This window comes from Populus alba, chromosome 19, assembly GCF_005239225.2.
Source record: "Populus alba chromosome 19, ASM523922v2, whole genome shotgun sequence".
NCBI classification, from domain to species: Eukaryota; Viridiplantae; Streptophyta; class Magnoliopsida; order Malpighiales; family Salicaceae; genus Populus; species Populus alba.
Window position 1 is genome coordinate 21226921 of NC_133302.1, and position 105986 is coordinate 21332906.

Below are 105986 nucleotides of genomic sequence, written 5' to 3' on the forward strand. Positions count from 1 at the left end.
TTGGTTAATTGCTCTGTTTTTCTGGGTTTTTTGTTGTTGTCGGGTGCTGTGAGTTGCTCTGTTTCTGGGTTAATCTCCTTGTGTTTTTTTTTTCGGGTTTTTCTTTCTCTGTATCCTCTCCAACCCCTCGCGAGGTCTCCTTCGCTTAGCTTTTATAGAGACAGCGGCAGCCTTGGTGGTGGAAACGGCTGTCCTCCTAAATGTCCCGTAACCGGCGCCTTCAATGAAGAAACGTCAGCGCCAACGGACGAAACGCCTCTCCCTTTAATTGCAGAGCCGTTGCAGAGATGGTGAACAGTTGCAGAGAAAACGGTGCCGTTTTGCTGGTTGCGAATTTGGTCCTTGCGATTCTTCTAATTTGCAATCAAACCCCTGATTAAAATGTAATTGGATCCTTACATTTCTGCGCCATTTTCAAGTTGGTCCTTGGATTTTAATTTTCTCAATTTGGACCCCAATTAAACCTCAAACTTTGATATTTCTTCAATTAAGTCCCTGATTGGATTAATTAAATTAATTTCAAGCTTAATTAAGTCCAAAAACGTATCAATTCTCCAATTAAACCCTTAATTGGATTAATTAAATTAATGTCAAGCTTAATTAAGTCTCAAAACTTATTAATTCTCCAATTAAATCCTTGATTGGATGAATTAAATTAATTTCAAGCTTAATTAAGTCTAAAAATTTATCAATTCTCCAATTAAACCCTTAATTGGATTAAATAAATTAATTCCAAGCTTAATTAAATTAATTCCAAAGTTTAATTAAACCCCAAAACTTCCATTCATATTGCCCTTAACCCAAAATTTAATCCATGCTTCATTTATTTCATTTTACTTGTTTTTTCATCATCATTATTATTTTTTCATCAAATTTTTTTTATCCTTTTCAATAAATAAAATAATAATAATAAAAATAAAATGGTCAAAAATTGGGTTATGACAAAGATCATGGGTAGATCATGAGGAAGTTTTATTTGGGATTTCCTAAATGTAAGCTTCCTTTTCTGAAGCATTTTTCTTATCAAAAACCTTAACACGAGATACTTAGATATATACGAGTGTTAAAGTATCGATATTCTCTATTTATAGAAAAGAAAAAAAAAGATTAAAAAAAAAAGTGCTAACATAATCACATTTCTTTTCCTTTTCTTTTTTTGTGTTGCAAAATCCTTTGCCTTGTTAGGAAGTTTAAAAGAGTAAGAAAAGGAGATATTCATAATTCTTAGCAGATATTCTTCAAGAATTATAGCATAAGATTTATCAAGATCACAACAGATCATGAGAAAGCTTGATTTGGGATTTCCTGAACTGAAGCTTCCTTCTCTGAAGCATTTTCCTTATCAGACACCTTAACACGAGATACTTAGATATATACGAGTGTCAAAGTATCGATATTCTCTATTTATAGAAAAGAAAAAAAGATTAAAAAAAAGTGCTAACATAATCACATTTCTTTTCCTTTTCTGTTTTGTGTTCCAAAATCCTTTGCCTTGCTAGGAAGTTTAAAAGAGTAAGAAAAGAAGATATGCATAATTCTAGCAGATATTCTTCAAGAATTATAGCATAAGATTTATCAAGATCACGGTAGATCATGAGGAAGTTTTATTTGGGATTTCCTAAATGTAAGCTTCCTTTTCTGAAGCATTTTCCTTATCAAAAACCTTAACACGAGATACTTAGATATATACGAGTGTTAAAGTATCGATATTCTCTATTTATAGAAAAGAAAAAAAAAAGATTAAAAAAAAAAGTGCTAACATAATCACATTTCTTTTCCTTTTCTTTTTTGTGTTGCAAAATCCTTTGCCTTGTTAGGAAGTTTAAAAGAGTAAGAAAAGGAGATATTCATAATTCTTAGCAGATATTCTTCAAGAATTATAGCATAAGATTTATCAAGATCACAACAGATCATGAGAAAGCTTGATTTGGGATTTCTTGAACTGAAGCTTCCTTCTCTGAAGCATTTTCCTTCTCAGACACCTTAACACGAGATACTTAGATATATACGAGTGTCAAAGTATCGATATTCTCTATTTATAGAAAAGAAAAAAAAGATTAAAAAAAAGTGCTAACATAGTCACATTTCTTTTCCTTTTCTTTTTTGTGTTCCAAAATCCTTTGCCTTGCTAGGAAGTTTAAAAGAGTAAGAAAAAGAGATATTCATAATTCTAGCAGATATTCTTCAAGAATTATAGCATAAGATTTATCAAGATCACGACAGATCATGAGAAAGCTTGATTTGAGATTTCCTGAACTGAAGCTTCCTTCTTTGAAGCATTTTCCTTATCAGGCACCTTAACACGAGATACTGAGATATATACGAGTGTCAAAGTATCGATATTCTCTATTTATAGAAAAGAAAAAAAAGATTAAAAAAAAGTGCTAACATAATCACATTTCTTTTCCTTTTCTGTTTTGTGTTCCAAAATCCTTTGCCTTGCTAGGAAGTTTAAAAGAGTAAGAAAAGGAGGTATGCATAATTATAGCATATATTCTTCAAGAGTTATAGCATAAGATTTATCAAGATCACGAGAGATCATGAGGAAGCTTGATTTGGGATTTGTTGAACGTAAGCTTCCTTCTCTGAAGCATATTCCTTATCAAAAGCCTTAACACGAGATATTTGGATATATACGAGTGTCAAAGTATCGATATTCTCTATTTATAGAAAAGAAAAACAAGATTAAAAAAAAACTGCTAACATAATCACATTTCCTTTCCCTTTCTTTTTTGTGTTGCAAAATCCTTTGCCTTGCTAGGAAGTTTAAAAGAGTAAGAAAAGGAGATATGCATAATTCTAGCAAATATTCTTCAAGAATTATAGCATAAGATTTATCACGATCACGACAAATCACAAGAAAGCTTGATTTGGGATTTCCTGAACTGAAGATTCCTTATCTGAAGCATTTTTCTTATCAGAAACCTATACTAAAATACATACGAGTGTCAAAGAAAAAAATGATTAAAAAAAAAGTGCTAACATAATCACATTTCTTTTCCTTTTCTTTTTTGTGTTGCAAAATCCTTTGCCTTGCTAGGAAGTTTAAAAGAGAAAGAAAAGGAGATATGCATAATTCTAGCAGATATTCTTCAAGAATTATGGCATAAGATTTATGAAGATCACGGTAGATCATGAGGAAGCTTGATTTGGGATTTCTTGAACGTAAGCTTCCTTCTCTGAAACATTTTCCTTATCAGAAACCTTAACACGAGATACTTAGATATATACGAGTGTCAAAGTATCGATATTCTCTATTTATAGAAAAGAAAAAAAGATTAAAAAAAAGTGCTAACATAATCACATTTCTTTTCCTTTTCTTTTTTGTGTTCCAAAATTCTTTGCCTTGCTAGGAAGTTTAAAAGTGTAAGAAAAGGAGATATGCATAATTCTAGCAGATATTCTTCAAGAATTATAGCATAAGATTTATCAAGATCACGGTAGATCATGAGGAAGCTTTATTTGGGATTTCCTGAATGTAAGCTTCCTTCTCTTAAGCATTTTCCTTATCAAAAACCTTAACACGACATACTTGGATATATACGAGTGTCAAAGTATCGATATTCTCTATTTATAGAAAAGAAAAAAAAGATTAAAAAAAAAGTGCTAACATAATCACATTTCTTTTCCCTTTCGTTTTTGTGTTTTAAAATCCTTTGCCTTGTTAGGAAGTTTAAAAGAGGAAGAAAAGGAGATATGCATAATTTTAGCAGATATTCTTCAAGAATTATAGCATAAGATTTGTCAAGATCACGACAGATCATGAGAAAGCTTGATTTTGGATTTCCTGAACTGAAGCTTCCTGCTCTGAAGCATTTTTCTTATCAGACACCTTAACACGAGATACTTAGATATATACGAGAGTCAAAGTATAGATCTCTATTTATAGAAAAGAAAAAAGATTTAAAAAAAAGTGCTAACATAATCACATTTCTTTTCCTTTTTGTTTTTGTGTTCCAAAATCCTTTGCCTTGTTAGGAAGTTTAAAAGAGTAAGAAAAGGAGGTATGCATAATTATAGCAAATATTCTTCAAGAATTATAGCATAAGATTTATCAAGATCATGAGAGATCATGAGGAAGCTTGATTTGGGATTTCCTGAACTGAAGCTTCCTTCTTTGAAGCAATTTTCTTATCAAAAACCTTAACACGAGATACTTGGATATATACGAGTGTCAAAGTATCGATATTCTCTATTTATAGAAAAAAAACAAGATTAAAAAAAAAGTGCTAACATAATCACATTTCTTTTCCTTTTCTTTTTGTGTTGCAAAATCCTTTGCCTTCCTAACAAGTTTAAATGTAAACCCTCGTAAATAAAATAAATAATAATAATAATAATAATAAAAAAGAAAAAAAAACAACACATAAGATCAAAGTAACGATGTTTTGATGAGTAATGGATATTCGGTACGAAAGAAATGAATAAATAGCAGGAATGACAATAAATGTGTCATGTGATAGAGAATGATCTCCATAATCAAATTTAAAGGTATTGTTGAAGTCGAAAAGAGATTCATGATTTTTATTTTTAAACTTGTAACGTTGGCAAAACTAGTGACGAGTTGCAATCGATAAAAGAATAATAATAAAAAAAACTAGAAGATATGTAAACCCAGGTCAAAACACGTATTTTGAAAAATTAATGATATAGTGGTAATATTGAATTTATTGAGTATAAATGAAGGGGAAATGTTATGAGGATCTAAGTAAATAAATTAATGTATAAAATTCGGATTTTAGCGTAAAAGACACTGATTGTCTAGTTTTACGGTATCGATGATATATCTCAATCCGACCGTTGGATTGGGCTGATATTTTATAAGGAATCTCTAGACATATTTTTTTTATATTAAATTCAAATTTCGTGTCAATCGGAGTTTGGAAATGATTTACGAGAGTACTGAAAATCGGGTAAATTGAAGAAGATGACACAAGGGGCATTAATAAGGGCATTTTTGTAATTTTATCAAAACAAATACTCTCCTCTCCTCTCTTTAAAAGCAAAGCACGTCCTCTACAAATGGAAAAAAACAGGAGGGAGACCATTTTTTTTGTCCCATTTTCTTCGTTTTCTCTTCATTTCTTCAATCTAAATCAAAAGGGAGTGTTCTTAGGAGGATTATATCCAAGAAAACAAATTAAATGACAACTTAGAGAGTTATAGAGCTTGAGAGAAACAAAGAGAAGAAGCTGGAAATTGGAAGAGGAGGACATGATTTTTGTAAATTTTTGCAAGAATTCATTGAAATAAGTTAAAGTAGCAAAGGTAAGCAACATACCCTTTAGTAATTTCGTTTTTCTCTCTTGTTCTTGCATGAGGAGAAGAAAACCTCCAAGTTTAAAATTCTAGGGTTCATGTAAATATTTTGGGGGAGTAATTGTTCATGTGAATTTCTAGATTAATTGCATGATAATGGCTTGATTTGCTGAAAAATAGAAGGAATAAATTGATTTGAAACTATGGGTTTTGGGATTGCAACAGGGCAGGCACTTCAGCAGCCATAGTTTGACTTTCCATCGTTGGATTAGATTTATATTTGGCCATGTTATTGTACTCAATGTCACATACATTCTGACCAGAGGGATTGTAAATATCAGACTTCGTTTGAGGGTTGTAACCGGAAGAACTTTTCTGGAAAATCACCCTTCAATACAGTCTTGTTCGTCAACTGTTATATCATTGTTAAACCGTTGGATTGGTCTGGATTTTGGATATATTGTTCATCCAGATGTTATATAAATTCTGAATGGTTCAGATCGGAAAAGAACACTCTTACCAGAAATTGTACTTCCCGAACAGCAGGTCTCCAAATTTCAAGTCAGTGTGGTATTGTTCTGATATCGGGAGTTTTAACCGTTGGATTTATGTTAATTTTGGATATGTTATTCTAATGATGATGATGTATAATTCCACCGTGTGGATTTATTTAATTCTAAATTTACAGAATGATGTTTTAAGTTTGGTTTGAGAAATATTGAATGAAAATATAAGGTTTAGCATAAAAAGTATGTTTTGGGACTAAGGATAATGGCAATGGGTTTAATGATGAAGGTTATGTTTGTGTTATGTCTGAGTCATGTTTGATGTGTTGATAAGTGATGGTATAGTTAAATTCTATAAAGAATAGTGATTGACTAATACTTTGGTTGTGTTAGAATGGGAAATCATGTTGTAAGTTGAATTATGATATAAGGAATCATTTTGAGTGTGCTTTTGGAAAAATTTGGCATGTGTAGTCATTGATGAAATTTAAGTTAAATTACGTTGTTTGGTGATAGATTAAATGTCTTGGGACAAAACAAAATCGGTGATGAAAAGTCATGCCCTTTAGACATTGAAGATCATTGATGAAGAATTGAATTAAATGGGCGTTTAATGTTAGTGTAAATAAATTCTAATGTAAATGAATTTAAATGACAAGTAAGAAAATAAAATACGTTCATGGAAATTGTTTACGGAAGTATTTGATTTTGTGAATTTATGAATATTATGAATAAATCGGGAAGATTCAATAATGATTCAGGATGTTATATTAAAAATGTAGGAGAAGCATTCACTCGACTTCTCAGGAGCTCGTATAGTAGGAGCTTAAGGAGGGACTGCAGGAGGGGCACAACAACAACAAGGAAGAGCGAGTTGAGCTTCTGCAGCTGGTAGGTGTTCTATACCTACACTTTTTACGTAGCGTTAATTTACTAACTTATTAAATTCTTGGTCTTTGCGTCTATGGGTGAAACCACAAAGAGAGAGGATAAAGTGAAATAAACGAGAAATTAAAAATGGATTTGAGTACTTGACTGGGTTAAGAATATGAATTACACTAATAGACTTCGTTGATGATCATTCCTCGAACTTGATTAGCCGGTCCCGAATGCGGAGACTAATGATGTTAGTAAGGTTTACTAACATCGGCATAATCATCCCTGAAAACGAGGGATACTGAACTTGATTAACTATTCGGGTGAGAATAGTTAATGATATTGACCGATGCTGTCAATATCGGCAATCACACGAAACTTGATTAGTCGGTCCTGAATGCGGAGGCTAATGATGTTAGTAAGGTTTACTAACATCAGCATAATCATCCCTAAAAACGAGGGATACTGAACTTGATTAACTATTCAGGTGAGAATAGTTAATGATATTGACCGATGCTGTCAATATCAGCAATCACATGAAACTTTATTAGCCGGTCCCGAATGCGGAGGCTAATGATGTTAGTAAGGTTTACTAACATCGGCATAATCATCCATCGGCATAATCATCCCTGAAAATGAGGGATACTGAATTTGATTAACTATTCGGGTGAGAATAGTTAATGATATCGACCAGTGTTGTCGATATCGGCAATCACATGAAACTTGACTAGCTATTCCTGAAGTGAAAGCTAATGATGTCAAGAATCTTGACATCAACATTTCCGGAAATATTCCAAGATATTGTGGAAAGAAAAATCTGATTGGCTATTTCATGTTAGAAATAGTCGATAACATCAATCAGTGGTATTAATTTTGACGTTTACAATGAACTTGATTAGCCGATCCTGATATGGGAGACTAATAACACTAATGAAAATTTATTAGTGTCAGCATTCCCTTCCAAGTTTTAGGGGAGAGGTATTATAATGATATTTTCTATAGGGAATAATTAAAAATATTAATGAAATGGGGATTGACATCTTGATAGGATTATTCATTCGACCTTGAAGAGGCGGATATTGATTGGAAATTATGGAATAAGATGGGCGGAGGAACTAGTTACCCGGTGATGGGCTAGTGGCATTAGTTCTGTTTTCTAATGACCGGAATATACAACTTGAGTTAAACTTACTTATGTGGTGTTAATATTGTCAGGATGACTGACTTGTTAGATTATAAATGGAATGTTGGATGATACCTAATTGTTAAACAAAAATGGTAATTTGTGTTTATGTTATGGATTATTAAAGGAAAAAAAAAGAGAAATTGATGAAGATCTAATTCTTGGAGGCAAATATCGTATCGCTTGGGATGTGAGAATAGAAGTTCATTAACTATGGTAGGTGTTATACACTTAAGGAATGCAATGCTGTGTGTGTGTGTGTGTATGATGTATTTTGAATTAATTAATGAATTGTAATCGATATAATTTGAGAATCATGTCCTGCGCAGATGGAGGATGTCAAAGAAATTATGACTAATAATGTAAATATGTTGTATTAAGGTTTCGTGTTGTTGCTGGCATGATAAGAATTTGGTGATAATTATAATAGTGTAATAAAATGCCAATAATAGTGATAGATAATGAAATTTGGCCTTAATTATAGTGGTCAAATGAGATTAAGTTGATGAATCAAATCATGGTTGTTAAAAATGCGTTTTAACTCGTAAAAATCGTTCGATTTTACGAGTTAAAAACACAAAAAAATTTGTAGAATCGGGGTTAAAACTCGAAAACCAGCAAAATCGAGTTGACTCGATCAAACTCGCAGAAAAACCGGTTGACTCGTCAAAAACGTAAAAAACATAACGTTTTTACGAGTGAACCAAGAATTTCACTTTCATTCAGTCTTTCATCGTTTGGACAAGCAATTAATGTCTGTATTGGATAAGCCATTCTTCTGAAAAGCTCTGCACATGTATCATTTCATTTTTGCGGTGGGGATCATTACAAAGGGTTGTTACACTCTCAGTTCCTAATGCCTATTCACCTTTCAAGTATGGAACTTTCAATGAGGTGGAAGAAGGAGAGGATTCGCAGAGATCTAGCGGGGAATCTTCTTTTGGTTCTTCGAAGACAAGCAAGATAAGAGACAACTGGGATGAATTGATTGAATGTCTTTTTGACAGAGATGTATCTGGTCACATGGCTCTCAAGACATCACAAAGGGATGGGTGATTGATCATGGAGAGGGAGGGGATATGTTTGCTACAAAAGACATCAAATTGAAATTATATGTCCATTGATTCTTGAGTTGGCAAGGAAATCCATATCATAATCTATGCTTCTGTTTCTCTTGGGTGTATTTGCGGGTGGATTTCCATCTTGTAGGTTCTTTTGCTAGGCTGGATTTATTGCAAAAACAAAGAGGTTAAAGAGGGTTATGGTATTTCTTACCTTGTTCTCTGTTTCACTCGAGTTCCTAAGAACTTAGGTGTCTGTTTTACTAGTCAAATTCTCCATTCTATCTTGCTCGGTCTTTGTGGTGCATGTATATTTCTTCAATCCAAGAGCCAACAAAATCATTAGTTTAAGTTTAAGAACTATGACTGCCAGCTCATATAAACTTTGATTAAGAGTCCTGGAGTGGATTAAATAAAAAAAAAATGACATTAATTAATTTAAAAATTACAAAATAGTCCTTAAAAACTCCAGAAATTGCAATGAAGCCCTTCTGCTAACCGCTGGAACAGTGGCGGTGCGTCTCCCCATGCGCCCCCGTCACTGGCGGCGCGTGGGTTCACGCGCCGCCGCAAGAAAAACACAGCAACAGGGGGGTTGGATCGACTTCTTCCCCTCATCCTTTCGTCGCCAGCGGTGACCTGCAAAGCAAACCCCAAACACAGCAAGCAGTTGATTTTAGTTTTGTATTTAGATCTGCTTTTATTTTTTTGTTTTCTGTCCATGGTTCCTTTCTTCTTCTCTGGCGATGGTTCTGTTGTGAAGGGGAAGGAAGATCTGTCGTGGATGGAGCTGTTACGGCTGACGGTGAATGATGGTGAGGCAGCGGGTTGCGCCGTGGCGGGTGCTAGGCTTCATCTTCTTCCCCTCTTCTTCGGGTGCCAGCTCGGGTGGCGCTACTGGAGGAAGAAGGACTATTGTTGGCCGGTGTGTTCGGGCTGCTCCAGGTTGGTTTCAATGAAGACCGGTCCACGCCGATGATGGTTTGTGGGCAGTGGTCGAGCTCGCTGGAGGCGGTGGCTGGCTTCTTTGGAGGTCGTCGCTGATGAAACCGAAGGAGAAGAAGAGGGAAAGCTTCGGGGGAAGAAGCTGGGAGGCGATGGTTGCCGTTGAAGGGGCTGGAAGTCCGATCGTCCGGCTAGCTTTGGGTCACAAAGCAGGAGAGGAAGGGTCTGAAATGGTGTGGGGAAAAAGGGGAAAGTCTCAGGTGGCCGAGGGGGAAGGAGGCTGAAATCCGGCTGGTTTGGGTAAAAAATTTACCAGGGAAGAGGGGAAGATGGTGGAATCAGCAGAGAGTGGGGAGATGGTGAGCTGCGATAGCGAGGGGGATAATGTGTGGGGGCCGGCGGTTCAAGAGAACCGGCTGAGGAAGAAAAACCCAAAACGTGCGGGGAGCGACTTCTCTTACAAAAATGGGTTTAGGTTTAGGTTTTTTTTGTATTTTTTCTGATGTTGTCAAAATTGCCCCCCCTCCTCAAAAATCAGTTTAGCATGGTATTTATAGGAAAACTTTTGCTAGGTTTTTCAACTTGGTCCCTCAACTTCTTTCTTTTTTTTGTAAATTTTGATTTTTCTTTTTTTTTTTGTATTTTTTGAAAACGAGCAATATCAACGTCGACTCAATGAGGAAAATCAATGATTTTAAAAATGACGCGTGAAAAGTCGGACGCGTTTGAAAATCTTTTAAAAATTTAAATTCTTTTTTTAGACAACGTTGAAAATGCTAAAATGACGAGAATATATTAAAAAAAACATATTTTTGTGGATTTTCATTGTTTTTTTTCTCTATTTTTAGATTTTTTTGAAAATATATAAAAAAACATGGGTCAAAAAATGGGTAGCAACAACAACAACAAATAATAATAATAATAATAATAATAATAATAATAATAATAATTAATAATAATAATAATAATAATAATAGTAGTAATAGTAATAGTAATAATAATAATACTCAGTACGTGGCGTTGTTATACCTGAAGAATGATCTAAAAGATCGGGTCACAGGTTTCCAGCCTATATACTGATTTTACGATAATAATAATAATAATAATAATAATAATAAATAATAATAATATTAGTAGTAATAGTAATAACAATAATAATATTAAAAAAAAGAGGAGGATGGAGAAATTAATGAGAACTTTGAGATGAAAGATTAATGTAAGGATTAAACAATGATAAAAAACAAATGTCAATGTTAGAGGATCCACTAATGGTATTTCAAACAAGTATAGTATTAAACTCTTATATTATTCAACTGGAAACCACACACAAAGGAGGTTCCAATCAGATGATTTCTCATTAATAGCTCATTATAAATTATTAACATGATCATATTAATTATCTTAATTACATAACACCAAAAACTTTTTAAATATTGTCAGGAATTCATGATGTTAACTGATGTTAACAACAAATCAAGTTCCTTTCATAGCCCAGGTGTAGGTAATACCATACTGTTGGAGAGTGCCAAGCATTTGTTGTACCAAGTGTTATACAACACAAATCTAGATTAACCATTTAACAAGCAAGGTATTAATAATTAGTAAGATAAAAAGATAAGACATATTAATATTAAACATTAAGGTCCATGTTGAGTTTATACTATATTTTATTCTTACACCATTAGTGTAACCTTTTTCACCTTGACATAATAAACTTAGCTAAATATAATGAAGAAGAGAAACATAAATAAACAAAACAAGAACATAAAGAAAATACAAGTTAACTAAGTAAAGGAAATGAAATGAAAAGCATAAACAAGATATTAATGAAAGCAAAACTTAAAAATTACAAAAAATATAAAAGAGAGAAATAAAAGAGCATGAGCTTGATCTGAACAACCAAGCCACCAAATACATGGCAAATGCCTCCTTTTATAGGCCAAAATTCAGAATTATTGATTTGATGACTAATTGTTTGAGTGGTGTGGCCAACTTTTGACTTTGGTGAAAATCCTTATATTCTTGTCTGAATAAAACAAAAATGCTACCATCCGAATTGGGTCCACTGGAAAACATGAAAGTTGTAGGAAATTGACTCAGTTTTCCAGGAAAAAAAATGGAGGTCATTTGGACTTCTAGAACTCCAGATATGGGCCAAACACTAAACAGTGTTCGGGCTGCAAGACAGATTCGGACTTCTCCGTTGTTGCTATAATTTGGACTTGAAAACGGCCTTCTTAGATCTTGATGAAAACATGAAAGTTGTAGGCCTATGTCTTACGGAATCTCTGTCTAGAACTCGAGATATGACCTAATTACCGAACAGTGTTCCAGTTTGGACTGCACCAACATCTCTTTTCTAAGTTTCACCCTCTCTTTATCTTCCCAAATTTCAGTAGTTGAATTCATCAATCAATCCTTTGATTTATGTGATAGGCCTGCATTTAAGATGAATATTTACCATATATTAGGGCATTTTATAGTATTAGACTTGTTATTATAAAACATGATTTAGTTAAGGAGTTATTGATACTTTAAGTGCAAAATGATGATATAAAACCTTGATAAGTATGCACTTTTAAGTATTAATCAAATGTCATAACACAATATTCTGCTTCAGTTGAAGATTGAGAAATAATAGAATGTTTCTTGATTTTCCAAGAAACAAGATAATCACTTAAGAAGATACAAAAACCAATAACAAACTTGTGATTTGTAGGATCATTACCATGATCAGCATCAGAGTATGTACATAGCTTTAAAAAAAAAGTGGATAGAAGTAAAAGACTTTGAAAAAATGTACCTCGAAGATATCGCAAAATACAAAGAACAGTTGTCTAATGAACGGTAGTAAAAGAAGTAACAAACGAACTAACAACATGAACAACATATGCAATATCTGGATAAGTAATAGTGAGATATATCAAGCTCCCAAAATAATACGGTATAAAGTAGGATGTGACAAGGTAAATCATCAGAAAAAGAATACTTCGTGTTAACTTAATAGGAGTATCTACAATCTTAGTATTAGTAAGTCTAGCCTACTCAAGAATATCTACCATATATTTTGACTGAGAAAATAGATAACCTATGGGTAAGTAGGCTACCTCAATACTTAGAAAATATCGTAGAGAATCCAAATCCTTCATTTCAAACTATTTAGCTAACTTTGTCTTCAAAACTAAAATACCATCAATATCTTCACGAGCAATAATTATGTCATTAACATATAAAGACATAATGATAAGACCTATATCAATACACTTAACAAATCATGACTACTAGAAACAAAACCAAGGGAAGAGATCACAACAGAGAATTTTTCAAACCAAGCACGAAGTGCTTGTTTGAGATCATATAATGATTTCTTGAGCTTTCAAACATACTTAGAATCATGTGAAATACTAAGACGGGTGCCATATAAACTTTTTCTTTAAGATCTCTATTCAAGAAGGTATTTTTAACATCAAGTTGAAATATATGCCACTAACGAACCGAAGCTATTGCAATAAGAGTATGAATAGTAGTCATTTTTACAACAAGAGCAAATGTCTCCTCATAATCCATATCATATTGTTGAGAGTATCCTTTTGCAACCAACTTAGCTTTGTATTGCTCAATTGATCCATCAGAATTAGTCTTGATTTTATACACTCAGCAACAACCAACATCACTCTTACCAAAAGGTAGAGGAATCAAATCTCAAGTATATGTTTTATGCAAAGCATAAAGTTTCTCATCCATAATTTGCTATCAAAGAGGATCAAAAATTGTCTCTTTATACGAAGAGGGCTCAAAAAAACAATGAATAGAAGCTAAACAAGAAGTAAATGATGAGGAATAACAAGAATAAGCAAAATCTGGTAACTCTGTGAACCTATGAAAGCATATGGATTGACGTAGAGGTAGATCCACAATCTCAAATGGAGGTGGAGGGATCGTAGAGGAGAATGAAGCTTTAAGTGTGTTGGAGAGTAAAGGTTGAACATGAGAAGGGGTATTTGAGGTACTAAGAACATGAAATGATAAACTATTAGAATCCTTAAAAAAAGGATTTATACAAATAAGTTCAAATCTAGTGAAGCTATGAGTAATGGATAGAATGGAAAAGAAAGGTATGTGCTCGAAAAAGATAATATGACGAGAAACATAAAATTTATGAGTTATTAGATCAAAACAATGATACATTCTTTTACGTTCACCATAACCAAGAAATACACAAATAGCAGATCAAGAGGAAAACTTATTGCGTTTTATACGAGGATGAAAAATGAAATAAGTACAACCAAAAACTTTTAAAGAAAAATAATCAAAGGCATACTCATGGGACAATTTTCAAAATGAGATAAACATGAGATATGAGAAGATGGAATTATGTTTTCTTTCAACAATAAAAAAGAACGAGTAGTTTCAACAATGTGCCTATGTTTTCTTTCAGTAACGTCATTTTGCTCAGGAATATCTATATACGAGATTTGGTAAATAGTTTCATATAAAACAAGCAACTCATAAAATTTTTTAGAGATATATTTATCATTCAAATTACATCTAAAATATTTAATATTAACGAAATGTTATTACGGGGTGAAGCACACCATTATAAAAAAATTTCAATTACAGTAACACTTCTATTATAAAAAGTAAAAAATAAATTATTAACCCACAGGTTGCTTTCTTACGTACGGTGGAGCACACCATATGAAAAAACACAGCTAGCTGAACAAATCTCAATTCCACCAAAATTGTGAATGAAGGAATATCTTTAAGTTTCTGTTTCTGATATATATGTAATAAAAGGATCGCTCTTAAGACTCTTTTAACCATGAGATTTGATAAAACCTCAAAAGGTAGGGAAATATAATTTTACAGCGAACAGAACCTCTAAGATCTCTTAAAAAATCTAAGTTTGATCTAAATGAGATTGAAAATTATATCTTTTATTGTAAGGATACATGTTTAATCAAAATCTCCTACATTTTCTTTTTCTTGTGATCTTTTTCATTTTAATCAAAATCTCCTACATTTTCTTTTTCTTGTGATCTTTTTCATTTGTAGTACCATGAATGACAGTACTTCATCTAATTACCTGTTATATTAGTAAGTATCTTCAGCATGCCTTTCAAAACAACTGGAATACCGCAAAAAATGATATTATGATTTAATTAACCCAATTGTTGATATAATTGTCACTCATCAGAATCTAACATTTACTCTTCATAGTTTTTATATTTTGATAATGTTTGATATTGTGATCATAATTGTTTTTCAAATATTTTTACTAGAAAATATATCAAAATAATATTTTTTATTTTTTTAAAAAAAAATATTTTAACATAATACAACAAAACAATCAAAAATATAAATAAATAAATAAACAATCTAAAATAATAAAAAACATAAAAAAATATTGTTCCTTTTTTTCTCATTAGAAAGGTCTTGTATTTGGGGTAAAAAAATAAAACTATTTTTTTTTTTTTTAGTTTAATGTGGATATCCAAGAGCTTACATGTGAAACTAGCTTCTTTCTGGTCCTGGAAAGGTACATGAGGGCATGTTTTATTAGCATAATTATGGCTAAATTAATATATAATTATAGTCTATTAATTAGGATAGCTATAATTGAAGGAAAGTACAAATTAATCATTGCACATTGCCATGTGCCATGAAGATTGAACTATTACAGAAAGCAAGAGACAAGCTTCCTATCCATATTATTGCATATCATCAGAAATGGCGATGAAAAATTAGACTACAAACTTACAAATTTCCAACCCCATTTAGACCAAACCAAAAACAACCTTTACCCCCGTTCATAACAATTAACAAGAGTTATGGCTTATTCGAACAACAGACCTGAAAAAAATTACTAATAGACCAATTCAAAAAGTGGCCAAAAAAGAAAAACTTCCCTTTATTCCTCGCCATCCTCTCCTGCAAAACTCAGAGCCTGACAAACAGAGTCCCCTGCTTCAGCCTCCTCGATGGCAAAAGTATGGTTTCTTCCCAGCCAAACGAGCCACTCTTTTCGCAGCCCTGAATCCCTTGGAGTTCTCGGCAAAACACAAACCTATTTTATTATCATTCCTAATCTTTTTGACAGTCCTAATCTTTGGCAACACATCAGCCACATGTAGAAACTGTCGGCGGAGATTCGCCTTTCATCATCACCCTTATACACCATCTACTTCAATTGGAATCTCCCACTTCTTTCTTCACTCTACCACTGTCCATTCTCTGACACGCCCCATTTCCTCGCGAAGCCCTCCTCTTATTAACATCTTCCTTCTCATTATCCGGCAAAGACTCTTTTCGTGCCTCGCTAGCAAACTTTAGATTCCCATTAGACTGATTTGTTCCAATCTGACTATACCTACTAGCACCACCCCGTTTACCGGGGCTTCAAGGCGTTTCTTATTAGTAACAGATTTTTCTCCATCTTTGAATAGATTCTTCGCCGCTGAAATTGAAGCAATAATCCCCATCTTCTTTCTTCACTGAATCTTCTAGACCCCACAGTAAGTAAACAGCCTGTTTAGGAAATTGAGTCTTGGACACAAATTTTTTTCGTGATATTCTTGGACTAACACTCAAGCTTTTTCCTCTCTCTTTAGTTGCCTTTTAATTCATTCAATCTCTTCAAGCTTCCAAAAACAAAGATTTCCGCCGATTCTGAATCGAAACAGGAGTGTTCATTTCTTGTTTCCCACAGAAATAACCTTGATTTGGATCCGGATTAAAATCTCACTTTTTGGCCCTAAAATATCTGACTCCTCTTCTATTAATCTTCGATTTAGAACTTGGATCAACGGTTCCTCAATCTTGACACTCTGTTTCTGATCCATAAATTTTTTGCAGCCACAATCCTCCCTCTCTTCTCAATAGTCTTTTGATGATATTTCCTCTCTACCTTTTCAAGCCTAAGTGCTGTCAAGTCTTGAAGATAAAACGCTTAATCTCTCTCTCAATCTCTTCAATCTCCATATCAATCTTTTTCTCATCACGATTCCGATCTCTTCATTATTTGCCACCATCTTTGAAACCCCAATCTTCAAAGAACTACCCCCGAGTGAGTTAACTAGATTGGTATTTGATTGAAGTGGCTTGGTGGGGTTTGAAGAATTGACAAAAACAGGAGATGATTTTTCACAAACTGGGCTAAGATTCTCTTTACTTGCATTGGGATTCAAGACTTTTGAGTCCACCAAGAAGACTTAAGATTCAAAGAATCCTCTGATTCTCCATTATCAAACGCTGCATTGTTCCATATTTGAACTTCTGGGGCATCAAACCCCATCTGGGTATTGAAGAAGACTACTCATCTTTCCTTGTTGCACTATCAAAATGGGGGGTTTTTCTTGTTCTTTTTTACAAATTCAAGATTTGACCTTTTTCAAAGGAATCTGTGAATTTTTTGAGAGAGAGAGAGAGAGAAAGTGAGGATTATTTGAGTTTAATGAGGGGATTTTTGGGGGGGTTTTGTGTTGTTTTGAAAAGATTTTTTAGACCGTTTGGAGAAAAAGTATACGTTGGAGCCTCATGGTGGAATACTGACAGTTCCATAAACGGCTTATATTAGACGCTTCCCATTTGATTTTAAAGGGTTATTTTGTCAAAAAAGGAAAATTTTGTGTGGGATGGGACTTGGTGCGTTGTTTGTTTCCTGTTTGATGAGCAAGAAAAAGCGTATTTTTGTAATTCTGAGGGGTTGTTTAATTATGATGTATTGATTTGTTTTTTTAATTATATTGAATTTTATATAATTATTAATTTTAGAGCTTATAAGATTAGTCAAAATACTAGCTTAAATATTTATAATAATAATAAAAAATATATATATTTGAATAATGTTAAGGGTTCTTGAGAGTTAAGTTTTGTTAAAATTTGAAATTGTTGTAGTATGTTTTAGATTGTTTTGATGTATTGAAATTAAAATTATTTTTTAGAATTAAAATATATTTTTTAATATTTTTAAAATAAAAATATTTAGAAAAATAATCTTTATTACATTCTAAATATTATCTAAACCTGAATTAATTTAGTAAATCATTTTTTTATTGATATATGATTTAATTTAGATCATGTATAAGAAAACTGAATAAGTGTTAATTCGATAAATTCATAATTGATTAAAATCTAGCAGTTTAATTTTAAAAATATATTCAAAAACAACACACAACTTTGAATTTTCATTAAAAAACAAAAATAAATTTATTTTAATTAATTTAGTAAATCAAATTAATCACATAATCATGTCATATTTTTATAATCAAGACCAAACAAGATTTAATAATTTTGATTTCAATAGGAAATGGCCGATGATTACTTTTATCAGGGGGAGGCAAGAAAATCATAATTACCCGTATGACTACTAATCTCATTAATAATTTTGTTAGCAAGATCGAGAAGGTAATTATATCCTTCAAGCTGTTTTTTTTATTTTTCTTTTCAATTTGATTGTAAAAACATATTTTCATATGATTAAGGGTTGATAAATCAGCATATGGATCTGATGATAATCTCAACAGCCAACACTGCTAAGAATCTCAGTATGCAAGCAACTGAACAGCAGAGGGTTGTAAGAAAGAAATCCACATGAGCAGGAACCTTGCCTCCATGTTGCCACAATAATACAGACAGTTCCTAGCTGAAGAGTCAAAGGAGAAAAGATAAAATTAAATAAATTAATTAATGCACAGTACTGAAAGAGAAGGCACCCACACATATTTAAAAGAAATCTTGCTTGCACTTAAAATAAATATTTTCTTAATTCATCATGTGTAATTGGACTGAATTCCAAGAAATTTGTTGACAAGGATCAAATTAGATGCTCAGTAAATATGAAGGACTAATATATCAAAGAAAATAAATTATTTGAATGATTAAAGATTTACTGACATTTTTTTTTTAATTATCATTGCATTATAATCCACCCACAATTACAATATCAATTTATTTAAGATATTGGGAAAAAAAATTAAATTGTTTGATTAAAGCTAAAATAGAAACTACAAGAAACACATAATTTTATTATCACTTGTAAATAAAGAAGATATAATATTGAAGAGATCTATTCAAATTATTCATATATTATAATTATAGTTAACAATTTTTTAGCATTAGTTTCTGTTTCAAATTATAAATTATGCAAAAATATCATTCTTGTTTCCAATTAATTGTATATACTTATATGTTTCAAACACCTGAATTTTTATTTTCATCATGGAATTTATTTTGATTGAAGTGGCTAAATTTAATTTGTTATAATTAAGTGGCTAAATTTAAATTTGTTAGACTAGGTAGTTGCTTATTTATTAAGTTTAAGAGAATATTTCCAATATAGAATTGAATCATTAGATTCTTTTTCTATTAATGAATGTTAATCAAAACATAATTACTCTGAGATGTCTTTCTGAAATACAAAGTATCTCATAATAATATATTTTATCCATTATATTAATTAAAATTAAAATAGAGTAAATAAAATATATATTCATTAAAAACACAAAATCATGCTCTGTACAATTTTTTTCTTAACAAAGTCACATTAATCTATCTCTATCATCCTGGATAAAATTTCTCAATTACACTCCAACTCGCCCAGTCAATTCAATCTCCTCTTAATACTTCACGACTCACCGAGTCAAAACTCGCTCTCACCACCGAGTCAATCATCCTCTCTCTTAAACATGAGTCTCCTAGCTATCTCCTCACCCCTGACCCCAGCAATTTAAGTACATAACTCGTCGAAGAGAATCATCATTTTGCCTCACTCCTTCTAATCCACAACTCCCAAAAACTCCACCACAATCCGATTCAACTGAACCAGCAAGTGGCCGGATCTCCGTGGCATCTCCTCTGGAGAACACCCTCATCTTACCTTGTTGCAGTGATTTTAAGTTGGATTTCCACCCTTGATCAGGGTGTCTAACTGCAGCCACGGTAGCTGCCACCCAAACTCGGTTCAAATAACTCATTTTCCAGGCCTTTCCGATGTATCGGCAGAAAAAATTACGGTGGGAGGAATTTTAAGATTGCTTGAGTGCTTGGAGGGAGGACTGGGTGTGTGGTTTTATAGAGGGAAAAGTGCTTGTGGTTTTGTAAAACAGGAAGTGGTTTACTTTGATAAAGTGGTTTGGGATAGTAGTAGATTAGTGGTGGGCCTGAGGATCGAGGTTGATGTTTTGTACAGAAGTGAAGTTTTTTATCGCGAGAAATTGTGTATTGATGTGATTGAAATTTTATATTTTTAAAATTTTTTAATTGCGTATATCATTATTTTTAAAATATTTTTTATTTAAAAAATATTTATTTAATTTTTAAAACATTATTTTTTTATATTAAGATTTTAATGAAATTTTATTTTGAATGAGTAAAATTAGTTTTTGTAAAATATTTGATATTAGAATTGTAGTTTAAATAAAAGCTCAAATAATATAAAAGTATAATTTTTTTCTTGTGAGAATATCTAAAAGATTTAAGAAAAACTTTCCATAGAAAAAATATTGTTTATAATAAATTTTGTAAAAAATTTAATGTTGGATAAATGTGTTTATAATTTTAAATTTAAATTTAATTTTTATATTGTTTAACTTATGATAAGTAAAGGAAAATGAATGTACTATATTTGAGAATTAATATATTGTTGCTTTTATTTTATTTTTTTTAATAAAGTGGAAGGGTTCGATAAAATGATAGAAAATGATTCACTGAAGCGTGGAATTATCACGAAAAGAAAATGACGATAAAGTGTAATTTTGTAACAGGTAAAGGGGGCAACAGGTGTCGACCTTATCTAAAACCCACGGTTCATCTTTATCTGACCAATAACAGCTCAACACTCTTATCAAGTGGGGTCCCACAGGAATTTAAGATAAATTTGTCTTTTTCTTGACTTGCTCCACGTGATGAGAGGACACGTGCTGTGACGAGAATCGGACATGGCTCTTTGTCTGAATGGGCGGGCAAGGATGTCACGTGCTGGATGATCAATTATTGTAGTTGTTGTGGACTTGTAGTGATGGTAAAAGATAGTGTTAGCATGGAGGGATGCTAGGGAAGCTTCCAAAGCTATGCCATTTGATTGAAGATAGTGGTGTATATAAGGGGACATCATGTGAATAGATTCCTCAGTGGATGATTGATGGAATTTGGATTTATTTTTTTATATAAATATTTCTTTCAAACTAGTTGCTAGGCATGATGGAAGGATTCAATTGAACAATGTTTAATACTTTAAAATCTATTACAAAAATTAGTTCAAGGATCCAATTGAAAATGGTTGGCAAATTGAGAACTAGCTGGAGTTCTTTTTTTTTTTGAGTCATGATGATGGATTCATATTGGTTTAATCTTTGCTGAGTGCCCGCTCTTCTACAATTATTATATACTATAGTTATCAGAAAATGATATTTAATTATTTTAATTTATATTTTTTAAAAAAATCATTCAATTTAATCTGGTTAGATTTGATCTGATTAACTATTAATTACTAGATTATTGGATCACTTGCTATATCAAGTTTAATAATTATATTTTTGTTTTATTTTTATAAATACCAAAATTAAAAGTCATTTTCCTTTTCCTGTAGGCATTTATATTGAGATTGCTCAATGAATTTCATTATATATTTTCAACAAATAGTAATGAAAAAGAAAGGAAGATAACTTTGGTACCGTCCAAATATGTCTTGCGTAGAAGCAGCTTAAGGGGAAGTAATTTTTATTTTTTTTTAATTACTAGAGGAAGAAGGTATCGCACAAGAGCAACAGCAAGCAGAGACAAGTGGGAATCATAGAGGAGATAAGGAAAAGAAATCAATGGTGTGGTCTCTATCATAGAGGAGATAATAATCCTATAGTCAAAGGTTGTGGGCTAACCATGTCCTAACTGCATGGTGGGAGGAAATCATTAACAAAAGCAATGGGACCACATTGGTTTGTCAAGTTTAAAAGCAACATAAATAATTAAAAAAAATAATTTTACAAAAAAAAACCAAAATAAAGTTTTTAAAAAAAATTAAGATGGTAATATATTAAATTAATTTGGGTCAATCTAAGTTAACATGTAAAATTTACGATCTGAATTATAAGATCATGATAACCTTATAGAAATTAAATCAAAAAATATATTGAAGCTCGATTCTCGATTAACTCAATGTTAAATTAGTGAAATTGAAAAAAAATCAATTAAAAATAGACAAAAAAACTTGAGTTAACCCAGATTAACTTATCAAATCTAGATTATAAGACTTGGATAAACTAATAAAAAATCAATCAAAACAAATTATGAAACTCTATTCCAAATTAATTCAATGTTATGATGAAATTGAAAAAAAATAATTAATTAAAAAAAAAAAACCTCGAGTCAACCTGTCAAATCTTTGACTCGCATCATAAGACTAAAATAACCTTATATAAAGTAAAAACAAATTATGAAATTTAATTTTTATTTAACTTAAATATTGAAGAATAAAAAAACAATTACAAAAAATATAAAAATTTTAATAAACAATACTTTATACGACAAAGAAGAATGATTTTAACTTGTCAATTAGTTTCTGTTAATAATTTAAAGGTTTAAATATAGAAATTTTTAAAATAAAAACATACTTTTTCAACCAACCCATTGAAATTTATGAATCTACATTGTGATATTTTCAACTATCAAAGAGAGGTCCACCAAGCAACTTTAATAATGAGTTTATATAAATTCAAGGATAGAGATCATGACTGCCCTTTAGATGGCAATTTACGGGGACAAGGAGAATTGATTTCAACTTTTTAGATTAAAGTTCCACTTAACTTTGCAACCCACTTGGGAGAGAAACGCTATCCCGTTCCCATGGAGGGTCCCTAAATATATTTATTAGATCCAAAGTTGTTTATGAACACAAAAAACTTTTTTAATATTGGCAACGTGTTTTTTAGTTTTTTTTTATTTAAATTCAGTACAAACCAAAAATTATATATATATATTTATATATAACTGAATAAATATAAAAATTATATAAACAAATAAATATAAAAAAAGAGATTTATATATGAATCAAAAACTAAATCAAGAAAATAAGAGATAAATATAAATAAAAATATCTAATCTTGAATCGTAAGGAGTGTTTCAATTTTTTATTTAATTATATTTTTATAATTTTTTATAAGAAAAGTAATAATTTAAATTCTATTAAAATAATATAACTTACTAGTATAATTCTTCACTTTCTTGTTAATCTGTTAAGAAAATAGTTTCTTAGTAATGTATCTTATTTAATAAAAACCATAAGGGATTAGAATAAATATCCAAAATACTCTGGGAAATTAAAATAAGGATAGAAAAATGCATTACTTTATTTAAAACCTTCTTATCATATCGCGCTTCTTCTTTGTTTTGGAATTTTTTTATTAAAATATTTATTTTTTGAAGCAAATAACTATTAGAATCATAAAAGCTGATTTTAATTAAAAAATATATTTTTGATGATTATGTTGCAGATGTACTTAAAATATAAGAATAATACATTAGAGATTTTTGGAGATTATTTCTTATACAATCATGCTATAATAATAAATAATAAATGTGCAAAAAAAGAAAACAAATAAAATCTATAAAACAAAATCCACAAAGGGGTGTCCAAAATAATATTAATTTTATTAAAAAAAAAAACTATAATGTCAACCAAAAAAAAATATAAATTAAATAGTACATAATAAAATGACATTTATAATATAATTATTTATTTGAATGAAATTTAATCAAAAAAAATGAAAAAAATAATATTATAAACCAAAAAACACAGGTTATGCACTTATCTGGGTGGCTCAGTGCGCCTAGCATAGAAAAGAATGGCGCCTCGCTTGGGCCTGTAAGGGAAGGCCAGCACTCATGGCTTCATACTTACTTGTGGTTAAAGGTCCCACCCTCATTGTTTTTTGATAAAAAAAGTCATATGACGCTTTGTTTCTGATTAGTTTCAGCCACTTTGGTAAAAAAAATCAGGTTTTCAACTTTTATAACCAAACAAACTTATTTTAAAATTATTTTTAACTTAAAAAGCATCCAAAAAAAAAATACCCTAAAGATTTAAATAAACATACTTCTAGGTTTAATTAGCAAAAAATTAATCAAAATAAAAAAATTAACCTGAATTAAAAAAAAAACCCAAATCCCGATCTACTTTTCTTGAAAAAAATAAAAGCTTAAAAATTAAAACCCCTTTTATATATAAAATTTTTTTTTAACACTAAAATGGACCATTTTTTTGTCATCAAAATTGAAAGATAAAAAATAAACAAAATAAAATTTTGGATGTAAAAAAGAATTTTAAAAACTAAAAGATCCAAAAAAATTTTTTAAACAAAAGTAAAGGGACTAAAAATAAAATCTTGGGAAAAATATCATGATATAAATGTACTGGATGAACAGTGCCTTTTAAAAAAAAACTGCATTTTCATACATTTTCAATTTTAATCCTTCTATTATCAATTTCATTTAAATTACAAAATCAAAAAAAAAAAAAATTGCGTTACAATGCGAATATTTTTTTTTAACACAAAAATAACTAAATAGAAAATAAATATAAACAAATAACAAAGTTTAATTTCTAGAAAAATAAATCATGAAAAGAAAAAATTTAAAATACCAAACAATAAAATAAAATAAAAGGATGAAAAAATAAATTATTATTACAAGGTCTTTTAATTTTACAGTGAAAACCATTTAGATTTTTTATGATAATAATAATAATAATAATTCATTCATTCATAATCATTTCTCCCTCGATAGTGCTAAAGCTTTATATTGACATCTACGTTTGGGTGGCCATATCTATCAATCTATCTAAACAAGATCTTCCCCATTTCAAGTTCTTTAGAAGATTAAGATCTTCCCCTTTATTCCCAACACGATTTTGCTTATCAAACTATGTTTCATGTAATTTCTTCTTTAATTTATTAGTTCGTGCTAGACGAGGACATCTTGGATGTTATTAAAGGCAATAAAAAACACAAAGATGCAAGGCATGAGGAGGATTAGCACGATAAAAGTGACTTCTTTTTTCCAAGAAGTGTCCAAAGCACAACACATTCCAGGTTCTTGATCACTGTCATTAGCAGGATAATTTAATTGCAGTGGACAAAACACAAAGCAAGAACCAAATCCAGATCTCAATCTAAATTCCACTAGTTCATTACCTTATCAGCAAAAGAAAAAGGTATATATCTCCCTTCCTCAGGCAAAATCTCCAACTAAGCTGCCAAATTGGCCTCTATCAGGCTGTCAATCCAATAAACAATACTAATAAAGGACAGCTGCTCAAAGGTTGCTTTCATGTGCAAAACAACAGCAGCAGCAAAGTTGAGCATGTATCCATTGTCACCTCCATGGAGCATCTAAATAATAATGCAATGTTATGATGCTTTACGTGACAGCATTATAAATAATTTACACGTGTGCTAATGATTATAAAAATGATTATAAAGCTCAAATATCCTAAGAAACAAAAAGTAAACAAGTAGGGTAAGTGACGGATACTGAAAAGATGTAATCGCGTTTTGGTTGAGAGATAGATACAGAAGCTTAAAATAAATATGTTTTGGAATAAATTTATAGTAAATTTCTATCATTTTAAAGCATGAAAGACATCATAAGGACTAAAAATATTGTTCTTGTGAGCAAAAATACAGAAACCGAGCTGCACCGTGCAGCATTGATTAAAAAAAAAAACATGGTTTCACAACACATTTAACTAATTCATCGTTAATCAAAATCCCATATCTACAATAAATAGGGCACAAGTACATAATTAAGTGCCTTACAGCTTAATATGACATGACAAATGCCTTGATTTTACCTTTTTTTTACAGGCTTTGCTGATAAATCCTGCTTTCCAAATCTTATGTCTGCACCCCTAACAGGACCGGACTTGTCACACATCCGCCTCCACCAACGGACCGAGAGGCAAAGCATTCAACATTGCATGAAGGAAACCTCAGCTCAAGAAAAAACAAGTGCTTACATGGAAACAGGATCTTCACACAGAATCAACTTCAACCTGCTGGCGTGCCAGGTATCTTTCCCTCCGCTCTTTCTGAAATGCATATCAGAGAATCAAAGTCAGGAAAATTTATAGGCCTCACTGTTGTAAAGAAGAAATAAATGGCAAACCAAATGTTCAAGACCTCACCCACTCATCTATAACGAGTCCTTCGCCAACAACTCGGGGGCCTGCATCTTCTGGAGGCTTCTTGCGTGCTTCGAGCTCAGCTTCAGCCTCAGCCAGTTGTCTTTTAAGCTTTTCCAGTGCCTTGAAGGAAACAAAACAGAATTTCCTCGAAGATTCAGAAGGCCTGTTTTTGTTCTTTATATTTTCCTTTTAAATACAGGCAGAGAACATACTAGAGATGTATCTGTTTTACTTACAGGACTAGGGCATTCTGGATCAAGAAAAACAACTCGTAAAATTTGCTCAACTGCAACTTGATCCTTCTGCTCATCAAACTGCATAAAAATGTATAAACATAGCTTGTTCAGCATTTGTGTAGATCAATGCCATTGTTTTGTAATGGAACACAACATCAGAAGCATTCTTCCTGGCATACAGACCAAAAATAAGCTTACACATTGAGACAACAAAATTAGATCTTCAGTCCTACATGTTTCATAAAACAAGCGTATGCCAATCATAGAGAGCTCACAATTCTGATAGATGATTCAGATGAAGGAAAACTGAAGCAAGATGAAAATGCAGTCAAGAAAATCCTGAAATTCATTTATTGACAAGCATTTAAACTAGTGTTGAAGATTCACAAATCACAGAGTTGGAAGTCGGAACAAAGAAGGCTAGCCTATCAAAAGTACATATTGAACGACTGATGCATCCACTTCTTATTTTCTACTTACAATGCTGTTTTATTGCCAGAGTTCTCTTTTACGAAATTCTTACAACTAATCTATCACCCTTAGTAATGATGCTTATGACCACGTTGAAAACCAATAGTTTTATCAACAAAACAAAGGAAGATCTTCATCAAATCATGTTGACAGGAGCTTAATGTAGAATCAATAATAAAAATCAGATGAAGGGTGCAGACAATATACCATCTCAGGAACATATTCCATTTCTCCTTTCACTTTCAAGCTCATGATCTTGAACTTTACCCTGCTCTTCTGATCAAATAGTCTCTCATTGTTCTCTGGAGGCTCCACAAACTTGAATACTGTTGGCAAGTAATGATTCAGAATGATAATTCCCTAAAATCAAAATGTATACAGCGCACATGGTCCCTGATCATTTTATTGGGCACAATGAACAAGATAGGTGGTGGAGGAGATATTGATTACCAGTTGCAATAAGACTTTCACCAGGTGCAAGTATAGCCCCGGGAGGACGCATGTAACAGCTCTTTGGTGCAGTTGTTTGGAACTACAACAGCCATCATACCACCAACAATTCCAAAAAAAATGATATACATAAAAAGCATTGATTAAAAAAAAAAGTTGACAGATTATTCATACCTTGAAAGCTACATGAGACTTGCTAGTGTTTTTTATGCCAATGGCACTCCTAACCTGTTTTCCTGGTTCATCTTCAATACAATAAGATTGAAACAAATTAAGAAGCAAGCAAACACAAAAATGCAGTTCATTGCAAAATTTACAGTAATGGAAACACACATAAAGTAACCCCAGAAATAGCAAGATTAATCAAGAAAAACTAGTCCATCTGTATAATGATAGCTTCAAATGTAAAAACCAATAATAATAATAATAATAATAATAATAATAATAATAATAAAAGATTTCTCAGCTCCAAGTACATTAATTAAGAAAAGTTGGATGATTAGCTTTTGGAATTTGGATATACAATGAGCAAACCCAATCAAGTTTCTTAAACTTGTTTGATTTTGACCACTAACGAATAATCAATCTGCTTTCATAAGGACTCGACATTATCATCCTCAAAAAGTTCATTTCCCTTCAATAACCCCCCTTCCCCAGATCATCACAAACAACAAATGAATCTATTAATCACAGTTCATATCAAGTAAAACATGCAGACGACAATCTAAGCTGTGTAATCTATAACATCGACAAGTCAGAATATCTTTGCTTGAAATAAAAACAAAGAAACCCAGATCACACAAACTAAAGAAAACAGCAAAGAAAAAAAAGTAAAAAAGAGTCCAAGTTGTGCATACAGAACAAAAACCAAAAGAATATAGACAACAAAAAGAACCCAAAACCTTAGTACTTACAAGGGAAGAAGAGCTTGTTAGGAGGATCAAGCCTGAGTCTTCTTCTAGTAGGCAACAAAGACTTGGTAACAAAAGACATTGCATTTGTTGAATAATAAAGACTTGATCTTGTCTCTCCAAGCTGGTTACTTTGGTTCTGCTGACAACCATTGTTGCCATTACTGTTATTACTGCTCATGGAACTTGAAGATGTTGAAGAAGAAGAAGTGGTGGAGGTAGTTGAAGAAGAAGTGGCATTGCCATTGCCAGTGCCAGTGCTTGTTTGCCAAAAAGGCATTTTGCAAAGACTAAATTTTAATTTCACTCTCTGCTTAAAAGATGGAAAATTTGAATAGTTTTTTGTTTTTGGAGGGGTTTTGTATTTTAGTTATATTTTCTATTTTTACTACAATGATGATGATGATGATTAATGATGGATTGTTAGTTGTCACAATCATTAAACTTGATCTCGCAGGTCCCACTTGGAGTGTGTTTAGCTTATGTTTGGAATTTTGTTTCGGTGTATCCGATTTTTAAAAAAAATTAAATTAATATTTTATTTAGATAATTTTAATGTATTAATATTTAAAATAAAAAAATTATTTTAATATATTTTTAAATAAAAATACTTTAAAAACATATTTTATACCACAATATTATACACATACTTAGACTCGATCAACCTGTCATAAGGTATCATTGTCTCAATGAAAAATTAAAAAATTTACTTTTGCTTGAAATGAGCCTTGGATGTCACTTTTGCTTTCAAATGGAGACTCTCTTTAATTTTTATTACTTTAAGAAATATATCTCGTTTAGCATTACCGTCTAACTATATTTTTTTATTTTTAAATTATTATTTTTATATACAAATAACAAAAATTAATTTTAAAAAATAAAAAATATTTTAAAAAACAACCTAACACATCTTTTTTATTTATATATATGCTTTATCTTAAAAAGAATGGATAATAGACTATAGACCCGAAGAAAGCATCTAAAACATCATGATTTGCTATGATGTTGGAAACATGATCTTGTGGAAACGTTAAAATAACAACACGGGAACACACACACTGATGCTCCCATGTGGCCCTCTTGCAAGAAAAAGCATCTCTCTTCCATGATTTCATTTCGGTGATTCATTCAAAATATTTTGCGGGCAATGATTTAACCCAACCAGACGCATATGGCACTAGATGGCCTGCTGGGTTCTAGTCACACAACCTTTGTAGAAAGTGACTTTACTCTTACAAATCTTTTGACATGGTCAATGAAGGATGGATTCCCTTGGATCTTGCCACTGGACTAATCATCATAGTTAAAGATGTGATAGGATAACAATCAACAAGGAAGCAATGGCGAGTGGAAAAGGAAATTTAAGATAAGGATTAGGGTCATGATCACTTGTAGGTGAGAGGCGATCCCTAAGAACACCAAAGATGCTGTTCTTAGCGATTCTTCAGATTGATTTAGCCTTCTCTTTACTTCTATATATTTTTGAAGCTGTAGTTGCTTGCGGAGGTGGTGATCCTGCTGCTACTGCACTTCCCACTTGAGTAGGCTTTGAGGAGGATCCCGTGTTGTTAATGACATGTTGATGGTGCAAGGATTTCATGGCAGGATTTAACCTCCACGTATTTTTATCTCTCAACTCCTCCACAGCTGCTACACTGCCTACAGCAGTCCAAACCTTGCTCTTCCAACTCATTGTACTAAAAGAAAATGGACCAGTTAAGAATCATGCAAGACTCAATACAGCTGAAATTCCATGCCTGTTGTTTTAGCGAAATTGAGAGTAATTTATTTTCGTTACATCTAGTGTTCCATGCAAGATTAGGTTAGCAAGATCCCGAATTGATCCATCAGTCGTAATTGAAACTAGAAAAAGTTCCTTGCAAATTAATTTTTTTTTTTAATTATTCAGGAGCATTTTTTGGAGATTAGCCAAAGCATCCTCCCGTGATTCATGTGGTGATGTTTGAATGAGATTTATATTCAAAATTCATGTGAAAAATTACATTAAGTAATATTACGAATTCAAAATTTATGAAGCATGAATAATTGTAAAAAAACAAATATTCTATTTGATGTACAATAATTTTATATTTTTGTGAAGTTTAATTTGTACCATAACAATTTAATTTTAAATTCAAAGAAAAAAATTCATTTCATTTTCCGCTTTAAGAAAATCTAATAATACCTTTCCTATGTGCTATATTTGTTAAAAACAGGAACTGTTCAGATTGCTAGTTTATAGAAGAAGAATGATTCTTAATTATTAATGAAAACAACAGCAGCTTAAATAGCTTTACAGAAGGAGTAAAAGAAGGAAATAGCAGCCCACGTTTAACAACCTATTACGTGGTAATAGACTAAGTCAGAATTTGAAAAACTAACTACTCCCTAAACAACAGGGATTTATTAACGAAGCAGTAGCATAGGATTTGCTAACTGCACAACTAACCATAATCTAACAATTTCTCCCTTAAACTGAATGCACCTTGCAGTCAGTTTACAGATGGTTCTTGACAAACACCTAACATACTCCGCAGCTTCACAAATGCATCTAACTTCAGAGGTTTAGTCATTATATCTGCAATTTGGTCTTGACTATTGCAATGCACCATTTCCACAGTTCCAGCCTTTATAAGCTCACGCAGAAAATGGAAACGAATGTCTATGTGCTTGATGCGTCCATGCATCACTGGATTCTTTGCAAGTTTGATAGCTGAGCTACTATCACAATGAACAATTGTAGGCTTATCTTGATGTTTACCAAGCGTCTCAAAAATCCTTCTCAACCACACTACCTGACATGCACAAAAAGCAGCAGCAATGAACTCTGCTTCAGTAGTGGATAGAGTTACTGTTGGCTGTTTCTTTGATGACCAGGACACTGCCCCTGAGCTGAATAAGAACACATAACCTGAAGTGCTCTTCCTGTCTTCTTGATCTCCAGCATAGTCACTGTCTGTATAAACATTCAATTCTCCTGTTCCTCTGTAGAACACCCCGAAGTCAGTTGTTCCTTTGAGATACCTTAAGATCCTCTTTGCTGCCTCCATGTGAAGTTCAGTAGGATTGCTCATATACCTGCTAATAAGGCTAACTACAAACATCATATCCGGTCGAGTAGCAGTTAAATACATGAGGCTTCCCACAATTTGTTTGTAAATAGTGCTGTCTACTTGAATTCCATCTGCATCTTTAGAAAGTCTACAACCTGGGACAATTGGATTAAGAACCGAATTGCATTTATTCATTCCAAATTTCTCCAGCACCTCCTGAGCATATTTCTTTTGGCTAATGAATATTCCATCAGTCCTTTGAAGAACTTCTATACCAAGAAAATACCGCATCTTCCCAAGATCAGTCATATCAAATTCAAGCATCATTGATCTCTTGAATTCAGCAAACATAGATTCATCATTTCCAGTGAATATGAGATCATCAACATAAAGACTCACAATTAGAATTTTACCTCCTTCTGCTGTCTTTGTAAACAAAGTGTGTTCAAAATGACATTTTTCAAATCCTGCCTTCACGAAATAAGCTTCTATACGACTATACCAAGCTCGTGGAGCTTGCTTAAGTCCGTATAAAGCTTTTTTCAGTTTATAGACTTTCTGTTCATTTCCCTTGTGCACATAACCTTGAGGTTGCTCAATAAATACTTCCTCATTTAATTCCCCATGCAAGAAGGCAGACTTCACGTCCAGCTGATAAATGTTCCATTGGCTTTGAGCTGCAAGTGCTATTATCAAACGAATTGTATCCAATCGTGCCACAGGTGCAAAACACTTCTGTATAGTCTATCCCATGTTGCTGAGAAATAACCTTTTGCTACAAGCCTTGCCTTATACTTGTCTACCTCTCCATTCTCGTTAAGCTTTGTTTTATATACCCACTTCACTCCAATTGTTCTTCCTCCTGCAGGTAACTCCTTTAATTCCCATGTATCATTCTTTTCTATTGCTTGAATTTCTGAGTCCATGGCTTTTCGCCATTTTTCATTCTTAACTGCATCTTCGAAGTGAACTGGATCAGCAGCTGCAAACATGACTAAATTAGCCACATCATCTTCAGAGAGTTCCTGTCCTGTTTCATAGTCTTTCATCCATACTGGTGGCCTTCTACCTCTTCTGTCATTTGTATTAGGAGGATTGTCAAGATTATTGTGATTGAATGCAGTTGTGTTGTTTTGTGAGGTCTTGCGCCTGTATTGTTGTTAGCATTTTCTCCTCCTGAGTTGTGATTGAATTCAGCTGTGTTGATTTCTCCTCCTGAGTTGTTGATTGAATTCAGCTGTGTTGACAGCTGTGTTGTTGTTGAAGTCTGCACAAGCTTCTTCTCCTGTGTTGTTGTTGAGGTCTGCAACACCGTCTTCTCCAGATTTAGTGTCAAGAATTGCTCCTTTTTCATTCTCACCCCATTCGAGTTCAGCTACTGGTACTTCTTCATGTCTTTTATCCCAGTTCCAGCTTTTATCCTCTTCGAACACAACATCTCTGCTGACAAGAATTTTTTGTGAGACAGGATCATACAATCTGTATGCTTTTGATTCCTCACTGATGCCAAGCAGAACACAACGTAAACTTTTATCATCCAATTTTGTTCTTCTGTTATCAGGTACATGCATATGAGAGACACACCCAAAAACCTTAAAATGCTCCACTGACGGTTTAACACCACTCCAGGCTTCTTCAGGAGTTTGATTCTTGACAGCAAAAGTTGGACTTCTATTCAACACATGTACAGTCCAGTTGACTGCTTCTGGCCAGAAAGTTCTGGGGATTTTCTTCTCTGAAAGCATGCTCCGGACCATGTTCATTATGGTTCTATTCTTCCTCTCTGCAACTCCATTCTGTTGTGGAGTAAATGATGTTGTCAATTGCCTGCGTATCCCACTTTCATTACAAAAGTTGTTGAACTCCTGAGATGTAAATTCGCCACCTCGATCTGTTCTTAATCCCCTTATGCTTGAACCTGTTTGCTTTTCTACACGATTCTTATAGTTTTTGAAAGTAGTAAAAGCTTCTGATTTTTCTACCAGAAAATAAACCCATGTCTTGCGACTGAAGTCATCAATAAAACTGATCAGGTACCTTTTTTTGCTATTTGAGATTGGTGTGATTGGTCCACAAATGTCAGCATGAACAAGTTGCAGTATTTGAGAAGCCCTCCAAGTGCTTACTGTAGGAAATGAGTCCCTGTGTTGTTTTCCCACCAAGCAATCTTTACATACTTTCGAAGGATTTTTGAGCTGGGGCAATCCTTTCACCATCTGCTTCTGCTGGAGAGTTTTTAAACCTTGGAAATTCAAATGTCCATACCTGCAATGCCAAAGATGTGTTTGATCCTCTGTGACTGTGTTGAAGCATGTAGATTCCTGTGGTTGGGACGTAGCAAGCAAAACAAACATCCTGTTGGATGACATTGCAGATTCCATAAGCAAGCCCTTTGCAGGATGAAAGATCTTGCATTTTCCACTCTGAAATACAATTGAGAGTCCTTTCTGTAGAAGTTGCCCAATACTGATCAAATTATTCTTCAACTCAGGTACATAAAACACTCCAGTGATGATTTGATCAATTCCATTCACTCGCAGCCTTATATTGCCTTTTCCATAAACTGCCATGCTTGAGTTGTTACCAAGCTTTACTGTTTCTTTGAAGCTCACATCCAAATCTGAGAAGCATTCCTTCTTTCCGCACATATGATTACTGCAGCCTGAGTCAAGATACCACAATTCTTCTCTGTTCACCTTTGCTTCTTCAACATAGGCCATCAATAGAATTTCTTCTCCAGCCTCTACAAAATTTGCTCCTTTCTCCTTGCTTGGACATTCATATTGAAAATGCCCACGTTTATGACAATAGTAACATTCTACCATTGATTTGTCAAAGTTTCTGCTTCTCCCTCGACCTCTTCCTCTAAAACTGCTATATCCACGACCTCTTCCTCCAGGAAATTCATCAATCGTGACCTTCAAAGCCTGTTCTTCTGTAATATGATCATTCATACGTTGTTCATGAACAAGTAGACTACTCTGCAACTCATCAATGGACATAGAGTCTAGATCATGTGACTCCTCAATAGAGCAAACAACATAATCAAACTTAGAGGTCATTGACCTCAAAATTTTTTCAATGACTAACACATCTGTCAATTTTTCACCATGTAATCTCATTTTATTAGCTATGGTGAGAGTTTTGGCAAAGTATTCATTGACAGATTCTCCTGTCTTCATGTGAAGAATCTCAAACTCTTTTCGAAGAGCTTGTAACTGTGCTCTCTTGACCCGTGTGGTGCCTTGATACTTTTGTTTCAAAGAATCCCAGATATTCTTTGATGTATCTTTGTTCAGAATTGTCTCCAGAATTGAACGGTCAATTGCTTGGAACAAATAGTTCTTGGCTTTCAGGTCCTTCAGCTTTTGATCTTCAATGACTTTCCTCTGTCCTTCTGTGAGATCTGCTTCTTCTGCTGCTGCAGAGATCCCATTCTCCACCAGACTCCAATATTCCTTTGATCTTAAAAAACTTTCCATGAGCATAGACCAGTGATCGTAATGCCCATCAAACTTAGGAATTGCTGGCTGCACATAGCTGCTTTCTGATGACATATTCACGCCTGGAAGACTGCTGCTCCTTCTGCTTTCAATAAATCAAGCTCCCTAGAAAGATAGCTCTGATACCAATTGTTAAAAACAGGAACTGTTCAGATTGCTAGTTTATAGAAGAAGAATGATTCTTAATTATTAATGAAAACAACAGCAGCTTAAATAGCTTTACAGAAGGAGTAAAAGAAGGAAATAGCAGCCCACGTTTAACAACCTATTACGTGGTAATAGACTAAGTCAGAATTTGAAAAACTAACTACTCCCTAAACAACAGGGATTTATTAACGAAGCAGTAGCATAGGATTTGCTAACTGCACAACTAACCATAATCTAACAATATTGCTTTCTGAATTCAGTGCGCCGCTAAGTTATCTTTTATCTTATTTTCAGATATCCTATTTAAAATAGCTCATGACTTCCAGCACAAAAGGATATCATTTTCTTCTTGGAGAGAACACAAAAGGATATTATTGATATTTATAATATTCTTAAATGTTAATAAAATACTTAAGTTATAATTTATCATATAAAAGGAATCGTCTATAATTTATTTTCAATTTCAGATTAATATAGGTTGTGAAAAATAAAATTTATGTAATTTTTTTATTTTACATAAATAGCAGTTTATAATCAGATTAAAGATTTATATAATTTAATAAACAAAAATGACAGATTTACAATTGATGGTCCTGGAGTAGCTAGAATCTGATCATGGCTGATCAAAATCTTTGATGGGAACTCTACAAACAGTTTGATCTTTGTCTTCTATAACCAACAACAACCTCAGTAGGGACCCCAACAACTTAAGTACATGACTGTCCTTAGTGACTCCTCTGATTGCTTTGCCTTCTGATTTTCTCTTACTTTACTTGAAACCACGTTAGAAGTCGGAGAAGACAGCTTCTTGGCCTTAGACATTGACCTAACTTTGTTCTTGGCATGATGGTGTAATGATCTTATTGTGTAGTTCCATCTGCAAAACCCTTGATCTTTCATTGCCTCCACAGCTGCAATACCAAAGGCTACCATCCAAGATTTGCTTGTTGAACTCATTTTTTTTCTATTTTCTTCTCTGTACTAGAACAGAAGGATGGAGACTCTTTTAGTTCAGGAAGACGAGGTATAATCTATCGAGCTTCTGTGTTTGATGGTGAAAATGGTAAGTAGGGGTTTGCTTATATAGAGAGTACAGAAGGGGCCAGAAGGTTTGCGTGAAAACTAGAGCCCACAAGATCAGGATGTTATCTGCTGGTTTAGGCAAAGTGGAAGCCAATGAGATGTTTTCTTGTGTTTTTTATTAGTGGGGTCGTGTTAGGATAAGATTTTCATTAATGTCAAAAACTACAAGTTGGAGAAAATGGTATCTCAAGCACACTTTTTTTAAAAATCATGAAAAGGCTAGAGTGTGAGTTGTTGCTGATGAGCAACACACGGTTTTCCTTCGTAAAAATCCACTCATTTTCTTTGAATAGTCGATTACCATGCATTCATTGCATGTGTCACCAGAACCAAGGTCTCGACTCTCAACAAGGGGCGCAGAATTATTTTTTATTTTTATTTTTTATTTTTTAAAGTTTTTTTATTTAAAAAAACTAATTTTTGATACAATATATTAAAACAATGTGAAAAAATAAAAAAATTAATTTAAAGTAAAAAAATTTAAAAAAAATTAATATTTTTTCAAAAATATTTTTGATAAAAATAGCTCTTATTGATTAGAAAATAACAATTTAACCTTTTATTTTTGTTTCTATCTAAATTACTTCAAACTTTATTGATATTGATTTTGAATTCGTTCCATGGAATTTGGTAAGTGTTAAAAGTTAATATTAAATTATTTTTAAGAGTTTGATTATAAATTTAATTTTTTAATATGATATATATATATATTATAATATTTTTATCAAATAGTAAAAATTTGAATATCTTGATTGAAGAAAATTGGTCGGAATAAGTTTCAAGTTTAAATTTTTTATTTTAAATTAATATTTTTTTCATAATTTTTATTTAAGATTTTGTATTTAATTTTTTTAACTGTCTTCTTGTTAAATTTCATTGATAACCCCAAACGTTTAAATTTAATAATTTATTGAACTGCAAACTCTAATGGTGAATATTGAAAGGAAATACGTTAAGAGTAGTCTGTTGATGTGAGATTTCGTTGGAAAAAAATAAGGAGTTTGGATGGCTTGAAAACGCAAAAAGACGTTGATGATCAAAATACTCAAGCTAAATTTTTGGCGAAAACCTATCAAGTTCTCCATGTAATTTATTTTTCAAAAAAATCACATTATCACCATAAAAAAAATAGTTTTTAATAGAATTTATAAAAAAAAAGAGCCTTATTAAATAAATGTTATATATATATATATATTCATATTCCACTGTATGATATCATGATTTCCTCCATCATAGCAAACCTTTCAAAGCTCTTCCATTATAGGTTCAAAATTTACAATTTATATATGAACTGGCAGCGTTAAAAACATGCATTTCCCCCCATCATTAGCAATTTATTCAACAACAATCGATTGAAATACAATTGCTACTGATGATAAATTAAGCTTATCGAGATAATCATAATTGTTGATGGGTTCCAGCTCCAGAAGCAGTTGGCCTTGTGATGTCTGTTCAGACAAGTGTCCCTTGGAGCTCTTTGGTTGCCTCTTTGTGGCCACCAATCCATGACTATAGTTCCTCTGCTAGTAGCTCAGTAATCAACTAGTAAGGACCCCAACAACTTAAGTACATGACTTTCCTCAGTGACTCCTCTGATTGCTTTGCTTTCTGATTTTCTCTTACTTTACGAGAAATCACAGTAGAAGCTGGAGAAGAGAGCTTCTTGGTCTGAGAGATTGACTTCACTTGGTTCTTGGCATGTTGGTGTAGTGATCTTATTGTGTAGTTCCATCTACAGAACCCTTGATCTTTCAAGGCCTCCACAGCTGCCATACTAGCGGCTACAGCCCAAGCTCTGCTTGCCGAACTCATTTTTCTACTTTGTTTGTTTGTTTGTACTAGTAGAGCAACAAAAAAATGGAGAAATTTTTAGTTGAAAAAGATCAGAAGTAATTGAGGATTTGTGTTTGATGGTTCAAATGGTATACTGGGATTTGCTTATATAGAGTCTAAGGGGCCGTAAGCTTGAAGGAAACCAGAAACTGGGTACTGGCTGCAGCTGGTGGTTTTGGCTTTAGAAAGCCGATGGTATTATTTTAAGGACCCCTCACTTGATGGCATAAATCACTAAGCAGACAGTGACAAAATAATAATAATAATAAAAATTGGGAGTTTTTAATACATTTTAGCATGTTCGATCATGACAAAGCATGAATGTGACTTGTACTAGGAGGATGTTTTGCGTTGAGTTGTAGTTTTGTAAATTTTTAAATTTTTAAAATTGTTATGTTAATATTAAAAATAAATTTTAAGAAATATAAAGATATTATTTTAATATATTTTTAAATAAAAAAAAATTAAAAAACAACCTCACCACTAATGGCCACTCAATTTTTCTTTATAAAAATCCAAATTGAGCCTAACTATAGGAGGCAAATCCATGTTCAAGAGCGAGGCTAGAAGGATAGAATTTTAACTTCTTTCTAGGTGTCTACTCCAAACCAGAAAAGGTACACGAGGGCATCCTCAAGATAAAATATAAAGGTAGATGCTGTGTATATAGGTATTAAACCTTACTCGGGTGTACGCGGCTACGAAATGAGATTTTTATTTTTTTCAGTCAATTTAGGTTGATTTATATTAAATTAATAAAAATAATAAATAATAAAATATAAGATAATTATACATATAAATTATATAAATATAAAAATACTTCTTAACTTTTTGATGTGGCATGACTATCACATAAAAAAGTTAAAAAACATTTTATGTTTTTCATGATTATATATATATAGCTATCACACATGGAAATATTAAGAAACAATTCATGAAATTTATGTTATAAATATAGTTATTTCACATAAAAAAATTAAAAAATATTTTATAAGAATGTAAGTTATAGAAAAAAAAAATATGAGACCAAGTAGTTACAAATTAACTTTATATTTTTTGGATTTTATTAAACAAAAATGTAAAAAAAAAAAAAAAAAAAAGCTCAGGTCTCACCCGGATTAAATCGGGTCACCTGAGTTTTGAGTTGATTTGACGGTCACCTGGGTTTTACCAGGCTAATTACAAGCTCGGGTTTAGATCATTTAAAACCCTGTCAAGGCCCTGGGCAATCCAGGTCCTAGGTCAATTTGTCAGGCTGAGTTTTTATATCTATAGCTATGTCCTAAAAATAAAAAGGAAGAAGAAAAATGAAAAAAAGGAGATGAATACATTTGAGTGTTTTATCTATTGGATGTTATCAAATTAAGTCTTGCCATAGAAAGTTTCTTTTAAAATTATACCAAGAACTTACTTGTTTTAAGAAGATGTAGTTTTAAGCATAAATTTTAATGGTGTGAATTGATCGGGTTATTTTTTATAAAGACATCCAATTGAGAAATTTTTATCAAATTGATCATTATTAAATTGGTGAAGGGTAAATTAGTTTTTTATATATATTTTTTGCTCAATAAAATAACTAAAGAGCCCTTAAAGAAAAAAAATTTATTAAGCTGGCGTCAAAGACTTATATGTCTCTTTGATAAACCCTTACAAGCAAAAAATCTTTAACTAATGCCAATGAGCTTTTGTGTGTTTTTATCTTCTTTTTTTTTTTTTTGTTATAATCCATTTAAATTATGATAGATTTGATCTTTTAAAATATATAAACATTTAAAAAAAATTGTTGATACATTCATTACACACATCAACGCATAGGTCGTTCCTGCGTTTGTGTTGGGTTATACATGCTGCAGTGTTTGGCGGTTAAATGGTAACTTTTAGGGTAGCAGTCAAATTATCACTACAGCCCCTTCATCCTTGGGCAGCGCATGTAACCAATGAACCTTCGATGTGACACCAATGATCTTTTTTTTTCTTTCTCCTCCTCGATTTCACATTGACCTTTCAAGTTTTCAAATCAACTCCTCAATTTATTTTTCTTTTATATTTAGTTTGTGTTCTTTTGATTATTATTTATTTTATTTAAAATAATTTATATAATTGGAATTTGTTTTTCAATTGCATTCTCTTTTAATTTTTTTTTATATGTTAGATTTGATCTTATTATTTAGATTGCTAATTTTGTTTTATTTAAAATGATCTATAAAATTGATTTTTTTTTACCATTTCATCCTCATGTTATTTTTTCCTGTTAGATTTGATTCTTATTTTTTATTGCTATTTTTTCTACTTTGACAATTTTTCTAAATTGATAATTTTTTGTATTTCATCTTTCAACATTAAATTGATTAGAAATTAAGTTTCTATATTGACCTTGAGTTTAGGATTTTATAGGTTGCGAGTTTGGCGGATTAACCTAGATTTAAGAGATTCGCACATGTTTGCTTTTATTAAGCTTATTTTTTTTATTTGCTTTCTCTAAAAAATTTTCATTAGTTTTAAAAATAACTCAGATTATCTCAAGTCTCTTTATTTGTTATTTGTTTGGTTAGATTTAGCTTTTATTTAGAGAAATTATTTTTTTTATTAAATTAAATAAATTGATTAAATATAATTATGGAATGCTTACTTCATGGTTTTTCATTACTTTTCTTTCTAAGTCATTTCTCTTATGGCACGTGCAGTCTTTTTTTTTGTCGTCATCTAACCTTTCACGGTGGCATTAAAACCGTCTCAGTAAGCTTTTCTTTGTGGTAAGATGATGTTCATGGAAGAGCAATGGTGAGTCTATCAAGCTATTCTTTCTTCTTATTTCAAGTATTATATTAACAACTCATTTTTTTTATAAAAAGCTAATTATTTCTATTTTTTGTTGATATTTTTTAAAATTATATTATTAAATTAACTGAGTTTTTTTAACCTAATCAAATTAATAACTCGGGTCTCAGATTTTTTCTAATTTATTTATTATTATTATATTTTTTATTCATATTATTTAAATTCATCAAACTTATTAGATACCATGAAAAACAATACAATGAACCGAATCTCAATTTTTTGTTTTCATATTTGATAACACTTGCATTATCTTATTGAAAAAATATTAAGTCGGCACGGGCCGCCCGTTTATATCCTTAACATTATCTGCCTTTCAAAAACCATTTTAAATTGAAGATTAAAAAACTCAAAACTTTAAATTAATCTTTAATTTGTTAAACTTCGACTTGAATGATGATTGGAGATAAAGTCATGTTTGGGATATTGCGGGCACGATCGAATACGCAAATTAACGGCAGCTATATTAAGTTTTGATGAGATCTTTATCAAGTTTTTTATGCAAATTATTTTCCAAAAATCATTTTATTTTTCAATAAACAAACAGAACATAAACACAGCCTGAAATGCCGCCGCCTCCAATTGATGATTTGGAAAGCTAGTCCCCTCTATTTGCTTCTTCTTCTTCTTCTTCTTCTTTTTTAAAAAAAAAACACCTTGATTATATGATAAAATTGTTAGATATATGTATCAGAATTGCATAATCTACTAATTAATTGAGTTATATCATGAAACTATATTATATAAAGGTTGAATTGGTTATAAAATTTCTCCTTTTTTTTTCATATATATATATATATGCACGAGAAAGAGTTGAGTAGATAATTATATTGCACTCTATAATATTACTTTGATCATAGTAAGGCTCTTACATTACAGGTTGATTATGTACAAAATTCAGCAAAAAAAGTACAATTTACATCAACATGCAGAAATTACGAAAATTTTCTCCCATCATCTAGCAATTCATTAAACTACAATATTCCATTTAAAAACAATTGCTAGAGCAGAATCTGATTGTTGATAAGCAGCCGACCTTGCCTTCGAAACTCTTTGATTGCCTCTTTGCTGTCACCATTCCATGACCATAGTTCCTCTGCTAGCTAGTAGCTTATCAAATAACTAGTAAGGACCCCAGCAACTCAAGTACATGACTCTCCTCAGGGACTCCTCTGCTTGCGTTGCTTTCTGGTTTTCTTTTACTTTACTTGAAACCACAGTACTAGAAGTTGGAGAAGACAGCTTCTTGGCCTGAGAGATTGACTTGACTTGGTTCTTGGCGTTCTGATGGAACGATCTTGCTGAAATCATCTTTCTTTACCCTTTCTTTGCACTAGAACAACAACAAAAAAGGACAATTTTTAGTTGAGAAGGATAAGATGTAATATAGGATTTTGTTTGCTGGCGCAACCAAGCTTTAGGTTTTGCTTATATAGAGAGTAGAGGCCCAAAGGTTTGGAGGAAACCAAAAACTAGCACAGGTTGTCGATGGTGGTTTTGGCTGAAGTGAGAAAGCCAATGGTATTATTTAGTGGACGGGATGAATCTAATACCTAGGAAGGACCATTCTTTCTTGAACGCTAGGAGGACCATTTGGCTGCCTAAAATACAGAGGAGGAGGAGGAAATCGGGGATCATGACAAAACTAGAATGGGACTTGTTTACGAAAGGTAAAGGCACTCGGTTTTTGTTCATGAGATGGGATAGAAGGATAAGAATTCTTGGCATTTGTCTAGACGTCTACTCAAAAACAGGAAAAGTATAGGATCACATCAAGAACACAATAATTGATAAATTGATATATATATTAATTTAATAACTTAAATTATTATACGAGAATTCATTTATATAATTTTATAACATATTCTCTTTAAATAAAAACTATTTAGACTTGAAACTTACACAAACTTACATTATTTTATGTTTGATTTTTATTAAATAAATAAAGATGATAAGATTCGAACTCATGACAACTTGGTCATCAAAGATGTGATACCATATTAAAGAATCATTTTAACCCAATAGCTTAAGCTGTTAAGTAAGATCCTATGATATAATTTATATTATTTTCTAATAATCTATATATCATTAAAAAGATAAATAAATAAGTAAAACTTCATGAAAAAAACAATTCTCAAGTTTTGATAATTATTATTATACATGTATCAAGTTAATTTTTTTAAAAAAAATAAATGATAATTAACTTAGTTAAACTAAAAAATATGATGGATCAAATTATCACATGATTGAATTAGTTTCAAACTTGATTTAATTTAAAAAATAAATTAAATAATATTATTTTAATTAATAAATTCAATTCGAATTAATTTGTTTAATTCAAATCTTAAAATAAGTTATTATCCTATCCAATTTAATATCTTTAGTTGCAAGGGGTTCAAAAAAGCAAAAATGACTCGCGATGCATAATGTTGATATGGAAACGACGTGGACTGTGATAAAAAAAAATATATTGGTTTTCTTATTTTACGAAAGATTATGAATAATTACTCCAAATATTTGTTCAATTCTAACTTGTGAATTCCTTTTACAGAGCTTTAAACTCCAGCGCTATGCCATGGGTTGTAGCAGATTTTAAGGAAAAAAAATTATTTAGATATTAGTAATATGTTTTTTAAATAAATTAAATTTTAACTAAAAAACATTTAATTTACCTAGGTTAACATGGATTCACCTATAAAATTCATAGAGATAATTAAAAATAAATAAATTAAAAACTCAATTCTAAATTAATTTAATATTGAAGAATAAAACCAGTAAAATAATAGTATTTAATTAAAAAAATTAAGTCAACTCGAATCGTAGTCAAACTCACAACGCAAATCATGTTAATCATTATATTCAATAAATTTTTTATCCTAAAATTTATTTTTTATTTAATTACATAATAATAAAACATATGATAATTTTTTTTGTATAAAAACACTTTTTTTAAGTAACAAAATCATAATAACCACATAGGTGCCAAGATAATAAAAGTAAGTTATTGATAATAAATAATAAAATTAAAATTGCATTTATTTATGTTGGAGTTAAAAACAAATAGATGAATAATAATAAATATATTTTTTAAAAAGCTAGAAAAGAATTTATAAAATAAATAAATAATTAATAACATCGTTAAACTTGAAATTTATCTCATAAACTTAATTAAAATTAATAATTTTTTTAATCAAAATATAAAATAATAAAATTTAAAAAATTCAAAAGAAGCTGAAACACGCAAGCCTTCCAGCAGCCTGCCTTGGCTTATCTTTATTTTTTTGTAATTTCTTAAAAGTTTATTTTCAAACAAAGACAACGAACTACATTTGTTTTTTCGCAGAATCCGTCAATCAAATGTCACTGAAAATAGAACCTATTAAAACTAATTTACACAACTATTTCTCTCTCTATTGAGAATCCAAGAATCCTCTCCTTTTATATTTATAAAAAAAACTAAATTTTAATATCAAAATTAAATTTAGAACCAATCATCTATAAAACAAAACAAAAATAAAAGACCCAGATAAACTTTTTATATAAAATTCAAAATCATTATTTATTTAACCTTCTTTTTTTTCCTTGTAATCCAATCATCTCTTTCGAAAAAGTAAACAGTGCATCTTCAACATTGAAAACCCCACACGGTTTAATATTTGTTAATTAATTACATCATGTTACTCAGACTTGACTGCAGCCTAACCCCAATATATAAACTTATAGTAGAAAGTGTCGTGTTAGGTTCATCCACTCTGCCACAGTCCAAGTTTCATGAAGGCACACAAGTTTTGAGGTTGTAGTAATTTATCCCTATGGGCTAAAAGCAGAGAACAAGACTTTAATCCACTCACGTAATCTGCTTACTGATTCAATCCATTCTGAAAAATTACAATTTACATCACTAGCAAGATGTTGCAGCAATGGAAAGAATTTGCTCCCATCATTCAGCAATTCATTGGGCTACAAGTGATTGAAACATATATTGCTAGAGCATAACATTCAAATGAAGCTGAATAATCGTTGATGGGTTCCAGCGTCCATCGCCATAAGAAGTCGGCCTTGTCATGTTTCTACAAATAAGTCTCTCTTGGAAAGACTTTGATTGTCTCTATGCTGCAACCAGTCCATGCATGGCCATAGTTCCTTGCTGGTAGTTTACTGCCTAGCTAGTAAGGACCCCAGCAACTCAAGTACATGACCTGCCTCAGTGACTCGTCGGATTGCCTTGCTTTCTGATTCTCTCTTACTTTACTTGCAACCACAGTAGAAGCTGGAGAAGAGAGCTTCTTGGGCAGAGAGGATGACTTGCCTTGGTTCTTGGTATGTTGGTATAGTGATCTTATTGTGCAGTTCCATCTGCAAAATCCTTGATCTTTCAAAGCCTCCACAGCTGCAATACTAGTGGCAACAGCCCAAGCTTTGCTTGTTGAACTCATTTTTCTATTTCTTTTGATTGAACTGAACAGCTAGAAGATGGACAATGTTTTGAAAAAGTTGAGATGTAATTGAGAAGGGAAATAGGTTTGATGGTGTAGATGACAAGCTGGGGATTGCTTATATAGAGAGGAGGGGACTAGGGGACCCGAAAATTGGAGGAAACCGGAAGCCAGGGATAAGCTGTGGCTGGTGGTTTTGGCATAAGTTAAAGCCAGTGGTATTATTTTAGTGCAGTTAGGCTAGGATGGGACTGAGGATGGGACTGAATCTTTATGTCTATCAAGGACCACTTGGTGCTATTAATAGGGTGTTTGGAAGTGTAGTAGCGGTTGCTTTTCAAATAGCTTTTCATGCCGAAAAGCATGACAATAATGTTTCTTTATTTTTTAAAATTATTTTTGATATCAGTACATCAAAACGATCCAAAAAGTACAAACCGTACTCAATTTTAGCAAAAAAAAAAAAATTAAAATTTTCTAAAAAACAGGTTTAACCTCAATCCCAAACCTGCACTAAATACAAATGGAGAAAAAATGGGGGATTTCTTTTTCATGCATCTTATCATATTCAATGACGACAAAGCTGGAGTGGGGACTTGTTTTTTTGGTAAGAGGCACGCGGTTTGCTTTATAAAAATCAAAATTGAGCCTCAAGTATTATTGGAGGCAAATCCACTTGTTTTTCTTTAATAGTGGGGCTGGAAGGATAGCATTTTAGCATTTGTCTAGGCATCTACTCAAAAACAGGGAACGGACAGGATTACCTCCTGAAGACAATTATATGTGTAGATCCATTGCATGTGTCACAAGATACGATTTTTTTTTTCCAAAATAGCAAACGTGGCAAAAAAATTAATTGTTATGTATCACAGTTGAGAAAAATAAATAAATAAATAAAGAACCCGCACATTATAGCTAGCTGTGTTACGGAAAGAAAGGGGATAAATTAGGAAATTAGTGAATAAAATCAAAACAATTGGCAAATTAACAGAGAAGAATTTTTTTTTTTTAATGAAATGGTATATTTTGATTTTATTGTGCTTTAAAAATATAATATTTATTAAATATTATTATTTTAAAAAATAAATAAAATAGTTCTCGCACTTCAGAATAGCGACATTTAATAAATGAAACTTTTGAAACATGGTGAGGTGAAATTTCAATTATCTTAGCTCAACCGATCAACCGATTCATAATGGTCAGTGGAACCAGTCGATCGATTTGGAAAATAACAAAAAAATCTCAAAACTACTAAAATCAAGGGGACTCAACAAGATTTTTAATATCTAAAAATTAAACGGTTCATGTAGCGACGCACTAGCAACTATAGAGAAAACTTCCTCTGAAAACTCATGTAAAGAATTTAAATGTCTAATCAAAAGTTATGGTTTTTTTTAGCATTATTTTGATCTGGCGTAACTAGACCTTCTCTCTGAGTTTATACATGTCCTATTAGTCTATAAATGCACCTGTTAGGCTATCCAAATAATATGTTTGGACCAGATCTCATTTAATTACAGCAAACTTGTATCTGACTGCTCATAATTACCTCTTATTGTAAATATGGTTACATCATTGACAATGAAAAACAAAGGACAATCACTATGTGAATAATAATCTTTTAAGATTTTAATTGAAGTATATATTTTAGTATACAAGTTGGACAAAGATATATATTTGGATTCATAAAATATATTAAAAAAAAAATTCATTAAATTATTATTTTTATATGAAAATATCAATCAATTTATATAACAAATATAACTGAATTTAATTAATTAACCTGTTGAGCTAGGTGATTGAAGTTTCACCTTGTTACTTTTACAAATAATAACATTTAATAAATATCAAATTTTTGATGCATGATATTATAAAAACATGTTATTTAACTCTCTTTTTTTAATGATATTATTTTACAAAATTTTTTATAAAACAAACTGCTAATTTTACATAAAAAAAAAAAAGTTATTATAATATTTACACCGATAGGTATAGCTAAACCTTTTAAAAAAGAAAACTGATTATTTATCCAAATAATTTATATTTTTACGAGTAGTAGAGAAATGATTCTCTTACGTTACGAAACATTATTCACTTCAAAAAAAGTATTTCTTGCGATCTAATTCATCTTTCAGAGATTCAAGAAAATACTAATTTTTTTGTGCCAGTTCAACCATTTTGCAGCATTCCCAAGTTTCTTGAAATTTCATAAGTTTTGACATTGCAAAAAATAATCCCTATTCATCTTCATTTATGCAAAAAACCAAAAGACTAATGAACTTCCTTTTGGCTCCAAAAAGGGGATAAGTCCAATAATTATTTCTTAATCCATTTGTCTTTGAAAAACCAGTATAAGTTATAAATCGAATCTAATTTTTCTTGAATTGAATTTTTATTTTTACCAAATTATAATTTAGATTGTAGTGAGATTCCGATTGATGCAAATCTCTTTGAATACAAATGCCCCTCAATTTTTTTTTTTTTTTTTTAAGCTGTGATGCACTAAAATTAACCTTGTCATGATCCTTTTAACTTTGCGACATGAGGGCCTGAGAAAAGAAATGGGAAAACAGAAATTATAAAATAAATGGTGCAAGGAAAAACTAATCCAAAAATAATATGGTTTGATTCCATGAAGTCAGCAACAATATTTACAAATTAATTTACATCAACTTGCAACAATCAGGATAATCCTATCACGATAATTTCCTCAACTTCATCTTGCTTCTTTGCTTAGTAAGGACCCCAACAGCTCAAATACATGACTTTTCTTAGAGATTCCTCAGACTGTTTTGCTTTCACTTCCTTGATTTTATTCGAGATCATCGCAGAAGATGAAGAAGAAAGCTTCTTGGCCTGAGAGGCTGATCTGACATGGTTCTTCGCATGTTGGTTCAGGGATCTCAAGGTGTAGTTCCACCTACAGAACCCTTGGTCTTTCAAGGCCTCGACACCTCCAACAGCTGCTGCAACCAACCAAGCTTTGCTTGCTGAACTCATTTTCTCTGTTACTGTAATGTAGAACCAACGAGTTGGAAACTCTTTGAAGTGGGATTTGTAGAGATTAAGATATCAGGAGCTATGATTTGATGAAGTAAATGGGAGTAAAGGGGTTTGGTTATATAGGTGAGTGTACCAAAATTGTAGGAGAAAAACCAGAGGCTCAAGGCTTCTTCGTCGTGGTTTTGAGTGAGGAAACCAGCAAAGGCCAACGGTATTTTTTATAAGACAAGTGGTCTCTATTTCCCCTTTAATTATTGGAATACAACTTGGTCATTAAAAAAATAGAGATAAAAAAAAACCAAAGTGGTTAACCTTCGGAACTCCCCCCCTAGTAATAAAGACGGGACTTCTCTCAATAAAAAAACAAGAAATTGTTTTTTAAAAAAAATCTCATAAAAAACTATTAGAAAACAAAATTAAATATATATATATATAATAAAAAAAATTCAAAACAAAACAAATAACAATCAAAAAAATAATGACCAAATTTAATAAAAAATAAATTAAAATCAAATGTTAAGAGAATGAAATTGAAAAAATAATAATTTAATTAGTAAAAAATTTTAAAAAATCAAAAAATTAAAAATTAAGCCACACTTGTAACCTCTGTACAAAACATTTCCTTACTAACAGATTCTTTGCTAATAAACATTTTGATAAAGGATTAACACCACTTATCTAGCCAATAGTTACATGTCTATGCAAATCAAGCGTCTCTTTACTAGCTTTTTTCTAGCTAATGTTTTGCTAACATTAGCCAACCCAACATTGTATGGCACTACGATCAATGATGACATTGAATAATTGTTGTCACGGAATAGGCAAGAGAGGCTTTTGATAATGAACATTCTACGCCTCCACAATTCATTCTTCTTACATTGTTCTCATTCTCTCTTTTATACTTCCTAACTTAAACATTAAATGTGTCTGGTTCCATGCTGAGCTTATTTTGTAAGGCTAATCCCATATTTAGACCCCCACAAGTCTTCATCTATAATCGTTGTCTATAAAAACCCAATTTCTATGTGAATCTTTTTCACAAATTCAACCGTTAATTATTCAAAAATTCTTCGGTTAATTATTTATACAATCCTGTTGTAATTTTAAGGCTTGTTTCATTTCACATACAGTGATCATAACCCTGCCGTGAACACTTGTGAGTGAACTAATATACCCTCCTAAACTAATTTTCTTCTGGGCCAAATTGAAAATGAGAATTCCAGTTCAAGATTTGCACTAATTTGTCAACTTATCAAGATATTTAGCTTTTGTGATGCAACCCCTCCTCCAATTCAGTTGCTGATTTATTTATTTTGACAGGGGCCATATCCTTTGTTAATGTTACTTTAAGGCCATTTTCCCAAGATTTTGCCAATAAAATGAGATATATTTGATTGGCAATCAGCACAAGCATTTACAGTTTAAATCAACTTGCAAAAATTTACTCTAATCCTCTGAACTGATTTCCTCAGAATTTCTTTTTTCTTGAGAGTATCAGTTTGGACCCCAGCAACTCAAATACATGACTTTTCTTAGAGACTCCTCTGACTGTTTCGCCTTCTCTTCCTTGAATTTACTTGAAATAATGGCAGAAGATGAATAAGGGAGCTTCTTATTAGCCTGAGATATTGACCCGACCTGGTTCTTGGCATGTTGGTGTAGCGATCTCAATGTGTAGTTCCACCTACAGAAGCCTTGGTCTTTCAAGGCCTCAACACCTCCAATAGCAGCAGCTACCAACCAAGCTTTGCTTGCTGAACTCATTTTCTCTGTAATATAAAATAGAACAATAGTTCGAAACTCTTTGCTGTGGGATTTTTAGTTGAAAAAGATGAGATGTGATTGAGAATTCGTGTCGATGGTGTAAATGGCAAAGTGGGATTTGCTTATAAAGAGAGTAGGGGACTAGGTGCCAGAAATTGGGAGGAAACCGGAAGCAAGGAGCAAGCTGTGGCTGCTGGTTTTGGTTTAAGGGAGCCAGTGGTATTATTTTATCGTGGTTATGCTATGATGGGACTGAATCTTTATGTCTATCAAGGACCACTTGGTGGCATTATAAATACATTTATTTTTCATGCATCTTATCATGTTGCTAGAGCGGGGCCTTGTTTTGGTAAAGAAGCACACGGTTTGCTTTATAAAAATCCAACGGGAGCCTCGAGTATAGGAGGCAAATCCACTTGCTTTTCTTCAGCAGTGGGGCTTGAGTAAAGGACAGACAATAATTGTAGATCCATTGCATGCGTCACAAAATACAAAGTTCTGAACTCTCTAGCTCTCCTTAATCGAGCATTCTACAGACTTGGCATCCAGCAAAATTTTGATGCATAAACCACTTGAGCAGTGAGCAAGTGGATTCTCTTATGTTACGAAACATTATTCACTTCAAAAAAACTATTTCTTACGAGCTAATTCATTTTTCAGATATTCATGAAAATACTAATTTTTTTGTCAAGTTCAACCATTTTGCCACATTCCAATTTTCTTGGAAGTTCAAAAGTTCTGACATTGAAGTAAATAAGCCCTATTGATCTTCATTTAACAGATAATATATATGTCATTAAGAAACCAGTTAAAGTTAGACCTGGATTTTGTTTTAATAGATTATCTTAACCAAATTAGAATTTAGATTCTATCTTGAGATTGCAAATGATTCAAATATCCTTAGCAAATGCTGTGATGCACTAAAATTGAACCTTGTCATGATCCTTTCCAAAAGAAGTGGGAAAACAGAAAAAAATAAATGGTGCAAGGAAAAATTAATCAAGAAATAATATAGTTTGATTCCATTAAGTCAGCACCAAAATTTACAAAAATTTACATCAACTGGCAACAATCAGGGTAATCCTATCGCGATAATTTCCTCAACTTCATCTTGCTTCTTGGCTTTAGTAAGGACCCCAACAGCTCAAATACATGACTTTTCTTAGAGATTCCTCAGACTGTTTTGCTTTCCCTTCCTTGATTTTATTCGAGATCATGGCAGAGGATGAAGAAGAAAGCTTCTTGGCCTGAGAGGCTGATCTGACATGGTTCTTGGCATGTTGGTGAAGGGATCTCAAGGTGTAGTTCCACCTACAGAACCCTTGGTCTTTCAACGCCTCAACACCTCCAACAGCTGCTGCAACCAACCAAGCTTTGCTTGCTGAACTCATTTTCTCTGTTACTGTAATGTAGAACCAACGAGCTGGAAACTCTTTGAAGTGCGATTTGTGGAGATTAAGATATCAGGAGCTATGATTTGATGAAGTAAAGGGGAGTAAAGGGGAGTAAAGGTTATATAGGTGAGTGTACCAAAAGTGTAGGAGAAAAACCAGAGGCTAGAGGCTTCTTCGTGGTGGTTTTGAGTGAGGAAACCAGCAAAGGCCAACGGTATTTTTCATGAGACAAGTGGTCTCTATTTCCCCTTCAATTATTGGAATACAACTTGGTCATTAAAAAAATGAGATAAATTAAGTTTTTATTATTATACCTAGTTTGTTTTTTATTTTTTAAAAAAAATATTTTTTTTTAATCATTTTAATACCAAAAGGTTAAAAATAATTTTTTTTTTAAATAATAAAATATTATTTACATACATTTATCATAATATCAAACTTGTCTCTGCTGTGACTCACACGCATTAAACAAATGCGGTTTGTCACTTCTCAATCAATGTTTTGTTTTGGGCAAGACTGTTTTTGAAGACAATTGAAGTAGTAGTGAGTGTTAGCCAGCAACATTAACAGTGTTGGTCTTCAGGAATACTAATGTTGTATCCTTAGGATTCTGTGCTGGTCTTGCTGGTCTTCAGGAATTCTTATGTTGATAGAACTCTACTGTTTGAATTTGAATTAGTCCTCTGTCATCAGGTTGTTAGTAGAGTTTATCATGTATTCTTGTTTCGTTCTTCATAGCTGTATATAAATCATCATTGAGTTAATAAAGTTAAGGAAGATTCAAAGCATTCCAACGCTTTATATGGTATCAGAGCATCTTTAAATTTTTTTTTTCCCATCATCCTTCTCATCATGACTGATCCCAACCATTCCAGTCACTTTCACACCAGCCTACCCAACCTGGTGACTATTAATGTCACGGCACAGGCTCCTCTCAAGCTTACGAGCTCAAATTATTTGTCCTGGAAACTACAATTTCAAACACTATTTATAGGCTATGATCTCCACGGTTTCGTTGATGGAACCAACCCTTGTCCACCACAATATCTCATCATTGACAACTCAAACACTCTTAATCCTGCCCACCATGCATGGATACGTCAGGATCAACTAATCTTAAAAGCTCTCATTGGAGCTATTCATCACTCAATCATCCCGTTTATTGCTTGTGCTACTACATCTCAGCAAGCTTGGAAAATTTTAGCATCCACATATGCCACCCCCTCCAGAGGCCGTATCAAGCAAGTCAAGGCCAGTTTCAAAGCTCTTACAAAGGGCTCTCTTTCCATCTTTGATTTCATTCACTCTGTTAAAGCAAAGGCAGATGAATTAGCAATGTTGGGTGCTCCCATTGATGGTGAGGATATCACAGATAAAGTTTTAGAAGAATTGGGAGATGAATATAAAGAACTTGTACGTGTTGTACAAGCAAGAGACAGCTCCATTAGCTTTGATGAGCTTCATGAAAAATTACTCATGTTTGAAGCCTCTCTCAACACTTCACACAAAGCCCCCTTACAGTTCTCTCCTACGGCCAATGCAACAGCCAATCGTTCTGGATATCGATCTCAACATTCTTTTAGCCGATATACTCCTTCCTCACCACAGTGGAGCACTTCATTCCACAGTTCTTCAAGACCACAAGGACACACCCATAATCAGGGCCTTCATCATCCACGACCTGGTCCTCGTCCTTACCTGGGATACTGTCAGGTTTGTGGCCTTCAAGGGCATACAGCAAAACGATGCCCCTCATTTCAGTTTGTCCCTCAAAATACAGTTATTCCCAAGAGCAACAACAGTTCCAACCCTTGGCAGCCACAGGTTCATCTTGCAGCCAGCAATGAATCCAATACTGTGACCAGTAATCCTTCGTGGCTGTTGGATAGTGGTGCTTCTCACCACATCACTGCTGATCTCAATAATCTGTCTCTCCACACTCCATATACTGGCTCAGATGATGTTATGATTGGAGATGGTACAGGCTTACGCATTACCTATAAAGGCTCCTCAACTCTACATTCAGGCTCCTCCTTTTTTTAATCTCAGGAACATTCTTTGTGTTCCTGACATTAAAAAAAATTTTATCTCTATTTATCAGTTTTGTATAACCAATAATGTCTCTATTGAATTCTTCCCTTGGTGTTTTCTTGTGAATGATCTGCTAACGGGAGTGGTGCGCGCTCAGGGTGAAAGCAAAGGTGGCGTTTATGAATGGTCGGGGTTCAATCCAACATCCTCTTCTCCAATTGCTTTTTCTATTTCCACAATTGCACCAATAAATTGGCATTTTCGATTAGGTCACCCATCGTTACCTATTTTAAATGTTATCCTTTCCAAAAATAAACTCAACACTAGTTCAATGACAAAACAGTTTTCCTGCAATGCATGTCAATGTAATAAAAGTCATAAACTTCCATTCTCAATTTCCACTTTAGAGTCTCATGCTCCTCTAGAAATAATTTTCTCTAATGTATGGACTGCTCCTATGTACTCCATTGATGGCTTTAAATATTATATTATTTTTGTAGATCATTTTACACGTTATACATGGTTCTATCCTTTGCAACGCAAATCTGATGTCAAACGTACTTTCATACGTTTTAAAGCCATTGTTGAAAATTATTTCAAGCATAAAATCATCACCTTTTATTCTGATAATGGAGGTGAATTTACAGCTCTAAAAGATTTTTTTCAAATACATGGAATTTCTCATCATACTTCCCCACCACACACACCTGAACATAATGGTATCTCTGAACGCAAACACCGACATATCGTAGAAACTGGTCTTTCACTTCTCACCCATGCGTCATTACCTCAAAAATTTTGGTCATTTGCATTTTCCACTGCCATTTATTTAATTAATCGGATGCCTTCACGGTCATTACAATATTATTCTCCATTTGAACTCATCTTTAACAAATCTCCCAACTATGATAAACTGCGCATTTTTGGGTGCTTATGTTATCCATGGCTGCGTCCATATTCGGCTCATAAACTAGATGTCCGGTCCAAACCATGCATATTTCTTGGTTACTCCTTATCTCAAAGTGCATACATCTGTTTTGATCTCCAGTCTTCCAAATTTTTTTCTTCCCGTCATGTTCGGTTTGATGAGTCCATTTTTCCATATCCTACTTTACTTCCATCACATTCTGAATCAAACTCTTCCTCTCCACCACCATGGATACCTCCTATTCTTTCTATTGTGGCACCTATCACTGTGCCTCCCCCATTCACGCCACCTGCACTTGCTCCTTCTGCAGCACACCCTGTCAGCAGCTCCATTACAACAGCCAACAGCAACCCTCCTACAGTGCCACCCACACAACCTTCCACTATAATGCCTACTTCACCATCACCTCTAAACACTCGCCTTGCTCCACCTATTGCACCTTCTCATCCCATGACCACCAGATCAAAGAACAATATTCACAAACCTATCCGCAAACTCACCTTTCATACAAATCTTTCCTCAACTGATATTCAGGAGCCCATATCTATTACCAATGCCTTAAAGGAGCCCAAATGGCGTCAAGCCATGCAGGATGAGTTTAATGCTCTAATCCAAAATGAAACCTGGGATTTGGTTTCTCCTCAATGTGCATCTAACTTAGTCGGTTGTAAATGGATTTTCAGGGTGAAGCGCAATTCTGATGGAAGTGTTTCTCGTTATAAAGCACGATTGGTGGCAAAAGGCTTTCACCAGAGACCAGGGCTTGATTATACCGAAACCTTTAGTCCGGTTGTCAAGCCAACCACAGTTCGTCTTGTTCTATCCATTACAGTCAGTAATGGGTGGAAGCTGTGACAATTGGATGTCAACAATGCTTTTCTGCAGGGACGTCTGCAGGAAGATGTCTATATGGTTCAGCCCCCTGCCTTTGTAGACAAAGAGCGACCACATTTCGTCTGCAAATTGCGCAAAGCCATTTATGGGCTCAAGCAGGCACCACGAGCATGGTACCATGAACTTCGCTCTTTTCTGATTGATAACAGCTTCACAAATTCAGTAAATGATACGTCCTTATTCATTCTTAAACACCATGGACATCTTCTATATTTATTGGTATATGTGGATGACATTATCATCACTGGTGATGATGAGAATGCAGTCGACCTCCTTATTCAAAACTTAGCCAAGCGGTTCTCACTGAAGGATCTAGGATCTCTGACTTATTTTCTTGGTGTGGAAATTCAATCACATCCTCACGGGTTGGTGCTTTCTCAGCACAGATATATTCAGGATCTCCTGCATCGTACCAACATGAACAACTCACGGCCTATGGCTACTCCATTACCACCAGGTCCTTCTCCCACTCTTGCAATGGGTGTGTTGCTTCCTGATCCATCTACATATCGCACCACTATTGGAAGCCTTCAATATCTGTCACTTACCAGACCGGATTTATCTTTTGCTGTGAACAAATTGTCCTGGTTCATGCACAAGCCGACTGAAGAACATTGGAAACTTGTCAAACGCCTACTGCGTTATCTATCCGGCACCAGTAATGTAGGTCTTCTTCTGCATCATCAATCACCTTCACATTTGCATGCTTTTTCAGATGCAGATTGGGGGGGAAACAAGGATGACTTCTCCTCCACCAGTGCCTACATTCTATACCTAGGTCGGAATCTTGTCTCATGGTCATCCAAGAAACAACAAACCATTGCCCGATCATCAACGGAGGTTGAATATCATTCTGTGGCTGACACAGCCTCAGAAATCAGCTGGGTTTGTTCATTATTGAATGAACTTCAATATTCGGTTAATCAAGTTCCTGTTATTTATTGTGACAATATTGGTGCAACACAACTAAGTTCAAATCCAGTCTTTCATTCAAGGATGAAACATGTCTCCATTGATTTCCATTTTATCCGTGAAAGAGTTCAGTCTGGAGTTCTTCGGGTTTGTCATGTTTCCTTTAATGACCAACTCGCTGATGCATTGACAAAATCACTTCCCCGTTATCGGTTTGAAATACTCAAGGACAAGATTGGACTTACTCAAGGCAGTCCATCTTGAGGAGGGATGTTAGCCAGCAACATTAACAGTGCTGGTCTTCAAGAATACTAATGTTGTATTGTTAGGATTCTGTGTTGGTCTTGCTGGTCTTCAGGAATTCTTATGTTGATAAGACTCTACTGTTTGAATTTGAATTAGTCCTCTGTCATCAGGTTGTTAGTAGAGTTTATCATGTATTCTTGTTTCGTTCTTCATAGCTGTATATAAATCATCATTGAGTTAATAAAGTTAAGGAAGATTCAAAGCATTCCAACGCTTTATAGTGAGGACTGTCTGTAAACAATTGTGATGGTCTAGAAAACTACAATAAAATATTTCAACAGCGCTTCGTAGAGGATTCGATATCTTTTTTAATAAAAAATAAAGAATAATAAGTTTTTCGTCAGGTCTTTTATATAAAAAATTATCCATCATATATTAAAATATCTATACTATATTTAATTAAATAAATTAATATTTAATTATTAATTAATAAAATTAAAATATGTTATCATACAACACATATTATACACTTATTTATGTTTAATAACTTTGTTTCTTAGACTAAATTTTTTATTTAATCAAAAAATTATTTGTGGCGGTAAACAATAAAAATAATTGTTAACAAAAGTAATTGAAAAAAATATAAAACTCAATTATTAAACAATTCAATATTAAGTGACAAACTTAAAATATATATTTTAAAAATCAATAAAAAAAAGATTTGGATCAACTTGGGTTAACCCACTAACTCCACGATCATGGACAATAGATTAGGATAGCCACATGAAAAGGAAGTAAAAAAAAAAAAAAAAAAAACACAAAGATCAATCCTAAAAATTTAAATATGGAAAGATAAAATTAAAAAATTAATTTTAAAAATCAAAATTAACAGATGTTAACTTTTAAAACTTATAACCGTGGTCATGAGACTAGGACTGACTGCATGGAAGCTAAAAAAAACAATGAAGAAAAATTCTCAATAAAAATATGCTTACTAAGGGAACTAAAAACATTATATATATAACCAAGTTAACTTGGATTAACCTACTAACTCTAAGACTATGGGTATAGGATTGAGATAATCCCACATAAATAAAAATGAAAAAAAAAAACTAAATAAAAAAATTAAATGTTAAATGATAAAATTAAAACTAAATCAATTTCATAAAAAGAACATAAAAAAAAAAAAATCAAAGTTAACCAGTTCCAAACTCATAACCCTAGTAAGATTAACCCCATAGAAGACAAAAAGAAAAATACAAGAACAAAAAAATAAAAAACAAGGACCAAATTCGATAGAAAAATCAATTCAAATCAAATGCCGAGGAATGTAATTGAAAAAAAAAATTGTTAAAGGTTTAAAAATCAAAAAATCAAAAACAAGTTTGATTTGAAAAACAAATTAAACCAAATATATAGATGAAATTGAAGGAAAAATTAATTAAAAAATAACAAAAAAGAGATATTAATTCAAATATAAATTAAAAAAAATATTTTTACCAAAACAAAATTGATTTTGTTTGGGCCATATGGCAATAAACCTTCGCCTCCTTGTTGTTGTTTGGGTCGTGATCCAAACATTAAGCCAATAGTCACATGTTTATGCAAATCAAGTATATATTTTCTATAACCATCTAGGTGGTGGTTCAATGATAAAAGTTTGGGACCAAGAGGTTTGCTCTCTCTGTGGTCTCAGGTTCGAGCCCTAGGTTACTCATATGATAGCCACTAGAGGCTTACATAATCGTTAACTTCAGGGCCCGTGGAATTAATCGAGATGTGCACAAGCTGGCTAGACACCCACGTTAAACTTAAAAAAAAAAGTATATATTTTCTATACCAATAGCTTTATCTAGATAACGTGTTGCTAACAGCAATGATAAGTGATAACACCAAAGTTTTCACCAAATCAACTGGTTTGAAATTCTTCACGTCCCAATATATTTTTTAAGGCTAATCCCATATTTAGACCCCCACACATCTTTCATCTATAATTGTTGTCTATAAAAACCCAATTTCTGTGTGAATTTTTTTCACAAATTCAACAGTTAATTATTCACAAACTCTTCGGATTAATTATTTATACAATTCTTGTGTAATTTAAAGGCCTGTTTCATTTCACATACAGTGATCATCACCCTGCCGTGAACACTTGTGAGTGAACAAATATACTTTCCTAAACTAATTTTCTTCTGGGCTGGGCCAAATTGAAATTGAGAATTCCAGTTCAAGATTTGCACTAATTTGTTAACTTATCAAGATATTTAGCATTTGTGATGCAACCCCTCCTCCAATTGAGTTGCTGATTTTTTTATTATTATTTTTAACAGGAGCCATACCCTTTGTTCATGTTACGTCAAGGCCATTTCCCCAAAATTTTGCCAATAAAATGAGATATATTTGATTGGCAATCAGCACAAGCATTTACAGTTTAAATCAACTTGCAAAAATTTACTCTAATCCTATGAACTGATTTCCTCAGAATTTCTTCTTTCTTGAGAGTATCAGTTTTGACCCCAGCAACTCAAATACATGACTTTTCTTAGAGACTCCTCTGACTGTTTCGCCTTCTCTTCCTTGAATTTACTTGAAATAATGGCAGAAGATGAAAAAGGGAGCTTCTTATTAGCCTGAGAAATTGACCCGACATGGTTCTTGGCATGTTGGCGAAGCGATCTCAATGTGTAGTTCCACCTACAGAAGCCTTGGTCTTTCAAGGCCTCAACACCTCCAATAGCAGCAGCTACCAACCAAGCTTTGCTTGCTGAACTCATTTTCTCTGTAATATAAAATAGAACAATAGTTCGAAACTCTTTGGTGTGGGATTTTTAGTTGAAAAGGATGAGATGTAATTGAGAATTCGTGTCGATGGTGTAAATGGCAAAGTGGGATTTGCTTATAAAGAGAGTAGGGGACTAGGTGCCAGAAATTTGGAGGAAACCGGAAGCTAGGAACAAGCTGTAGCTGGTGGTTTTGGCTTAAGGGAGCCAAAACCACGAGCTATGATGGGACTGAATCTTTATGTCCATCAAGGACCACTTGGTGGCATTAAATACATTTCTTTTTCATCCATCTTATCATGTTGCTAGAGCGGGGCCTTGTTTTGGTAAAGAGGCACACGGTTTGCTTTATAAAAATCCGAAGTGAGCCTCAAGTATAGGAGGCAAATCCTCCTGTTTTTCTTCAGGAGTGGGGCTTGAGTAAAGGACAGACAATAATTGTAGATCCATTGCATGTGTCACAAAATACCAAGTCCTCAACTCTCAAGCTCTCCTTATGCAGACATGTCATCAAGCAAAATTTTGATGCATATACGACTTGAGCAGTGATCAAATGGATTCTCTTATGTTACGAAACATTATTCACTTCAAAAAAAATATTTCTTACGAGCTAATTCATTTTTCAGATATTCAAGAAAATAATAATTTTTCTGTCAAGTTCAACCATTTTTCAACATTCCAAGTTTCTTGAATACTCAAAAGTTCTGACATTGAAGTAAATAGCCCTGTTGATCTTCATTTAACAGATAATATATATATATATAAGTATATATATATATATATATATATATATATATATATATAACTTCCATTTGGCTCCCAAAACGGAGGTAAGGTTTTAATCCAATAATTATTTCTTAATCCATGTATGTCATTTAAAAAACCAGTCAAAGTTGCAGGCCTAGCTTTTTTTAAATAGATTTTCGTAACGAAATTAGAATTTCGATTCTATCTCGAGATTGCAATTGATTTAAATATCCTTAGCAAATGCTGTGATGCACTAAACTTGAACCTTGTCATGATCCTTTTTCACTTGTGACACGAGGTGCTACCAAGAAGAAGGGGGGAAACAGAAAAAATAAATGGTTGCAAGGAAAAAATTAATCAAGGAATAATATAGTTTTGATTCCATTTAGTCAGCACCAAATTTACAAAATATTTTACATCAACTTGCAACAATAGGGTAATCCTATCACGATATTGGTCCTCAATTTTCATCTTGCTTCTTAGCTTTGGTAAGGACCCCAACAGCTCAAATACATGACTTTTCTTAGAGATTCCTCAGACTGTTTTGCTTTCACTTCCTTGATTTTATTCGAGATCATGGCAGAGGATGAAGAAGAAAGCTTCTTGGCCTGAGAGGCTGATCTGACATGGTTCTTGGCATGTTGGTGGAGGGATCTCAAGGTGTAGTTCCACCTGCAGAACCCTTGGTCTTTCAACGCCTCCACACCTCCAACAGCTGCTGCAACCAACCAAGCTTTGCTTGCTGAACTCATTTTCTCTGTTACTGTAATATAGAACCAACGAGTTGGATACTCTTTGAAGTGGGATTTGTAGAGATTAAGATATCAGGAGCTATGATTTGATGGAGTAAATGGGAGTAAAGGGGTTTGGTTATATAGGTGAGTGTACCAAAAGTGTAGGAGAAAAACCAGAGGCTCAAGGCTTCTTCATGGTGGTTTTTTAGTGAGGAAACCAGCAAAGGCCAACGGTATTTTTTTTATAAAACAGGTGGTCTCTATTTTCCCCTTTAATCATTGGAATACAACTTGTTCATTAAAAAAATGGAGATAAAATAAGTTTTTATTATTATTATATACCTAGTTTGTTTTTTTAATTTTTTTTTAAAGTAATATATATTTTTATTATATTACATTATAAAAAACATGATATTTTATTAAATATTATTATTTTTAAGAGAAATAAAATAATCATTCACTTCAACAATAGTAATATTTAGTAAATGTCGCGCTTTAGAAGAATAAGTGTAACAAAATGAAATTTTTAATTATTTGACTTAGTTAGTTAACCAGTTCATTAAAGGGTTAATGAAAATGGTTGATCCGATTTCAAAAATAATAAAAAAAAATCACAAAATTATTAAAATTAAAAGGTATCAATGAAATTTTTATATCTAAAAATCAAATAGTCCGCGTAGCAACATATATGACTACCATACAAGAAACGACATTCAAAATCTCATGTAATAGAAAATTATGGTCCAATATGAGAGGTATTTCTGGGTCTAGCTCGATTAGACCTTCTCCCTAAGCCTAAAACCTATTCTTTTGTTCCACAAAATCAAATGTTAAGCCATTCACGTAATTTATTTGAGTTAGATTTTTATTTAGTTATGAACAGACCCAGACATGACTCCTCAGAATCGCCTATTATTGAAAGTCTACTTACATCATTAACATTAAAAAAACAAGAGACAACTACTATGTAAATAATCACCTTTTGATATTTTTATTGGAGTTTATTTTTTAGTTTACAAGTTGGGATAAAATATATATTTTTGACTCAAAATATATTTGAAAGAAAAACTTATTAAATTATAGTTTTTGCATGAAACGATCCACCGGTTTCATACAACTAGATTCAATCGGTTGACCAATTGAGCTAGACAATTGAAGTTTCACCTATTCATTCTTGGAAATTACAATATTTAGTAAATGTTGCGTTTTTGAAATATGACAAAGTAAAAGTATATTATCTCACCTAATCTTTCTCAAATGATACTACTTTATTGATATTTAAAAAAAAAACTCTAATAATTTTTTAAAAATTAACCATTAAAAAAGTTTAATAAATTATATATATATAATATATATATATATATATATATATTCACTTCAAAAGAAGTATTTCTTGCGATCTAATTCATCTTTCAGAGATTCAAGAAAAATATTATTTTTTGGGCCGGTTCAACCATTTTGCAACATTCCCAAGTTTCTTGAAATTTCATAAGTTTTGATATCGAAGAAAATAGTCCCTATTCATCTTCATTTATGCAAAAAAACAAAACACATAAAGAACTTTTTTTATACGAACCTCGTGATCACGTGATCACGTAACCCACAATCAAGATCAGCAACATTAAAAATAGTACTAATACTATACTCATCTGGAAGGTCAATTTTGTATGCGTTGTAATTGATTCTCTTTAAAACCTGAAAAGGACCATCACCACGAGACTGTAATTTTGATTTCCTTTGGTTAGGAAATCGTTCTTTACGCATGTGCACCCATACCCAATCACCGGGTTAGAAAACAGCCAGTTTACATCCCTTATTTGCTTTAGAAGCGTAAAATCTGTTATATTTCTCTATTTGTAGTCGAACTCCCTCATGGAGGCTGGTCCGCATCACTTTTGGCTCCAAAAAGGGGACAAGTCCAATAATTACTTCTTAAATCCATTTATGTCCTTGAAAAAGCAGTATAAGTTCTAAATCTAATTTTTCTTGAATTGAAATTTTATTTTTGCCAAATTATAATTAGATTCTAGTGAGATTCTGATTGATGCAAATATCCTTGACAAATTAACCTTGTCATCATCCTTTTCACTTTGCGACATGAGGGCCTGTGACAAAATAAATGGTGCAAGGAAAAACTAATCCAAAAATAACATGGTTTGATTCCATTAAGTCAGCAACAAAATTTACAAATCAATTTACATCAACTTGCAACAATCAGGGTAATCCTATCACGATAATTTCCTCAATTTCATCTTGCTTCTTAGCTTTAGTAAGGACCCCAACAGCTCAAATACATGACTTTTCTTAGAGATTCCTCAGACTGTTTTGCTGTCACTTCCTTGACTTTATGCGAGATCATGGCAGAGGATGAAGAAGAAAGCTTCTTGGCCTGAGAGGCTGGTCTGACATGGTTCTTGGCATGCTGGTGCAGGGATCTCAAGGTGTAGTTCCACCTACAGAACCCTTGGTCTTTCAACGCCTCAACACCTCCAACAGCTGCTGCAACCAACCAAGCTTTGCTTGCTGAACTCATTTTCTGTGTTACTGTAATATAGAACCAACGAGTTGGAAACTCTTTGAAGTTGGATTTGGAGAGATTAAGATATCAGGAGCTATGATTTGATGAAGTAAATGGGAGTAAAGGGGTTTGGTTATATAGGTGAGTGTACCAAAAGTGTAGGAGAAAAACCAGAGTCTCAAGGCTTCGTCGTGGTGGTTTTGAGCGAGGAAACCAGCGAAGGCCAACGGTATTTTTTATGACATGATGCATCTTTTGTCTTAGTAGACGACTGGCTTCATTAAATAAGTTGGGATAAAATGGGTGGGTGTAGATGTTTTTAATTTTGTTCATGACAATCGACAGATCAACCTTGTCTCTATGTTCTCGCGAGCACACCGTTTTGCTTAAAAAAAATCCAACTAAGCTCAAATTAGAGGTGAGAAATGCCACATGCCATGTTCTTGGAGGCTCACACGCATGAAACTGTATCAATTAAGGTTGCAGGACCGTCTAGGAAACTGCATGCTTTCTTTCTTTTGTTTTTTTTTTTTTTCTTTCTCAGTTAATCGATCATTAGATTAACTCACAAGCCAATCCAATTCGAATTTTACTAAATTAATATTTAATACAGTTCAGCAAAAAACTAGACAGTTTAAGTCTTGACACAGACTATAGCCAAAATAAAAACTAGAATTGTCAAGTTCTAAAAAATTGTAGACTAAACTTTTCAGAAATTTTAATTTTTTTATATTTTTATTAAATATAATAATAGTTTTTTATCTCTATAAAAATAAACTACATAATTCTATTTATATTAATTCTAAAAATTTGTTATAAAAAGGATTTATAGTTTAAAAAAATTTCTAATTAATATAATCCATCTAGCATAAATTAAATAGAAAATAAATACTTATAATTTAAAATTAATTTGAAAAATAATTAAAACAATAAAACAATAACTTTAGTTTTCATATTAGATGTTTTCAGATTTCTGTGAGGATTTTTTTTCAGACTTCGCTTTGCTAATCTAATCTATGCCAGGTTTAATGGCTATGATCATGCATGGAAGTTAAAAGTTCAGCTGTTCTCTCTGCAAGAAGGTCGCTTTCCACTAATGTTAACTATTAGCGCTTGAATAGAAATTTAGGCAAAAATTGTATTGGTCACGACCATTTGTATTTCTGAAAATAATCGCTAATATTTTTAGTTTTTTCTTTTCATTTGGGTTTAACAGAGAGAGATTCTAGCGAGCTTGTAAGAGTGATTTAAGAATGAACATTAATTTTGAATCAGCATCGTTCCTAGTTTCTTGAAACTGCACGCTTTGACATAGAAAAGGACATAACTCTGTATTTTTAAATATCAAAAGATTTCAATCCACTCTTACTTAATAATAAATTTATGTGATAGTACAAGGTCCTGTTCCATTTTCACACAATGATCACTCCAACAAATGGATTTTCTTTTGGGTCAAATCCAATTTGAGATTTTCGTTTTTCATGTAGCCTTTTTATCCATTTGAGGATGTGGTGAGAAAGAGATTTTAGCCTCGAGTTGAATTTCATATCTCATATTGTAAGTAAATGAAATTAATTGCCTGTTTATTCCACTAGAAAACTAGAAAAGAGCTTTACTCAATGAGGAAATGCACTGCGCGCTATCAAAAGAATTGATAAAAACATATGATAATGTTCGATTTCGGCAAATCAGCATCAAAATTTACAATTTGCATAAGCTTGTAAGGATTTACTCCTATAAACTATAAACTAAGTCCCTCGATTTCATCTACTAGATTCATAGCTTCAGTTTGGACCCCAACAACTCGAGTACATGACTTTTCTTAAAGACTCCTCCGACTGTTTTGCCTTCTCTTCCTTGACTATATTTGAGATCATGGCTGAGGACGAAGAAGAAAGCTTCTTGGCCTGAGAGGCTGATCTGACATGGTTCTTGGCGTGGTGGTGTAGGGATCTCAAGGTGTAGTTCCACCTACAGAACCCTGATCTTTTCAACGCCTCAACACCTCCGATAGCAGCGGCAACCAGCCAAGCTTACTCGCTGAACTCATTTTTATGTTACTGTAATATAAGAACCAAACAAGTTTTTTTAGTGGGATTTGTAGAGAGTAAGACAACACGAGCTATGCTTTGATGATTCCGATGAAGGATGGGTTTGGTTATATAGGTAAGAATACAAAAGTTTAGGAAAAAACCTGAGGCTAAAGGCTCCCTGCTGGTGGTTTTGGGTGAGAAAACCAGCAAAAGCCAATGGTAATTTTTTATGAGATGACTGTATTGACATTCAACTACCACATGGCGACAACAAAGAAGGTCGGGACAAAAATCGGGTTCTTGGGATGGCTAGATTTTTTGCCCTTTACTCCACAACAGGTCAAAAGCTTCTCTGCCTGCCTTGAAAAATGAGCACGACGGTTTTGCTTCGTAAAATAAATAAATCCTAGCCAACGTATCAGGAGGAGCATAGCTGAAGGGTGGTGAGTCATGCATGTCACAATTTGGTGGCACTTCTCATTGAAGTGCATTTGCCACATGTAAGGAATGTAAGAAAGTGTGGGACTGAGGATAAACAAATGTCAAAATGCATGCTTCTACTTTTCGTTTTCTTTAATATAAAATAAAGTTGAGAGCCTCTCTCTCTCTCTCTCTCGATTTTCGTATTTTATTTTACGGTAAACATGTATTCACAAAGCTGTTTTGGTGTTATGGAGCTGTAAAAGGATGAAAGAAAATGATGCTGTTACTTTGTTGCTGCTGTTGTTGTGTATGATTGCTGATAAGCAAGAAAGTTGAAAGTTAATATGGTAGGATTTTTTTTTTTTGATGCAGTGAAATTAAATGACACAAACTAAAAAACTCTTCTAAAATTGATACCCAACGAACCAACGAATCGGTCAATAAGGAGAGAGTCTAGCCCCGGAGAAGGAATGTCCCACACCTGGAACAAATCATGATTCTTTACATCATGCTTAGCCAAAAAAACTTGACATCTACATATAACGCAATCCAATTTATGAAATTTTAGAATTCTTCTCTTTCGTAAGCTCGATTGCCTCTTGAGAATCGATAATGATCCTCCTGTGGCCTCTATCCTATGCTTCAGCTAAGCCATGTTTAATTGCCAGAAGTTCCGGAAGAAGATTCAATCCAGAACCACAAAAGCCCAAGAAACCCGCCATCAAGATACTTAGCTTTTGCGATACAACCCCTCCTCCAATTGAGTTGCTGATTTTTTAAAATACTTTTTAAACCAAATTAGATATTTAGCTTGGGGTTGCAATTGATTTAAATATCCTTATCAAATGCTGTGATGCACTAAAATTGAACCTTGTCATGATCCTTTTAATTTTCACTTGTGACATGAGGTGCTACCAAAAGAAGTGGGAAAACAGAAAACATAAAAGGTGCAAGGAAAAAGTCTAATCCAAGAATAATATTGTTTGATTCCATTAAGTCAGCAACAAAATTTACAAATATTTACATCGACTTGCAACAATCAGGGTAATCCTATCACGATAATTTCCTCAATCTCTGTTCTTGCTTCTTTGCTTAGTAAGGACCCCAACAGCTCAAATACATGACTTTTCTTAGAGATTCCTCAGACTGTTTTGCTCTCACTTCCTTGACTTTATTCGAGATCATGGCAGAAGAGGAAGAAGAAAGCTTCTTGGCCTGAGAGGCTGATCTGACATGGTTCTTGGCATGTTGGTGCAGGGATCTCAAGGTGTAGTTCCACCTGCAGAACCCTTGGTCTTTCAAGGCCTCAACACCTCCAACAGCTGCTGCAACCAACCAAGCTTTGCTTGCTGAACTCATTTTCTCTGTTACTGTAATATAGAACCAACGAGTTGGAAACTCTTTGAAGTGGGATTTGGAGAGATTAAGATATCAGGAGCTATGATTTGATGAAGTAAAGGGGAGTAAAGGGGTTTGGTTATATAGGTGAGTGTACCAAAAGTGTAGGAGAAAAACCATAGGCTAAAGGCTTCTTGGTGGCGGTTTTGAGGGAGGAAACCAGCAAAGGCCAACGGTATTTTTTATGACATGATGCGTTAGTGGATTTTTTAATTTGTGCATGACATTCGACAAATCAACCTTGGTCTCTATCTTCTCACGAGCACACCGTTTTTGTTAAAAAAAAAAATCCAACTAAGGCCAAATTAGAGGCGAGGAATGCCACATGCCATATTCTTGGAGGTAGCTTTCCACTAATGCTAACTATTAGCGCTTGAAAAGAAATTTAGGCAAAAATTGTGTTGGTCTCACGACCATTTGTTTTTCTGAAAATAAACGCTCATAATTTTAGTTTTTTTGTTTTCATTTGGGTTTAACACAGAGAGATTCTAGTGAGCTTGTAAGAGTGATTTAAGAATGAACATTAATTTTGAATTTTAGTCAATTTAAATCTTCTCCTATGCTATAAGATTTAACAAATTCAACACCTCACATGACAAGCCGTAATTATAATTCCTTATTGAAGCTAATCCAATCTTACTTATTAATAAATTTATCTGATAGTACAAGCTTATGTTCCATTTTTCACACAACGATCACTCCTGTTGAGATCAGTGACTGAGAATTTTACAGCAAAATGGATTTTCTTTGGGGTCAAATCCAATTTGAGGATTTCGTTTTTCATGTAGCCTTTTTATCCATTTGAGGATGTGGGGAGAAAGAGATTTTAGCCTCGAGTTGAATTTCATATCTCATATTGAAATTAATTGCCTGTTTATTCCACTTGAAAACTAGAAAAGAGCTTTGTTAAATTTACTCACTAGGGAAATGCACTGCGCGTTACCAAAAGAAATGATAGAAACATGCGATAATGTTCGATTTCAGCAAATGAGCATCAAAATTTACAATTTGCATAAGCTTGCTACGATTTACTCCTATAAACTAAGTCCCTCGATTTCATCTCCTAGATTCATTACTTTAGTTTGGACCCCAACAACTCAAGTACATGACTTTTCTTAAAGACTCCTCTGACTGTTTTGCCTTCTCTTCCTTGACTATATTTGAGATCATGGCTGAGGATGAAGAAGAAAGCTTCTTGGCCTGAGAGGCTGATCTGACATGGTTCTTGGCATGGTGGTGTAGGGATCTCAAGGTGTAGTTCCACCTACAGAACCCTTGATCTTTCAACGCCTCAACACCTCCGATAGCAGCGGCAACCAACCAAGCTTTACTCGCTGAACTCATTTTTTATGTTACTGTAATATAGAACCAACAAGTTTGTAGTAGGATTTGTAAAGAGTAAGAATGCTCGAGCTATGCTTTGATGAATCCGATGGGAGGATGGGGTTTGGTTATATAGGTGAGAATGCCAAAAGTTTAGGAAAAAACCTGAGGCTAAAGACTTCCTGCTGGTGGTTTTGGGTGAGGAAACCAGCAAAAGCCAATGGTAATTTTTTATGGTGAGATGACTGTATTGACATTCAACTACCACATGGCGACAACAAGAAGGTGGGGACAAAATCGGGTTCTTGGGATGGCTAGATTTTTTTGCCCTTCACTCCACAACAAGTCAAAAGCTTCTCTGCCTGCCTTGAAATGAGCACACGGTTTTGCTTCGTAAAATAAATAAATCCAAGCCAACGTATCAGGAGGAGCATAGCTGAAGGGTGGTGAGTCATGCATGTCACAATTTGGTGGCACTTCTCATTGAAGTGCTTTTGCCACTTGTAAGGACTGAAAGAAAGTGTGGGACTGAGGATAGCTCTCTCTCTCTCTCTCTCTCTCTCTCTCTCTCTCTCTCTCTCTCTCTCTCTCTCTCGATTTCTTGGAATTCATCTTTTTCATATTTTATTTTATGGTAAACATGTATTCACATAAAGCTTGAATCGATCCCTTTTCAGGAACTTACAAAATTGAGCAAATTACTTACATCCAGACATGAAGATTTATAAAAATCCTACTCGCCATCAACTTACACAGAAGGTTTATATAAGATTTGGGAAAAGAAAATACGTAAGCACCAATTAGCACATTATTTTCTATTTGATGTTGAACCAATTAGCACATTATTTTTAAATTATTTTTAGAAGCCATATCCTATAAACACATTATACATTAAAAAAAAAACTCAGAATGCTAACTTTTGAATATAAAAAAATCATGCACAAACTTTAAAACGAGGGTTAATTAGGTGAGTACAATTTCAAGCTAACAGTGATGAAGTTGTAGAAACCCCTTCCAAAAGAATTAGTTACTCTTTAGGTTGAGTTGGACTAAAACCTGCTTGAGAAAGTATTGGGATGGATGATAACCTTCAAAACAAGTCTTTTGATGAAAATGATAGATCCTTCAATGCTTAAATCAATTTAAGTAGAAGAGAATGAGCCTTGAATAACCATGTATATGTGTGGGTGTTAGAATAGTAGCATGGTTAAGGAGGATATGATGGCGAAGAAGATGAAGAAATTATCCCTTACTTCAAGATTTAAGTCTATAAATGTCCTTTGCTCTAAAAAATTCTGCCCACCATTCAAGGTAAGCCTCTAAAATCCTATCGAAGCCCTACTATCCATGCACAGAAATAGTTAATCGCTTTGCTTGAAGTGAGAAGTGGTCACAGTACTGATAGACAGGTAGGAATTTGGAAGACAGATCTGCAGAAAAAGTTTTGAAATTCCAGAATTCTTAATTGAAAATGCACATGTATCCAATCTTGTTGCTTGACGTTAAGCATCAAACCATGATCTATCAAGGAAAGGCTGAATCCATGCTCAAAATTAAGCAGGATGTTTGAATGTCATTTAGCCCATGTCACAGAAACCATGAAAATTTGGTGGCAACATCTCACAACGAAATGATCAAAGAACAAGCAAGATTTTTGAGATTGCATGGGACATCAATTAAAAAGGGATAGCAAAAGATAGGAAGATGGTGACAACATTTTTTGTTCCACAAAATTTTCGTGTTGCATATAGCAATGGTGTAATTACAAGCTGATCATGAGATGGCAGTCAGACTAGCTACAGTTCACACTAGGCTTGCATCAATCACTAATCAAGCCCCCCAAATTCTCTCACAAACCATAATCATGGCTTTGACTATGTTCTTCTCAATGGACCAGCTTCAGCCTGCATAAGGCATCAGATTCTCATGGCAAACTTCTAAACTCATTTAATTTGGACCCCAACAACTCAAGTACATGACTTTCCTCAGAGACTCCTCGTATTGGCTTGATCCCCTCAATTTATTCGAAACCATAGCAAAAGATGAAGAAGAAAGCTTCCTGGCCTGAGAGATTGACCTCGTATTATTCTTGGCATGTTTGTGTAATGATCTCATGGTGTAGGTCCATCTGCAAAAACCCTGGTCCTTCAATGCCTCTACAGCTCCAAATGAGCATCAAATTTTACAATTTGCATAAGCTTGCAAGGATTTACTCCTACAAACTAAGTCCCTCGATTTCATCTACTAGATTCATAGCTTCAGTTTGGACCCCAGCAACTCAAGTACATGACTTTTCTTAAAGACTCCTCCGACTGTTTTGCCTTCTCTTCCTTGACTATATTTGAGATCATGGCTGAGGATGAAGAATAAAGCTTCTTGGCCTGAGAGGCTGATCTGACATGGTTCTTGGCGTGGTGGTGTAGGGATCTCAAGGTGTAGTTCCACCTACAGAACCCTTGATCTTTCAAGGCCTCAACACCTCCGATAGCTGCTGCAACCAGCCAAGCTTTGCTCGCTGAACTCATTTTTTATGTTACTGTAATATAGAACCAACAAGTTTGTAGTGGGATTTGTAGAGAGTAAGATAACACGAGCTATAATTTGATAAGTCCCATAGAAGGATGGGGTATGGTTATATAGGTGAGAAACCCAAAAGTTTAGGAAAAAACCTGAGGCTAAAGTCTTCCTGCTGGTGGTTTTGGGTGCGGAAACCAGCAAAGGCCAATGGTAATTTTTTTATGGTGAGATGACTGTATTGATATTCAACTACCACATGGTGACAATAAGAGTGGGGACAAAATCGGGTTCTTGGGATGGCTAGATTTTTTTTACTTTTGCTCGACAACAACCCAAAAGCTTCTCTGCCTGCCTTGAAATGAGCACACGGTTTTGCTTCGTAAAATAAATAAATCAAAGCCAAGGCATCAGGAGGAGCATCCTAGCTGAAGGGTGGTGAGTCATGCATGTCACAATTTGGTGGCACTTCTCATTGAAGTGCATTTGCCACATGTAAGGAATGTAAGAAAGTGTGGGACTGAGGATAAACAAATGTCAAATTGCATGCTTCTCCTTTTCTTCTTATATATATTAAATAAAGTTGATAGAATCTCTCTCTCGATTTCTTGGAATTCATCTTTTTTTCATATTTTATTTTACGGTAAACATGTATTCACATAAAGCTTTGTATCTATCCCTTTTCAGGAACTTACAAAATTGAGCAAATTACTTACATCCAGACATGAAGATTTATAAAAATCCTCCTCGCCATCTACTTACACAGGAAGGTTTATAAAAGATTTGGGAAAAGAAAATACGTAAGCATCAATTAGCAGATTATTTTATATTTGATATTTCAGTTTAGATTGCTTAAAAAATATATTTAGATTCTGTTTAATGTTGTGTTAGTGGTTTTTATTAAATTTTTTTTTTTTGAAAAAATTCATTTTTAAAATCATAAAATAGAAAAACAAACTTAATTTAAGAAAAATAAAAAAAAATCATTTAAAAAAAAATTAAAAAAACACCGCTACACATGTTCTTTTGAGTGAAGTACCATCCAAGCATATCTAAGCCCATCTACACATCCGAGTGCATCCCTGGCCTTCCTAGTTTTCTATTTGGGGATCCAATTGAGAATTAAATGAAAGTTGGTGGTTGGTATATCCATTGCTCTTAAGAATTCTGCCCACCATTCAAAGAAGCCTCTAAAATCCTATCGAAGCCCTATTATCCATGCACAGAAATGGTTAATCGCTTTACTTGAAGTGAGAAGTGGTCAAACTGATAGACAGGTTGGAATTTGGAAGACAGATCTACAGAAAAAGTGTTGAAATTCCAGTTTGAATTCTTAATTGAAAATGCACATGTATCTAATCTTGTTGCTTGGCGTTAAGCATCAAACCATGATCTATCAAGGAAAGGCTGAATCCATGCTCAAAATTAAGCAGGATGTTTGAATGTCATTTAGCCCATGTCACAGAAACCATGAAAATTTGGTGACAACAACATCTCACAGCGAAATGATCAAAGAACAAGCAAGATTTTTGAGATTGCAAGGGACATCAATTAAAAAGGGATAGCAAAGGATAGGAAGATGGTGGCAACATTTTTGCTCCATAAATTTTATCGTGCTGTATATAGCAATGGTGTAATTACAAGCTGATCATGAGATGGCAGCCTGCCTAGCTACAGTTCACACCAGGCTTCCATCAATCACTCATGAAGCCCCGCAAATTTTCTCTCACAAACCATAATCATGGCTTTGGCTTTGTTCTTCTCAATGGACCAGCTTCAGCCTGCATAAGACATCAGATTCTCATGGCAAACTTCTCAACTCAATATTTAATTTGAACCCCATCAACTCAAGTACATTACTTTCCTCAGAGACTCCTCGGATTGGCTTGATTCCCTCAATTCACCCGAAACCATAGCAAAAGATGAAGAAGAAAGCTTCCTGGCCTAAGAGATTGACCTCATATTATTCTTGGCATGTTTGTGTAATGATCTCATGGTGTAGGTCCATCTGCAAAAACCCTGGTCCCTCAATGCCTCTACAGCTCCAATGCTAGCTCCCACAACCCAAGCCGTTCTTGCTGTACTCATTTTTTTCCTTTAACCCTTAAAGTTTATCTTTTCTTTTGCAAGTAGATGACTGCAGATTACAGATGATCGTGATGAAGCTAAGGGATTCTAAGGGGCCTTTATTTATAGAGGGTATTGGAGTCTACAACATTCTACATCTATCAACACAAGACCAGAGGAATCTCAGCAACATGCAGACGCTGAAAGATCACAACAGCCTTATATATATATATATATACAGTTACCGTTAGTCCTGACGGTTAAAATGTTAAAGTTAGTTACATATTGTTAGTTAGTTTAGAAAGGTAGTTAGAATATGTGTATATATATTCATTTATGTAATCTGTAAACAAGGTGTGAAATACACAGAAAGAAAAGAACTCTACTAATTTTGTTCATAAACAATTCTTGTTTCCATTCAAGAAATCTGTTCTCTGCTTCTATAGCAGAACTCCATCTACATATTTTTAGATTCCGCACGTAGGAATTCTACATGGTATCAGAGCAAAACTGCTGAATTTATTTTTTCTCTGCAAAAAACACTTCTTGATCATCAATAAAAAGATTCAAAATCCTTTTCTTCATTATCTTCTTGAATTCTCTCACAGACTTTACAAATGTCTGATCATCTTGAAGGAAATGCTTCTACAGCCCACAATGATTCATTCAACACCACCATTGTGAATCTATCTGATGATTCTTCCAGTTGCTACCACCTACATCCTTCTGATAACCCTGGTGCACTACTGGTCTCTGAAATCTTCACCGGTGACAATTACATTGCATGGAGTAGATCCATGACAATTGCCTTAATAGTGAAAAACAAGATTGCTTTCATTGATGGTTCTTTATCTCAGCCAATCACCAACAATCAAACACTTCGTGTGGCATGGCTACGATCAAATAATCTGGTTCTGTCATGGCTAATGAATTCTATTACTAAAGATATTCGCAACAACCTTCTTTACTTCACAACAACCTTCAAAATTTGGGAAGAATTGAGGGTAAGATACCTAAGAAGCAATGGCCCAACAGTCTTCAGCTTGGAGAAATCTTTAAGTTCTATCTCTCAAAACTCAAAAACTGTCACAGATTATTTCAGTGAATTCAAGGCCCTATAGGATGAATACATTAGCTATCGTCCAATACCAAACTGTAAATGTGGAAACTTTGATTCATGTTCTTGCAACATTCTGAAACTCCTGACAGATCGAAAACAATCCGATTATGTGATGAAATTTCTGGTATGACTCCATGATTCCTTCTCTGCAGTTAGAAGTCAACTACTACTTCAAACTCCCTTACCATCTATGGGAAAAGTATTTTCTTTACTTTTACAAGAAGAAAGCCAAAGGACCCTAACGAATATGGTAGGCATTCCTGTTGACTCACAAGCTATGGTTGTTGAACAATATCACAATCCAATTCCAAGAACAGGCTCAACATATGTTACATGTTTTGCTAAACAAAAAGGCAAATTTGAGGCAACTTGCTCTCACTGTGGATATCCAGGACACCTAGTTGATAAATGCTTTCAGATCATTGAATATCCTCCTGGATGGAAGGGGCCAAAAGGAAAAAGATTTGCTGTCATGCCACCTGCAAATAGGACTCATCAAAGACTGCCTACTGCACATAACACTGTTGTTTTTAATCAACATCAAGACACTCCCAACATTGTTTTCTCTCAAGAGCAAATGCAGAATCTACTTACCCTTGCAAATAGCATTTCCAACTCAAAGCTAACCAGCACTGCCAAACAAGTATCTGTATCAGGTATATCCTTTTCATGTCATACCAATTCTTCACCTCAGAACAGGTTTACCTGGATTCTTAATACAGGAGCAACAGATCACATGATTTGTAGCCCCATTCTCTTCGAATCCATTGTTCTGCCTAAAACTCAAAACCAAGTTCATCTGCCAAATGGCCAAAAGGCGCCTATTGTTTTTTCAGGGAAGGTTAAGTTCTCACCCGATATCACCTTACACAATGCTCTTTATGTTCCATCTTTCAACATTAATCTTATTTCTGTTTCAAAATTAACTACCGATAACACTATTGGCTTGTTCTTTCCTTACACAAAATGTATTTTGCAGGACCTAAACAAATAGAGGACAATTGGGCTTGCTGAAGTTGAATCTGGTCTATACCATCTCCACAAACCTCCTGATCAATCTACAGAATGTTTACCTCCCAAAGCATTAATCCAATCTTGTATTGTTACCACTGATCTTTGGCATTTTCGTTTAGGCCACATCCCTACTTCCAAAATCAACCTTCTAAACAAAATAGATCCTTCAGTAACTTTCACAGGAAAATCCATTTGTGACATTTGCCCCTTAGCCAAGCAAAAACGGCTGCCCTTTCCCTTGTCCATGCATACATCTACACAGGCTTTTCAATTAATCCACATTGACATTTGGGGACCCTTCTCTGTTACTTCATACTTTGGTCATCAATTTTTTCTTACAATTATCGATGATTACAGTAGATTCACTTGGTTGTTTTTAATGAAATCCAAATTTGAAACTAGAGGTCTTCTAAGCAACTTTCTAATCTATGCTCACACTCAATTCAACACCAGCATTAAAACTATCTGAACAGATAATGGACAAGAGTTTAACATGCCCATTTTTTACCAAGATCATGGACTTATTCATCAAACAACCTACGTTGAGACATCTGAACAAAATGAAAGGGTTGAAAGGAACATCAACATCTACTAAATGTAGCTAGATCTCTCATGTTTCAAACCAAACTCCCCTTAACTTACTAGACCGATTGCATCCTCACCTCCACCTACATCATCAATCGCACACCTTCCATCATTCTACAAAATCAAACACCATATCAGCTCCTATTCAACAAACCACCAACTTACAACTACCTCAAGGTATTTGGTTGCTTATGCTTTGCCAGTACCCTCACACACAACAGAGGAAAATTTCACCCATGAGCCACCAAATGTATTTTCTTGGCTATCCTCCACATATTAAAGGGTACAAAGTGCTTGACTTAACAACATGTAGAACCTTTGTGTTTTGCAATGTCATCTTTCATGAATCCATATTCCCATCTATACCAAACACAGTTCATACACCCCTAGTATTTCTATATTTTCCCCAGTTTTTTGATTCTTTACCTAGCAAATCATCCCAACCTACTCCAAGCCTTTCTATTCCCCTTACAACATTGACTTTACAACCTACTATTCCCACCAATTCTACCTTAATTCCAAATGATATTTCCCATCTTAGAAGGTCTGCACGAACTACACATCCACCTTATTACTTACAACAGTATTATTGTGGCACTATGGCTCAGATTCCTTTAGCAGACCATATCCCTTCCAATTGCTCCATTTCTGGTAAGCCACATTCACTTTTATCTTTATTATCTACTTCTCAATTATCCTCACCATACCGTGCTTTCACTTCTTCTGTTTCCTTAGTTTTTGAACCAAAAACTTACAAACAAGCCAACTCTATTCCTCATTGGCAACAGGCTATGACTAATGAAATTATAGCATTTGAACACAACCAAACCTGGGATTTAGTTCTTCTGCCTCACAACAAATCTGCCATTGGATGTAAGTGGATATACAAAGTCAAATTCCAAGCAGATGGCAAGGTGGAACGCTATAAGGCCAGGCTAGTAGCTAAGGGATACACACAACAAGAGGGCATTGATTTCTTTGACACTTATTCCCTTGTGGCAAAAATGACAACAGTCAGAGTTTTTCTCACCATTGCGGCTGTCAACAATTGGCATTTACATCAACTTGATGTAGACAATGCTTTCTTGCATGGTGACTTACATGAGGAAGTCTATATGCAATTACCCCCTGGTTATTCCACTCCCCATGATCATCGCGTTTGCAAACTCAAAAAGAGCATTTATGGCCTAAAACAAGCTTCAAGACAATGGTTTTCTAAGTTGTCTACCTCTCTATTACTTTTTAGATTTATACAAGCAAAATCAGATTCTAGCCTCTTCATCAGCAAAACTACAGACACCTTCATCGCAGTATTAATCTATGTTGATGATGTTATCATCACCTCCAATACTCTTACAACAATCAACCAAGTTAAACAGTTCCTCCGCACGACTTTTCTTATAAAAGACTTAGGAAACCTTAAGTACTTTCTAGGCATTGAAGTCGCTCGATCTGTAAAAGGCATTGTTCTTTTCCAGAGAAAGTATGCCTTAGATATCCTAGCCGATACTGGATTTTCTGGAGCTAAACCAGCTAAATTTCCTATGGAATCCACACTGAAACTCAGTGCCAATGATGCTAGCCCTTCTCTGTCCGACCCTGCTTCTTATCATCGATTAATTGGCAGACTTCTTTACCTCACAATCACACGCCCAGATTTTTCCTATGCCATCCAAACACTCAGCCAATTCATGTCCAACCCCCATACAATTCATCTACAAGCTGCAGAAAGAGTCCTTCGATATCTCAAAGCAACACCTGGTCAAGGAATATTTCTCAAAGCTGATTCTACATTCCATTTAAAAGCTTATTCTGACAGTGATTGGGGAGGTTGCATTGATACCAGACGAAGTGTCACGGGATTCTTGGTGTTTCTTGGCGATTCTCTCATCTCCTGGAAATCCAAGAAACAACCAATTGTTAGTCGATCCTCAGCAGAAGCAGAATATCGAGCATTGGCAACTACATCATGTGAACTTCAATGGCTGATTTACTTGTTGAATGATTTTCATATACCGCACTCCAAACCTGCCCTGTTGTATACCGACAACAAACCTGCCTCCGAGATTGCTTCTAATCCAGTCCATCATGAATGTACAAAACATATACAACTTGACTGTCACCTTATACGTGAGAAACTGCAGGATGGATTACTTACTATCATTCATATCCCTTTTAGATTTCAACTGGCAGATGCACTCACCAAACCCCTAGGATATCTCACTCTTAATCCTATCCTTACCAAGATGGGAATGGTAAATATCCATTCTCATCTTGAGGGGGGATATTGGAGTCTACAACATTCTACATCTATCAACACAAGACTAAAGGAATCCCAGCAACATGCAAACGCTAAAAAGATCACAGCAGCCTAACACTTTATATATATGTAAATACAATTACTGTTAGTCCTGACGGTTAAAATGTTAAAGTTAGTGACATATTGTTAGTTAGTTGAGAAAGTTAGTTAGAATATGTGTATATATATTCATTCATGTAATCTATAAACAAAGTGTGAAATAGAGAGAAAGAAAAGAAATCTACTAAATTTGTTCATACATAATTCTTGTTTCCATTCAAAAAATCTGTCCTCTGCTTCTATAGTAGAACTCCATCTACATATTTTTAGATTCCTCACGTAGGAATTCTACAGAGGGGATGGTGATGGCTGAAAACAAGTAGTAGAAAGCCAGAAACCATTAGCTAAAGGCTAATGCCACTGGTTTTGGTCCCTTGTAAGACAAATGGCATTTTGTTTCCTAGAATTACTTTCCTGACCATGCATAACCACTTGTCATATTAATAATAGAAGGACAAATATGGGTTTTGGTCACATCTTGACGGTGAAAATGTGACAAGATAATGCAGCCACTAGACTAGAGCAGGTAATAATGGACACGCAGTTTTCTTGTGAAACTGCCTGGCACTCTGTCAGATGAGGCCACCGGCAACAAATGATGGCACCCACTCTGGTCATGTCTGGGTTTTGACTTCAGAGGACAAGCCGACAAGTCGTGGAGACAAACAAACTTCAAGGGTAGAACTGCTAAATTGTTTCTTTAGAGACTCAACTGTGAATACAATTGTGGGTTGGGGATTCGTGGTAACTTATAAGAGAGGATTCATAATGCTCCAGACAATTGTATTAAACTCACTCTGTCTTTGCAAGTAAATTCGGTTATCTATGCATCCAGAGCTTGGTATGAACTATATGAGAGTTGAATCGGTAAAATCTGGTTTAATCATACGGGTTTATTCTTAACTTGATCAAAATAAAATTTTGATGAGATCTGATTTGATTTTTTTTTATTAAAACAATATTGATTTAATTTTTTTCTACAAAAAACTTGAAAATAAGCCGTTTTATAATTTAGTAGCATCAAGTGTATTAGTCTATTCGGGCTCAATCGGTCCAAAGGGATTTTAGTGAACATCCTATCAAGAATTTAAATCCTATAAACACCGCAAGTCTAATTTGAAAAGCATGTGTTTTGGACTTGTTGGCCAATCATGACTTCTAAAAGTATAAATCGATGATCCATTTTCTAGATAAGCACCTGACCAAGTAATATATCCAAACTCGAGTGATTAAGTATATATGAATACGAGCTCTATGAGGTTTTCGGCCTATTATAGTTTTGAGCTCCAAACTTTCTCTAACCTAATTTTAAACATTGGCGCATGACCTATTTTTAGATGTTATAAACCTCTAGCCCATCGCATCTTGATTTGCCTATATATTAGTTAATTGGCCTGTTTTCTGCTTTAGATTATACAAATTTTTTAAAATATATAAAAAAAAAATATTAAGAGGTGAAGAATTTTTTATTATATTATTAAACCTAATTTAATAGATTAATCTTGAAATCTTGTAAGTTAACTTTTTATCTAACTCAAATTTTAAATTATATTGCTCAGAAATTAGCCCGAATTAAATTAATTGATTTCATGATTGAAGATGCAATTTTTATGATTAGTAAAAATATAACTTAGCTTTTAACAAAATTTCAAGATAATAATTTTTTTTATAAAAACTATTGAGATATTAATAGATTAGGTTGATCTCAGTTTCCAAGTAAATTATGTCACGGACCCCACTGAGCATAGTAATTTTTTTTTATAAAATAGTTTTTTTAATTATATAATAAAAATATATAGTCACAACATCAAACATCAACATAATGATAACCCTAAATAAAGAAAGCAAAAAAAAACAATAATGTAATATATTTCCTAACATATCTAATATTGAAGGACAAAGTTCAGAAAAAACAATTAAAAATAATTAATGGATCAAAAAAAAAAAAAAAACATATCCGACTAGTGGATGAACTCATCAAATCTATGAACTAGGTAACTCGGACTAGCATGTCAAATCTATAAACAGATTATGAACTTTATTGGGATTATAATTTTTTTCTCAAAACTATTTTTTATTTAATTGCATGATAAAAAAAATATACTTATAAAATAAAACACCAACTGAATACTAAGACGTTGAAAAAATTAAGCGATAAATGAAGATTAAAATATTTAACATCGTAACAAAAGTAATTTATCTTATTGTATTTAATGAAGTTCTCTATCAAAATAAACTTGTAATAAAAAAACACATAAAATTTGTAATAAAAACCAAAAAAAACACATATAATTTTTTTAATAAAAATAATACAGGACTTTCACATATAAAAAATCTTGTAAAAAAATCAATATTAAAAAAAAACAAATAACAAATAAATCATATCTATCTTTTTAAAAACTAAACACACACAATATTATTAAAAACTAATCACAAACTAATATAAAAATAAACCCATAATTTATTTTTAAAAAAATCAATTGTTAGGTTGATGGTAGGCCAGGCCTAGCGCTTCGCCCAATTAAACAATAGGCCGCGCTCGAGCCTACAAGGCTAGGCTAAAATATATGGGCTTATATTTTTTTTAAGTTCATTATTTGTCCCATGCTTCAGAGAAAAAAAATTTTTGATGTGTCACCTACATCAACAGACAACACATGTTATGTTCATCCTTATAATCCGATCATTATGGTGGTCGAAAAAAACTATTTTTTTTTATTTTTTTTACCTAAAAATTTATTTTCAATTCATTTTCTATCAAAAAAACCTAGAAAACAATTTAGAAAACTTGTTAAACCAATACATGGCCACGGAAAGAAAAATAAAGGATTGCCTTAGAACTCAAAATCCACTTGAAAAAAAAAATCCAAGCTCATATATGATTTTTAGGTGTTTATAAAGTAGAAAAACACCTATCATTCATTTTATGAAACCATTTAACATAAAAAACAACTATTTTGGTAATCGAATTCCTCACTAACTGGAATCCAACGACCTCTTTTCTCTTCTTCAACTAACAAAGATTGAAAAATAAGTAAATTAAAATTCAATATTAAAATTAAATTTTATAAAATTTAAAGGACTAGTAAGTTAATAGCTAAAAATTATAAGAAACTCAAATAAATTGTTAACATAAATTTTCAATCCACTACTTATATTACTTGTTTGTCTCACTGAAGTCCCTTTTTTTTTTTTAATTCAACAATCCCTTAAAAAAACCACGCAAACAAAAATTCCAGGATCAAATTTAAATTTCTCATAAATTACACTATTATAATTATTATAATTCACATACATGAGAGGATGAATGATATTTTTATGAACAGTTGATTTAGCTTTATGTATTATGATGGTAAATATTAGCATGTTGCTTAACAATGAGCCTTCTAATAAATTATAGAAACGCAAGATTATTAATGTGTTCATACATGCTGTCTAATCCTCAGAGATACAGTGCTTCCTCTGTGTCGATTTCTTAACCCTTCACACATGTTCTTAACATGTTCCATATATCAAGCGTCTTCATTCGATGAAAGGGCTATTTGTGTGATCCATGATAGTTTGATGCCTTTCTTTACTAGAGAAAATATATCCTTGCACTTCAATTTTATTTATCTTCAAATTGTTGATTTCGATTGATGTTTTGAATGAATCATAAGCAAATCTATCTCCAAATCCTGTGGCCTTGATTACCACCATGCATGAGCAGTTTTAAGGGTTTCAAGGCCATTTTCTGTGCTCAAGGATCTGATCATTACTTGCCATTTTCTCACTTTAAAGTTCCCATGACGATGAACAAGAAAAGATAGGCATATATGTTAAATACAGTACATATTACATGAACACTCACTTACATTACAGACTCTGTACATTAACTTCGATGCAGTATCCCAGCCTGCTCTCACAATTCGGATTGCCTAGAAGTTAATTAGGACCCCAACAACTCAAATACATCACAGTCCGCAGCGATTCCTCTGCCTGTTTACGCTTGTTATCTTCACTGTTTTTAGCAGGATTATTGAAATCATTGGAACTGAAATTACCTGAGAAACTTGTTTTCTGCTTCGATGAAGCAGAGGCACAAGCAGCATCATTAAGGGGCTTGACGTTTGAGTCTTTTTTAGAAGCTTTATCTTTAACACTCTGCATCCTTCGGGAACCTGGCTGGAAGAACTCCTTCCCAATGGATCTCAAGCTCATAACTTGTTCTAGGAGAGACTAAACGCTTTCCATTTTTACTGCTTCTGTGTGTGTAGAAAATAGTATTTGTTTCAGGAGTGTTAGAGGAGAGTGGAGTGAAGAGAGATGTAAAGTCTACACCATTAGAGTAAGAACAAAGCTTGAGTAGAGAATCACAAGTTGCTTATCTAGTTATTGACTTTAGTGGGGAACTTGGAGACTAGAGATCAATATATAGAGGAAACAAAGGTGTTTTGTAATTTTATTTTTTTTTTAGCTCTGTGATTCCTGCTTTGAAAAAGTTAGTGTAGAAAGCAGCTAGCCACTGGCCATGATTAAAATATTAATTCACTGAAAGATCTTGTGACTCCACTTGGCTATAAATCTATCCCCTTCCAATTTTGTATATTTTAATCTATCTCGCATGTCATCATGATTCTTCTTGATGTTTAATGCTACATGTAATGAGAGAACACCTTTCAATCTTGAACAAATTTAGGTAGCGGGAATTGTGGAGGTCCTATGTTGTTTTTTAGTGATATTAAATTTAGTCTTATTTAATTAAGTTATAGTTAACTTGATGTGATCAGATTAAAATTTCATTTAACTTTTTAATATAATATTATTTATTTTTTAAAAAAATCTAAAAAAAAGCTATTATACATTGATTTAATTAATACACTTAATTCATTGGGTTTAATAATTTTTTATTATTTTGTACCCAAAAAAAATGAAGGTGATAGTCTAGTTTAAACTCTTGATACATATAATATTGTTTGTTTTTACAGTATATTTAAAAAAAATTACTTTTTTTTAATATTTTAAAATTATTTTAATGTGTCAGAATAAAAAAATAAATTTTAAAAAATAAAAAAAATTATTTGAACATATTTATAATTAAAGAATTATTTTAAAAAGTAATCAATATTACAACCACTGGCGGTCTGATAATACTCTGCGTTCAATGACCATGTTATGAAAATCTATCACATCAAGATGTCATGTCCGAAACTATGATTTTGTCTATAAATCATAGGACATAGAGTTGCCAGCAATAATAATACCTGCAAATCTCATGGCCATAGGGAGGCCAGGATCCTGTGCTACCAGGCAGTGTAATTTAATGAAACAGCCACCACAGCCACGTGAAGCTTTACCTTGATGTGTCTGAGTCTCCACCGTTTCATTTTACAGTGAAAGATATTTTTTGATTATTATTATTAATAACGAGGATGTATTCGAATCAGTTTATATATGTTTTAATTAATTTTATATATTTTAAAATTAATAATTATTTTAATTTTTAATAAATATTATATTAATAATCACAAAACTCAATCTTAAAATTATATAAAAAAACAAACTTTTTAATTCTACCAAGCCCATTTACAGTGAAAGATTCTAAATCCATCACACAGTTGAAGAAATTGTCAACTGATACTTCAATTTCTCGCATATTATTTATATGTTTGTAGCTATAGCTAGTTTCCATCCATGTCTAGAGAGAGGCATGACTTGACATAAAATCTCCATCTTAAGATCTTCCCTCACTGTTACACCTCCCTCTTTTTACCAGAGATGTCTCTCGACCATCCATGACTTTATTTGACGTGGATTTTAATTCGGTAATATATTAATTCGGTAAAACTAAACTACCTTAAAGTTAATATGAAAAACAAGAATAAAATGCTATCATTTTAATAAAAACAATAAACTTTAATTAATCTAATAATTTATGGATTCATAGATAAATCAATGATATTGTTCTTTTTTTTTTGTTTATTTTTAAATCAGAACAGTTAATTAAGAATATTAGCAGGATAGCATGGTTGAAAAATTAATTGATAAAATAATATAGTTTCTACATATCATGATTGAAAGATATAACTTTTATAGCATAAAATAATGATATACTTTAAAAAACTATGAGACAGAAAGAAGATAAATGCGAGAAAAAAAAAATCAAAAAAACATATTAAAACTCGGATTACAATATCATAAATATTATCAAAAAAATTTAATAATATGAATTTAATAATAATAAAAAACACCAATAATAACTCAGTGAATTATATTTATCATCCAAATGGGCTATTTTTAAAAGATAATTATGACTTGTTTGGGTTACATCAGTAATATGTTAAAATTTTTTTGTTAATTTTTTTTTAATAATATTGATATTTTGTAATCATAGCTAGCTATGGTGTGTATTGATTTTTTTTTTCTTTCTGTCTTAGTGGCTCCCTCCTATAGAATATTACTATCCTAAATAAACATAAGTTATAAAAAATTATGTTTTTCGATCATGATATTTATAAATCATACTATTTTGCTTGTTTGGGACTATATTTTTTTTTTTGAAAAATATGCTAAAAGCAAAAAAAAAAAAAAATAGGCTTTTTTTTATGCCTTATTTATTTTTTGATTTTAAAATTTTTTTTATATATAATTTTTTAAAATTAAAATTTTTTGATTATTTTAATGTGTTGATGTTAAAAATAATTTTTTTAAAATAAAAAATATTTTAAAAAATAATTTCAATCAATCAATCACTCACAGTTATACAGTGTTTCTGTCTCTTCAACTACTGTACTGGACATTTGTTTTTCTCTTCCTTTATAGTTAGAAATCTGTACGGTAAGATTGATGCTGAATATGAAAAGATAGCGAGCATGTTACTTCCATGGTCATTGGAGCAGAAGGCATATAACCATGTGAATCAATGGATAGCCTTGGCACGTTCAAAGTGACTTGGATAAGATCGACACGTCATCATGAGAAGCCCTGACTGCAAGCTACAATTTGACTGCTTTCCCCCCTTTTGTTTTGTAAATTTTATATCTTTATTACTATTGTTTCCTGTATTACCCGCGGGTTATTTTTCTTTTTTATCATTTATATTTTCCAACTCATATATAAATATGAGATTAATTCGGAATCATGAGTTCTCCCCTGTAATTTGGTTCTTGAAAGTATAGCTACCCACTCGTTTACTGTGTATAAAAGTATGTTCATATATATATAACATCAAAACAGCAAGCAATTGATACGCTAAGTACCAATAATAAATGATCATTGCTTTCCATGTAAAAGGCACATCTGCTTCTGTACAAACACTCATGCAGTTCCTGCCAAGATGAAAAAAAAGAAGAAGAAGAAGAAGAAAACGGCAACAATGGAAACTATGCATGTACCTCTCAGTTTTGGCATTATGAGTGAAAAGACTCGTGAGCAAAAAGGCTGTTTCTCTAACTCACACACAGCAATTCAATGTTCCATGACCATCATAATTGACTTGGACCTATGAGACATCAGCTCAACAATGTAAAAAATATGATAACTGTAAAAATTATGTTTTGTACTGCATAACTGAGTCTGAGTCTGAACGGCATTTTATACAAAGAGTTTTATAAAATATTATTTATTTTTGTGTTTTAAAAATATTTAATTTTTTAAAATTAATTTTTTTAAAATATTTTTAGATATTTTAATACTCTTATATCAAAAATAAATTTTTTTAAAAAAATATATATTATTTTAATGCACTTTTAAATAAAAAAAACACTTTAAAAAATAACCGAAATCAGATAACTACCAAATATTTTATAAATATTTTTTTACTACATATAAATTTTAATTATATTTTTTATCAAATACATATCTAAATCCAACTAACTTCAAATAACCATATTTTTTTTAATTTATTTTTTTAAATTACAATTACAAAAACGAACTCAAAAACAAATTACTCTCCGCATGGTGCCCAAGTACATAAAAGTAGCTGAACAGATGAACCCACTAGAGCTGTTCACGGACAATACTTCGGCCGATGTCCAGTCCAAGTTACAGAAAATTCTTTAGGACCCAACAACATGAAAATTGGATGCATCGCAAACCAAAATAATTATAATTAAAAAAAATAATTAGAATTCAACTTAAAAGATTTAAAAAAAAACCTAACACTAAAAAAAAACTAATTAAACCAATTAAAATTTTTAAAAAAAAATCGACTTATTTGATTTTATAAGTCTGAAATCGAAAAAAAAACCAAACTGAACTTAAACAAAAAAAAAAAACCTAGTCAAACAAAAAAAATCAGACTCAAACCGAAAAAAACCAAATTAAATTGAAAAAAAGCTGAAACCAAGTTAAACTAAAAAAAATCGAGCCAAACCAAAAAAAATCAACTTTTATTCTAAAATAATTGAACCAAACCAAATCGAACTGAAAATGGTCAGTTTGAACCGGTTTTTATTTTTTTAATAAAAACCGGTTTGATTACTTTTTTTATATATATAAAAACAAAACTAAACTGAAAATAATCACCCTAAACTATACATTAAATCTAAATGAATCCTATATTTATAAATAGATCTTAGTTTTAAGTTTTATCCCTGTATAAACCCATTAAAATTATGTATTAAGATGTTGATTTAAATAAATTAAATTGAAAAAAATAAATCAAAAGAATAGAAAATCCAAATTTTTATTGACTATCTTTTATTATTTATTGTGGTAATACTTTTTAAAGTATTTTTTTTATTTCTAAATATATTAAAATAAATTTTTATTTTTTAAAAATTATTTTTAATATTAACACATTAAAATAATATAAAAATATAAAAAATATATTATATTAGAACAAAAACTAAAAACTTAATTTCTTTTGAATACTTTTTAAAAATATAATGTCAAACACATTCGTAGTACCCTATCAAACCATAACCACAAATTCTTAACAAAATTTACAAAATTCCCATTCACCCATAACAACTTACGTGTCAAAACATCACTGGTTCCTCTAAAAATCAAAATAATCCAATTTGTTCTTACGAAAAATAACGGATAATCCTCTCTTTCAATTTCCAACCTCTCACTTTCTCTCCTTTTCTCTCGATCCAAACACACCAAAAAGAAAAGGAAAATAAAAATGCAAATCAATTTTCTCTCTTCCTTCCCTAGAACTTAAAAAAAAAAGAAAAAACAAAAAACAAAAATTTCCCGGAAAATTCACTCTCATTTTCTCTCCATCCAACCACAATGGCTGCCGTTACTTCAGTATCATTCTCTGCAATTTCCCAATCTTCGTGCGACAAAAGGGCTTTCTGTACAGTAGCGCGTAATTTAGGTTTTGAAGGCTCCCGGTTTCGGTCCAGTTTTTCGTGTCATTATGTCGGCGTTAGAGCTTCGAATTCGACTTCCCGTATGGTTATCCATTGCATGTCCACTTCTACTGGTAAAAGAAAAAATCTTTGTTGATATTTTTTAGATATTCGTCTTTCTTTTTTGTGTCTGGTTGTTGAGAAAGTGAGAGAAAATAGAAATAAAAGTCTTAGAAAGTTAGTGTAATTAAGAGGTTTAGGGTTTTATTATTTATTTTTTTTATTATAGAATGATTTTTGCAATTCCTTTTTTTTGTTTAACTTTGTTGAGGAATTAGTGTGATTTATTTATTTTATGAATAATTACAGTGAAAATTTCTATTTAGATTTTGAAAATATCTAATTTTTCTGTTAGCTTAATCACAGAATTAATGATGAAATAAGCTTTAGTATTTTTCTTCTTCAAAAATTAATGCTTCATTTGGAAATATTAATAAAGCTTCTTTTTTTTTTATGGAAAGGAATATCATCGAGACAGCTTGTGCGTCAGTCAGTCAAGACTAAAACTTTTATTATATTTTTTTAAGTAATAAACCTGAAGTTTGGCATCTGAATTTTGCAATGCTGGCCAGTAGTACGGTAGAATTTGAGGTCATAGAATATTTTTTTTCGTATTCATTATTTTGTTTATGGTTTTAATTGTGTAAAGTAGTGTGTGGATTTGGTGGTACTGATTTGTTTGATGAATTGGGTTAATTTTCAGATGTGCCACCAACGGTAGCTGATACCAAGTTGAATTTCTTGAAGGCTTATAAGAGACCAATCCCGAGTATCTATAACACGGTTCTGCAGGAGTTGATTGTGCAGCAACATCTGATGAAGTATAAGAAGACTTACCGCTACGATCCTGTGTTTGGTCTTGGTTTTGTTACTGTGTATGATCAACTCATGGAAGGGTATCCGAGTGATGAGGATCGAGAGGCCATTTTTCAGGCTTACATTAAGGCATTGGAGGAGGATCCGGAGCAATACAGGTTTGTCTTCCGAGTTTTTCTGTCTTTTTACAGGAAATCTTTTTGTTATTTCAATTTCGTGATTTAGATTTAGTTTTTGTAGAGGAATTGATGGAAGTAGTGGTTGTTAATGCTTTATGACAGTTTCTCTTTACCAAGTGTATTGCATCTGAATCTGACATTTGATATTGCGTTGCATGAGGAATAAGAAAACATCAGTTATCATTGAATATTGATTTTTGTTCTGAATACCAAAAATCATAACAAAAAAAAATCTGTTTATGTAGACTGAGAGACTATAGTAATTGCTGGATGTTTGGAAGAATAATGTTTAGGTGGTTGTCATTGATGGTTATGAAGAAAAGAAGAAGAAGAAAAACCTTTCTGTTCTATGCACAATTTACAAGTAGTTTTCCCAAGAAAAATGCGTTATCGTCATTGTTACTTTTATATATAGATCATTTGAGTTTCTTTGACTAAGTGAAATGAAAAGGAAATATTTGCAACTATAAAGATTGATAAATAGTAGAAACTGAAACATTCGAAAAGTGTACGTAGCCAGATGCTCAGAAAGATTGGAGATTCTTAGTTCTGTTAAGATTTTCATATATTGGTGGTCGACTTTTTCTCCCTTTTTCCTTCATTACCATGCATAACAAAAAATTGAAAGAATATAATTGTTACTCCATGTTTCTGCAAAATTTGAATTGCACAATTATTTTCATTGGCGCTTGATAGTTTTGTTGAACAGGTTCTAAAAATGCCTTTTCTATTTGACTTTAATCACCATTTGGGTTGACTAGTTCTGTATGTTATGGCCTGCAGAATAGATGCAAAAAAGCTTGAAGAATGGGCTCGGGCTCAGACTCCTAGTTCATTAGTTGACTTTTCATCCAGGGAAGGAGAAATTGAGGGGACATTAAAGGACATCGCAGAAAGAGTTGCGAGTGGGAATTTCAGCTACAGCCGTTTCTTTGCTGTTGGGTTATTTCGCCTTCTTGAGCTGTCAAATGCTAGTGAACCGACAGTACTAGAAAAGGTAGGTTGTTGCATTCCTTCTCTATTGCAATCCATGTAATGTATTGAGTGCCTTGCAAAGTTTTTAAATCTTTTTTTCTAGTGATTTTCATTGTTTTGAATGTGTTTTAGTTCATCAAATCCAGAAAATTTTTTGTTCCTAATAACCTGCCCATTTTACCCTCAAATCCAAGACCAAGGATTTTCCTCTAGAGTATCTAGTTGTGGCAAGAACTTTGGAGAAGATGGATATATATCTGAGATTCCTTCCACGAGCTCAAGAACTCCATATGCTTCCTTAGTGCATAGATACAACAACCATGACATCTCACTTATGAAAGTGGAAGAATACCTATTTCTTCACAGGAGATCTTCAATCCTGTTCCAATTCTCTTGACAGATGGACAAGTGTATCCAAATTCATATCCCTCCGTCACTTGTCCATTGGTAGCTTTTTTCTTCTTATTTTTTTTTATTGAAGATTCAGTTCCTTGAACAAGATATGATGTATGCAGGATTTCTAATTCAAAGAGATCTTGGACTTGAGTTTTCCAAATTTAATTTAAGTGCTTAAGATTTCGAATTTGGCTAGCTTCAAGACCTCAATGATTACTTTATGTATCAAAGATTTTTGCTCGATACTTTGACATTTATCTTTAATTTTCATGCAAAAGCTTTGTTCAGCACTAAACATCAATAAAAGAAGTGTGGATCGGGACCTTGATGTATACCGGGGCCTTCTTTCTAAATTGGTTCAAGCAAGAGAGTTGCTGAAGGAGTATGTAGATAGGTAAAGATCTATCTCCTTTCTATCTGCAGTTTATTTTACTTAAAAAAAATGGCAGGGGACAGTAATTTATTCCACTAGTGATTATTACATAATACAGAAACAAAAACATAATTGTGCATCATTCTGAACTGCACCTGTTACCTGTTACCTGTTAGAGTGTTAGTATGCAACCTCTCAAAATGGGAGTATCAAAAATAACATGCACAGAACTTCCTTCGACTCGGTAACTGCAAGTGTCAGACAAGTGGGAAAAAAATCTTAATTCATTAAACTTAAACAGTTAATGTTTAATCAGAGTGCATGGTTATAAATCCAAAATCTACTTGTGAACTTGCTGTGATGTCCATGATGAGCCATGCAATATGTTCTTTAAATGCCCATAACGTTTAAAATTGATTGCAGTTTGCATAGTTCCAACTCTTGTCATAATTGAGTGTATACTTATTTTCCTCCCGATAGATTTTGGCGTTCTGCTTTTTTTTTTTTTTTTTTTTCTAAAATGATTTTGAATTTCAGGGAAAAGAAGAAACAAGAGGAACGTGCAGAATCACAGAAGGCTAGTGAGACTGTAACAAAATGTTTGGGAGAGCCTCAATTTGTAGGACAGTAGTTCAATCAGCTCTCACCTCACAGATCAAATTATATGAGGCTCCGCTATCGTCACTCCTCTCTCTTTTAAGGTACACTTGAAAGACTTCACTGTTTCAGCAAACCATATGACAGCTTATGGATTTGCATTCTTAAGTCTGCTGTTTTGGATATGGTGATCAAGATACGTTTCCCCTTTGTTTCCCATGTTTATATACTAGTTTCTTCTATTTCAAACAATTTTATTTTTTATTTTTTGTACCACAAATGTTTCCTTCTATTAAATACTCCGTTGCCAATATATCTGTGTGCATCACCATACTGTCTTTGGATTGCTGTTCATCTATTAAACTTCCCTTTTGCATTAAAAGGGGAAAACCCCCACCATTTCTTGGAGATTGATGCCATCATCAACTGTTTGAGTAATGTTACAAGAACAAATTATTCAAAAATTTTATTTAAACACATATAGCTTATTATTTTAGAGACTCACCAAAGATGGTATGGGATATTAATTTGTTCCACTGGTGATTAAAACACAAAACAGGAACAAAACCATAACTATGCATTAGTCTAATTAGATGATCTACCCGGAAAATCAAATTGATAGGATAGCGGGATGATCTACCCGGAAAATCAGATAAACTTTGATTTAATTTTCTTAACATTCCGGTCGAAGAATTGACCTAATTAGATGAGTGAATTAAACGTGATGAGATACAAGATGAACATGGGATAGAAATCATGACCCAATTTTAACTGTAATTGGGATGTTGATTCAAAGTATCAGCTGCAGCAAATAATCTCCGCTCCACTCCAATGTACAAAAACTTTCTCATTAACAACTTTGTCCTTTGTGTCAATTATGATGATTTAGAGGGTGTTTAGTCCTAGATTTCAACCTGTCTGGGAGCGGTTTATCATGTTTTTTAGAAAAAATTAAATTTTTTATAATTTTAAATTATTTTTTTAATATATTTTTAAACAAGAAGGACATCGATCATTACTGGCGGCAAGTATGAGCAGCCATTTCAGAGACAAAATAATGAGATCAAATGAATTAAAGAGTATCGAATTTGAATGCAATTCCAATTTGTCTGATAACAATGGATGTGATGATCACTCAAATCCATGAGAATCCTACCAAACCATGATATAATACTGCTGGCTAAAAGTCACGATAGTTAGTTCACACATGAGAATGTTTATTTGCATCAAGCATGTTGTACACAAGAGAATATCTAAATTTTGTTTTTCTTACTTCCAATCCTTTTCTTTTCTTTTTGCTTCCGTCTACCTTACTATCCATCATAATAATTTTTTTTAATCTTGTTGTATTGTTTTAAATCTGATTATAAGAGAAGAAACATATTTTATTATTTAATAATATGCATTTTCTTTGTATGTTCTTCAACTTATATATATTTATAAAAAAAACCCAAAAAAGACTAGTGTTTCACGATAGAAGTAAACTGATTGCACCATGGATTGAGACAACACAATGATGATTTTTCCCTTCACAACAAAAACCAATGAATTGAGATTTGTGGAAAAAATAGTCTTTTCATGAGATTCATTTGTCATTATAAAATTGATCGAGATTAAAATGATCCTTTCACATTTTAAGTGCATAATAAAATGATTAATTTAAAAGCAAAATTTATTTAACTTGTATTTATGAGATTTTTTAGATATTTATTTTTTAAAGTATTGTAAAATGACTAAATTACCTCATAAGTAATTTTTTTATTGGCTTTCAAGGGTTTTTTTCAAACTTTTTTTTTTTTTGTTATAATCACCTTGACTTAGAAGCAATTTGATATTTTAATAAATATAAAATATTATTTAAAAGACAAAACACACTGACATGTGCAATGCATGTGTCATTGTGGAGAGGATGTCTATTGGCAATACTGTGGCTTCCAAGATAGTGTTAGAATAGTCTTAATGGTGCTCCCATCCTTAGGTAATGTGTGTGGGCAACGAACCTCCAGTTTGATGCTAGTGCTTTTTTTATTGTTTTTCTTCTTGATTTCCATGCCTGACCCTTAAATTTTTTAAAATAATTTTATTTATTTTCATATTTAGTTCATGTTCTTTTGATCACTATTTGTTTTATTTTAAGTAATTAATAAAATTAATTATTTTTTTTAATTTCATACCCTTTTAATTTTTTTTCATTTGTCAAATTTGATCATAATTTTTTTTTATTGCAATTTGATTTAATTGGGATAACTTTTAATTTTTTTTTTATTTCACCCTCCTTCAGTTTTGTTTTCCTATTAGATTTGATTTTCATGCTTTTGATTACTATTTTTTTTATTTTGTTAAATTTTTTTAAAAAAATTTCAATTTCATCATTCAACATTAAATTGGTTAGAAATCAAGCTTTTTAGTTAAGCATGTGTCTAAGATTTCACTGGTTACGAGTATGAGAGATTAACCTAGATTTAGAAGTTTCACCCAGGTTTGCTTATTTTATTTTTTTCTTTTTTAAGCTTGTGTTTTTTTAGTTTTATCCTTCAATATTTATTTAATAGAGATTGTACTCTATTATTTTTTTTTATAAATTTTCTTTCTCTAGGATTTGTGACTAATTTTAAAAATTACCCGAGTTATCTGGGGTCATTTTATTTCTTGTTTTTTTTGTTAAATTTAGATTTTTTAAAAGAAATTTTTATTTTAAACTAAATTAAATTGATTAATTAAATATAAGAATTAAATGTTAATTTCATGATTTTTTATTTAATTTACTTTCGTAGTCGTTGATTTGACAATGAGTGTAATGTCTTTTGGTATCGTGCAACCTTTTGTAGTGACATTTGAATCATTTCAGTGAACTCTTTCTAAAGCTAAGGTGGTGTCCACGATAATGATTTTCCTACTAGATTTTCTTTTTTCTTCTTCAAAGTATGATATTGATAACTCATTTTTTATAGTTAATTATTATCTTCCTTTTGCTTTATTTATTTTCGACACCTTTTTTTTAATAATACTATTATATTAACTAAGATTATGAACTCAATCAAGTCAATGACCCTATCTTGATTTTTTCTTGCTTCTATAAAAACATTAATGATGCCTAAACATAATTTTTTATATTATAAAAAATTTGACCCTATCCATAACATAATGTGGATCACCTAGTATATATACATAGCAACACCAAATCAACTTTGCAAGTCACGAGGAATTCAATTTTTCAAAGTTCACGAGGAATTCATTTTTTTTATTGGGCTTCATCCCGGGATTATAAATTTGGGATCCTACCACGATGATCAACTTAGAGAGAAGGTTATGGTCACATTTGCGATAGGCCAAACCCACATTGAGAGGCTGAAAGATTTGGTCTCCATTCAATGCGTGAAAAATTATCCAGGGCAAGTGCATGTATCGACATTTTTGGAAGCATGTGCCTTTAATTATATGGGTTACTTTTAGCAAGTCACAAGAAACTATGGCAAGTGATTTATTTGATAATGGCAAGATTTACTAAGTTTTTTGTGGCAGATTGTAGACACCGTCTTGAAGTTAAAATACAGGCAACATGATGCCTACCATTATGCTATGCACCAGAAAAGAAGAGTGAGTTCCTAGGAGAAAATGGGATCATCGTGGCAGCTAAAGCAATTGGTAAGAAGGTCAAGGAATTGGCAGAGAAATGGTTACCAAATTGGAAAGAATATCTGAACAAGGCAGGCTAGAAATCAAACCTCGATTGCCATTCTTGTTAATCTTAAAAATTAAATTTTGATCAAAATTCATAAAGAAAAAACAGAAGAATTTTAAATTTTATGTTAAGAAAATGAATTGATGCATTAGTCCTCTCATTAAAATAATTTCTTAAACAAAAGGGAAAACAATTGTTAAGATTTCATGTCTAACCTGTCAAACACCAAAACAAGAGACAATATAATTTGATCAAATGAATTTAAGAGTTTCCCAATTCCAGTACAAATATGATGCAAAGGATAGTAAGATTTGTTACCATTTTTAAATGAAAATAATTCCCTAATTATAAATGAGACTCTAGAAATACTTAACTTTATGCATTATATCCTTGCAAAAATACTATTACAACTCTTTATATAGAAAAAAAACTAGAAAACACTAAAAATATTAAATAAAAAAAGTAAAACTATTCCTTTAAAGTAGAATAAAACTAGAAAACATAATAATACATAATAGACGAAAAGTAAAATTAACAAAGAAACTATTTATTTTTTTTTTCAAAAAACTCTTGCATCTATCTCCCCGAATCAGAAGAAACAAATCCTCGGATTTAAATTTTAGTCCAGAACCATCTCCTACCACAAACAACTTCTTATGTATAAACAACCACATAATAGGTTTGAGCTTCCACATCATGAATTTCTGACACAATATCTTTGTGTGTATCATTTTATTTTAGATCCCTAACACACTTGTGCAAGCCACCATATTATGAATCTCATCACCATGATTTCCAATAACAACAACTAATGTTGATAAAAACAACATATTAGCTCCTGAATGTTTTTTTTTTCTTTTCTTGAAGGAGATCTTCTCATTCTTTCTTACATGAGCATGCTTTATTTTTTTTATTTTTTACAACCATGGTTATTCATCATTACACAACAACCAACCATTAAAAATTGTTAGACTTTGATATCAAATGACGTGTATAAAAATAACATAATAAACAACAAAATTTTTTGCCTAATAAGGTCACTACATAAAAATTCAAATTTAAAATTTTATTATTAGATATTTCTTTTCAAGTGGTCTTCTAAAATACAAGCCAAATAAAAATATTTATACTACTTCTAGTTTTACCTTAAAGAGGAAAACAAATACTAATAAATAACTATAGAGTTATTATAGGATTCCCTATATAGAAAAAAATAAAATTATTAAGTATAATATTTAATTCTCTAAACTAAATAGAAAAATATATTTTTTTTTCTAAAAATGAAACAGTTTTCTCTTGTTGGAAAGAACTCATCATCTAGTTCAATGTATTCTTTCCTTGATCTCTTGGATGTCCAATTGAAGCTCTCCAACCTTTTTTTTTCTTTACTTTATGAGTATAACAATTTTAAATATCAACTCTAGTTTTTTATATAAAAATTTGCATTATAAAAAAAATAGCAAATTATTTCTCTTCCATTGAATTTTAAAGTAATAAATTATAAACCTTAAACTTACTTCGTCAGCATGTATTCTATTCATATAACCCTTGAATAATTATACATTTATGATAATCTTAAGCTTGTAGTCAAAATGATCATCATTGTCCAAATTAATTTTTTTTTTGTTAACCACATTTCATATTCTCTCAGTACTCAACATTTAACTTATTAATGAGGTTACTATTAATGATATCATTATTTCTATTATTTTCATTATTTATATTATTATTATTAGAATAATTATCATCAAAATAAGTATCATAAATTAGTGTAAAATATCAATCAACATCTGTCTTATCATGATAATGAGGTTGTCTTTTCTACTCTTGCCTTTTAAGTGAAAATTTAAAATTGATCATGGATATGTGATCACTCTCCTTGTGATTTTCCAAGGTTCTCAGTTCCACCAATTGACAAATCAATTATATAATATGTCTCCACATGTTTTCTATCACTAATTTCTACACGTCTCTTTTCCAAGTGTAATCTCCTCATCCCTCATCACATGATCACGCTATATTCTATAATTGTTTCTAGTCATAGTTATTCAACAACTAATCACCAATAATTATTGGGTTTTGATTCCAACTAATACAAACAAAAACAGAAAATAATGAAGTTTGTTATAAGTCAAAACTCTCAAAGATAAAAAATGCTATAATTATGGAGAAACTCTTAAAATACTTAATTTTATTTATTCATATTGTATCACTTATCAAAAAGTTATTTTAACCTTTTATATAGAGAAAAAAAAAAAACCCTAATAATATTGAATATGAAAAACAAAATAGAAAAACTATTCTCTTTTCTTCAAGTAGAAAAAAAAACTAGAAAAGGACAATAATAATAATAAAAAACTTCTTAAGAAAAATATTTATTTTCTAAAGCAACTCATGCATAAAATTTCAATTGATCTACCTTAATAATTTTTTTATTTTAGTTTTCAAGTAACCACATAATGATGGATGATAGCTCGAATACTTGATAACCTACAATACCATGAATCGTTGAACTGTTGGCCAGAAAACACGATAGTTGGTCCACGCATAAGAATGATTATTTGCATTAAATTAATTTGTTTTATTCTAAGATAATATATATGTGCGTTATTATAACCTCTTTAACTTGTAAATATATATAACAATATACCAAATCAGCTTTGCAACTTAAACTCACCATGACGAATTCAATTATACAAATGAATTTCTCCTCATCAATACCTTATCTCTTTCCCCTCTTCACGACTATGAGGGCTACTGTTTTGCCTGACAGTGTTACCAATGGAGGGATCACATTAAGCAAATTAGTATGCAAGAGGGACTCAATCAACTCTTAAATTATCACAGGGACTTGAACAACTAACTGGTTATATTACAAGGATGGCACTGATTATTAACCCAATTTCACTCTTGTATAAAGTACCTCCCTCATCTTTATCTTTCAAGCGTCATCTTCTCAAAATATGGCTCAATCTCATTCTGTAAAAGTCATCGATCGTGTCCAAGTCTCGCCACCACCAGGCTCAGTACCCACCACCTATCTCCCTCTCACTTTCTTCGACTTTCCATGGCTTCTTTGCCCTCCCATGGAACGCCTTTTCTTCTATGAACTTCCTTACCCTACTCTTTACTTCACGCACAACATCTTGCCTAGCCTTAAAAACTCTCTTTCCCTTGCTCTTCAACACTTTTTCCCTCTTGCCTCCAATCTTATGTGCCCACAAGCACCTCATAAACCCTATATCCTCTTCAATGATGGGGACTCAATCCCATTCACAATTGTTTAGTCAACGATGGATTTTGACCAAATCATCGGAGACCAGGCTGGAGATGTGACAGAACTGCACGCTTTTGTTCCGAAGTGGCCTCCCACACGCGTGACATCAGATGGCAAACGTGTGGTGCCACTTCTTGCCTTGCAAGTAGTTGTGTTTCCAAATTCAGGTATTTGCATTGGTACCAAATTTTGCCATGTGGTAGCTGATGGGATGGCTTTTAACCATTTCATGAAATCTTGGGCGTCCATTTTTAGGTCCAGAGAAAACATGGCTTGCCTTGAAAAGTCAATGCTGCCGTCTCATGACAGGTCGGGGATCAAAGACCCATTCGAGCTTGATTCCATTTTTTCAAAGGAGTGGTGGATTTGGGCTTCATCTCGGGATTATAATTTGCGATCAAACCACGATGATCAACTTAGAGACAAGGTTAGGGTCACGTTTACGATAGGACAAACCCACATTGAGAGGCTGAAAGATCTGGTCTCCATTCAATGCATGAAAAACTATCAAGGGCAAGTGCATGTATCAGCGTTTGTGGTAGCGTGTGCCTTTATATGGGTTAATATGATCAAGTCACAGGAGAAGGAGGCAAGTGATTTATTTGATAATGACAAGGTTTACTACTTCGGTTTTGTGGCAGATTGTAGACACCGTCTTGAAGTTAAACTACCAGCAACATATTTTGGAAACTGTCTAGCAATATGTTATGTTGCTGCAAAAAAGAGTGAGTTACTTGGAGAAAATGGGATCATCATGGCAGCTAGAGCAATTGGTAAGAAGGTCAAGGAATTGGAGAGTGGGGTTTTGGCGGGCGCAGAGAAATGGATATCAAACTGGAAAGAAGTGTCTGAACAAGGCAGGCTAGTTACTGTTGCTGGGTCACCTAAGTTACGTGCTTACGAGACAGATTTTGGGTGGGGGAGGCCGAAAAAGACTGAGGTTCTCCATGTTTATGCTTCAGGTGGTTTCCATCTTTGTGAATGTAGAGATGGGGGAGGAGGAGTTGAGATTGGCTTGGCACTTCCTCAGGGTCAAATGGATGTCTTCTCTGGCATCTTTGAACAAGGGAAGCAAAATCTGATTTGAGTGTGGCTTCTTGTCTACTTAAGAAATTCGCAACACGCTAGCTGTACTTTATGTTAAGGAAATAAAGAGCAAAGCCAAGAAACGAATAAATTTATATGTGTTTACCACTTGTTTATATATATATATAGTTAAAGTAAATCATATAAATCTCATTTAACCGTTTAAATTATTAAATTAAAATGATTTTTAATATAAATTCAGATTTTTAAGATCAAATGGTCACGACACCTTGTGTATTCTATATAATTCAATACAAAGTTATGCATTATGCAAGGCAGTTTTTCAAATATTTAATTTTCTTTTCAATACTCACCAAATAGGTAATGATCTCCTTAAATCTCTTGCATTTTATTTCGTTGGACATGTGAAGGACCAAATAGCTTAACGTTGAATAATGTTTTCTGGCTTAATTTTGGTTAAATTTATTGCAAGACGATATATATACACCATAAACAGATGAAAATAAACCAAAACGATACCTTTTTTGATCCCGCTGGCGGGGGGGACAAGAGGGACTGGACAAAGACCGTACCATGTATGATCTGAAACATAAAGTTCTTCGTTTGCTCTGTACGTTCATTGTGCTTGTCTTCAGAATTCTTATTTACTTTAGTTGTATTGGGTAGAAGAGAGTTGCCCATTTAATATTGAGCAAAGGCGGCAAATAAATAGTATCTTGCAGAGACAAAAGATGCTTTCCTCGGAGAGAAGAGATGTACTGTGTCTTTACGCGTGGTGTGGGTTTAGAGAGACAAAAAATTAATAGTTTTTAGAGCAATAAAACCTTGCTTTCTAGGCCAATTTATAGAAAGCGGATTTAATTTTACATGAATAATGAAGTTCATGAACATATTTAAAATATTTGGAGTTCAGCTTAATTTGAAAGAAATTTTAAAAAATAAAAACCTTATAATTTCCTCAACTCCATCTTTCTTGAACTTTTCTTCTTTTCTTTTATTCAAAGCAGATATTACAGAACTTTTCAGCTGTGTGCACGTACAGCCAGGAAATTCAAAGCAATTCAAATCCCATTCTTGCACGGAGAAATTTCCTTGATCATCTCATTCATCAAAACATTATAATTTTTTCCGTGCTCTTTATAATTTTTTTTTGGACGCATAGAAAATTCAGAAGATTGCTAAGCTTGTTAGGATAATTTGGACCAAAGAATGGAAAGAACGAATTGCTGCTGCGGACTGTGGGAAGTCTGTGTTTGATATTATAATACAGGAAATTTTTTTGAAAATATTTTTTATTTAAAATATATTAAAATAATTTTTTTTTAATATTTTTACTTTAACGCATTAAAACTATCAAAAATAAAAATCAGAAAATAATTACTAAGCCATCAAACTACTGTTAGTCATCAACAGTTGAATAAATGAACCTTGTCATGGGATGAAATAATTGACTAATGATAGTGTATTAAAATGAAGCCAAAGGACATCTGTTAAGCAACTATGAGGGCTACTGTTTTTCCTTGATGGTTTGAACAGTGGAGGGACTATATTAAGCAAATTAGTATAGTATAGGGACTCAATCAACTATGAAATTAGTAGAGCGACTAGATTACGTAAGTGGCTATATTAGAAGGATGGAACGAATGATTTCACCCCTATACAGTGCCACTCAATCAGCAGTTTCTCATCTCTTTCTAGTTTCTTCTTCGCAAAAAATGGCTCATCCTCATCCTGTAAAAGTCATTGATCATTTCCGAGTCTCTCCACCACTAGGCTCAGTACCCACCACCTCTCTCCCTCTCACTTTCTTCGACTTTCCATGGCTTCTTTGCCGTCCCATGGAACGCCTTTTCTTCTATGAATTCCCTTACCCTACTCTTTACTTGACGAACAACATCCTTCCTATTCTTAAAAACTCTCTTTCCCTCACTCTTCAACACTTTTTCCCTCTAGCCTCCAATCTTATGTGCCCACCATCACCCCAGAAACCCTATATCCTCTACAAAGATGGGGACTCGATCCCGTTCACTGTTGTTGAGTCAATGCTGGATTTTGACCAGCTCATCGGAGACCATGCCGGAGTCGATCTTAGAGAACTGCAATGTTTTGTCCCTAAGTGGCCTCCCACACGTGTGACATCAGATGACACACGTGTAGTGCCACTTCTTGCCTTGCAAGTAGCTGTGTTTCCGAATTCAGGTATCTGCATCGGTGCCAAGTTTTGCCACGTGGTAGCTGATGGGATGGCTTTTAGCCATTTCATGAAATCCTGGGCGTCGATTTTTAGGTCCAGAGAAGACATCGCTTGCCTTGAAAAGTCAATGCTGCCGTCTCATGACAGATCGGGGATCAAAGACCCATTGGGGCTTGAGTCAATTTTTACAAAGGACTGGTGGAATTGGGCTTCATCTTGGGATTACGATTTGGGATCAACCTACGATGATCAACTTAGAGACAAGGTTGGCGTCACATTTACGATAGGCCAAACCCACATGGAGAGGTTGAAAGATCTGGTGTCCATTAAATGCATGGAAAATTATCCAGGGCAAGTGCATGTATCAACATTTGTGGTAGCATGTGCCTTTACATGGGTTAATATGATCAAGTCACAAGAGAAGGATGCAAGTGATTTACTTGATAATGACAAGGTTTACTACTTCGTTTTTCCGGCAGATTGTAGACACCGTCCTGAAGTTAAACTACCGGCAACATATTTTGGAAACTGTCTAGCAGTATGTTATGTCCCTGCAAAGAAGAGTGAGTTACTTGGAGAAAATGGGATCATCATGGCAGCTAGAGAAATTGGTAAGAAGGTCAAGGAATTGGAGAGTGGGGTTTTTGTGGGGGCTGAGAAATGGATATCAAAGTGGAAAGAAGTGTCTGAACAAGGCAGGCTGGTTACTGTTGCTGGGTCACCTAAGTTGCGTGCTTACGACACAGATTTTGGGTGGGGGAGGCCCAAAAAGACAGAGGTTCCCCATATTTATGCTTCAGGCAGTTTCCATCTTTGTGAATGTAGAGATGGGGGAGGAGGAGTTGAGATTGGCTTGGCGCTTCCTCAGGATCAAATGGATGTCTTCTCTGGCATCTTTGAACAAGGTAAGCAAAATCTGATTTGAGTGTGGCTTCTTGTCTCCTTGTGAATTTCGCAATGTACGGTGCTTTATGTTAAGAAACTAAAGAGCGAAAACAAGAAATGAATAAATTTATATTTGTTGACCTCGTGTGTGTGTGTGTGTGTGTGTTCGTCTCTTTATATGGGTTATTGGTCATTGTGTATTGTAGTTGAGATTAATATTTTTAATGAAAAAAAAATCCGATTAGCATACTTTTTAATAATTTTTAATCATAAACTTAAAATGTGATATATATATATATATATATTGAAATATGTTTTTTTTTTAATATTGAGATAATGAAATATATTGAATCATCTTGGTTTAATCTATTCAATGTATAATTCGGGTTGTAAGAGTGTGACAACTCTATAAAAAATTCAAAATAAATTATGAATGTTAATTTCTCATCAATCCAATTTTGAAGGTCAATATTAAAAAAAAATTAAAAGTTACCCGAGTCAACTCAGATTAAACTACTAAATTAGCTTAATTTTCAACAAATGTAAAAAGATGAAATAAAAAGAAAAAAAAAAATCTATTAGAACAAATAGCAAAAAAATAACTTAAATCAACCTGAATTAATTTATTAAATCCATGATCTAAGTAATGAGATCACGATAAATTTATAGAAAACAAATGAAAAAAAATTATGAAGTATTATTTTTAGCAAATCTAATGTTAAAGATTGAGTTTGAAAGGGAAAAACAAAAAAAAATTAATAAGATTAGTATATAAACCAACGAAAAACATTGATAAAAATTATATAGCATAATTTTTAACATAATTTATTTTTGAATGATAAAATTAAAAAAATTAAAAATAAAAAAATTAACTGCTAGAGGTAAGGGTGAGATTGAAAAAAAAAAACTTTTTGTTAATCCTGTTTTTTTTGTGTAACTAGAATAATTTAGCTATTTTTTTAAAATATTTTTATTAAATATATGATCACCTATCAATTATAGGGGACACTAGCAAGTTGCACGTGTGTTGTCGTTGGGAACTTTTAATTAATATTATTAAACTTAAAAAAGTCCAGTGAGTTATCATGGTGACTTGTCGGCTTGTTCGAGCTTCTAAACAATTGTGAAAGCTGATTAAGGATGGGTCAAAAGAAATGGTTAGTGAACTTTAAAAGCGATTGACTTGGTAAAAGTTTAATTTGAATTTTTTAAAAAGAAATATTATTTTAAAAACAATGTTAATTTAATATTTTTATTTAAAAATATTAAAACAACAATGATTTTTATTAACTTGGTCGAACTAGGCAAAGCTGCCGAACCGAACTTGGCTATGTCATTACTTGTTTCTAGGCATGACAATATGCTTTCTCTCCTCGGTGGGACTAATTATTCGATTTTGTTTATTTCTTTTCTCTTCCCTTCTTCTCTCCCGGGTAATGCCTTCAGTAGGCTCATTTAAGATGAAATTCGTTATTGAATTCAAGATTTAATGGAGAATCAGGGATCAAATTAAAAGAGAAAAGCTTGATTGGGATGAAATTCAGGATTGAATTGAAGAATTAGTAAAGAATCTAGGACCAAATTGAAAGAAAATGAAAAAAAATCTAGCATGTGTAATACAAGCACCAACATTTAAGGAAGTATGTCCATTGGAGAGGCTCGTGCGGCTACTTTCAAGCACCGATGAAAGTGTTTTGTGATGTCGTTAGAATAATCTAAAGAGAGGTTTATTTTAAAGATGGCGCGTGTCAATGATGTATTATTGGTATGTCTTTCCGTGATCTATTTATTTTTCCTTTGTTTTCTTGCCTTGATTTCTGTGCTTGAATTCGAAAAGGGTTGTATTTGTTTCCTTAATTTTAATTTAGGCCCTCTATTTTATATCATTTGTAAAACAAAAAAATCCAAACTATTTTTAACAAAATCAAGCGCAAATTCAACGTCAAGATGTTCTTCCAACATTATGAGACCCTAATAAGATAATTGAATCAAATTATAAAGTTAATATTATGAGGTAAGTTGTGGTTTTTTTTTAGATTTTTTTTTAATTTTATTATTCAATATTAAATTTTTATTAAATTTTTTTTTATTCTATTCGTCAACATATAGTTTATTTTTAATTAGTCTTCATTTTATTTCAATTTTATTTTTTATAAAATTATTATGGTCTCAAATAAACATCCCGACATTAGATTTGTGTCTAAATATTTATTTTTGTTATTATATAATTAAATAAAAAATTTAAAAAAATTATTAAATCCAGTAAAATCCATGACCCATGTCACAACTTTGGTGGGTTAAACTATGATCCCTAGATTGATCTAATGTATTATTGTCTTGATATATATATATATATCATTTTTAATTTTTTTTAAGCTAAATTATATTTTTATCAAATTTTCATGTTTTTTTTTTTGGGACTTATCAAGTTGAATGAATTATGTCGGAATAATTTTTACACGATTTAATTTAAAGCACATATTAGGTAAAAAGTCAAGTAAAAATATGTCAATGTTAACTTGTTGGTCAATTCTAATGAAATTGTTAAAAAATTTCTCATAACTTTAATATTTTTATATATTAAAAAAATTTGATTAGACTCGAGGCACAATGCAGCAAGTTATCTAAAAACTAAAACGATCGGTAACAAAGTTATGGAATTGAAATAGTATGGCTGCTTTGTTGTTTTTTTTTTTTTTTTGGGTGGGAGTGGATGTCAACTGGAAGAGATTGGGATTAAAAAAAAATAATGAAAAAATGAACATAAAATGAAGAATAATTTAAAGTATAAGGATAGATTGAGAGAAATCAAATATGTTAAGACAGATTGAAAGATTAACATAAACTATATAAACAAAATTAAATATTTGTTAAAGCTTGATTTTACCTTGGTTTTTTAATTTTATTTTGTTGAATAAAGTTTATGGGTCTCAAATCTCAATTAGCTTTAGTTTATCCTGATTGGGTTATCATCAGATTATATGTACTTTAAAATTATTATGTTAAAGTGGGCTCCCATACATAAAAATGGCTCCACAGAACCCATTCATTAGGCTCAAACTGAAAACAACACGGGCTAACCTGGGTGCTTGAGTGTTGAAAGATCTGCTGGTAAATTGGACTTGATCTATGTAGTAATACCAGGCCCATGTTTTTCTCTTGCCTAAAATCAGCTGCCTCACCCAGCAAAACTCATGGAACACACGGGACCTCTTTTATTCTTTTAAAAAAAGAAAACTTCACCCATATTCCATGAAGAACAGACATGCCCAGAAGTTCTATTGCATCACCATAACAACATCCATTTTGGTGGCCAGAAACACAAATGGATCGTCCATCACCCCCACCAACAAATCATCTACGTGTGATTTTGATATTCACGAGACAAATCTCTGCCACAAGCCTAGACCACGTGCCCTAGCTCATGTTCTTCTAACCCAACAACGGACAGGATCAAAAATAAGTTTATCTTCTTAGATCATGCCATAAATTCTTCATACATTAGAGAATTTAGAGCTGAAAATTCTGTTGATGTACACAATATTTTCCATCAAGTACGTAGTATAGAATATGTGCATGAAGTACATAGAATAATAGTGTCTCATACTTTAAAAACCTCTATTTTTTATATGCATGCATGTGAACCGATAAAATTTAAATGATGCCTTGAGAAGATGAAACGCAAGTACAAAAAACCCACCAATATTCAAAGTTTGTTGGAGCTCTTGGCTATCTCTCCACCAAGAATTTAACAACATATGTATAACTACCATATACTTAATCTTGACATAATATATTTTTACTAAGTCAACTTTGAGATGTATAATGAACATGGACATATAGAGAAAGCCATGCACAAGCAAACCCTAGATTCTTGACAAGTAATTACATCAACTAATATATATGTTATGTAAGCATATCTATTAAAATTATAAAAGAAACTATGGTGATGAACTGTTTCAGGAACTTTCCACAACAAGGTCATTACAATGATATCACCACCCACTTTATTAATGGTAAATGAACGATCACATAATATATATATATATATATATATATATATATATATATATATATATGCAATCTTTCGAAATTAATTGAGTTAATGTCATGCAGACAGCGAACAGGGGGACAAGAGGCTAGATAAGAATTTTCTTTTAGGACTAAATAATTAAGATCATGGTTTGTATAATTAATTTTTTTCAATATATTGTATTAGCTACTAAGCACACATGTATAACATTCCTAATACGATGTTATCTCTATTAATAATCGCTAATAACATGGCTTGGGAACTCACTTGATTTACATTTTCTTTTTAATTGTAAGATTCATCATGCTTTTAGACCTTGAATATAAATAATTGAAGATTACTATTTTCAACATAATTCTCCCTAAATATCCATATTAATTAAACTAATTTGTTGCTAATAAGTTGTAACTCAACTTGTATAATTAGTAGTCTTCCTGTT

The 105986-nt window shown here is 32.6% G+C and overlaps 16 protein-coding genes and 1 pseudogene across 16 annotated transcripts; 4 read left to right on the forward strand and 13 right to left on the reverse strand.

Annotated features, from left to right (window-relative positions):
- Positions 1–25470: 25470 nt before the first annotated feature.
- Positions 25471–28405, reverse strand: LOC118029523 (vesicle-associated protein 4-2). The gene is made up of 7 exons (XM_035033422.2): positions 28079–28405; positions 27339–27409; positions 27165–27246; positions 26922–27040; positions 26244–26321; positions 26008–26127; positions 25471–25911 (listed from the first exon to the last, which is right to left on the reverse strand). Exons 1-7 carry the CDS (start codon positions 28353–28355, stop codon positions 25855–25857), a joined length of 804 nt encoding a protein of 267 aa, XP_034889313.1. The 5' UTR covers positions 28356–28405; the 3' UTR covers positions 25471–25854.
- Positions 28406–35209: 6804 nt separating this feature from the next.
- On the reverse strand, positions 35210–35836 carry LOC118029524 (uncharacterized). The gene has a single exon (XM_035033423.2). It carries the CDS (start codon positions 35733–35735, stop codon positions 35466–35468), a length of 270 nt encoding a protein of 89 aa, XP_034889314.1. The 5' UTR covers positions 35736–35836; the 3' UTR covers positions 35210–35465.
- Positions 35837–37094: 1258 nt separating this feature from the next.
- Positions 37095–37798, reverse strand: LOC118029525 (uncharacterized). The gene has a single exon (XM_035033424.2). The coding sequence runs from the start codon at positions 37671–37673 to the stop codon at positions 37404–37406; it is 270 nt and encodes an 89-aa protein (XP_034889315.1). The 5' UTR covers positions 37674–37798; the 3' UTR covers positions 37095–37403.
- A 9771-nt stretch (positions 37799–47569) lies between these two features.
- On the reverse strand, positions 47570–48209 carry LOC118029526 (uncharacterized). Its single transcript, XM_035033425.2, has one exon. The coding sequence runs from the start codon at positions 47963–47965 to the stop codon at positions 47699–47701; it is 267 nt and encodes an 88-aa protein (XP_034889316.1). The 5' UTR covers positions 47966–48209; the 3' UTR covers positions 47570–47698.
- Positions 48210–49323: 1114 nt separating this feature from the next.
- LOC118029527 (uncharacterized) lies at positions 49324–49858 on the reverse strand. Its single transcript, XM_035033426.2, has one exon. The coding sequence runs from the start codon at positions 49730–49732 to the stop codon at positions 49463–49465; it is 270 nt and encodes an 89-aa protein (XP_034889317.1). The 5' UTR covers positions 49733–49858; the 3' UTR covers positions 49324–49462.
- Positions 49859–50727: 869 nt separating this feature from the next.
- On the reverse strand, positions 50728–51229 carry LOC118029528 (uncharacterized). The gene has a single exon (XM_035033427.2). The coding sequence runs from the start codon at positions 51121–51123 to the stop codon at positions 50857–50859; it is 267 nt and encodes an 88-aa protein (XP_034889318.1). The 5' UTR covers positions 51124–51229; the 3' UTR covers positions 50728–50856.
- Positions 51230–58513: 7284 nt separating this feature from the next.
- Positions 58514–59137, reverse strand: LOC118029529 (uncharacterized). The gene has a single exon (XM_035033430.2). It carries the CDS (start codon positions 58909–58911, stop codon positions 58642–58644), a length of 270 nt encoding a protein of 89 aa, XP_034889321.1. The 5' UTR covers positions 58912–59137; the 3' UTR covers positions 58514–58641.
- Positions 59138–60103: 966 nt separating this feature from the next.
- On the reverse strand, positions 60104–60611 carry LOC118029530 (uncharacterized). Its single transcript, XM_035033431.2, has one exon. It carries the CDS (start codon positions 60414–60416, stop codon positions 60144–60146), a length of 273 nt encoding a protein of 90 aa, XP_034889322.1. The 5' UTR covers positions 60417–60611; the 3' UTR covers positions 60104–60143.
- A 1923-nt stretch (positions 60612–62534) lies between these two features.
- LOC118029531 (uncharacterized) lies at positions 62535–63177 on the reverse strand. The gene has a single exon (XM_035033432.2). It carries the CDS (start codon positions 62929–62931, stop codon positions 62665–62667), a length of 267 nt encoding a protein of 88 aa, XP_034889323.1. The 5' UTR covers positions 62932–63177; the 3' UTR covers positions 62535–62664.
- Positions 63178–64567: 1390 nt separating this feature from the next.
- LOC118029532 (uncharacterized) lies at positions 64568–64966 on the reverse strand (annotated as a pseudogene).
- A 1369-nt stretch (positions 64967–66335) lies between these two features.
- On the reverse strand, positions 66336–66918 carry LOC118029533 (uncharacterized). The gene has a single exon (XM_035033433.2). It carries the CDS (start codon positions 66729–66731, stop codon positions 66465–66467), a length of 267 nt encoding a protein of 88 aa, XP_034889324.1. The 5' UTR covers positions 66732–66918; the 3' UTR covers positions 66336–66464.
- Positions 66919–67722: 804 nt separating this feature from the next.
- On the reverse strand, positions 67723–68230 carry LOC118029534 (uncharacterized). Its single transcript, XM_035033435.2, has one exon. It carries the CDS (start codon positions 68112–68114, stop codon positions 67848–67850), a length of 267 nt encoding a protein of 88 aa, XP_034889326.1. The 5' UTR covers positions 68115–68230; the 3' UTR covers positions 67723–67847.
- A 1294-nt stretch (positions 68231–69524) lies between these two features.
- LOC118029535 (uncharacterized) lies at positions 69525–70711 on the reverse strand. The gene has a single exon (XM_035033436.2). The coding sequence runs from the start codon at positions 70616–70618 to the stop codon at positions 70352–70354; it is 267 nt and encodes an 88-aa protein (XP_034889327.1). The 5' UTR covers positions 70619–70711; the 3' UTR covers positions 69525–70351.
- A 2580-nt stretch (positions 70712–73291) lies between these two features.
- On the forward strand, positions 73292–73795 carry LOC140955080 (uncharacterized). Its single transcript, XM_073406623.1, has one exon. The coding sequence runs from the start codon at positions 73292–73294 to the stop codon at positions 73793–73795; it is 504 nt and encodes a 167-aa protein (XP_073262724.1).
- A 12974-nt stretch (positions 73796–86769) lies between these two features.
- Positions 86770–90742, forward strand: LOC118029536 (protein THYLAKOID FORMATION1, chloroplastic). Its single transcript, XM_035033437.2, has 5 exons — positions 86770–87167; positions 87797–88067; positions 88872–89085; positions 89738–89853; positions 90370–90742. Exons 1-5 carry the CDS (start codon positions 86972–86974, stop codon positions 90461–90463), a joined length of 891 nt encoding a protein of 296 aa, XP_034889328.1. The 5' UTR covers positions 86770–86971; the 3' UTR covers positions 90464–90742.
- Positions 90743–96789: 6047 nt separating this feature from the next.
- On the forward strand, positions 96790–98578 carry LOC118029537 (coumaroyl-CoA:anthocyanidin 3-O-glucoside-6''-O-coumaroyltransferase 1-like). The gene is given in 1 exon segment (XM_035033438.2): positions 96790–98578. A coding segment is annotated over 1 exon segment (1401 nt). The 5' UTR covers positions 96790–97074; the 3' UTR covers positions 98476–98578.
- A 1496-nt stretch (positions 98579–100074) lies between these two features.
- LOC118029538 (coumaroyl-CoA:anthocyanidin 3-O-glucoside-6''-O-coumaroyltransferase 1) lies at positions 100075–101654 on the forward strand. The gene has a single exon (XM_035033439.2). The coding sequence runs from the start codon at positions 100079–100081 to the stop codon at positions 101552–101554; it is 1476 nt and encodes a 491-aa protein (XP_034889330.2). The 5' UTR covers positions 100075–100078; the 3' UTR covers positions 101555–101654.
- Positions 101655–105986: the final 4332 nt, after the last annotated feature.

Bases quoted from the DNA above. Each gene is read 5' to 3' on its own strand.
- LOC118029523 (XM_035033422.2), bottom strand. From the start codon at position 28,355: ATGCCTTTTTGGCAAACAAGCACTGGCACTGGCAATGGCAATGCCACT. The intron at 27,247-27,338 runs GTATGAATAATC...TGGCTGTTGTAG, and splicing joins AGTCTCATGTAGCTTTCAAG to TTCCAAACAACTGCACCAAA. The intron at 25,912-26,007 runs GTGAGGTCTTGA...TATGCATTTCAG, and splicing joins GACTCGTTATAGATGAGTGG to AAAGAGCGGAGGGAAAGATA.
- LOC118029524 (XM_035033423.2), bottom strand. From the start codon at position 35,735: ATGAGTTCAACAAGCAAATCTTGGATGGTAGCCTTTGGTATTGCAGCT.
- LOC118029525 (XM_035033424.2), bottom strand. From the start codon at position 37,673: ATGAGTTCGGCAAGCAGAGCTTGGGCTGTAGCCGCTAGTATGGCAGCT.
- LOC118029526 (XM_035033425.2), bottom strand. From the start codon at position 47,965: ATGAGTTCAGCAAGCAAAGCTTGGTTGGTTGCAGCAGCTGTTGGAGGT.
- LOC118029527 (XM_035033426.2), bottom strand. From the start codon at position 49,732: ATGAGTTCAGCAAGCAAAGCTTGGTTGGTAGCTGCTGCTATTGGAGGT.
- LOC118029528 (XM_035033427.2), bottom strand. From the start codon at position 51,123: ATGAGTTCAGCAAGCAAAGCTTGGTTGGTTGCAGCAGCTGTTGGAGGT.
- LOC118029529 (XM_035033430.2), bottom strand. From the start codon at position 58,911: ATGAGTTCAGCAAGCAAAGCTTGGTTGGTAGCTGCTGCTATTGGAGGT.
- LOC118029530 (XM_035033431.2), bottom strand. From the start codon at position 60,416: ATGAGTTCAGCAAGCAAAGCTTGGTTGGTTGCAGCAGCTGTTGGAGGT.
- LOC118029531 (XM_035033432.2), bottom strand. From the start codon at position 62,931: ATGAGTTCAGCAAGCAAAGCTTGGTTGGTTGCAGCAGCTGTTGGAGGT.
- LOC118029533 (XM_035033433.2), bottom strand. From the start codon at position 66,731: ATGAGTTCAGCAAGCAAAGCTTGGTTGGTTGCAGCAGCTGTTGGAGGT.
- LOC118029534 (XM_035033435.2), bottom strand. From the start codon at position 68,114: ATGAGTTCAGCGAGTAAAGCTTGGTTGGTTGCCGCTGCTATCGGAGGT.
- LOC118029535 (XM_035033436.2), bottom strand. From the start codon at position 70,618: ATGAGTTCAGCGAGCAAAGCTTGGCTGGTTGCAGCAGCTATCGGAGGT.
- LOC140955080 (XM_073406623.1), top strand. From the start codon at position 73,292: ATGTCTGATCATCTTGAAGGAAATGCTTCTACAGCCCACAATGATTCA.
- LOC118029536 (XM_035033437.2), top strand. From the start codon at position 86,972: ATGGCTGCCGTTACTTCAGTATCATTCTCTGCAATTTCCCAATCTTCG. The intron at 87,168-87,796 runs GTAAAAGAAAAA...GTTAATTTTCAG, and splicing joins TTGCATGTCCACTTCTACTG to ATGTGCCACCAACGGTAGCT. The intron at 89,086-89,737 runs GTAGGTTGTTGC...TTCATGCAAAAG, and splicing joins AACCGACAGTACTAGAAAAG to CTTTGTTCAGCACTAAACAT.
- LOC118029538 (XM_035033439.2), top strand. From the start codon at position 100,079: ATGATTTCACCCCTATACAGTGCCACTCAATCAGCAGTTTCTCATCTC.